The sequence below is a fragment of the Eptesicus fuscus genome, chromosome 21, assembly GCF_027574615.1.
Source record: "Eptesicus fuscus isolate TK198812 chromosome 21, DD_ASM_mEF_20220401, whole genome shotgun sequence".
Lineage (NCBI taxonomy): Eukaryota > Metazoa > Chordata > Mammalia > Chiroptera > Vespertilionidae > Eptesicus > Eptesicus fuscus.
In genome coordinates, this window is record NC_072493.1 from 19,835,959 (window position 1) to 19,939,078 (window position 103,120).

The following is a 103,120-nucleotide window of genomic DNA, read 5'->3' on the forward strand; positions in this document are numbered from 1 at the left end:
TATTATATAGATGAGTAGAACCCAAAACTGACACTCTCAGAATTTCCATTTGGGTGGGTTTTGTTTTTTTCCCCTTCCTGCTGCTGCTGCTGCTGGATGAATTCCTGGGCAGATTTAATAATTTCTTCAGTCATTCTGAAGACAATAAAAAATCTGTTGGATATTTAAGCATCAGTCCCATCTTACAATAGTCATTTAGCTAAGTAAAATATTCATTGCAGAAGTTAATACTTCAAAACTTGTTTTAAAAGCAGAAAACTGTCCTTCTGCTGGAAACCTGCAATGTCTTCTCTAATTCCTCAACCTCTGTTTTGTCTCCTCTTTACTCCTTCTAGGTGGTTAGTCTCCAGTTAGAATGGATTGGAAGCTGGAAAAGGGAAGCGAAGTCAGAAGTCAGGACAGGAAGAAGCTGGTACCTCTTATATTATAATTTAGTGTAAGTCATCTCTTACCTTCTGGGAGAACCCACTGCTGGGAACTTCCATATATACTTTTCTTCTCATGGGCACAGCCACTTCTTCAGCTGCCTCCCCACTGCTTTCCTCTGGATATGCAGTGGCCCATCTGCTCTGGTGGGGCTTGTCTCTCCAGTCAGTCCTCTTGGATAGGAGGATCCAAGCCAACGCAGGCAGCTCCATGCATGGGTTCCTTATCTAGAGCTCAGGTGAGAATTAGCCACGCTAGTCACTTTGCCCTCCTAAGTCCTGGAAACATGTACAAGTTCCCTGCACATTTTCTCATCACTTTGGTTCCCAGTAGCATCAGGATGTGAGAGGCCACTTGTATGTTATCAGGAAGGGAGAAGACCCACTTCTCTTCCCCCTGGAAAACTGTGTTCTAAAAATAATTTACTCCCTTATCTCAGCCTCTCCAGCCAGTTGAAGTAGGGGTTAAATTAATGGTAGAAAAACTATAGTCAGCTGCTTTACAAGACAGTATTTTAGAATGAGGGATACTTGTTTCACTCACCATCTTGGGGCATCCGCTGAAACTGAGGAAGAAGATTTCTCAGTTACCATCCTGTTAAAAATTAACACTGACAACAATTAGAAAACTCGGAGGTTTACTGTGGGGAAGAAACATTAGCAAGGCACAGATGTGTGTAAGTGTGTGTGTGTGTGTGTGTGTGTGTGTGTGTATAGCTGCATAGATATAGACATATAATAGATATATCTGAAAACATGAAAGTGACCAGTGGCTATCAAAAATAATGAGATATAAAGGATTGCATGGGGTGTTCAAATTTTTAAAAAATATTCCTAAGAGACTTAAAAATAAGACAAGTAAAAGCACAGGAAGACACAATACGATAAAATGTCCAAACTCCCAAACATTTCATGCAGCTCCATTAAAATTTCAGTAAAATGCCGAAACCGGTTTGGCTCAGTGGATAGAGCATCGGCCTGCGGACTGAAAGGTCCCAGGTTCGATTCCGGTCAAGGGCATGTACCTTAGTTGCGGGCACATCCCCAGTAGGAGGTGTGCAAGAGGCAGCTGATCGATGTTTCTCTCTCATTGATGTTTCTAGCTTTCTATCCCTCTCTCTTCCTCTCTGTAAAAAATCAATAAAATATATTTTAAAAAAAAAAAAAAGAGTTGTCTAGCTCATCCCCCCGCCTCCCATACTGTTTATGTGGGATGTTCTGAGTTGACAAGGGCCAAAACAAGGGAAATGAAGGCAATTTTAATTTGAGTCATAAGAGAGCTGTAAGTATGTGTGTGGTGAAACATGGCATCTTTTCATCTTGGCTTTGCCTTCTTAGGAACCACCCCTTTTCCAAAGAGGATCCCAAAGGAAGACTGGTTGCCTCTTGCAAATCTGAAAACCATGGCTCAGGTGAGATGATGGTTTCTCTGTGAAATAGTTTTTTGTTTTGTTTTTGAAGGATATTTGAGCCTTTGTGGGGGTTCTTTGTTTGTTTTGTTTTAAATCCTTCTGCCTATCTTTCCCTTAAGAGAAGTAGTTCTCATTTCTTTCCATATTGGCCAGATAAACATATATCTTCTACAAGTGCTCCTTCTAATTTTAACCAGTGTTTACACATTAAGAAGGTATATCATTCAACATCTTTCTCAGTCTTCACCCAGAAGTATTGCTGGGACTAAAATGCAATTCCTCAAATTAAATGAGAATAACCCTTGCCGGGGTTGCTAAATGGATAGAGTATTGCCCACATGCCAAAGGGTCATGAGTTTGATTCCTGGTCAAGGACACATACCTGGGTTGTAGGTTCTATCCAGGCCTAGGTCAGAGAGCACCTGGGCTGGAGAACATGCAGAAGGCAGCCAATCTGTGTATCTCACATTGATGTTTCTCTCTCTCTCCCTCTCCTTATCTCCCTCCTTCCTCTCTTCCCCCTTTCCTCCCTCCCTTCCATTCTCTAAAAAGCAATGGACAAAATATACTTGGGTATATTATACTCAGGAAGAGGGGGGCGCATGGGGGCCTGAGGGATCAGGTGCTGCCCAGGGCTCAGAGATCAGCTGGGACCTGCCCTTCCACGCCAGACACTCACGCTTCGATTGCCATCCAGGCCTAGGGACTGCACCCATGCATGAATTTTGTGCACTGGGCCTCAAGTAAATAAATAAATGAGAATATATTACTGCACAACCTGTCTTGCTTAGATAAGACAGTCAAGATGGATATGGAATTGATTGCAATTATTAAATGACAGGAAATCCTATCTTGAGGCTTTGAGAATCTGTGCTTGACAAATTATACACAGAATTGAGACTCCTGTATTTCTGCTGTTTGATTCTTAAAGTTTGCTTATGGCTGCTAACAATTCCTAAAATGTGTGGCCTGCCAATAATACTCCCCCAGGATGCTAATGGTGTTATAGATTTATTTCTATTTTAAAATTTCTTCTATTTCTATATGCAGATGCATTAGAGGTAATTGTATGTGATTAGGTCACCTACTGAACTGGAATTGTAACTCTTGAAATATTCTGCCCTTGGTTTCAAAGAGAATAGTCTTGGTATTTTCTTTCAGGACATTTATCTTTTTATGTGGATCTAGTAAATACTGGTGTTGCCCAGATTCTGTATTGGTTCTCTTCTCTTTGCAGTCCTCTGTTCCTATTCACAATCCACTACTGTTACTCTAATGATGCTCAATTAATTTCAATTGAAAACCACTATTCTGAGTGTCAAAACTATATCCAACCTCCAAATAGATATCACCATCACCTGCATGTGCCACAGATACTTCAGGCACATGCCCAAGATTTATTTATCTCATCAACTCCTGCCCATTCGATTTTGTTTCCCCCCTAGTCTGCTTATGGCACCAGCCCACCTACTAATACAGCTAACTTGAATTAGATGTATCACTTCTACTACAGAACCATTTAGTGTTGAATCTTATTCCTTCACTAGAGGCCCAGTGCACAAATTCATGTACCAGTGGGGTCCCTTAGCCTGGCCTGCAGGATCAGGCTGAAACCAGCTCTCCGATATCCCCTGAGGGCTCCTGGATTGCGAGAGGGCGCAGGCCAGGCCAAGGGACCCTACTGGTACATGGTGCATGATTGGAGCCAGGGAGGGATGCAGGAGGTTGGCCAGCTAGGGAGGGGCAGTGGGAGGGCTCCAGGGTATGTCCAGCCCATCTCACTCAGTCCTGATTGGCCGGACCCCAGCAGCAAGCTAACCTACAGTTCAGAGCGTCTGCCCCCCCAGTGGTCAGTGCATGTCATAGCGACTGGTCGATGGGTCAGCTGTCTGCCCCCTAGTGGTCAGTGCACGTCACAGCAAGCGGTTGAGCAGCCTTAGCATATCATTAGCATATTATGCTTTGATTGGTTGAACGGCTGACTGGACAACTGGACACTTAGCATATTTGGCTTTTATTATATAGGATAAGATTACCACTGATGTATCTTTATTTGGGTGCCTCTTTCATAGCAGTCACTTGTCTTCCAATTTAACACCTTTGCTCCTTCTCCAGTCTTTTAAGCTCTCATTCTAGTACTCACGAATCTTTGTGTTTAACTTTTTTTTTTAATTATGACATACCATAAAATTTACCATTTTAACCATTTTAAATGTATAATTCAGTGCCATTAAGTACATTCACATTGATGTATAGCCAGCACCACTATATCCAGAACTTTTTTTAGAATTTAATTTTATTACTTACAGTTGATATTCAATATTATTTTATACTAGAGACCCGGTGCACGAAATTCGTGCATGGGGGGAGGGGTCCCTCAGCCCAGCCTGCACCCTCTCCAATCTGGGACCCCTCTAGGGATGTCTGACTGCCCATTTAGGCCCGTCCCACTGGGCAGTCGGACATCTCTCTCACAATCCAGGACTGCTGGCTCCCAACTGCTCGCCTGCCTGCCTTCCTGATTGCCCCTAACCGCTTCTGCCTACCAGCCTGATCATCCCCTAACCACTCCCCTGACAGCCTGATTGATGCCTAACTGCTCCCCTGCCAGCCTGTTTGCCCCTAACTGCCCTCCCCTGCAGGCCTGGTTCCCCCTCAACTCCTCCCCCTGCAGGCCTGGGTCTCTCCCAACTGCTCTTCCCTGCAGGCCTGGTCGCCCCCAACTTCCCTCCTCTGCTGGCTTGGTCACTCTAACTGCCCTCCCTGCAGGCTTGATCACCCCCAACTGCCCTCCCTTGCAGGCCTGGTCCCTCCCAACTGCCCTCCCCTGCTGGCCATCTTGTGGTGGTCATCTTGTGTCCACATGGGGGCAGGATCTTTCACCTCATGGGGGCAGCCATCTTGTGTGTTGGAGTGATGGTCAATCTGCATATTACTCTTTTATTAGATAGGATAGAGGCCTGGTACATGGGTGGAGGCTGGCTGGTTTGCCCTGAAGGATGTCCCAGATCAGGGTGGGGGTTGCCTTGGGGCGTGGGGTGGCCTGGGCAAGGGGCCTGTGGTGGTTTGCAGGCCAGCAACGCCCCCTAGCGACCCAAGCGGAGGCCCTGGTATCTGGGGTTTATTTATCTTCTACAATTGAAACTTTGTAGCCTGGAGTGGAGCCAACCCTTCTGCTTGCTCCGTTGTGGCAGCCATTTCTGTTGGGACTTATGTATCTTCTGTAATTGAAACTTTGTAGCCTTAAGTGGAGGCCTGGGCCGGCCAGGGTGTGTGGAAAGCTTGGATTCCTCCATCGCCCAGGGCAACCCTAGCCTCCTGCTCTTTCCAGTTCTATGGCTGCCGCCATTTCTGTTTGGATTTATGTACCTTCTATAATTGAAACTTTGTAGTCTTGAGTGGAGGCCTAGGCTGGCAAGGGCAGGTGGAAAGCTTTATTTCATATATTTTGAAACTGTACACATATGTATACATTTGTAATTGTTATATTTTACTACATAATGGTTTATTTACTTTTATAAGAGACTTTTTGCTTTTACTATAGCCAAATCAGCTTTTCCATGGTTATTGTTTATATGTTTTTCCATCCTTTTTCTCATAGTATATTTGTGACTATGTTATTTAAAATATGTCTCTTGTAGACTGAACATATTTGAATGTTGCTCTTTATACATTCTAATAATTTTGGCCTTTTTATTGCAGTGTTTAGTCCATTTACATTTAACACATTTAAAGGTATAGCTGGATTTAGGGCTGCTGTTTGGTATTTGTTTTCTGTGTGCCTAATCTGTTGGTTTGGGTTTTTTTATGAATTTAATAGACTTTATATTATAGGGGAGTTTTAGGTTCACAGTACAAATGAGGAGATAGTCTCAATTTACCCCCTACCCCACACATGCATAATCTCTCCCACTATCAACATCTTCCACCAGAGTGGTACCTTTGTTACAGTCAAGAAACCCACACACATCATTATCTCCCAAAGTTCATAGTTTACATTAATGTTCATTCTTGGTGTTGTGTGTTCTATACATTTTGAGAAATGTATGATGACATATATCCACCATTATAGTATTATACAGAACAGTTTTACTGCCCTAAAAATCTTCTGTGCTCTACCTATTCATCACTTCCTCTCCTCTAATCTCGGGCATCCTCTAATCTTTTTACTGTCTCAATAAATTTGCCTTTGCCTTGTATAGTTGAAATGATAAAGTATGTAGCCTTTGATTGATAGGCTACATAATATTAAACTTCATAATATTCATTAAGGTTCCTTCTAACATGTTTTTGTTCATCTTTTTCTAATTCTCTTTTATTTTGTGTCAGTCAAATACATTTTAATAATATATTTTTATTTATCTATTGATATTTTAGTTACCGCTGTATTATTATTTTTTTAAATATATTTTATTGATTTTTTACAGAGAGAAAGAGAGAGGGTTAGAGAGTTAGAAACATTGATGAGAGAGAAACATCGATCAGCCGCCTCCTGCACACCCCCTACTGGGGATGTGCCCGCAACCAAGGTACATGCCCTAGACCGGAATCGAACCCGGGACCTCTCAGTCCACAGGCCGACGCTCTATCCACTGAGCCAAACAGGTTTCGGCATACCGCTGTATTATTTTGTTATTGCTTTAAGGAATACAACATGCATCTTTTTAAAAAATATTTTTTTATTTATTTCAGAGAGGAAGGGAGAGGGAAAGATAGAAACATCAATGATGAGAGAGAATCATTGTTCGGCTGCCTCTTGCACATCTCCTACTGGAGATTGAGCCCACAACCCCATGGTTCATAGATCGATGCTCAACCACTGAGCCACACCAGCCAGGCACAGCATGCATCTTTAACTCATTATGATTTACTTAGAGATAATACTGAATTACTAAAGGAATATACATCAATCTTACAACATTATAGATATGTTTCCTGACGTACCCATCTTTTGTTTTTTGGGTTTTGGTTTTGCTTTTGCCATGTATGGGATATTTATGTTTGTAAAAAAAATATGGTTTTTGAATGCTTATTTTAAATCAACGACCTACAACCCACAAGCTAAATCCAAACTGATATCTGCCTTTGTACAAACTGTGAGTTAGGAATGGTTTTTATAGTTCACAAATGTTTGAAAAATGCTAAAGTAAAATATTTCTGTTCTATGAAAGTTTTATGAAATTCAGATTTAGTGTCCATACATGAAATTTTATTGAAACACAACTTTACTCATTCATTTTACATACTGTTAATGCTTCCTTTTATGCTAAAAGAACAGAAAATGTTCACCAATACCTGCTTAACATAATCATGTCTTTTAAAGAAGGAAAGAAATTTTTATAGTCTTTCATATATAATTTTTTTCATCCTCTTCATTCCTTCCTAAAGATCTTAGTTAACATTGGGTGACTTTTTTTATCTTTAATCTGAAAAACTTCCTTTACGTGGTTCAGTATTGTTAGTGATGAATTCTCTCAGATTTTATCTGACAAGAGCTTTATGTTGTCTTTATTTTTAATAGGTAATTTTGCTGAAAATATTATTGGTTGATGTTATCTTTGACTTTTAACAATTTGATTAGGGTTTTCCAGGCTGTGGTTTTCTTTGATTTTTGTCCTTTTGAGATTCATTATGCTATTTGGTATGTAAGCTAAAGTTTTTGCTAACAATGAATGTGCTAGGCCATTATTACTTAAAATTTTTTCAAGCTCTTTTTTTTTCTCTTTCTGGCACACTAATTACATCTGTGTTGGGTTATTCTGAAATTGACCCACAGGTCTCTGATTCTATTAATTTTTCCTTATTCTTTATTCTTTCTATTCAGATTGCTTACTTTCTATTGACCTGTTTACAAAGTTGCTGATTCTTTTTTCTATTTCTGGTCTGCTATTGAGTCTATGTGGTGAATTTTTCATATGAGTTATTGTACTTTTAATTCTAGTATTTTATTTGGTACTTTTTTATAGTTTATATTCTGGCACTCCGTGCCAAGTTTTCCATTACTTCTTTGAAACATTTAGGACAGATACTTTGAAGCCTTTTTGGGCAAAATACAATATAATAGCCCACTAATTACTTAGTTACCGTACTCTGACTCTCTTTTTCTGAATATGGGTCATTTTCTTCCTCCTTTATTTTTGTTTTGTTTTCTTTGCATGTCCAGTAATTTTTGCTAAAAACTTGGGCTTTGTGAATATTTAGTTACAGTAATTCACAATCAGTTATATCTATTGTTCTAATGATTATTGTGTGTTTTTTCTAGCAGACTATTCACTTAGTTGGATTCAAGCTTCATATTTTGCCCTACTGTGCCCCCCCGGCCCCCACCCTCAATTTCCACTTCAAGTATGAAGCAGCTTATATATTAGCTTAGTTTTTTAAACTCCAGCTACTGCTTTTTACCTTGGCCCCCTAAGGAGAGGTAGGTTCTCCTTCTCCTCATGTTCTTTAGCTCTCAGGCAATGAATTGATGAGTGCTTATACATAGATTTGGGGGCTTACTTTCTACTGTTTTCTTTTTCCCAGGGTTTTACCCTTTATACTATCCTACTATTTTGTCAGCCTCAATTTCTAAAACCTGAGCCTGTAAGAGTTACTTTTTCTTCTCTTTGAGCTATCAGCAAGTTGTGAAATTCTGGTAATCAAAAATACAGAAATCTCAATCTCATTAGGAGCACTTTTATTTTTTAAAACTCTTTTCTGATATCTTTATGTCTGCTTTTCCTAAGCCCTCTGTGATCTATACAGTTGCTTAGTTTAACTCAATCTAGAGTTCTGGCTAAGTTTAGATTCAGATTTTAGGTCTCATCTGTTCTATAGTTCTCTTACTTTCAGAATTTATCCCTAAATCTCCAGCTCGTCTGCCATCTAGTTCTATTCTATACCACCTTTGAGGAAGTACTCTTGGATTTTCTACCTTAAGAGAAGGCCAGGGAGGGACCTCAGGAGGTTGGCTGGCTGGGGAGGGACCGTAGGAGGGCTCCAGGGCGTGTCCAACCTGTCTCCCCCAATCCCGATTGGCCGGACCCCAGCAGCAAGCTAACCTACCGGTCGGAGCATCTGCCCCCAGGTGGTCAATGCGCATCATAGCACCTGGTCAAACGGTCGACTGAACAGTCTTTTATTATATAAGATCTGAGAGATTGTTTTCCTGGCCATTTCACTCTATGATCCCTTCATGCCAGAAGTCACTCCCATACATTTTAAAACCATATTCTTCTTGCACATTACAGTAATCTTGAAGGGGGGAAAATTAACCTCTTCATTGAAGGCTGAGAAAATTGTTCTGCTGTTATGACTTACTGCGTCTTATACAGACTTCTGTTTTACTACTTGTAATACCTTGCAGGTTTGTGTTTACATATACTTTTTTGAAGGTATATGTTACAAGTTTTGAGGCTGTAACATCTTGTAAGCAGGGACAGTGTTTTGTATGTCTTCTTTTTAGTATGTTTTTATTGATTTTTAGAGAGAGAGGAAGGGAGAAACATCATCAATCGGCTACCTCCTGTACGCCCCCTATTGGGGATAAAGCCCACAACCTGGGCGCATGTGCCCTGACCAGGAATCGAACCAGTGTCCTATTGGTTCATGGGTCAATGCTCAACCACTGAGCCATACTGGCTGAGTTGTTTTGTATGTCTTGGCATCCCAGTGAGCAAATGCATCCCAGTGAAGTACAAAGTGACTTCACAGTAAATAGTTTAAAATGAGTTATTAAATAAATTTGGTGGCAGGTACTTATACTTTGATTTTGTTTTCCTCACAATGTAAATCACAAAAATGATAGGCTTTCTTACAAGTTTTCTTATGAATGCCACAAAGAAAAACAGGATCAAAACTAGTGCCTAATATGTGGTCAACTTGTTGTGATCACAGTTTCTATCCATTGCAGGGATTAGTGTCATTCAATGATGTGACTGTGGACTTCACACAGGAGGAATGGCAGCACCTGGATCCTGCTCAGAAGACGCTATACATGGATGTGATGTTGGAAAACTATTGCCACCTCATTTCTGTGGGTAAGAAAACCTTTCTGACACTTTAAGTAGCATGCGTTTGTTTTCAAAGTGCCTAAAGTATGTGTGATCTTCAATTTCAGAGATAACAGGTGATGATTCCTTTGTGGTCAATAGAAAGAATGATTGTATCTTTTACTTGCACAGTACAAGGTGTTAAGTTTACTGTTACACAAAGGTGTATCTTAATATGCAGTATTGAAAAAACCTTACTAGTTTTTCCAAGTATATTGAACCTTAAGCAACTTAATCCAAATCTTTCCTTATCAGGGTGTCACATGACCAAGCCTGATGTGATCCTGAAGTTGGAACGAGGAGAAGAGCCATGGACATCGTTGACAGGTCAGACCTACTTAGATGAGTTTCTGACTCTCAGGCAGATGAAACTAGTGGAAAAGAAATGTTTAAATGGTTATGAAGTTGGTGACAAGATATCTATCACTTGTTACTTATTATTTGTTTTTTATATGAAATTGAAATTCTTAATTATTCAAGGACTAACATAATAAGTCTTAATCTGTTCTTTTCAAATTTATTTCTCTCTTAGAAACTCTTCCTAATTTCCACTTAATCCAGTCTATTAACTTTTTCCCAACAATGTAGGATTTGTCATATCTGTGTTTTTCATTGTGTTGTATTCTCACTTTCACAAACTGTGTATCTTATGGTTCAGTCATGAGATTTCTTCTCCATGAATTATTGCTTGACTACTCTTCATACCACTGTTGTGTGTTTTTTCTGTGAATTCCCTTGCTACTTATGAATTATGACATATATAGTAGTTGGATATGATTATATAGTGTAATATCTGATTATACATGGTTGATGCTTAAGAATTCTTTCCCTCCAAGATAAGATCCCTTGTTTCAGAATTTGCTGTAGTATATAACATGTTATGTATTTAATACTTTCTTCATGAACTGTTTGTGGAGCTATACAGGGGAGATACCTTGTTTCCCTCATTCAGAAAGGATGTACAGTAGGTCCTCGGGTTATGTCAGAGATCCTTTCCTACAGTGCGACATAACACAATTTTCGTCATAAGTCGGAACCCAACTACATAAGCACCTACATCACTCACATGGAGCATATACACAGCAGTAATGAAGTGAAACAGTAAAAAAATTTAAAAGAAAGATAACAATTCCTGTTTTACTTGTGGTTAATAAATAATAAAAAACATAAAGCACACATGTACATACGTCGAAATGACGGAACTTTCTTTTTTATAAATAAATGGGAGATGGCGATGTAACCACGAAACAATGTACATTGATTCCGACATAACCCGAGGACTACCTGTACTTATAAGTTCCTTTCAGGATATACCTGTTTAGGCCATGGCAGTATACATTCTAACTGAAATGTTTTATTTCTACAAAACACTACCTATGACACATAAAATCAATGTAAACTTTTTATGGCTGAGATTTGTCAGATATAGGAACAACTCTTAAAACTTGGTTGAATATAAAGTGATTATAAGGGATGTAAAGTTTTATTTACAGAATAAATTCCTTGTATGTTAGTATTGATGGTAATGGACTCAAGGCAGAAAAATATTTTTGAGCCTAGGTTTAGCATTGCCCCACTAGATTTGGATGATTGCAAAGTAATAGAAGTCAAATATAGCTCTAACCTTATAAGAGAAATGAAGGTGAAAGTTAAAGAACAACCTAGAACCAGAAGAACAATCTCATCTGGAGTTGGGAATGTTACTGTAAATAGGGGAAAGACTTGAACAGTCTTTCTTTAAACCTGAAAAAGTAAGTCAGCAATTGAAAAGAGGAATTTTTATAATTGGTGGTTATGAGAGGTTTTTTTTATTGTACAATTCTGAAAGAATTGGTAGTAACAGCAATCTGAATACACCAGTGAGTATAACCCTAGTCTGTTTTAAATTTCCTGTTGTGTTCTCTTAGTTTTTTGTTTGTTTGTTTTTTGTTTTTCAGAAGAGAAAATGATTCTCAGCTATATGGAGAATTAGACCTAGACTATAGGATAGTTTTTCTAAACACTAGGAAATTAATTGATGCTTAGAATTATTAATTAACTATTGATGGCTACAAGGACAGGAGTGGTAGAACAACTGAAAGTGTTTTACCTTGCAATCCAAAAGTGATAAATAAAAGTATTGCCTCTGATCTGTGTCCTCCCAAAGTAATCCTTTTTCTAATATTTTCCCTGAATAAGCTTTTCTACTAATCTTGTCCATCCTACTTAAAGCTCAATGCCCTTGATAGTTTCACTTTATTGCCTATGAATCTACCTATCAAAACATCATTTCCTCTTCCACCATTTTTGTCTTCTCTTCACTGCTTCTTATGTTTGGTCAACTTTATGTATGATGTTCTAGTGCAAAGTGGAAAAGTTATTAGCATTCATTGCTTATTTTTTTATTCTTTTCCACACTGAAGCAGATGTTTTATTTAGCTTTTGTGTCCCATGCAGTGAGTAATTTGTCTGAGGTCTTCTTTTGCCTCACATAATAGACCCTAGTTCAATTCCTTTTCATAGCAAATGTGTGAACATTCACAAGTTATTATTAATTATATTCTTTTCTAGAAAAAAACTGGAAAGCTGAAGACATTTTAGTGAAATTCAAGGAACACCAACATAAGTATTCTAGATCAGTTGTATTCATCAGTCACAAAAAACTGATTAAGGAGAACAATAATGCATATGACAACACATTTACTTTAAGCAAAAACCCTATAAATTCAAAAAATCTAATTCCTGAATATAACCATCATGGAAAGATTTTTAAAAATGTATCAGAATTAATCATCAGTAATATAAATCCTGCAAGAAAGAGGCGTAGTGAGTATGATGGATATGAGAAGTCACTCTTTAGTGCTAAATCAGAGACAGCTCACTATGGAGTCAAATCCCATAATCAAAAAGGTAGGGCTATCAGTCATAATGAAGTTTGTATGCAATATCATAAGATGGAAACTCCAGCTCAGTCATTTGGATATAATGACTGCGAGAAATTATTGCTTAAAAGAGGAAGCTTACTTACATATCAGAGAACATACATAAAAGAAAACACATCGGAATATAATAAAAGGAGAAGAGCAACTAATATTGAAAAAAAACATATTTGCACTGAATGTGGAAAGTCCTTCTGCAGGAAGTCAGTATTGATTCTGCATCAGGGAATTCACACAGAGGAAAAACCCTATCAATGTCATCAGTGTGGAAGTTCATTTAGAAGAAAGTCATATCTCACTGATCATCAGAGAACACACACAGGAGAGAAACCCTTTGTTTGTAATGAATGTGGTAAGTCCTTTCGTCTAAAGACAGCTCTCACTGATCATCAAAGAACACATACAGGGGAGAAATCATATGAATGTCTTCAGTGTAGGAATGCTTTCAGATTGAAGTCACATCTCATCCGTCATCAGAGAACTCATACAGGAGAGAAACCGTATGAGTGTAATGACTGTGGGAAGTCTTTCCGCCAGAAGACAACCCTCTCTCTACATCAGAGAATTCATACAGGCGAGAAGCCTTATATTTGTGTTGAATGTGGGAAGTCATTTCACCAGAAAGCAAACCTTACTGTACATCAGAGAACTCATACAGGAGAAAAGCCTTATATTTGTAATGAATGTGGGAAATCCTTTTCCCAGAAGACAACTCTTGCTCTTCATGAGAAAACTCATAATAAGGAGAAACCCTATATTTGTAATGAATGTGAAAAGTCCTTCCGCCAGAAGACAACCCTTGTATCACATCAGAGAACACATACTGGGGAAAAATCTTATGAATGCCCTCACTGTGGGAAGGCCTTTAGAATGAAGTCATACCTCATTGATCATCACAGAACTCACACAGGAGAGAAACCATATGAATGTAATGAATGTGGGAAATCCTTCAGTCAGAAGACAAACCTCAATCTACATCAGAGAATCCATACAGGGGAAAAACCCTATGTTTGTAATGAATGTGGGAAGTCCTTTCGCCAGAAAGCAACCCTCACTGTACATCACAAAATACATACAGGTCAGAAATCCTATGAATGTTCTCAGTGTGGGAAAGCCTTTAGTAGGAAATCCTATCTTGTTCATCATCAAAGAACTCATACAGGAGAGAAACCATACAAGTGCAATGAATGTGAAAAGTGCTTCCGCCAGAAGACAAATCTCATTGTACATCAGAGAACTCACACAGGGGAGAAACCCTATATTTGTAATGAGTGTGGTAAGTCCTTTAGTTATAAGAGAAACCTCATTGTCCATCAGAAAACTCACAAGGGAGAAAAAATGGACATGCAATAAAATGTGATTTCTTTGGGAAACCTTCCTTCCCAAGTTATTGTAAAATTTTAGTTTTTAAAATAATGCTAATGTCATTTTAATCACAGATGTTATTAATTTAAAGTATCATACAGCGTAACTTTTTTACTGCTTACTAGCATAAAAATAGGTATGATTATTGTTACTGAACTCTATCAGCAATGAATCTAATTTTTGTTTTCAAGTTCTGCTGACTCAATTTACTTTTTAAAAACTTACACATGGAGAGGCAAGATTTTTAAATGGCTTATAAGCATTAGTCTCCATAAGAGAAATGAAATATGAACTATATTTCTCATTGCATTCAGTGAAAAGAAAAAACCCGTAGTTATTACTTCCCCAAAGATTATCACTTCCCTGGCTTATAACATCATGAAGTAGTTTTTGCATGTCTTTACCTAATTTTATCATGCATCATGAATTCTTTTGTGTCTTTTTTCATTCAACATTCTGAAGATTCATACATTATTGTATGTGGCAGTAGTGTTTTCATATTCATTTTGTATAGTATTCCACTTTAAGAATATCCTGATGTTTATCCTCTTGATAGTTATTTGTATTTTTTTATAATTTTGTGTTATAATAAAGTTACTATTATAAGTATTAATTGTATATTTCTTTGTGCATGTGTATAGGTATTTCTGTTGATTTTACATTAAGAATGGAATTACTCCATCCAAAGGGATATGTAAACTTTTTCAGTTTATGATAAACAGTGTCAAACATCTTAGACCTTTCTCAACATGAAATGGTTCACTTTGGAAAGTATCAGCTCTGATTGTAATCAATGTGGAGAAAGGTCTTTAGCAATCATTCAACTGGAGAATTCCTATTCAATCAAATTCTTATGTCATAATTGTGAGAATGTTAGTCAAGAATATATGAATGTCAATATAGAAAGATCTTTAGTTGTGGCTGAAACCTTACACAATGCTTTTGAAGGGAATCCTATAGTTGTCATGATTAAAGGAGTAATTTTAGGCATAGTTTACACCTAATCCAACATCAAAGAATTCATACTACAGACAGGGAGGTTAAGAAGGAACATAGGTGAGTAAAACTTGGGAGTATAGTTATTACAGAAGACACAGTTACAGTAAATATGTATAAATAATGCTATATATAATATAATTCCTGTTCTATCTAATAAAAGAGTAATATGCAAATTGATCATCACTCAAATACACAAGATGGCTGCCCCCTTGTGGACACAAGATGGCCAGCAGAGGAGGGCAGTTGGGAGGGACCAGGCCTGCAAGGGAGGGCAGTTGAGGGCGATCAAGCCTGCAGGGGAGGGCAGTTAGGGGTGCAGGAGGCAGCCAATGAATGATTCTCTCTCATCGATGTTTCTATCTCTCTCCCTCTCCTTTCCTCTCTACAACCAATACAAATATATATATATATATTTTTTTTAAAAATATATTTTATTAATTTTTTACAGAGAGGAAGAGAGAGGGATAGAGAGCTAGAAACATCGATGACAGAGAAACATCGATCAGCTGCCTCCTGCACACTCCCCACTGGGGACGTGCCCACAACCAAGGTACATGCCCTTCACCGGAATCGAACCTGGGACCTTTCAGTCCGCAGGCGCTGCTCTATCCACCGAGCCAAACCGGTTTCGGCCAAATATATATTTTTAACAATTGTCTTACTTGAAGTGTTCCTGCAAAAATTCAAAGAAGTGGCAAATTGTTCTTTGTATGATTTTTCTGTTTTAATTTTTAGCTTTTCCACTTAAAACTAAGTATGTCAAATTTAACTTTATAAATATATACTACTTTTTAAAATATATACTATAATTTTAAAAAAAATACACAATAGTTTACAGATTTAACTACTAAACTTGTGGTGCTTTGTTATGGCAGCCACAGAAAACTAATACACATATTTTGGTACCAGGAAATGGCAACTCCACAGAATATAATGAATTTATTATAAGTGCATTTATAGGGTTGTAGGATCAGACAAATGACCCAGCACTCTTCACTAACAGACTCCTAATACAGTATTTTTTCTTATAGTATTAACTCAGGTACAAATGATTGACAAGGCAAAGGGAATGCATATGTGCCAGGGTCCATACCTCCCATTGGATTTGTAATTGTTTATAATTGAATAGTGGCCCAGTGCATGAAATTCATGCACAATAAAAGGGAATTAATTAGAGGAAATATTTTAATATTGCTATTTGCCCTTTCTCTATAGTAGAAGTGTCAGAGATGAAAGTAAATTAGTAAAATGTATATGAAAATAATATAGAGGGAAAAAATGGCGGCAGAATAGACAGGTCTCGAGCCTTGTTCCAGAGCAGATGATAGAACAGCTGAGGATCACCCGGGGAGTGTTGGTGAGTTGAGGGACAGCTATACTCCAGGAGACGGTTGGGGACTGCTGGACGGGGCTCCCCTAACCGGGCAGCCCCCACTGCTGCTGGGTTCCCTCCTGGAGTGACTGGCTCGGATGCGGAGACTGCGCCATCTTGAAGGAGAAAGTGGATGTTATAGGAAGCCTGAAAATCTACAACTACAGCACCCACCCAACAGCTGCAAACCCCAGAACACCGATCCCCAATTGGCGAAAACACGCAGATTCAGAGGAGCTCTACACTCCACCACGGAAAGGTCAGGTTTCGCCTGGGATAAGGTGAGGTCTCTGGTCCCAGCAGGAGAGAGAAATGCGGCAGGAGAGAGAGATGCGCGCACTGCGGGAGCTGGAGGACCAGGGGAAGTCTGTGCCTAGAAAAATCCGTGGCTATTGGGGCTGGCATGACCCGTGAATGTGGAAGGGGGTCCTCAGAGCTGCTAACAGAAGGGATCTCTAAAAAGCAACCCATTTTGACCTGACGCAAAAGGACAGCCTAAAAATTTTAAAAGTGTGCCAGCTGCTTAGACCCAAGGGGGGAGGGAAAGACTGCACAGACTTGTGCACAGCCCTGGAGTTCGCACACTTAACGCTGGCTCTTTTTTCTTTTTCCTCTTTAAATCCTTGCTTCTGATTACTAAGCCCAATACATAGGATCACCCAACTGGGGACAGCCTAAGAAACTGCAGGGAAAAGTTGTTTTTCTGGAACTTAGGGATCAGAGCAGGGAATAACCATCAGAGAACCAGCTCTGGGGCAACCCACTCCCACAAACTGGTATTGAGTGCCACAGGGAAAGCAGGATCTAAGCACTGACTAGAGAGGACCTATAGACCTGGAGGCCAATCCGGAAACACTGCCACCAAGGGGTTGAATCACAAATAGACTCTTGTGTAATCACAAATAAAGGAATACAAGAAATTAAGACACACTGCCTGCTTAAATATCTGGACTGCCTTACAACACTGAGGAGAGTGGAACACAGGGAACTGCAATACTATCCTGACTAGGAAACAGGCGTGCCAAACACAACAGTAGAAGAAGTGAATGACCTTCACTACTGCACATTTTTATTTTATTTATTTTTTTTTTTCATCTTTTAAGAAACTAATTTTTTTCTTTTTTCCTCACTTGATTTTACCTTTTTAATTATTACATTTTTATTTTCAATCAGTATTATTACTACTATTTTTCCTTTTTTTTTTTAAATGTCATTTTATTTTCTCTTTATTTTACTTTGGGAATAGTGTTCTACATTCTATTTTCATCTTCCTTTAGCATCATTTTACTCTTTCTCAACTTTACCTTTATGCCATCACTCTCTTCCTAACTTTTCCCCTTTTGTTGTCCTGTTTCTCTTACCCTTTTCCTGCTTTAGATTTTCCATTCTTTCTTTAACCCCCTGTTAAAATTTCACCCTACTGATATATCTCATTTCCAATTCCCTGCTCCAAGTCCATACACACCTCTCTCTTCTCTGTCTTCACTATCCAAAAAATTGTTTTTCTCTCTGTTCTTTTGTTGTTGTTTGCTTGAATGTTGATTATATCGATTTTTTGTGAGATTGTTTTGCTTATTCTTTGTTTTGTTTTTTGTTTTTGTTTGTTTTTTGATTCTGTTTTCCCTCACCTCGCTTGATATTAGTTGTTGTTTGTAGTTTGTATTCATCTCCAGATACTTGTTGCTGGCATTTGTTGGGATTAGTGGATGTTCTATTGGAGTTTTCTCCCCATATATATAGTTTGTTCCCCTCTTCTTTCTTATTCTCTTTCTTTTCTTTTACTTTTTTTTTCCCTTTTCCCAATTTCATTTTTTGCATCCTTTTTTTTCCCCCTCTTCTTTCTCTCCTATCCTCTAATTTGTCTTTCTCTGGTGGTCACCTTTATTTGGGGTTATTAATATCGTGAATACATTTCTGTTCAGTGCCTTGTGCGTTGTACCTGGTTGTGTTGTATTTTGTGCCTTTAAATCAACACAGGAGTGGGGGAGGAAAGATGGCGGCAGAATAGATGGACGTGTCCTAAGCCTTGTCCCGGAGCGGTGAAACAAGTGGAATTCAGCCCGAATTTGGCGAGGAGACGCAGCTGGTGAGATAGTTTGCACCCGGGAAGGGCAGAAGTCCCTGGAAAAAGGTAAAATCAAGGATCTAGGCAGGAGAATCTGCCGAGCCTCTGTGGCCAGGCCGTGTCCCTGAGGACAGGCAAAGCATCAGTCTGTGAAAAAAGAAAAAAAAGAAAAGGGACCATGGGACTGCGGGAGGTAGGGGATTTTGGACCTTGGAGTCTGGATTTTGGATCTGAGCTGAGGCACCTCTGAAAGGCTAGCCGGACCACGCAGTTCCGGCAAGAGGAGCTTGCGGGGACGCGGTCCCTCCTCGCACTGGGGCGTGTGCCTTTCCCCACTGAACCTGGTTCGTGGGACCTTTCAGATACAGACACTTACCCGTGGCTGAAGTGCGGGAGAAAGTGTGGGCTTGTGGAATCTGGGGAGAGTAGGCGACGGTCCAGGGGAGGTGGTGGCTGGTCTAGTGCTGAGTCATCTAAACCCCAGTTGCCATTTTCTCCAGAGAGATGGCCCCTCCCTCCAGTCTCCAGGCAACCGGCAACCAATATAGCCACACCCAGATCACACCTTGAGTAATACAAGGAATCTGAATACTCCCTGAGGACATAGGACAGGCCTAAAGAGTAATCTTTAGGCCCTGCAACTGGAAACTGACAAACAGAACAGTACAGACAAATGGAATCATAAGCCAGCCAAAGGAAGACACTCTACTTTTTTTCACTTTTATTTTTATTATCCCTTTTTTTCTTTCTTTCTTCTTTGTTTTCCTGTTTTGGTTTGTTGCTTTTTTCTTCTGTCCACATTATTTTTCATCACTATTTTTTATTTGCTATTTTTAATTTTTTATACCATTTTTTAATCAATTTTTTTTGGTAAATTTATTTTTTCTTCTTTCTCTTTTGTCTCATCCACTTATTCCCTTTCTACTTCCTCAATACTAAATTGTGGTCATCCCCATATTCATCCAATTCTTAATCTTATTTTCACTATAAAAGCTCAGCCTCTACAGATTCTGCCCCAATCCTCTTATTCCTTTGTCTTTTATCACATATCTTTTTCTCTCTCCTCCATAGCATTTGTGCTCTCTTTTCTCTGCCCTATCTCTCTTTTCTCAGGTGGTCACTTATATTGGGGTTATTGGTGTCGTGAGTACATTTGTGCTTAGTTCCCTCAGTGTTGTGTCTTGTTGAGGTGAATTTTATCTGGTCAGGCCAAGGGGCTTGAGAGCAAGCCACATAACCAGACACCTGGAGAGGAAACTCCATCCACGAAAGGGTCAACAACACCCCAGACCCAACTACAGAGGCAGGAAGAATGCGGCAGTGAGGGAAAGAGCATGAGTGAGTGAGGGAGTAAAAGAGGAGCGTGTAGTCAGGTGGGGTATGTGTATGTAAGTGAGTGAGTGAGGCACAGTTAGATCCCACAGGACCTTCAGGGACAGGCTAATCAGGCTCGCCTAACTAGGCAGCTTCTGCTACCATTGCAAACAGTACCGGAAGGCCAGCTTGTCCTTAGGGGCCTAGCCTCTTTGAAGGGGAGAGCTGCTGTAACCGGGTTCCCAACCTCAACTCCAACCAGAGTGCCCTCAGATAACACCTGGGACTTTACAGCCACCCCTGCCAGGGACACGCTACCTAAGCTGTGATCCCACGGTCAATGAGGCTCCAGCTGCCCAGGGTGCAGGTTCCTGTGAGTTCGGAAGCAGGTTCCCCTCCGACCGTCCCAACACTTTAGCCCAGGGCACTGCAACCACGTGAAGAACAGACATGTGAGCAGCCTGCTCGGGTCCAAGGAGCAGCAGACCCGCAAGCAACCCGCCAGAGTCCTAAGAGCAACAGCTTCACGTGGCCTGCCCCTGTCCAAGGAGCAGCAGCTGTGGGAGCATCCAGTTCTGCAGCAACCTCATAATCAGCCCACCCCCGTCCAAGGAACAGCAGCTATACAAGCAGCCTCCCCCACCAGCCAGAGGAGGCACCACTGCTTCGAACAGCACCCACCAGAGGAACCGCTGCCAACTGAGAAGCAGCTGCTACCGTAACCGCCCAAGGAGCAACTGCAGCCAGAGAAACTACTGCCATCCAAGGAGTAGCCCCTGCACAGCTCACATCTAGATCAGTTGGTGAGACCAAAAATGGGTAGACAAAATACCCGCAAAGGAAAGAAAAGGAGGAAAGGCCAGAAAAGCAGCTGGCCCCACTCACACCCACTGCCGATACTGGAGCTACTGCTTGCACCCGCTGACAGCACCCAGCACCGGCCCCAATCACTTGGTGCCGTCAGCAGGTGTAAGTGGCAGCTTCTGGCCCCATCACCCCTCAGGGCATCTCCACCTCCCCCTGTGCCTGGGGGCTGGCAGCCGCCTCTCAGACCCACAACCGGCGACAGTCCTACTCATATCCGCTGCTGTTGCTGGAGCCGCCGGCACACATCTGCAGCCAGCATGGGCCCTGATCCCCCCTGAGGTTTTCTCCACCTCCTCAGGGCAGCAGCTGCCACTCACACCCACTGACAGCACTGGCCCAGCTCGCACCTGCTGCTGGTGACAGCCCCAGTCCCTCCAGGCCGTCAGCAGGTGCGAGCAGGGCGGCATAATCAATGTGTAGAAACAGCGGGAGCAGGGATGCTGACAGGGTGCCGGGGGCCACAGCGAGAGGGGCCAGGTGGGGGCGCAGAGGAATGGCCGAGACCCGCCCCTGTGCCCACCACAGCCTCGTATCCCACAGTTCAAGGTGCACTGCTTCGTGCACTGGGCCCATAGTGTCCTATAACTTTCCCACCCTATTCCACCCATGCCTCTTGGCACTCCCGAATTGAGACACAGTTCTCTAAAAAGATGTGAACCTTCCAACTTACACATAGCCCTAAGAGGCCAGCCTAAATGGTTACCCATAACTGTTGAAAGAAAAGATCCAGGTCAAGACCATGAAAAAATTTGGGAGTCAGTTCTCATCTCCTACCAAGAACTCCATCTCCCATCTTTTTAGGCATCCAAGTATAAGAAATTTTAAAGTGATAGAAATGTATTTAGAATTGGCTTTGCTCCAGTTTTAAAATATTGGGTAAATTTGTCAATTTGCTTTTAATTTTTGCTTTGTGAATATCCTCAGGCTATATTACTTAGGAACATACAAGACCAGAGTCATTACTTCTTCCTGGTGAATTGAAATTTTTACCATTCTCTAGAGACTAACTCTAACAGTGTATTTGCCTTAAAGACTATTTTGTTTAGTATTTAAATACAACAGCTTTTTCTTAGATACTATTTGCCTTGTATATCTTCTGTATTTGGTCACGAGTCATTATTTTTTATTTACTTATTTATTTCATAGAGGAAGGGAGAGTGAGATAGAAACATCAATGAGAGATAATCGATTGGCTGCCTTCTGCATGCCTCACACTGGGGATCAACCCACAACCCAGGCATGTGCCCTTTACTGGAATCAAACACAGGACCTTTTGGTCTGCAGGCCGACTTCTATCCACTGAGCCAAACCAACTAGGGCCATATCTTTTTAGATATATCCCTTATAAATACTTCAAAATAAAACTTCCATTTCACAATCTTTGATTTTAACTAAATAGTTCAGTCCATTTCCATGTTTTAGGATTACTTATATACTTAGATTTATATTATGTTTCTACTTATGTTTTTAACTCACTTTCCTGCCTTTCTTTGGTTTTTCTCTCCATTCTTTTCTTCTAGTTTAAAAGTTCTACCTGCCACCGATCCCTCCCTTCCTCTTAGTGGCTGCCTGGTTATTTTAACATGCACTGTACACTTAAGTCTGCCAACCACCTGAAATAAAAGAACCTTAGAATGCTTTAATCCAGCGATTTTTAACCTTTTCCATTTCGTTGCACACATAATTACTAAAATTCTAAAAAATATATTTCCTTATCTTACCAAACAAAATAGGAATAATTTTGATTCATTCATACCAGACAGCTATTGTTGTTGGCTGCTGTCATCTTTTTATTTGACAATCTCTTTAAGGGAAAAGAGGTCAGTGTAGCTCAATAAATAGGTATAGCATGCTTTAAAAATTCCTGTGGCACATAAGTGTGCCTCTTGTGGAACACTGGTTGAAAATTGCCGCTTTAACCCAATAACTCCCAAGTTTGTTTCTGAAAATTTTAGCTCTTTTAACTCCAGAAAATAGACATCATTTTTTAACTCACCATTTATTTAATCAAGTCATTGATATGAAAAGTTCTTTTGCCTATTTAACCCTTGGTATATTTTAGTCTGGACACTGGCATTTTCTGATTTTACATATCAACCTATTTCCCACAAGATTCCTGATATAGCATTGCCAAGAATTCCCTGGTTCCATATGCTAATTAACTCTACCCAGCTAAAGCAGACTCTCCCTAAAGTTCACTCCTCCAACTACCGTTTATCTTATAAACCTTGACTGACAATTTAGGTGTCCAACGTTCAAGTCACTTATATCTACCACTAGAGGCCTGGTGCATGAAATCTGTGCAGGGTGGGGGAAGGGGTGTGTCGCTCAGCCCAGCCTGCACCCTCTCCAATCCACGACCCCTAGGGAGATGTCCGGCTGTTGGTTTAGGCCCGATCCCTGTGGGCAGTCAAGCATCCCTCTCACAATCAGGACTGCTGGCTCCCAATCACTTGCCTGAATGCCTGCCTGATCGCCCCTAACAGCTTCTGCCTACCAGCCTGATCACCCCCTAACCACTCCCCTGCCAGCCTGATCGACGCCTAACCCTTCCCTGCTGGCCCGATTGCATCCAACTGCCCTCCCCTGCCGGCCCAGTCACCCCCAACTGCCCTCCCCTGTGGCCATCTTGTGACCACCTGAGCACAGCCATCTTGTGCAAGGGTGTTGACAGTTAATTTGCATATTACCTCTTTATTATATAGGATTCTATCCATTAGGATGGAGTAAGATAGATGCACTTAAAGGGTTCAGCTCATCTTCCTCCTGACATGCTGAGGAAAAATGATTCTGAATTTCAGATTCAATTTTCCTCTATAGGTCAACACAACCAGTCTTGCTGGGCAGGGACCCTAGGCCATGGCCCATAAATACATATTAAGGTATTCCCCTGTTTTGTCTTTGGTCATATGATTTTTTCTGTTGACTACAAAGTTACAATAACACATGAGCAGAGTTCAGAGCTAAGTGAAGCACAAGAGATTAAGGAGCGAAAAATCAGTTTAGGTAAACCTATCTTTTGGCTAAAATCTTTGTTTTTCCTTCTTTGGGTGACAAATGCAGGTAATTTTTAAATGGTGCACAAATATCTGGTTCAATTTCTTAGATTTAGTATATAACATTCTTTTTAAAAAAGTAGTAGAGGGGCTCAATATTAGAAAGGACTAAGTTTCATTTAGATAACTAAGTATATAATTCATGGTCATTCCTCCATAAAAGCTAACAAAAAAAAATACACAGTAATGATGTGGTATTTAACGTGTAAAAGATTTTTAAAAAGCAGCTTTTGAAATCAAGCTCAAAATGCTGTATTGCTGATGGTCACAATTATGTAAGAAACTTAGTATTTATATCAAGTTATACTGTAAATATGGACCAGAGAAAAACCATCTTCAGGAAGGATTGGTTTACATAATATAATTCTGTTCAGGGTCTGGACCACTTTTCTCCTATACATCCTATTCTCTAAACTCCTGTAAAATAAACAAACAGTAACTTGATGGCGGGTGGGGGTGTGTGTGTGTTGGGGGGATTCCCTTCACAATGCCTATGTATATAAAATCATCACATTGTACACTTTAAATATCTTACCATTTTATTTGTTTATTACTAGTACATCTCAATAAAGTTGGGTGGGGGTCAGATGGACCCAAAAGGATGTATTTGTCAAAGTACTGGGAGGAATGAAAGTCTGCAGGTTATAACTGAGATCCAGGTATTAGCATTTAACTCAAACTGTGCAAATTGTGGGCAGTTAAATGATTTTCTTTTAAAAATAAAAAAATCACAAACTTATTTTTAATGCACACACTGTTCCCATGGTAATTTATAGGACAGGAAATTTGACATTCCAGAAAGTTTATCTTAAAAGACAAGTTACACAAAGGCTGTGTAAACTTTAACTAAAAGTTATCAAAATTTTCTAAGCTCAAGTGATATGTTGTAAAATGCATAGAGAAACATATAGTATACAATGACATGTAAAAATAAATTAAACAGATTTGGATTATGCTATCATTTTTAATTTTAATAAAATAGATAATTTCATACTACATAGAGAACAAGTCCATCTACTCATCATTGATAAAATTTTAGAAATATTTTCTATAAAAAGTTTAGCATTTCATTGGGAATAAATCCATTGGAACATGATTTCTATAGATACAGTGATCCCATCCTCACCCTCATGATTTTGAGAAACTTTAAAAATACAGAAAAGTACAAAAAAATAAGACAAGATATCCATATTCCACAATCCAGAACTACCCAGTATTTATATATATTTACTCGCAGTCTCTCCTATTTTTTAGATTAGTGGATGTTTACATATAAAAAAATGAAGTCCTCTTTAACCAATTTCCCACTCCACCCCTCCCACACTCATCCCCTTCCTTTTTCAACTCTTCACAGGCAGCCACTATCAAGAGTCTAGTCTTTATCCTTGCAATCCATTTCAAAAACATTTTAAAAACATACATACATATATGTATTTCTATTACCAATATATAGTACTGAATTTTTGTAAGGGAAGTTAATTCAAATTTACAAAAATGTCATGGTATCAGAATTGTCATTCTGTGTCATTTTCCTCAACGTTTTTGATACCATTCTCTGTAATACATATAGATCTCATTTGTTACATATCCCATCATAAGTACTTTCTACTTTTTTACTGATGGGCATTTGTTTCCAACTTATGGCTACTACAAATCATGCCACAGTAAATAGCCTGGTACATATTTCCTGAGCATACAAACTCAAGAGTAGAAAAGCTAAATACTTTTAATTCATTATAAGGAATGTTTTCCTACTCCTAGGGTCATAACCATTTCAGTATGCAGCTTTTCAATAGTCCTGTTTGCTTGTTTTTTAAATGTGTTTTTATTGATTTCAGAGAGGGAAACATCAAAATTGATCGACTGCCTCCTGCACACCCCCTATTGGGGATCGAGCTTGCAACCCAGGTATGTGCCCTGAGTGGGAATGGAATCATTGACCTCTTGGTTCATGGGTTGAGGCTCAACCATTGAGCAACATATGCTGGGCCATAGTCCTGTTTTTAATCTCCACAGATTTTACTGTTATGCATAGTTCATGATCATTTTTTTCCTTGGAGAACCAATCACCTCCAAATCATTTTTTAAACAGTCAATTATCTTCTCCAATTCTAAATTGTAATAAATGCATAGGTATTCCAGAATCTCTTCTGTTCTGCTAAAACAATAAAAGTATTTGCCTTTCTAACATGTACAACTTATTGTTATTACTATGGTGAAGATCTCCAGATGAAGGCAGATAGACAGTAATGATAAGCATGTTTCCCATTCCCAATTTTAGTGGAAAAGTCTGAAGTTTCAGCATTACTTTACCTGTAGGTTTTTTGCTGGGCATAGGATTTTTATGACTTTATCTTCAGTATGAATTCTCTGGTATCCCATATGGTTTTAGTCTTTGCTTCCCTCATTTGTGACACTTTCCTTCAGAATGATTACTTTGATGTGCTTGCCATAAGCTGTAAATTCCTGATGAATTACTCTCCAATTTTCAAGATATTTACAGAGCTTTTAATGAGTATGAATTTTCTGGTGTCTAATGTGGTGTGACTTCTGGCTGAAAGCTTTCCCACATTCACTACATTGATAAGGTTTCTTACCTGTGTGAATTCTCAAATGCAGAGCAAGGGTTGAGAATTGAGAGAAAGCTTTCCCACATTCATTACATCCATAGGGCTTCTCACCTGTATGGCTTCTCGCATGCACAGTAAGAGATGAACTCTGAGAGAAAGCTTTCCCACATACATTGCATTCATAAGGCTTATCACCTGAATGGATTCTCACATGTACAATAAGTGATGTTCGTTGAGAGAAGGCTTTTCCACACTCATTACATTCATAGGGTTTTTCTCCAGTGTGAATGTTTTGATGTTTTATGAGATACTTCTTTTGGCCAAAAGCTGTTCCACATTCACTGCATTTGAAGGGTTTCTCACCAATATGAATTTTCTCATGCTCAGTAAGGTTTGATTTGCCACTGAAGGTTTTCCCACACTCCTTACATACAAAGGGCTTCTCTCCTGTGTGAGTTCTCTGGTGTCTGATGAGGTTTGACTTCTGAATGAAAGCTTTCCCACAATCTTTACACTCAAAAGGTTTCTCTCCAGTGTGAATTTTCTGATGGGTAAGAAGGTTTTCCTTCTGGCTGAACGATTTTCCACATTCATTACATTCAAAAAGCTTCTCTCCAGTATGGGTGTTCTGATGTTTAATAACATACTGCTTTTGGCTGAAGGCTTTTCCACATTCATTACATTCAAAAGGTTTCTCTCTATTATGAAAATGCTCATGCTCAGTGAGATTTGATTTGTGGCTGAAGACTTTCCCACATACCTTACAAGCAAAGGGGTTTTCCCCACTACAAATTCTCTGCTGACTGTGCTGTGACATCTGAAAAGAAGCTTTCCAACATTCACAAGTTCTCTTTCCTGTATGAATTTTTTGATAAATGAGGATTTACTTTTGGCTGAAGGTATTTCCACATTTCTTACATTAGTAGAGATTCTCTGTGTATGACTTTCAAAGTAAAGGATAGATTTGAGATAAAACTTTATCGTACTGAGTTCAAAGCTTTCAAAGTATAAATATTCTAATACTCAGTGAATTGTTATATTCAGTGGTTTCTCTTCAGTATGAATTTTTTTTCTGCTCAATGAAATGTCATCTAGCTAAAGGCTTTTCAATATTCCTTAGAAGCACAGGGTTTTTCTCCAGCCTGACTTCTACAATTCATAAGGTGTGACACAAGTGAAAATTTTCCCACATTCAGTAACTTCATAGGGTATAAATCTAGTACAAATGTTCTGATATCTGATGGGGTTCAAACTTTTTAACTGAAGGCATTTCTACACTGATTTACATTTAAACAGGGTTATTACCATAAGGAGAAAGTGTGGCAAGATTTTCAAATCAATAAAATCGATGATTTGTTCCTACACAATGTCCTCATGATTAAGTCTAATGATGTTTCAAATTTTTTCTAGGTAAGTTGAAAAGAATGTTGCCTTAAAAGATAAAAGGTCTGAGATCAGAGGAAGTATTTTTCCAATTTTCTTATATTTTCCTCAGTCTGTACTTTACTAAAGATGGATGCAACGTGACTCCAAAGTCTTGCTGCCCCTCTATATGCTCATCATCTTCTCAGGCTTTTTCTAAAATGAAATACAAAAGAAACATCATTTAAAAGAGTTAATGTATAAAGTGCTTAGAACTGCAGGTGGCACCTGGTAAGCACTCAATAAATGTTAGCATTATGTTATTATCGTTATTTATGAATTTACTATTACTAGCAATAAAATTTCAGATTGTACTTTTTGTGATTAACTCTACTAGCCCATTTCAAAATATTAAAGAAGCCTCATGTCCACTGTCTTCAACTAAGTTTTGAGAAGGAAACCATTGGGAAGGATATCTAGGTAGAAAATTAATATTCACTGGTACATAAAATTTAGATAACTCTTGAAAAACATTTCTCATTTCATAATTCAGCAATGAATATAACAAACAATGAAGAATTAAACTGAGAAAGTCTAGCTATGATGCCAAAGAAAAGGAAAGGATTATTCCCCTAAACTCCATTAAATGACAAAAGGTAAAATGGTCCAAACTCAAGAAAAAGGGATATACTATGACAAAGGACATCAATATACACAGATATTAACAATTAAAAAAATTTTTTTATTGATTTCAGAGAAGAAGGGAGAGGGAGAGATGGAAACATCGATGACAGAGAATCGTTTATCGGCTGCCTACTACATGCTCCCTACTAGGGATCAAGCCCGCAACCCTGGCATGTGCCCTTGATCGGAATCAAACCTGGGATCCTTCAGTCCGCAGGCAAACACTCTATCCACTGAGCAAAACCACCTACGGCTTAACAATTTTTTAATAGCATAAAGCAAATGAAAGATTTTCAACACACACAAGAGCTCAGGAAGTTCAAATAACATAGAGGTATTGCAGAAGAGGATGCCAAGGTCAGCAAGCCAATATGTGCCACAAACTATCAAAGACTCAGAAAATGGAGGGAAATCAAGTACCTCAAAACAAGAAATAAAGGATGGTGGATGAAAAAAAATATTGTATGAGGTGCAGTTGGACCGCTACACTCCCAGTGAGGACACAGGACCAATTCTGTATATGAAATGGAAGTTATACTTTGCATAAATTTAATCAGAGAGGCTTCAGACTCAGGGGACACCCAACAAAAGAAATGTCATGGAAGAGGTGCTACACTGAAACCAATGTGATTAAATCTGTATATAATATGGTGAGACCATCAGCATCTTTGCATCTTTCTGGAAATGATGCAAAAATAAATGTTGGCAACCAGGTATATGTAAATATGTGAGCAGAAGGTGAAAAGATCTTTCTCTGAACAAACTGAAAGCGCCATGAAAAACCTCAGTAGAATGCCGCTCTAAGATAGTAACTGTTGAATGTATTCATTTCTTTTGCTAAAACAAAGGATCTGGCTACACCTAAGTTCTTGAGAATAAAAACAGTATAATTCTTCTGCAAGGAGGAGACCCTGGATCCATAAGGCATTTTTTTTTTTCCATCCATTGAAACCTACCAGAGGATTAGAAGCACCCAGGCACAAGAGTTTACCTATTAGTGAATAATTCTTAAATATGACTGGATAGCCAATATTCCACAGACATTTGAGGAACACCAACATGAAAGATCAACAAGAGAAAACAAAAATCCTTTAAGGAAATAAAAGGCTAAATAAACAACAGGAACTTAAAACCAATCACAGTTATCCTATATAATAAAACCTAATATGCTAAGTGTACAGTCAACCATTCAACCATTCAAAGCATAATATGTTAATGACTAGAGGCCCAGTGCACAAAGTTCATGCATGGGGGGGGGGGGGGTGTCCCTCAGCTCAGCTTGCACTCTCTCCAATCTGGGAACCCTCGAGGGATGTCTGACTAAACGGGCAGTCAGACATCCCTCTCACAATCCAGGACTGCTGCCTCCCAAATGCTTGCCTGCCTGCCTGATTGCCCATAACAGCTTCAGCCTACCAGCGTGATCACCCCCTAACCACTCCCCTGCCAGCCTGACTGCTGCCCCTAACTGCCCTCCTCTGCTGACCTGGTCACCCCCAACTACCCTCACTTGCCATCCTGGTCGCCCCCAACTGCCCTCCCCTACAGGCCTGGTCCCCCACAACTGCCCTCCCCTGCAGGCCTGGTCCCCCCAAACTGCCCTCCCCTGCAGGCCTGGTCGCCACCAACTACCCTCCCCTGCAGGCCTGGTCCCTCCAAACTGCCCTCCCCTGCTGGCCATCTTGTGGTGGCCATCTTGTGTCCACATGGGGGCGGTCATCTTTGACCACATGGTGGCGGCCTTCTTGTATGTTAGAGTGATGGACAATTTGCATATTACCTCTTTATTATATAGGATTATGTATAACTGGATATTGTAAAAATTAAGTTGTGAAATTTTGTATTAAGACATTTCTTACCCCGTTATATTGGCTGGGCAGCAAAAATATTCATTGTGATCTACATGTGGCCCGCGGGCTGCGAGTTTGACATGCTTGCTCTACAAATTCAAGAAAATTGAAATCATATCAAGCATCTTCTCAGATTACAATGGAATGAAATTAGAAATCTGAACTACAATAAAAACACTCAAAAACATTCAAATACATGGAGGCTATTAAAGAATGAATGGGTTACCAATGAGATCAAGAAAGAAATAAAAAACATCCTGGAAACAAATGAAAATGAACACAAAACAACACAAAATCTCTGGGACACAGAAAAAGCTGTACTGAGAAGCAACTTAATAGCAATACTGGCTTACCTCAAAAAGCAAGAAAAATTAATAATAAACTTCTTAACCATAACTTAAAAAACAAGAAAAGCCCAGAGCAAGTAAAAGGAAAAAAGTAATAAAGATTAGAGCCGAAATGAATGACATAGAGGGTAAAAACAACAACAAAAAATCAATGAAACCAATGTGGTTCTTTGAAAAGAGAGACTAAATTGATGAACCATTAGTCAGATTCATGAAGAAAAAAGAGAAAGGACACAAATAAAAAGAAACTAAATCAGTGTAGTAATAACTGACACCACAGAAATACAAAGGATTTTAAGAAAATACTATGAACAACTATGTGCCAATAAGCTGGACAATGAGGATGAAATGGCCAAATTACTAGATAAATACCATCTTCTAAAAATCAATCAGGAAGAATCAGAAAACTTGATAGGCCAAAGAAATAGATGCAGTAATCAAGAAACTCCCAGCAGAAAAAAGCCCTGATCCAGGCAGCTTCACAGGGGAGTTTTACCGAACCTTCAAAAACACAACTAACACCTATCCTCCTCAAACTATTCCAAAAAATTCAAGAGGAAGTAACACTTCCAACCTCTTTTTATGAAGCCAGTATTATCCTAATTCCAAAACCAGATAAAGACACCACAATTACAGGCCAATATCCCTGATGAACACAGATGCTAATATCCTCAACAAAATATTAGCTAATCAGGTCCAGCAGTATTTTAAAAAGATCATACACCATGACCAAGTAGGATCAATTCCAGGGATGCAAGGCTGGCACAATATTCGAAAATCAATAAATGTGACACATCACATAAACAAATTGAAAGACAAAAATCCTATGATCATATCAATAGACCCAGAAAAAACATTCGACAAAATTCAACACCCATTTTTTGATAAAAACTCTCAGCAAAGTGGAAATAGAGGGACCATATCTTAACATAATTAAGGCCATATATGATAAACCAACAGACAACATCATACTCAATGGGCAAAAACTAAAACCATTTCCCCTAAGAACAGGAACAAATCTCACCACTTTTATTCAACATAATATTGGAAGCCCTAGCAACAGTGGCCAGACAAGAAGAAATAAAAGGCATCCAAATTGGCAAGGAGGAAGAAACTCTCACTATTCACAGATGAAATTATATTGCACATAGAAAATCCTAAAGACTCCACCAAAAAAATAGTCCTATATAATAAAGAGGTAATATGCAAATTGGCCATCACTGCAACACACAAGATGGCTGACACCATGTGGTCATAGATGGCCGCCCCCATGTGGACACAAGATGGCCACCACAAGATAGCTGGCAGGGGAGGGCAGTTGTGGGCAATCAGGCCAGCAGGGGAGGGCAGTTGTGGGTGATCAGGCCAGCAGGGGAGGGCAGTTGGGAGGGACCAGGCCTGCAAGGGAGGGCAGTTGGGGGCGATCCTGCCTTCAGGGGAGGGCAGTTAGGGGAGACCAGGCCAGCAGGGGAGGGCAGTTAGGGGTGACCAGGCCAGCAGGGGAGGGCAGTTAGAGGCAATCGGGCCGGCAGGGGAGCTGTTGGAGGTCAATCAGGCTGGCAGGCAGAAGCGGTTAGGGGGCAATCAGGGAGGCGAGCGGTTGGGAGTCAGCAGCCCTAGATTGTGACAGGGATGTCCCAGATTGGAGAGGGTGCAGGCCAGGCTGATGAACACACACACACACACACACACACACACACACACACCCTGTGCATGAGTTTTGTGCACCGGGCCTCTAGTAGATTTAATAAATGTAATTCAGCAATGTAGCAGGATACAAAATTAACACCCAGAAATCAGTGCATTTTTATAACACCAATAATGAACTCTCAGAAATAGAAACTAAGTAAACAATACTGTTTCTCATTGCAACCAAAAAAAAATTAAGAAACTAAGGGATAAACTTAACCAAGAAGGTATAAGACTTATAGTTGAAAAAGATACAGAGGAAGATTTAAACAAGTGGAAGAATACGCCATGTTCTTAGATTGGTAGTCCATAATAACCAAAGCAATATACAGACTCTATACAATCCCTATTAAAATACCAACAGCATATTTCACAGATCTAGAATACTCCAAAAATTTATATGGAACTTAAAAAGACCCCAAATAGCCACAGAAATCTTGAGAACAACAACGTTGGAGGAATCACAATACCAGATTTCAAGGTATACTACAAAGCCACTGTAATCAAAACAGCCTGGTACTGACACAAGAACAGGCATACAGATCAATGGAACAGAACAGAGACCCCAGAAATCAACCCAAGGCATTATACTTAATTAATATTTGACAAAGGAGGAAAGAGCATGCCCTAGCCGGTTTGGCTCAATGGCTAGAGCGTCAGCCTGGGGACTGAAAGGTCCTGGTTTGATTCCAGTCAAGGGCACATGCCCGGGTTGCGGGCTTGATACCCAGTAGGGGGCGTGCAGGAGGCAGCCCAATCAATGATTTTCTCTTATGACTGATGTTTCTCTCTCCCTTTCTCTCTGAAATCAACAAAAAATATCTTACCTAATAATAGAGAAATATGTAAATTGACCATACCTTTGCTACACCCACAGCCAATCAGAGTATGCAAATTAACCCAACAAATATGGCAGTTAATTTGCATACATACCTGGGTTCGGGGGACCTCCTCGGCACCCAGGTCACTTCCAGTCGGCCATCAGGCAGAGGCTTTAGGCTTGAGGAGGTGCTAGGGGGAACCCCTTCCCAAGCCTAAAGCCTGGGACAGAGGCTTTCGGCTTAGGAAGGGGCCAAGCCTATGATCATCGGAGGTGCCAGGGGCGGGGGAACCCCTTCACAAGCCTAAAGCCTGGGGCGGAGGCTTTTGGCTTGGGAAGGGGCTGAGCTTGGGATTGGAGGGAAGGGGAAAATATCAATGGAAACATATCCTCAGGTGAGGATAAAAAGAAAAATAAATGTCATATCCTATGAAAGACACATCTTGAAAATGCTTAAAGAAAGCTGTCATTTTTTCACGGTGAAGGGACTGGAGTCCGTGTTGATGAAAATACCTTGGAAGCTGCGGTGACTGGCAGTGGCTGCAGCAGTGGGGTGATGCGTCTGGTGCCTTCCCCTGATCAGTCTGGTCGCCTCAAGCAAAGGGAGGCCAGACTGCGGCTCAGGTCGGCTCACAATGGGGAGCGGGCTTAAGCCATCCGTAAGACATCCCCTGAGGGTTCTCAGTATGTGAGAGGGAGCAGGCTGAGCTGAGGTACCCCTCCCTAGTGTACGAATTTCGTGCACCGGGCCCCTAGTATATATATATATATTGAAAGAAAAAAAAAAAAGGAGGCAAGAGCATATGATGGAGTCAAGAGAATCTCTTCAATAAATGGTGTTGGGAAAATTGGACAGATACATGCAAAAAATATAAAACTAGACCACCAACTTATACATACTCAAGAATAAACTCAAAATGGATAAAAGACGTAGACGTAGGTTGTGAAACCATAAAAATCTTAGAGGAAACATAAACAACAAAATCTTAGACATCTCTCATAGCAATATGTTTAAGGATACATCTCCTAGGGCAGTGGTCAGCAAACTGCGGCTTGCGAGCCGTGGTTTGCCGCTCTGTTAACTAATGAGTTTGCCAACCACTGACCTAGACTCTCGATTACAATAATTACAGGCTGTTGTTGTTCCTTGTGATTAAGCCCCTATCCAGTGGTTGGCAAACTCATTAGTCAACAGAGCGGCAAACCGTGGCTTGCAAGCCGCAGTTTGCTGACCACTGTCCTAGGGCAAAGGAAACTAAGGAGAAAATAAACAAATGGGACTACATCAAAATAAAAAGCTTCTGCACAGCAAAAGAAACCATCAACAAAATGAAAAGTGAGCCCACTGTGTGGAAAAACATATTTGGCAATGATATATCTGATAAAGGGTTAATACCAAAAATATATAAGGAACTCATACAACTTAACAAAAGGAAGACAAACAATCCAATTAAAAAATGGGCAAAGAACCTAAGTAGACACTTCTCCAAAGCAGACATATAAATGGCCAAGAAACATTATGAAAAAATGCTCAAAGTCACTGATCATCAGAGAGATGCAAATTAAAAAGACAATGAGGTAACCTCACACCAGTCAGAATGGCTACCATCAACAAATCAATAAATGACAAGTGCTGGCAAGGATGTGGAGAAAAGAGAACCCTAGTACACTGCTGGTGGGAATGCAGACTGGTACAGCCATTATGGAAAACAGTATGGAGTTTCCTCAGAAAATTAACTATGGAACTGCCATTTGACCCAGTGGTCCCACTTCTAGGAATATATCCCAAGAAACTCGAAACACTAATCTGAATGTACGCACCCCTGTGTTCATAGCAGGACAATTGTAAATTGTCCTGGAAACAGCCCAAGTGCCCAACAGTAGATGGGTGAATAAAAAGAGCTGTGGCCCTGCCGAAGCCGGTTTGGCTCAGTGGATAGAGCATTGGCCTTCGGACTGAAGGGTCCCGGGTTCGATTCCGGTCAAGGGCATGTACCTTGGTTGTGGGCACATCCCCAGTATCCCCAGTGGGGGGTGTGCAGGAGGCAACTGATCGATGTTTCTCTCTCATTGATGTTTCTAACTCTCTATCACTCTCCCTTCCTCTCTGTAAAAAATCAATAAAATATATATTTTTTTAAAAAAGCTGTGGCCCTGACTGGTTTGGCTCAGTGGATAGAGCGTCGGCCTGGAGACTGAGGGGTCCCAGGTTCGATTCCTGTCAAGGGCATGTACCTTGGTTGTGGGCACATCCCTGGTAGAGGGGGTGCAGGAGGCAGCTGATGGATGTTTCCAATTCTCTATCCATCTCCCTTCCTCTCTGTAAAAAAATCAATAAAATATATTTTTAAAAAAAAGAGCTGTGGTACAGTTATACCATAGAATACTATGCAGCAGTTAAAAAAAGAAGGATCTCTTACCCTTTGTGACAGAAGGATCCTGGAGTTATTATGCTAAGCAAAATAACTCAGCAGAGAAAGATAAGCATCACATGATCACAATAAACAAAATAAACTGATGAACAGAGTGGATACAGAGACATAGAAGCAAGGCACAGACTGGAATCTCAGAGGGAAGGTGGACATAGCAAGGGTAGGTAGGAAGAGATCAGCCAAAGACCTTGTATGCATTTATGCACAACCCATGAGCACAGACAATAGTGTTGAAGGTCTCAGGTGGGTCATGGGGACAGGTTATAAGGGGTCAATAGGTGGAGCAGGGGGAACAGAGTAATACTTTCAACAATAAAGAATTCATTAAAAAAAGAAAATTATCACTTTCCAACCCCTGAAAAAAGTACCCTATCAGACACAAATTATTTATTACTAGAGACCTGGTCATGGATATGTGCACCGGTGGGGTCCCTCAGTCTGGCCTGCACCTTCTCACAATCTGGGACCCCTCAGGGGATGTCGGACTTCCGGTTTCAGCCCAATCTGACAGTCTGACATCCCCAAGGGGTGTAGTACTGTGCATAGCAGCAGGCAGCCAGGGCACCACTCCTGCTCATTGCAGCCCTGCTGCGCCTGCCACTGCCACTTGGTAGCACTGCCATGGAGACGGGAGAGGCTTGCACTGCTACACCTGTGCTTGTCAGCCGTGAGCCAGTTGGTCGGCTGAGCCACCAGGGGCAGCTCCTGCACTGAGTGTCTTCCCCCTGGTGGTCAGTGAGTGTCATAGCTACCTGCCAGTCATTTGGTCAACTGGTCATTTAGGCTTTTATGTATATACTAGAGGCCCGTTGCACAAAGATTTGTGCAATAGGCCTTCCTTCCCGTGGCTGCCGGCACCGGTTTTCCACCGGTGCTGGTTTTCCTCCGGCACGCAGGACCCAAGCCTTCGCTCTAGCTGTTGCCTTCAGCCTTCGCTCCAGCCAGAGCACTGCTCCTGTAGCGCCCTCCGCCCTCACCCTCAAAGCAGGCGTCCTGCCCCACGTGTCTCCATGTGTGCTGCCTAGAGGCCCGGAGCAGCTGGGGAGCAGGGCCGCAGCCATCTTTGTTGGATTAATTTGCATATCCACTCGTGACTGGCTGGTGGGCATCACTAAGTGATGGTGAATTTGCATGTTTCTTTTATTAGTGTAGACTAGAGGCCCGGTGCATGAAGTTTGTGCACTAGGAGGGGGGGGCCCTTAGCCCAGCCTGCCCCCTTTCACAGACTGGGCACCCTTAGGGGATATCCTACTGACAACTTAGGCCCACTACCCGCGTTGTGTCTGCTGGGCTGGGGACATGCCCCGAGCCGCATGGCGGCTCAGAGCACACCCCCAGCCCAGCAGTTCTGCGTTGTGTCCCCAGCCATCCATCCGAGTCCTGCCCCAGCGCTACTGGCACCGTCATCTTTTTGCGGAGTGACAGTTAATCTGCATATTACCCTTTTATTAAATTATTAGATAGGATATATACACCAGAGGCCCAGAGCACAAAATTCGTGCACAGAGGGGGGGGGGTGGTTCCTCAGCCAAACCTGCACCCTCTCCAATCTGGCACAGAGGATGTCCGACTCACAATCCAGGACTGCTGGCTCCTAACCACTCGCCCGCCTGCCTACTTGATTGCCCCTAACTGCTTCTGCCTGCCAGCCAGATTGCCCTCTAACTGCTCCTCTGCTGGCCTGATTGATGCCTAATCACTCCCCTGCCAGCCTGATTGACCCCAACTCCCCTCCCCTGCCACGAGTTGCCTCTTCTGCCAGGCCCCGCCTCTGCTGTTCGAGTGGCCATCTTGTGACGGCCATCTTGTGACAATGTTAGGGCGTGATGAATCCCTAGGCTATTATTAGTTTAGACAGATTTATTGGTGTTAAAGCATTCATTGAATGACTGATGGGAAATTGACAACTGGATGGTAATAAAGTAAAACCACACATTACACTTTTGTCAAAAAGGGAAAAATATAATCATTAATGATGGCTCAGTTATATGGTATGTCTCTCCTGATATTATGCAATTTGAAGATCACCACCGCCAAAACCGGTTTGGCTCAGTGGATAGAGCGTCAGCCTGTGGACTGAAAGGTCACAGGTTCGATTCCGGTCAAGGGACATGTACCTTGGTTGCGGGCACATCCCCAGTGGGAGGTGTGCAGGAGGCAGCTGATCCATGTTTCTAACTCTATATCCCCTCTCCCTTCCTCTCTGTAAAAAATCAATAAAATATATTAAAAAAAAAAGAAGATCATCACCTACTTATTCTGGCTCTAAAGTGTCACAACTGACATTTTTAAAAAATATCAGAGGTTCTGAATTAGGACCATAAGAAAGTAAATTCTTATTTTGATTTCTGAGTCCATTGTCAGAAATCAAAGAACAAAGTTCCTGAAGATGGTGGTGATGAATTTCTAAGATGAACGTAACTTGAACACAGAAAGCTAACTTCCTCATTCCAGTTATAAAAAGAGATGCCCCTCATCCAAAAATGTTGAGGTGGAAATAAGAAAGGAGCATGTACACATCTGAATCTTTCAGAAATTTCTACCAGAAATAGTACAAATAACTATACTATTTCTGAGGAAGTATTATTTTGCACATAGTAATAACAGTACTATTTAACATTTATCCAGTACTTACTATATCAGGAACTATTCTACAGAATTCAGAACTCCATGATCTTTATAACCACCTTCTGAATCAAATACTATTATCCTATCTAATAATAGAGTAACATGTGAATTACCATCACTCCACTATGCCCATGATTGGGCAGCGGGAGGCTGGGGGGGCGGGACTCGGGGTGGCCTATCCGGCCGTTGAGAGGCACGGATCCGCAGCCACTGAGGGGGGCTACCCTGCAGTTGAGAGGCGCAGAGGGCGGGACTCCCACCCCCTGCACCTCTCAACGGCCAGATCCGCGGCCGCTGAGGGGGCCTGCCACGGACACCCGGCTGCGCCTCTCAACGGCAGGGTAGCCAGGTGTCCGCAGCAGCCCCCCTCAGCGGCCGTTGAGAGGGGGACGCCACAGACACCTGGCTACCCTGCCATCGGAGGCCAAAAGCCTAGGGTCATCACGACCAGAAAGGCCTACCGGTAACCAGGAAGTGCATGGAGCACCTCTTGGTCCCTCCCCTCCACTTCCCCAACCCCTGGCCCACAGGCTCCCATAAGGCTGGATGGCCAATGGAGAGCCACAGGGAACCGGGCTGGGTGGCAGCGAAGCAGGACTGGGGATTGGCGAACGGGCGCAAGGCAGACCTCCTGCTCCCTCCCCAGCTGACGTTCTTCTGAAAGGCACGTGGAGCCTCCACTGCACAGCCTTCCTGGACGAGGACTCACAGCTGAGAGGCTCCAGAGCAGAGTCTTCAACAAGGACTTCAGCGCCTCCTCAGGGGGAAAAACCACCACCTCCCTACTCCCCGGCTGCTTCAGTGTCTGCAAGAAACTGCGCATGCTCCTCCCTGAGAGATGGGCGGTTCCCTGATGGCGGCTGGGCCAGTGCAGGGATGGAGGGAGGGAGGGCGGGGTAGGAGCAAGGGGGAAGCCCCCGTTCCCTGCATCTCCTCCCACAGGCATAGCCCTTCCAGGTGTTAGGATAGAGTTGTGTTTTTCTAACTCTGTCCAGGTAAAGGAAACAAGTGTCTGTTGACTTCTGATCTTACTCTCCGAGCCGCCAGTTAATCCCTCTGAATGCATCATATCCAACCTCCAAAGGATCCAAGGGGCAGGTTCAACCTTCGTTCCATAGGTGAGGAAACTGACCAATAAACACATGGGTCTCATAACTCAGTGTCAGCTCCCGCAGAAATCTCCGGGTAATAACTCAGATTGTATATCTAAGGGTATATTTTCTTCTATTTTCATGTTTAATTCAACCCCAGGAACTAAATAATACAATAAAGAATAAAATGAGTTCAGAAGGCTCAGCATTGTATTCCCAGAGCCTTTGGTACCACACAAACCACAGAGCTCAGTTATCCTGAGATGAAAGAAAAGGAAAGAGAAACATGAAAGGTTTCCTAGCTTAGTCATAGAGACATCTCATAGCCACATACTAAGGACACGGCATTAACTTAGGGGTGGAAAGGACACAAATGGAATAGAAGATGGAGCCATTTCCGTTCAGATTGAAACCAAGTTAACAAGGCAGAAAAAACACTGGACACCATGAAAGAATGAGATGAAATGGTTTGGTAGGGAGTGTCACAGACCTCGCAGGGACAGCACCTGGGGCTCCGGACATGACAGGAGGAGGGAGGGGGCTGGTTGAAAGGAAGTGCATGGAATGGCCTGGGAGTAGGAACAAGAGGGTGATATGCAGAAGGTGGGCCCCAACCGGGTGATGATAGGGGGCAAGCCTGCGGGAGGTTGCCAAGTGCCCCCACCTCTGCTGAGGGGTGCATGCGTCTGTCCTGGGAGCTACGGCTGATGGAGAGGGAGGCTATGGCTCTATGTGGATGAGTTGCCAATGAGAGCTTCCCTGCAGCCGGAGTACTCAGTGTTTTCAACACGGCGGGAGCACAGGATCACATACACAACGTAACGAAAGAAAAAGCATCCTATTCCCAACTTATTCACAGACTTCTGTTTCTGGTATCTATATTCCCAATGTGTCCACAAGTAAATTTGGAAAAAGAAAAAAGATTTGTACATGATATGACTGCATCTTTAGAAAACCCAAGTGATCACAACCAGAGCACTTTTAACACCTAATGAGCCAAATACACTGATGAACAAAAAGAGACACAGATGCATGAATAGACTGTGGAACCTCAGAGGGAAGGCGGGGGACGGTGGGTGGGTGGGAAGAGATCAACCAATGGTCTGTGTACATATATGCATCATCCCTGGACACAGACAATGGGGTGGTGAGGGCCTAGGGGGGGTTGTAGGCTGGAAAAGATTAATGGGGGGAAAGAGGACCTATGTAAACCTTTCAACAATAAAGATTTAATAAAAAAGAGTAAAAAATAAAAATAAAATAAAAGCTAAGAATAACTGCCCTGGCCAGATGGCTTCAGTGGTTGGAGCTTCGTCCTGTACATTGAAAGGTTGCGTGTTTGAACCCATGTTGGGGTGTGTGTGGGAGGCCACTGAGCAAGTGGTGCCTGGAGAAGGGAGGCTCCTTGGAGCTAAACACAGTCCAGGCCTCACCCATGATCCCAGGCCCATCCTCTGCTGAGTGAGACCAGACCTCCCAGCTTCCTGTCAAGTCCCTGGTCTCTGAGTCATAAGGCCACTTCCCCATGTTCCCCAGAATGGACTGCTCAGTAACCATCCATACTAATAAAAGGGTAATATACTAATTAGACTAGGTGACCGGACATCTTCCGGACATCCAACTTCCTTCCAGACAAAGCCACGGTGGTTAGGGGCAATCAGGTGGGCAGGGGAGGGCAGTTGGGGGCCATCTGGCCAGCAGGGCAGGACAATTGGGGGCCATCAGGGGAGCAGTTAGATAGCGATTAGGCCAGCAGGCAGGCAAGCAGTTAGGAGCCAGCAGTCCCAGATTGCGAGAGGGATGTCTAACTGTTGCTGCCCTGTGAATGGGGCCTAAACTGGCAGTCGGACCTCCCCCAAGGGGTCCTCGATTGGAGAGGGTGCAGGCTGGGCTAAGGGGGATTCCCCCCGCCACCCTGTGCACAAATTTTGTGCACCGGGCCTCTAGTTTTCTCTATATTACTAGATGAGAAATTGAGGCACAAGGTTTAAGTACTTAAGATTATCAAGGTGCAAAGTGGCAGAGGAGTTAACAGAGGCAGTCTGGCTGCATGACCTGCTTCCTCCTTTAAAAACAAACAAACACTTTAACTTTTGAATATGTACTAAATTCATAGTTAGAAAACAAACATAAAAAGGTATTTGCCTTTGCCCCATCTATCCTTGTACCACAACCCCCAACAGAGATAGCCACTTTTATTAGTGTCTTGTGTATCTTGAGTTTTTTAATGGAAACAAATATATGTACATATTATTTCTCCCGCTTCTTACTCCAAATGAAGCCTATCATACATTCTGCATCTTGCTTTTTTCACTTAATTTATTTTTTGAGTTATTTCATGTGTCAGTATACAGAAAGCTTCCTTTTCATTCTTTTGTACAGCTGCATATTATTCTGTTCTGTAGATATACCATAATTTTATTCAACCAGTCTCCAAATGATGGGCAAGAATTGTTCCTAATCTTTTCCTATGCCAAACATAAATGAAATGAACAACCTCTTACCTGTATAATTCAATGCAAATGCAGATACATTTGTAGGATTAATTTCCAGACATGAAACAGCTGGCTAAAAAACAAAAGAAAAATATTTGCAATTATAAATATTGCTGAATTGTCCTTCCCAGGCCAGCTCCATGCTAATACTAATACTATTTAAATTCCCAAGAATTTATATTTTCAAATATGTTACCAGTGGGTTCTCACATCCCCACGCAACTGCTTTTCTTTTTGTTTTATTGACTATTTTAGCTTGTCTATTTTTCCATATGAAGTGTAGAATCAGCTTATCTAGTTACAAAGGGGCAGGGACTATAGATAATTTTATTAAGATCACTTTAATAAACTTACTTAAGTTTGCACACACTTCCTTATATATTCCTATTGAAAAATATGGTATATTTATTTGTTCACATCTAATGGTACAACCCTTGCTATTTTAAAATTCTTTTCTAATAGTTTTGCCTATTTCTCAAGTTTACTCAATCTTTGATTGCTCTTATAAATAGTGGTTTTCTTCTGTTATGTCTTCTAACTGCTGTTGTTTGTCTATTTTAATTTAGTGCCCAATAACTTTAATTCTCGTTACTAAAAATTATGTGAGGGCTAACTGCGGGTGGATTCCTTACAAAAAGCATCTTTGCAAGTAAAAGTAATTTTCTTCATTACTTCACAAAATCTATACAATCTAAGAACACCTCAACTCATTTAGGAGTTAGGTCACTAGACTCTAGTCCAGACTCACAGATAAAGATTGCAACTAAATTGTCTTCAAAGAAGGAAGTAACTGTCTAACCTAGGACCCCAAACCCTTGACTCCCTAATCCTGGGCTTTCTGCGCTGTACGGCACTGCTTCTCAAAGTGCAACGCTGATACTCGGTCTACGATTTAGTAGCAGCCCTATTTAAGTACCCCCAAACCAGCGGAACCTGATACCGTCTGAAGCAGGCGCAATCTAACAGCATCCTTGGTTGCTTAACACAGTAAGCGCCCAGTCCAGTCACCGGTGACTGACACTATCCTTTCCGTCCGGGAGACAAAACAGGCTGGGCGCTTAACGTGTTAAATAAAAAATCATGGTGAGTTGCATTCTACCCCAATTAAAAAGAAACTCGGTTTTATATAAAAATCTACTTATAAAGTATTTACCACTTGGCTCTTGCCCCCCTTCATATCGTCAAGGAAAACTGATGCTCCAGGAAGATGGCACCGTTATCATCAGCACTTTCGACAAGGGGAAGTGCTTCTCAAATGTTATTCCCTCACTGCTGGTCTCCCATGGCTCCCTCTCAAACTCATCCATACACAATCCTGCAACCAGTTTCTCACTCAATAACCTCAATCATCCGGTCAAACTGAGGTTCACACACGCTCGAATCCTCCTCAGAGCCCCCCTCCCCCCGCAACCCCACCCCATACGCAGGCCAGAAACTCTTAAACCCGCTCCCTCTCCCCCGCGCCGTACCCCAATACACCCGGAATCTCCCCTTTAACCTCCCGGACCCCACCGGCCCAAGACCCCCACATCCCACCTCCTACTTTAACGCCACGTGGACCCAGGGGCCGGCTGACCAGAAGACAAAGACCAAAATGTCCACTCGGTGCGCCGCGCCTGCGCATCTGGAGCGGGGGGAGGCGGGGGAGGGGCCTACGGAGCACTCCCACAATTCTCCGCGAAGCAGCACGCACAGTTACCACGGCCAGGCGCAGGGTGGTATCAGATTACCTTCTATCAACAATGCCGCTTTTCCAGCTTTGGACTACATTTCCCTTAAGGCTTTGCTGGTCGACACTCTGCCCCTGTCCTATGAGAACTTGACTGCCTCTTTCTATCATCATGGCGCTCTCCAGGTGAGTAGACTTACTTGCCTTGGAGGAAGATCAGCGCAATCCTGGTGTTAGGTTTGGATCGGGGACTCCCTCTTTGAAGTCTCCCGAGTGCCGTGTCTAACGAGCCAAACTCAAACTCTGAACTGCGAGGACGCCATCTTGTCTGGCTGGTCCGGACCTGGACTACGTTTCCCAGAGACCACAGCGGCCCGACGTTACGTCTCTCAACGTGGTGGCAAGATCGTTAAGATAAGTTAGTTCCGCAGGGACCCGGACGCTACCAAGGGGAGGCCGAAGGTGAGGGGTCTGGGAATCCGGGGCGGGATGGGGCGTGTCCAGAGTTTCAGGTCTTGGCGCGCTGGCGGTAGCGGGCTGAGAAAGCCAGATTCGGAGTGAGTGCTTGTAGCTGTGCTTGGGTGACTGTGAGGGTCCGGTTGTGTTCACCTGTCTTCAGGGTACGTGTCTGGTTGTGTTTTTGTAACCAAGTGTGATGCTGTGATTGGAGTGTGGTTTGGTCCTTGTGACTGTGTCCCCGTTGTGTACGTAGGACCGCATGCCTTGTTCTCGGAGGTGTGAGTGTGATGGGTTCGGGTATCTGGGTTATGATTGCATGTCTCCAAGGTGGGTGTATGGTTGCGTGATGTTGTGACCGAGTGTGGCACCATGTGTAATTGTCGTGTGTCTGTGACTGTGTGATGACACTGCGTGTGTATTCCAGCTGTGTCCCTTGGGGTGTAGTGTGTGCGGGTGTGGTTTGTCTTTGCCTGTGTAAGTGTGACTGTGTCTCCAGAGTAAATGTTGGATTGTGACTGTTTAACGAGTTGGACGGAGTAGAGTGCCAGTAATTGTGTGTATCCTCTAAGGGGGTATGTACTTGTGACTGCTGGGAATTTGTAGGTTTTGGTTTAGGAAGTCTGTGACTGTATGAGAGTGACTGTGTGTCATGGTGATGAGATTGTGTGACTTTGTGTCTTCTTAGTAGGTGTGAGATTATGGCTGTGTCTATGATTGTGTGGTTGTGTCCTGTGTGTCTCAAGAGTGGATGTGTGGTTATGTTTTTGTGTCACTGACAATTTATGCAGCACCAAGTGTATGGGAGTGAGGTGCCTGTGACTCCAGTGCTCTGATCACTGCAGAACCTGTGAAGTTAGGGCAGACTATGGCCCTAGAGCGTGAGAACCTCAGCCTAAACTGCAACACTGCGATTGGGCAGGATGGCAGGTCTTCCCTGATTTCCTTCCTTAGTGTGGGAGGATAGGGAGATGACCCTTCAAAAATGTCTTGCTCTCTCATGATTCCTTTTTCTTGACTCTTCTCCAAGAGAGATGTTGAGAGGAGAAGAATTGCTATTGATATAGATTTCCCATATACTCTTAACCCAGCTTCTTTTTATGTTAACATTTTACATAATCACAGTACCTGATCAACACCAGATTAACAATGATACACTATTAATAACTAATCTACATACCATATTCAAATTTTATCAATGTCCCTCAGTGTCCTTTTTCTGGACAAGCATCCAATCCATGATCATATATTGCAGTTAGTTGGTAAGTCTCCTTAGTCTTCTTCATCTGGCACAGTTCCTCATTCTTTGTCTTTCATGACCTTAACACTTGAAGAGAACTGGCCCTTTATTTTGTAAAGTATGCAGTATAGAATGTTCCTCAAATTGAGGTTGTCTGCTGCTTCCTCATTATTAAATTCAGATTATGCATTTGAGGCAAGAATATCCCAAAAGTGTTATGTTCTCAGTGCATTATATCAAAAGACCCATGAAGTCAATTTGTTTCATTACTAGTGGTGTTAACTTTAATCACTTGATTACAGTGGTGTCCCCACAATTTTTCCCATTATAATTAAAGTGTCTAATGGAGAAATACTTTATATAAATATCCTGTTTCTCATCCTACTGTCACCTACTAATCTTAATCCATTGATAATTCTTACCTGAATATGTTATTGCCAACAATTTGCCAAATGGTAATTTTTTTTCTTTTCCATCATTCCTTCTTTATTAACTAGAGGCCCAGTGCACGAAATTTGTGCACAGGGGTGTGTGTGCCTCAGGTCAGCCTGCACCCTCGCCAATCTGTGACCCCTCGAGGGATGTCCAACTGCCCATTTAGGCCCGATAAACAGAAAGTCAGACATTTCTCTCACAATCCAGGACTTCTGGCTCCCAACTGCTTGCCTGCCTGCCTACCTGATTGCCCCTAACTGCTTCTGCCTGCCAGCCTGATCACCCCCTAACCACTCCCCTGCCAGCCGGATTGATGCCTAACTGCTCCCCTGCCCTACCCTGCTGGCCCAATAGCCCCTTACTGCCCTCCCCTGCCGGCCTTGTCAACCCTAAATTCTCTCCCCTGCCGGCCAGGTTGGCCCTAACTGTCCTCCCCTGCAGGCCTGGTCACCCCCAACTGCCCTACCCTGCAGGCCCGGTCCCCCTCAACTTCCCTCCGCTGCAGGCCTGATCCCCCCAACTGCCCTCCCTTGCAGGCCTGGTCGCCCCCAACTGCCCTCCTCTGCCGGCCCAGTCACCCTTAACTGCCCTCCCCTGCTGGCCTGATCTCCCCCGACTGCCCTCCCTTGCAGGCCTGGTCCCTCCCAACTGCCTTTCCCTGCTGGCATGGTCACCCCTAACTGTCTCCCCTGCAGGCCTCGTCACCCCCAACTACCCTCCCCTTTAGGCTTGGTCCTTCCCAACTGACCTCACCTGCTGACCATCTTTTGGTGGCCATCTTGTGTCCACACGGGGGTGGCCATCTTTGACCACATGTGGGTAGCCATCTTGTGGGTTGGGGTAATGATCAATTTGCATATTACCTTTTTATTATATAGGATTGGAATCCTACTGTTAGAGGTTTTCCTTCTCTCCCATTTACTACCTACCTAATAAAAGAGTAACATGACCGTACCTTCACGATGCCCACCAGCCAATTAGGAGTGAGCATGCAAATTAACCCAACAAAGATGGCGGATTAATTTGCATATACAGTCGCTGAGTGGCCAGGGGCCGGGCGGGACACTTGCATCATCGCCATGGTAACAACGCAGGCGTTCTGCACCACCCCAGCCGCTCCGGGCCTCTGAACAGCATGGGAAGGCAGAAAGGCTGCTCTGGGCCGAAGCAGAAAGGTGGCTCCAGCCCAAGTGAAGGCATTGCCGGCAGCCAGGTGAAGGAAGGCCCATTCTTGCATGAATCTCGTGCATCAGGCCTCTAGTATTACATAAGTATATACTGGTTAATTGTTATTTATAGGTTATAATCCATTACTATCACTATTTTGTTGCTCAAATTATTCCAAATGTGGCCACTGGGAGCCCCTTTGAGTTGGCTCCTGTGTCATTTCAATGTGTTCTCCTTTTCTCTTTCCCTTTCTCTCTCCTTCTCTCACCTCTCTCTTGATTTCTTTTAGTACTTATTTTCATGCACCACAATATATGTTCCAAGCTGATACTGTACTTTCTCAGCCCCAGCCCTGGAATCAGATTCCCAAGGAGCACTAGCTCCTTTAATCAGAAAACTAGAGGCCTAGGGGCTCGGCCCCCGCAGCCACAATGGCTTGCCTCGGCCCTTGCAGCCCCAGCTTCGTCTGGAAGGACGTCCAAAAAGTCATTTGGCTGTCCAGTCTAATTAGCATATTACGCTTTTATTATTGTAGACTAGAGGTGCATGAATTCGTGCACCAGTGGGGTACCTTGGCCTGGCCTGCGGGATTGGGCCAAAACCAGCTCTATAGCATCCCCTGAGGGGTCCTGGATTGCTAGAGGATGCAAGCCAGGCTGAGGGATCCCACTAGTGCATGATTGGGGCTGGGAGGGATGCAGGAGGTTGGCCAGCTGGGGAGGAACCACAGGAGGGCTCCAGGTCATGTCTGGTCTGTCTTGCTCAGTCCCAATTGGTCAGACCCCAGCTGCAAGCTAACCTACCATTCGGAGTGTCTATCCCCTGGTGGTCAGTGCAGATCATAGCAAGCAGTTGAGTGGCCTTAGCATATCATTAGCATATTATGCTTTGATTGGTTGAACGGCTGACCAGTCAACCAGACACTTAACATATTAGGCTTTTATTATGTAGGATAATGTGTTTAAATAAAATTTATTAGAGACTTATAATAATTGTTATGTAACTTAACATATAATGCAAAAATATTAAACTGGATACTTCCATTTCCATTTTTTGTTATAGTCATATATTTTATTTCTAAATATGTTTAAACCACACATGCTTTTTTCCCTCTTTTAAATGTATTTTTTATTGTTCATAGTATTACAGATGTCTCTTGTTTTCTCCCCTTGCCCCCTCCTCCCAGTCCCTTTCCACTCCCCAAAGTCTTCACTACTCTATTCCCATGTCCATGGTCTGTGTATATAAGTATGTAAGTTCTTTGGTTTATCTCTTTTCATTGCCCCAACCCCACTTCAAGATATGTCAGTCTGTTCCATGCTTCCTTGCTTTGGGTCTTATTTTGTTGATCAATTCATTTTGTTCATTAGATTCCATAAATAAGTGAGATCATGTGATATCTGTCTTGCTCAGTTTGGCTTATTTCACTTAGCATTATATTTTCCAGGTCCATTCATTCTGTCCCAAAGGGTAAGAGATCCCTCTTTTTTACAGCTGCATAGTATTCCATAGTGTAAATGCCCCAAATCTTTTTTATCCTTTCATCTACTGATGGGCACTTGGGCTGTTTCCAAATCTTAGCTATTGTAAATAACATTGCTATGAACATAGGGGTGCATGTATTCTTTCTGATTGGTGTTTTGGGGTTATTAGGATACTAGTGGCCCAGTGCACGAAATTCGTGCACCCGGGGGGGGGGCGGTCCCTCAGCCCGGCCTGCACCCTCTCCAATCTGGGACCCCTTGGGGGACATCCCTCTTGCAATCCAGGACTGCTGGCTCCTAACTGCTCACTGCCTGCCTGCCTGATTGCCCCTAACCACTCTGCCTGCCAGCCTGCTGGCCTGCTCGCCCCCAGCTGCACCTGCTGGCCTGCTCGCCCCCAATTGCCCCCTGCCAGCCTGATCACTCCCAACTGCCCCCTTGCCAGCCTGTTTGCCCCCCACTGTGACCCCTGCTGGCCTGCTCACTCCCACCTGCCCTCCCTGCCAGCCTGCTCGCCCCCCTGCCAGCCTGTTCACTCCCAACTGACCCCCACTGATGGCCTGCTCACCCCCAATTGGTTCCCCCTGCCAGCTTGCTCACCCCTAACTGCCCCCCCTCCGCTGGCCTGATTGTCCCCAATGGCCAACCCCACCAGCCTGATCACCCACAACTGCTGTCCCATCCTAGCCTGATCCCCCACAGCTGCCCCCCCCCCTTGGCCCCTAACTGCCTCTACCTTAGCCCCGCCACCATGGCTTTGTCCAGAAGAACGTCTGGAAGGTCTCCCAGTCTAATTAGCATATTACCCTTTTATTAGTATAGATAGAGGCCTGGTGCATATTAGTATAGATAGAGGCCTGGGTTGGGGCTGGCTGGTTTGCCTGGAAGGGTGTCTCAGATTAGGGTGGGGGTTCTCTTGGGGGGCAGAGCAGCCTGGGCAAGGAGCCTGTGGTGGTTTGCAGGCTGGCCACGCCCCCATTGGGGTGGGGGTACCCACAGGGGACGGTGCTGGCCTGGGCAAGGGACTGGGGAGTTTGCAGGCCAGCCACGCCCCCATGGGCTTAGGGTCCCCGCTGAGGGGCATGGCCAGCCTGGGTGAGGGGCTGAGGGCTGTTTTCAGGCTGGCCACACCAACTTCAGGGTGGGGGGGTCCCCACTGGGGTGCCTGTCCAGCCTGGGTGAGGGGCTAATGGCTGTTTGCAGGCTGGGCATGCCGCCCAGTGGGGACCCTCACCCCATGGGGGCATGGCCAGCCTGGGTAAGGGGCTGAGGGCCATTTTCAGGCTGGCCACACCTCCCAGCGGGGACCCTCACCCCGATGGTGGCGTGGCCAGCCTGGGTGAGGGGCTGAGGGCCATTTACAGGCCCCGCCCTCGGCAGCTGGCCTGGGCAACCCAAGCCTCCCGTGTGCTCAGGCCGGCTGCGTTGCTGCCATCCACAGGCCCTTCCTTCAGCAGCCGGCCCAGGTGGGCAGGAATCATAGATTCCTCCATCACCAGGGACACCCCAAGCCTCCCACCCACTCTGGCTGGCTCCATGGCAGCCTCCATCTTTGTCCCACTAATTGGCATATTCCCTCCTGATTGGCTGTGCGTGTCGCAGAGTGACAGTCAATTACCATATTTCTCTATTAGTATAGACTAGAGGCCCAGTGTGCAAAATCACACAAGGCCCCAGACCCGCTGCACGTGCCAGCAGAACCCCAGACTCGCCACACCAGCGTAACCCCAGACCTCACCACCACCACCACAGGCCTCGCAAGCTAATTTTTGCCTGGCTGGTTCCCATTCCTCTCTCCCTAGTGTTGAGTGTCTGAGCCATTGGCTGCTCAGAACTGTTTGGCTCTTTCCCTTAGTAACAGCTTACCTTCTGACTCAATTCCTCAATTCGCCCTTCCTCCTGGCTCTGCCTCCCTCCGCCCCCGGCCGCATGCGTCTTTGCCCCTCCCCCTGTGACGAGAGCTCCTCCGCTCGCCACCTGGGGACCCACACCACTCTCCCTGTCCCTGCCCTCTGGACCCATCCCCCATGCCCTCTTGGCCACGCGGCCCTGCCCACCCGCCTCCCACCTTGCTGCTATCGGAACCTGTGGGCTGCGGGACCGAGAGGTACTCCATGCACCTCCAGGTGACTAGTCTTTGGTCATTATGGCCACTGGCTTTTTATATATATAGACTAGAGGTCTGGTGCATGAAATTCATGCATGAGCAGGGTCTCTCAGTCCGGCCTGCACCCTATCCAATCTGGGACACCTCGGGGGATGTCCGACTACCTCTCTCAATCTGGGACCGTTGGCTCCTAACCGCTCGCCTGCCTACCTAATCACCCCTAACCCCTCTGCCTGCCTGCCTGATCGCCCCTAACCACCTCTGCCTGCCTAATTATTCCTAACCACCTCTGCCTGCCACCCTGATCACCCCTAACTGCTCCCCTACCGGCCTGATCGCTCCTGACTGCTCCCCTGCTGGCCTGATTGCCCCTAACCACTTCTGCCTCGCCCCACACCCGGGACCCAGGATTCCCTCCCTCTGGCTGGCTACAGGCACCCAGGACCCAGGTCGGTTTCGCCCAGACCTGCCGCAGCCGCAGGGGACCGTGGGCTTCACCTGGGCCACAGCTGCAGGCACCCGGGACTGCAGGGTGGGCAGCTTGTCTCACTACCAGGCTGCAGCCACAGGCGCTGGCGCCCAGGACCCATGGGGCAGGCAGCTTGTCCCCTTCCCAGGCCACAGCCTAGCTGGTCCCCATTCCTCTCTCATGAGCTCATTTGTGCCTGGCTGGTCCCCATTTCTCTCTCCCCAGTGTTGAGTGTCTGAGCCCTTATGGCTTGATGGCATGAGGGTGTGACAACCATTTGCATATTAGCTCTTTATTATATAGGATGGTATTTAGAAATCAAGATTAGATGTGCTCATTGCTACTGGGATGTCTTTGCTTCTGGACCCACTCGACTATAAAATAAATGTATGTATCTATACACACACACACCTGTATATATCTGCATGTATACCTATACAGATAATCCATGATTTCATATGATGTCGCCTATTCTGTTTCAACACAACAGGGTTTATTCTTACAACCTTCATTTCTTTTCTTCTTTTCTTTTTTGTAATTCCTTTCTCTGACAGTGGAAAACTTGGCTCTATTTAACCACAATATATTTTTGGGTTTGGGTTTGGGTTAGGGTCTTGCAGTCCTGGAAAATAGTTTAAGAATTGCTAACCATATTCCCATACCCCATACAGTTCTTTTTGTCTTTAGTCTTTTTGAGTATGTGAAACATTAATATTGTTCTAAAAGTCAGAATTAGACAAAATGATATACTCAGTCACTCCTTCATCATTTCTTCTCTCCCAACTCCATTGCCCCATTTATTTTAAATATGTTCTGATTGATTTCAGAGAGGAAGGGAAAGGGAGCGAGAGATAGAAACATCAATAATGAGAGATTCATTGTGCCCCCACCAGGAATCGAACTGTGATCTCCTAGTCCAAAGCCAGACACTCAACCACTGAGCTACACCAGCTGGGCACATTCCCCCATTCTTTTTTTTTCCCCCATTCTTTTCACACTGTATCCAATCACCCAATGTAGGTTATCAATGTCATCAGTTCGTTAGGGGGGTTTTTATGGATAAATATTCATAAAGTAAAATTTACTATTTTAACTTTTTTTATAATTTTTTTTCTTTTATTGATTTCAGAGAGGAAGGGAGAGAGAGATAGAAACATCAATGATGAGAGAGAATCATTGATTGGCTGCCTCCTGCATGCCCCCCACTGGGGATGAAGCCCGCAACCCCAACATGTGCCCTTGACCGGAATCGAATCCAGGACCCTTCCGTCTGCAGACCGACGCTCTGTCCACTGAGCCAAACCGGCTAGGGCTATTTTAACTATTTTTAAGTGTAATATTCAGTGGCATTAAGAAAGCAAAGCATTATTACACAGCCATCACCACCACCCATCTCCAGAACTTTTTTCATCTTTTAAAAATGAAACTCTGTACCCATCATATATAATAAAAGGCTAATATGCAGCCCTGGCCGGTTTGGCTAAGAGCATCGGCCTGCGGACTGAAGGGTCCCAGATTCGATTCTGGCCAAGGGCACATGCCTGGGTTGCAGGCTCGATCCCCAGTAGGGGGTGTGCAGGAGGCAGCCGATCAATGATTTTCTCTCATCATTGATGCTTCTATCTCTCTATCCCTCTCCCTTCATCTCTAAAATCAATAAAAATATATATTTTTTAAAAGGCTATTATGCAAATCGACTGAACGGCAACACGCACTGACCACCAGGGGGCAGACGTTCAGTGCAGGAGCTAACCCCTGGTGGTCAGTGCGCTCCCACAGGGGGAGTGCCGCTCAGCTAGAAGTCAGAAGTTGGGCTCATGGCTGGCGAGCGCAGTGGCGGCAGGAGAGGCTCCCACCACTGCCACTGCACTAAGGAGCCTCTACCCCCTAAGCCGGCAGTTGGACATCCCCCGAGGGGTCCAGGACTGCAGGACCCTAACCCAAACCCAAACCCTAAACCAGATGTCCTCAAACTACGGCCCGCGGGCCACATGCGGGTGTTTTTGCCGTTTTGTTTTTTTACTTCAAAATAAGATATGTGCAGTGTGCATAGGAATTTGTTCATAGTTTTTTTTAAACTATAGTCCAGCCCTCCAACAGTCTGAGGGACAGTGAACTGGCCCCCTCTTTAAAAAGTTTGAGGACCCCTGCCCTAAACCCTAACCCTAAATGTTGTGCACTGGGCCCCTAGTTAAACAATAACTCTCCAGTCCCCCCCGCACTCCTCTAGCCCCTGGAAACGACCATTCAGCTCTTTATAATCTAGACTATTCTAGGGACCTCGTGCAAGTAGAATAATCATACAGTATTTGCCATTCACTTAGCATTAATATCTTCAAGATTCATCCATGTTGTAGCATGTATCAGAATCTCCTTCCTTTTAAAGTCTGAATAATATTTATTTGTACACATAAACCACATTTTGTTTATCCATTCATCTGTCAATGAACTTGGGTTGCTTCCATCTTTTGGCTCTTGTGAATATTTGGCTATGAACATGTATTTACAATATCTGTTCGAGTCCCTGCTTTCACTTATTTTGGATATATACCCAGAAGTGGAATTGCTGGATCACATGGTAGTTCTACTTAATTTTTTGAGGAATCATATTTTCTTCCTTTTTTTAAAAAAAATTCTATTGTGTGTTTTTTTAATATATTTTATTGATTTTTTACAGACAGGAAGGGAGAGGGATAGAGAGTTAGAAACATCGATGAGAGAGAAACATCAATCAGCTGCCTCCTGCACACCCCTCACTGGGGATGTGCCCGCAACCAAGGTACGTGCCCTTAACCGGAATCGAACCTGGGACCCTTCAGTCCACAGGCCGATGCTCTTATCCACTGAGCCAAACCGGTTTCGGCAGGAGTCATATTTTCTACAGCTGCTGCACAATTTTATATTCCTACCAGCAGTGCACAAGATTTCCAATTTCTCCGCATCCTTGCCAGTGCTTGTTTACTGTTTTTTGTTTGTTTGTTTTTTAAATAATAGCCATCCTACTGTGAAGTGGTATCTCATATGATTTTTTTTTCAATTTTTTATTAAAATATTATATGTGTACATATTTTACCCTTGCCCCCCCCCCAGCCCACTCCCATACATGCCCTCACCCCCCGGCGTTTTGCATCCATTGGTTATGCTTATATGCATGCATACAAGTCCTTCAGTTGATCTCTTATCTCCCCCACCTCTCCCTAACCTTCCCGCTGTAATTTGACAGTCTGTTTGATGCTTTACTGTCTCTGAATCTACCTTTTTCTTCATCGGTTTATAATGTTCTTTATTATCCATAAATGAGTGAGATCATGTGGTATTTTTCTTTCATTGACTGGCTTATTTCACTTAGCATAATGTTCTCCAATTCCATCCAGGTTGCTGCAAATGGTAAGAATTCCTTCTTTTTTTGTGGCAGCATAGTATTCCATTGTGTAGATGTACCACAGTTTTCTGATCCAGTCATCTGCTGACGGGCACCTAGGCTGTTTCCAAATCTTAGCTATTATAAATTGTGCTGCTATGAACATAGGGGTGCATATATCCTTTCTGATTGGTGTTTCTAGTTTCTTAGGATATATTCCTAGGAGTGGGGTTACTGGGTCAAATGAGAGTTCCATTTTCAGTTTTTTGAGGAAACTCCACACTGTTCTCCACAGTGGCTGCACCAGTCTGCATTCCCACCAGCAGTGCACGAGTGTTCCTTTTTCTCCACACCCTCGCCAATACTTGTAGTTTGTTGATTTGTTGATGATAGCCATTCTGACAGGTGTGAGATGGTACCGCATTGTCGTTTTGATTTGCATCTCTCAGATAAATAGTGACTTTGATCATGTTTTCATGTGTCTCTTGGCCTTCCTTCTGTCTTCTTTCAAAAAGATTCTATTTAGGTCCTTTGCCCATTTTTTTTTATTGGATCATTTATCTTCCTTTTATTAAGTTGTATAAGGTGCCTGTAGATGTTGGAGATTAAACCTTTATCAGTGATAACATTTGCAAATATGTTCTCCCATACAGTGGGCTTTCTTGTTGTTTTGTTGATGGTTTCTTTTGCTGTAAAAAAGCTTTTTATTTTGATGTAGTCCCATTTGTTTATTTTCTCTTTAGCTTCCATTGCCCTAGGGGCAGTATCAGTGAAGAAGTTCTTTTGGCATATGTCTGAGATTTTGCTGCCTGTGAATTCCTCCAGTATTTTTATGGTTTCCTGTCTTATGTTTAAGTCCTGTGTCCATTTTGAGTTTACTTTTGTGTATGGTGTAAGTTGGTGTTTCATTTTTTGGCATGTATCTGTCCAATTTTCTCAACACCATTTATTGAAGAGACTGTCTTGACTCCATTGTATGTTCATGCCACCTTTGTCAAATATTAATTGAGCATAGTGGTTTGGGTCGATATCTGGATTCTCTATTCTATTCCATTGATCTATATGTCTGTTCTTGTGCCAGTACCACCAGGCTGTTTTGAGAACAGTGGCTTTGTAATACAGCTTGAAATCTGGTATTGAGATCCCGCCTACTTTATTCTTCTTTCTCAGGATTGCTGTTGCTATTCAGGGTCTTTTTTTATTCCAGATGAATTTTTGAAGAGTTCTTTCTAGGTCTGTGAAATATGCCATTGGTATTTTAATGGGGAGTGCATTGAGTCTATAGATTGCTTTGGGTAGTATGGACATTTTAATGGTGTTGATTCTACCAATCCATGAACATGGTATGTTCTTCCATCTGTTTACATCTTCCTCTATCTCTTTTTTCAGTGTCCTGTAGTTTTCCGCATATAGGTCTTTTACCTCCTTAGTTAAGTTTATTCCTAGATATGTTAATTTTTTTGGTGCCATGGTAAATGGGATTGCTTTTTTAGTCTCTCTTTCTGTAAGTTCACTATTGGTGTATAGAAAGGCCATAGATTTCTTGGCGTTAATTTTGTAGCCTGCTACATTGCCGAATTCATTTGTTAAGTCTATTAGTTTTTTTATGGAGTCTTTCGGGTTTTTTATGTACAATATCATGTCATCTGCAAAGAAGGACAGCTTTACTTCCTCTTTTTCAATTTGGATGCCTTTTATTTCTTCTTCTTGTCTAATTGCAATGGCTAATACTTCCAGTACTATGTCAAACAAGAGTGGTGAGAGTGGGCATCCCTGTTTTGTTCCTGGTCTTTTCTTCTAAGAGTTTCGTAGTATTGGTTCTTATTATTAGATCATTGATCCATTTTGAGTTAATTTTTTATGTGGTATTAGGTAAGAGTCCAACTTCATTCTTTTGCATGTGAATATCTAGTTTTCCCAACACCATTTGTGGAAAAGACTCTCCTTTCTTCCTTTGAATGGTCTTGGCTGCCTTGTTGAAAATAATTTGACTAGAGTAGCAGCAGCGTCAGCTGACTGCAAATGTGCCTTGTTGTTTCTCCAGTGGCAGCAGTTCTTACTACAGTGCCAGGACAAGTCCGGTTCACGTTAGACCTCGATCTCTCTCATCTCGCTCGACTGTGGGAAATGCAGCTGAAACAAATGAGTCCGGGATGGAGATAGAAAAAGGAACAGTTCTGTAAACTCTGTATTGGTCGTTTCAGCTTTGAAACCACAGAAGAAAGTTTGAGGAACTACTATGAGCAATAGGGGAAACTTACAGTATGGTAATGAGAGATCCTACAATCAAAAGTTCAAGAGGATTTGGTTTTGTAACTTTTTCATCTGTGGCTGAGGTTGTTGCCGCCATGGCTGCAAGACCTCATTCAATTGATAGGAGAGTGGTTGAGCCAAAACGTGCTGTTGCAAAAGAGGAATCTGGAAAGCCAGGGGCTTATGTAACTGTGAAGAAGCTGTTTGTTGGTGGGACTAAAGATAATAGTGAGGAACATCATCTTAGAGATTACTTTGAGGAAAATGGAAAAATTGTTACCATTGAGATAATTACTGATAGGCAATTTGTAAAGAAGAGAGGCTTTGGATTTCTTATTTTTGAAGACCATAATCCTGTGGATAAAATTGTATTGCAGAAATACCATACCATCGATGGTCATAATGCAGAAGTAAAACTGTCTAGACAAGAAATGCAGGAAGGACAATGAAAACACAACAATCCAAAATCTATGGGACACAGCAAAAGCAGTCTTGAAAGGGAGGTTCATAGCTCTACAAGCCTACTGCAAAAAAAAACAAGAAACAATGGTAATAAATTACCTAACCCTACAACTCAAAGAATTAGAAAAAGAGCAACAAGAAAAGCCCAGTGTAAGCAGAAGGAAGGAAATAATAAAGATCAGAATGGAGATAAACGACATAGAGACCAAAGAAACAATACAAAAGATTAACAAAACCAAAAGTTGGTTCTTTGGAAGGATAAACAAGATTGATGAACCTCTATTTTAGGTCTTCTGGATTTCTCTCTTCCATATCTCTGATCTTTATTTTCAGAATTCATTCTTCTGTGTATTTTTCCTCTGAATTCTGAGATGTTCTCTTAGGCTCCCAACCATCTCCAATATCCCAATTTCTAACACATCTGGTAACTTCTCTAATAATCCTTAGAAGAAACTATTGTCACAAAACCACTGTCTTCTGTGGCAAAGCACTTACAGAGGTTCTAGTTTCCTTCTCCTATTAACCCCTAACTCTTTCAGTTGCCCCCCTTTCTACTCTGGGATTTATTGTTTATTCATAATGGCAGTAACCACAGGGAACCAATTCACTCTGATAGAAACTTCCATCGGCAATAAAATAGAACACTTGTTTTTTTATCCATCTCAGATTTTACTAGCACTGTGGCTTTGGGTGAATCTCATAACCTCTCAGGCATTCTAGCTTCTCTTCTGTATAATGTGGAAAATATAATCAACTTTAACTCACAGAGTGGTTGTAAAAATAAAAGTAAATGAAAAGTATATATGAATGGCACCAAATCACCTTGCCCTGGAATCCTGGGAATCGTTTCTATAACTATGTATTCTGCCTTCCCCAGGGATAAACTATCTGTGATCTGTAATTCAGTCCCCAACACTTGAATGCTAGTTCCCATCCCCTCTCCTACTCAAGATCATTTCTCCAGCAGTTGTCTCCTATGTTCCTGTCATATCAATTTCTCTCTGTATATTATTCCCATTACTATAAAACATTCCGGAATTTCTCCCACATTCAAAACAAAGAATTCTGCCTGGACCGCATATCCACTGCTACCTCTGTTTTCCTGTTCTTTTCAGCACAGCTCCTTGAAAAGGATGGCTCTTCTGTCTCTACTTTCTGTCCTTCCATTATCTCTTGAACCCCACTCCAGCCAAGCTTTTGTGTCCTCCACTCCAGAGAATCAGCTTTTCTCAAGACTTCTAATGATCTCTATAATACCAAGTGGACAGTTCTCATTTTTCATTTGGCCACTGTTCTCGCCTTCCTTCTTTTTTTCTTTCTTTTTTTTGTTTTTGTTTAATACATTTTATTGATTTTTTAAAGAGAGGAAAGGAGAGGGATAGAGAGTTAGAAACATCAATGAGAGAGAAACATCAATCAGCTGCCTCCTGCATGCCCCCTACTGGAGATGTGCCCACAACCAAGGTACATGCCCTTGCCTAGAATCGAACCCGGAACCCTTGAGTTTGCAGGCCGAGGCTCTATCCACTGAGCCAAATCGGTTAGGGCTCTCATCTGTACATTAGTAATTTCCAACTTTATATTTCTGCATTTGAACTCGATCCTGAACTCCAGAACCAAATGTCTAATGGACACTTGACATTTCCACTTGGGTATGTAATAATCATCTCAAGTATTAAGGTCTAAAACAGAACTCATAATGGTTTCACCAAACCTGCTCCTCTCACAGTCCTTTGTGTTAAAAAATAGCAACTTCATACTACTAGTTGCTCAAGCCTAAAATCTTAGTGTCATCTTGCCTTTATTTTCTTATATACCTAAAATTAGCTAATCCTGTCAGTTCTGCCTTCAGAGAATATGTAGAATCTGATTTGATCAGTTCTCATCACCTCCACCACCACCACCCTAATGCAAACCACACTCCCCCCTTGCCTGGATTACTGCAATGTCCTCACTGGTGTCCCTGCTTCCCCCGCCTCTTTATCCTTTTTAGTTCATTCTCCGTGAGTAAGTCTTTCAAGTGTAAATCAGATTATGCCATTCCTTGGCTTAAAAACATTTCAGTAGCTTCCTGTTTTACTCAAGAGTAAAAACCTAAGTTCTTACAATCTACTTCTCTGACCCTCTTTTTCTCATATACTTCATTACAGCCACTCTAGTCTCCTCTGTTGATCAAAGAAAGCCTGCTCCTGCCTTGAGGCCTTTGCAATTGCTGTCCCCTTGCTAGGAATGTACCTCCCATAGGTATTTGCATTGCTCACTCACTTCATTCTTATATGTCACCTTCTCAATAAAAAGTCTCCGGCTACCCTCCATTGCCCCCAAACTCCCTATCGACTTCCTTTTTATTTTTCTCCATAAAACTTTGGCCACCAGGCATATAAAAAGAAACATTAGTATATTTGCTACTTCCTCTTTCAATTAGAATGTAATAGATTTACTGAGACAGTAAATCTCACATTTTTTTATCTTCCTCACAGATAAGAAAATGCCAATTGAGGTAGAAACTTAGTAAATAAGAGAGAATTCCTGACTTCTTTTTCTCTCTGCCAGCATGTCCAATTAGATGCCAGAGCCTGTTAATTTTACTTCTTTTCTTTTTTAAAAATACGTTCTTATTGATTTTAGAGAGAGAGAAACATCAAACATCTGTTAGTTGCCTTCCATATGCACCCAAACAAGGGTCTGAACCCAAAACCTGGGCATGTGCCCTGACCAAGAAACGAACCAGCCACCTTTTGGGGGGTGCATGAGAAGACATGCAACCAACTGAGCCACACTGGCCAGGGCTGATTTTACTTCTTCTCTATACCTGAATGTATCCCCTTCCTTCTTTTTCCCACTAACTATCCTAGGACAGATCCTTAGTTTGCTTGGGTAAGTACAAGCACCTTTCAGTTGATATTCCTACCTTTAGTTTTACTCCTCTCCAATAAAATAATCTAGTCATATTGGCCTTATCACTTCCTTCTTTAAATTCTTCACTGGCCTTCTTTTTATTAATGAATGAAAACCAAACTTATATATTCAGTCAGTGTTCATTGGTCACCTGTAGCCTTCAGACACAATGGCAATTGCCAGTCACAGTGATGATGAGACCTGGTCCTTGCTCTTATAGTTCTTTTATTTCATTCATACACCTTCATTTTCCAACCCCTAAATGTCATCTCCAGCATTGTCATCCTCTAAGTTCTAGAGCTCATTGAATTTAAATTTGAATTCATTTAAATTAAGTAAAAATTTTAGTTATCCATTCATATTAGCTACATGGGGCTAATGGCTACATTATTGATGATACAGATTTCCATCATCACAGAAAGTTGGTTGGACAGCACACACTGATCTAGACCTTTTCCAAACTATATACGTCATTCCAGATGCTCCTCGAACACACCATGTAGTTGGTCCACCATTTTACCACTGCTTTCCACTCTGCTCAGAATGCTCTTCTGTGCCTTTCCTAGCTATTAAATTTTCTGATTTTTAGATCCCAAATCATGTTCTGTATCTTACAGGAAATTTTCCTCAACACCACCCCCATTGGTTACATTAGTCTTCCTTCTGACAACCCCACCATGCTTTTTGCCCCTCTAATTAAAACCAACCTTGCTACTTTCCTTAAAACCCCTGAGATCTCATTACCTGGGGTACAGGCCATTCTCCACAGAACTTCAGCCATGGTAACTGCTAGTCAGTGAGGAAGCCATGTTCTGCAGGAAAGCAATGGGGAGGGTTTAAATGGAAAATAAGTGCTGGACCAAGAGGCTGCTACAAATTGAGTTGCCACTCAGGTCAGCTTGTAAGATGCCTGTATTACTGTGGTTTTCCTGCTCCTGTCCAGTGAATCCAGCTGGGATGGAGGCTTTGATGAAGTCTCTGGTGGTATGGGCAGCATGGCACCCTTTTGGACTTAGAAAGAGAAAATAAACCAAGGAGGTACCCAAGAAATTTTGCCTGTAGAGCCCACAGAAGCTGGAAGACATTGTCTAAGAATTTTATTTTTTTTTCACAAGGTGGTACTGTCCTCAGCCTTAGAGGGTAAAGTGGGTATGAATTATGATCCTCCTTGCTGTAGCTGCAAAGGAAGATCTGCTTGGTACAGGTGGGGAGCTATCTAGGCCCTATCTAGGGTATAGACCAGGAGTCCTCAAACTTTTTAAACAGGGGGCCAGTTCACTGTCCCTCAGACCATTGGAGGGCCGGACTGTAGTTTAAAAAAAACTATGAACAAATTCCTATGCACACTGCACATATCTTATTTTGAAGTAAAAAAACAAAACGGCAAAAACACCCACATGTGGCCCGCGGGCCATAGTTTGAGGACGCCTGGTATAGACTATCAGAAACAAGATAAGGGACTGTTCAGGCCAGAATCCCTCCTGCTGAGGTGATGGGTCCTGTGTCAGTGCTGGAGCACATCTGCATGAATCCATCTTTTGGTTTCCCTAGGGTTTCAGGAGGGGCTGGGTTTTGTTAACTCTGTAGTTCTTTGCATTAGGGTTGTGTGGCAAGGCCAGGGGAGGGCAGGGGAAGCAGAGCAGGAACAGCTCATCTATTTAGGATTGCTGAAGCAAGCTCAGTTTATAAGAGATTTGCTCCTTCTTCCTCTGCTTTTTCAGGACTCTACTTGTCCAAGAGAAGAACCTAGAGAAATCTGAGCAGGTCAGGTAGTTCTAAAAGCAATGGCCCAGGTAAGTTGAAATTTCCTCCATCCTTTTTTGTTTTGTGTGGGGTTTTTTGTGTGGGGTTTTTTGTCTGTTTTGTTTGTTTGTTAATCCTCACCCGAGGATATTTTTCCATTTTTAGGGAGAGTAGAAGAGAGAGACAGAGAGACAGAGAGAAACATTGATGTGAGAGAAACACATTGATTGGTTGCCTCCTGCACGAGCCCTGACCAGGGCCCAGGTCTGGGAGGAGCCTGCAGCCAAGGTATATGCCCTTGACCAGAATCAAACCCAGGACCCTTTAGTCCACAGGCCAGTGTTCTATCACTGAGCCAAACTGGCTACGGCCCCTTTATCCTTGGATAACCTGTCTTCCCTTCATATTATATGAATATTTGTCTTTATCCTAAAACTTCTCTATTTCAGTTGAGTTCTATTCAGTAATCTGTTTCCAATTCTTCCATTCCACGTCCCTTAGTGGCTCTCTCAAATAGTGTTCACATGTGTGCACAGTACTTTTACCAGAGCACCAATGGAGCAAAAATATATTCTCTTGAGAGCCTCTCTTATTTTTTTATTTTTTTTAAATCCTCACCCAAAGTTATTTCCCTTTGATTTTTAGAGACAGTGGAAGAGAGGAATATCGATGTGAGAAAAACCACATCAATTGGTTGCCTCCTGCATGCGCCCTGACCAGGGCCTGAGTCAGGGAGGAGCCTGCCACCGAGGTACATGCCTTGACTGGAATCGAAACTGGGACCCTTTGGTCCGCAGGCCTAAGCTCTATCCACTGAGCCAAACCGACTAGGCAGAGCCTCTCTTATTAACACCTCTAGAGGCCTGCTGCACAATATTCGTGCAAGAATAGGCCTTCCTTCCCCTGGCTTCACTTCCTCCTGCCTGCAAGCCAGCAAGTCCTCGCTTCTATCCAGAGCACCACTCCTGTAGCTCCTCCACCACCCCCCTCACCCTCATAGCAGGCATCCCGCCCCTCCTGGCTGCTCTGTGCCTGTGTATGCAAATTAACCCACCATCTTTGTTGGGTTAATTTGCATACTTACTCTGATTGGCTGTGTGCATAGCAGAGGTACAGTCAATTTACATGTTTGTCTGTTATTAAGTAAGATGTTGAAAAGGGTCAAAGATCAGATAGATTTGATCTTTTTTATTAAACTGGGTAGTTTACTTTTTTTCTATTTTTAAATGTCATCCCCTCTTTAAAAGTCATAAAATATTTCACACTATCAAAACTTCTTTATTTTTGCAAAGTGATTTATGAGAGATGAATAACTGTAAAATGGTCCATTTTGAGGTTGAACAATATGCATTGGTTATGGGCCACATTTATGTGACTAAGGTATACTCTGTCAGTTTTAAAATATATATATTTTTTATTGATTTCGGAGAGGAAGGAAAAGGGAGAGAGAGAGAGAGAAACATCAATGATGAGAATCATTGATTAACTGCCTCCTGCACCCCCCACTAGGGATCCAGCCCACAACCCCAGCATATACCCTGACCCAGAATTGAACCAAGACTTCCTGGCCCCAGTCAAGGGCATGTACTTCACTACCTAGGTCGATGCTCAACTACTGAGCCATGCCAGAATGGCTCCATCAGCTTTCTTATTTCAGGAACAAGGAAAAGTAGACAGTGAAAGATGATAACTATTCACAGTATATAATTAACTGAAGATTTCACAAATCTCATTTAAGCTAAATGCCCTCAAAATAATGAAATGATTATATCTTATAAGACATAAAGTATAATATTATGTAGCAAATAAAATCCCTGTGTTTATTATAAAATTTGCCATAACCAAAAATTGTTCATGATGTCTGGCAAAAAGAAGCAGTGGGAACACTGCTGTCATTTTCAGCAGTATATTCTTTGTCGTATGGGACTGTCCTGGGTCCATAGCCCAGATAATTCAGGACACTTATCATTCCTGATGCCAGCCAACACTAATGTCAGTAGCATACTGCTCCCCTCCCAGCCCAATCCCCCCCGCCAATTATGACAACTAAACCACCCTCTGCATGGTCCCAAGTGCATTCTGAAGAGGAAGGTAAAATCTGTGTTGAGATCCAAAGACTATGACTCTGAGTCTTCAGGATAGATTTAAAACTTCTATAAATGCTATATTTTAGGATAGAGATTTATAAGACATTTTTTATCTCAAGGAAGAAAAATGGTAAAAAAGGAATGCTTTTTTAAAGACTATTATTTGCTAGGCCCATTTTTGCCGTGTGTTTTGTATATGTTATTTTGTTGATTTATAAGACCCCATTTAGCTAGATTTTCCTCTTTCATAGACCTTGTGGACAATATAAGAGAGTCTGGCTATATGAAGGAGATCTTTCTTATCTGTAGCCACCAGAATATTCAAAAGCATCTAAGCCTTTAGTCATATAAATTTGCTTCTTGTACTTCCTTCATGGCATAGGCATTCATCCCTAGCTTGCTTGCTTAATCACCTCCTTCCTACAACACCCTTTTTATCTTAAAGACATTTACTTGGATGGATCAGATTGTTAAAACCTGAACCTACTCATCAATTTTAACCTTACTAAAATTGGGACAACTAGTCATAATGTGCTCCTATCGGGACACTACAGAAAGTACACAGTACCACCTCTAGCATATTCATGTCCCCTCAAAAAAAAATACATCAATTAGGCCTCCAAATCTAACAACAATCCACAGAAAATATGTAAGTAGAACATGTTAAACTACATTATGAAGGTGCAGTTGGTTAAATCCAAAATGTGGGAAATTCTACTGATCAGATGTTTCTTTAATAAATAGATAGTGACCTGGCTGATTTGGCTCAATGGATAGAGCGTTAGCCTTCAGGCTGAAGGGTCCCAGGTTTGATTCCAGTCAAGGGCATGTACCACGGTTGCAGGCTCAATCCCCGGATCCCTTGCCCTCATTGGGGCTCAGGTGAGAGGCAACCAATCGATGTGTCTCTCTCACTTCAATGTTTCTCTCTGTCTCTCTCCCTGCCTTCCACTCTTCTAAAAATCAATGGGAAAATATCCTCAGGTGAGGATTAACAATAAATAAATAAACAATAAAGATTTTAAAGGCCTTTGGGCCTGTTAGAGATTTCGGAAACTTTAGGAAACCTATACATAAACACAATCTATGGATCCTGTTTGAATCCTGATTTGAGTAAACCAACAGTAAATTATTTTTGAGAAAGTTGGGGCAATTTGAAACTTGATCTAATTATTAGAAAATTGTTTCCCTAACCGGTTTGGCTCAGTGGATAGAGCGTGGGCCTGAAGATCAAAGAAAATTATTATTAATGTTACTAATGTTATTCTGGTTATGCTTTTAAAAAAACAACTAGTCTGTTAGATACTAAAGTATTTGTAGGTGGAATACTTATGATGTTTGGTATGTGGAATTTGCCTCAAAATACACCAGGGGTAGAAAATGAAAGGGGAAAGATGAAACAAGATTTGCAAACTCTTGTTAATTGTTCAAACAGAGGGATGGATTTATGGGGTCATTACACTATTCTCTATACTTTTGTGTAATTTTGAAAATGTTTGTAATAAATGAAAAAAATAAAAAATCCTTTCATTTACTAGTAATGCATGTTTCAGGGATTGGTGACATTCAGGGATGTGGAAATAGAGTTCTCTCAGGAAGAATGGAAGTATCTGGAACCTGCCCAGAGGGACTTGTACAGGGATGTGACTTTGGAGAACTTTGGTAACTTGGTCTCACTAGGTAAGGGTATCCTATATAATAAAAACCTAATATGCTAAGTGTCCGGTCAACCAGTTGGCCGTTCAACCAATCAAAGCGTAATATGCTAATGATATGCTAAGACCGCTCAACTGCTTGCTATGACGTGCACTGATGACCAGGGGGCAGACGCTCTGACCAGTAGGTTAGCTTGCTGCTGGGGCCCGGCCAGTTGGGACTGAGTGAGACGGGCCGGACATGCCCTGGATCTCTTCCACGGTCCCTCCGCAGCTGGCCAATCTCCTGTGTTTCTCCCCGGCCCTGATCATGCACTGGTAGGGTCCCTCAGCCTGGCCTGCACCCTCTCACAATCCAGGACCCCTCAGGGGATGTCGGAGGGCCAGTTTCAGCTTGATCCCACAGTGAGAGCACCACTCAGCCAGAAGCCAGGAAACTGTTAGGGATTTGAGAAACTTTAGGAAACCTATAAGTAAACACAATCTGTGGATCCTGTTTGAATCCTGATTTGAGTAAACCCACAGTAAATTATGTTTGAGAAAGTTGGGGCAATTTGAAACTTGATCTGGCGAGCATGGTGGCAATGGCAGGAGCCTCTCCTGCCTCCGCAGCAGCGCTAAGGATGTCTGTCTGACGGCTTAGACATGCTTGGGAATCAGTCGGACATCCCCTGAGGGCTCCCAGACCTCGAGAGGGCGCAGGCCGGGCTGAGGGAGCCCCCTCCCCCAGTGCATGAATTTGATGTACCGGGCCTATAGTTGTGTAATAAATACACAGGCAGACAGAAACAAGGCTCCCAGGGACTGCAACAGTGGGAGGCTGTTACCACCTCTGGCCAGAAGGGGTAAAGGGAGGAAACACTGCCACTGGAAGATTGTGAGAGCTAAAATCATGGAGAAGGGCCTGGCTAACAGCAACTAAAGCTACTTCCAGAACTCTTGGGTCAAAGGAGGGAGGGAGAGGGATAAGAAATACCCTGAAATCTGTCTCCTCCTGCCTGCTGATCTCCTGCTGATGCTTTCCATCTGCCAAACCCAGTGAAAAATGATAGGGCCACTATAATTCAGTCCTTTATAGGTAAGCTGTCTAGGGCACAGAGCATGGTCAGAAACAGCAAGGAATAGATTGGAGGGGGGACAGAAAATAAGTACCATAATTATCAATTCCAAATACTTCAACAAGCCTTCTGGAATTTCTAGTTTCTTTGGGGTGAATATCTAGAGACACAGGTTTCTAGCTGAATTTCTGCTGTGTTCCCAAAGGAATTGTTTTGTGCTTTGTGGAAGTGGAATTGGGTAATTCCATTGGCACTTCCATCTTCCCATTCTTTGGACAACCTTCATACCTTCATTTATGTAATTGCCTCTCTTTCTTAGTGACCAAGAGTCTAGGTTTGAATTTTAGAACAGAATGATCATTCCCCATTTCTCTTTCTATAAACAGGACTTTCCATTTCTAAGCCTGATACCATCTCCTTATTGGAGCAAGGGAAAGAACCCTGGATGATTGCAAATGATATAACAGGACCAATGTGCCCAGGTGAGCAAGAGTTAATACAGTGGGGAAGGTCATCTATATATATAAAAGCCCAGTGACTGGAACGACCGGTGGCTATGACGGGTAAAGGAAGGAAACACTGCCACTGGAAGATTGTGAGAGCTAAAATCATGGAGAAGGGCCTGGCTAGCAGCAACTAAAGCTACTTCTAGAACTCTTGGGTCAAAGGAGGGAGGGAGAGAGATAAGAAATACCTTGGCCGAAACCGGTTTGGCTCAGTGGGTAGAGCGTCGGTCTGCGGACTGAAGGGTCCCAGGTTCGATTCCGGTCAAGGGCATGTACATTGGTTGCGGGCACATCCCCGGTAGGGGGTGTGCAGGAGGCAGCTGGTCGATGTTTCTCTCTCATCGATGTTTCTAGCTTTCTATCCCTCTCCCTTCCTCTCTGTAAAAAATCAATAAAATATATTTAAAAAAAAAAAAAAAAAGAAATACCTTGAAATCTGTCTCCTCCTGCCTGCTGATCTCCTGCTGATGCTTTAGATCTTCCAAACCCAGTGATCAGTCCCCCGCCCCCTGGGCAGCCCAGCCCCTGATTGGCCCCCAACACCTCAATCAGGAGCGAGGCCGGCCAGCCAACCATCCGCGGCCCCTTCCCGCAACTGGCCCTACCGTCAATCAACCCCCAACATCCCAATTGGGGGCGGGGCCAGCCGACCAGCTGCCAGCGGCCTCTTCCCCCCGCCAGCCCGGCCTGATGAGCCACCCGTGCACAAATTCATGCATAGGGACTCTATTCTACACTAATAAAAAAGAAACTTGCAAATTGACCATCACTCTGCTACACCCACCAGCCAATCAGAGCAAGTATGCAAATTAACCCAACTAAGATGGTGGCCGCCATGGAGCTGGAGCCAGCTGGAGGCTTGGGTTGCCCCCAGTGATGGAGGAAGCCAAGCTTCCCACCCGCCCTGGCCGGGCCTGGCCTCCACTCAAGGCTACAAAGTTTCAATTATAGAAGATAAATAAATCCCAGATACCTGCTTCCAGCCGGCCCTGGCCTATGCTTGGGTCACCAGGAGGCATGGCTGGCCTGCACACCACCACAGGCCCCTCACCTAGGCTGCCCCATGCCCCAAGGGAACCCCCACCCTGATCTGGGACACCCTTCAGGGCAAACCAGCCGGCCCCCACCTGTGCACCAGGCTTCTATCCTATCTAATAAAAGAGTAATATGCAAATTGACTGTCACTCAAACACACAAGATGGCTTCCCCCATGTGGACACAAGATGGCCACAAGATGGCCAGCAAGGGAGGGCAGTTGGGGAGGGACCAAGCCTGCAAGGGAGGGCAGTTGTGGGCAATCAGGCCAGCAGGGGAGGGCAGATGGGGGCGATAAAGCATGCAGGGGAGGGCAGATAGGGGTGACCAGGCCAGCAGAGGGGGAAAGTTGGGGGCGACTGGGCCTGCAGGGAAGGGCAATTGGCGGGGGGGGGACCCAGGCCTGCAAGGGAGAGCAGTTGAGGGGGCACCAGGCCTGCAGGGGAGGGCAGTTAGGGGAAATCAGGCTGGCAGGGGAGCAGTTAGGCATCAATCAGGCTGGCAGGGGAGTGGTTAGGGGGTGATCAGGCTGGCAGGCAGAAGTGGTTAGGGGCAATCAGGAAGGCAGGCAGGTGAGCATTTGGGAGCCAGCAGTCCTGGATTGTGGGAGGGATGTCCAACTGCCTGTTAAGGCCCGATGCTACCGGGATCAGGCCTAAACGGGCAGTCAGACATCCCTTGAGGGGTCCCAGGGGAAGGCAGCTGGGGGGGGACCAGGCCTGCAGGGGAGGGCAGTTGGGAGGTACCAGGCCTGCAGGGGAGGGGACTTAGGCAAGCAGGGGAGGGGAGTTGGGGGGGATCAGGCCTGTAGGGAAGGGCAGTTGAGAGTGACCCAGGCTTGCAGGGTAGGGCAGTTGGGGGTGACCCAGGCCTGCAGGGGAGTGAAGCTGGGGGGACCAGGCCTGCAGGGGAGGGAAGTTGGGGGGAAATCAGGCCTGCAGGGGAGGGGACTTGTCCCTAATATGGTTAATTCATGAAGTGTCATGATGTTCACTCCCCTCAGCCTCCCTTCTACTTGTGGTGTCAGTTTTCATTATAATAATGGCATAATGAGCTTTGGGGTCTTTCTCTGGTCAGTTTTTCCTCCATCTCAGATTTAACTGGTTTTAGCCAGTCCTTGCTATTGCTGACTTCTGCACCAGTGCAGGACTTTCCTGCCATAAACTATTTCCCATGATCATGTGTGGAGGCTGGGGCTCTGGTGAGAGGATCTAATACTATGGTCCTGTGATGTCCACTCCTACTTCCTCATTCCACTTAGGGAGTTTCCCTAATTTCTTTCTATCCTGCCTCAATACAAGCTATTCACCTTTTATGGTTATTTCATTTTATGATTCTAGTCTACTGTAGAACATTTTTATTTCTTTTATACCAGGAGAACAACTTGGATTCGTATATATACTTTTTTTTTTTTCCAGACTTGGAGTCCAGATGTGAGAAATTTCCACAAAAAGATCTTTGTGAAGTAGAGACATTCAATTGGGAGCTAATGGAAAACCTTAAATGCTGTAGTTTTGAGAGCTCTAGTTTTAGAGAAGACTGGGAATTCAAACGCCAACTTGCAAGACAACAAGTAAACCAGGAATGTTATTTCAAGCAAGTAAAAATCACATATGAAAACATACCCACTTTTGAACATCATGCATCCCTCACTGTACATCAGAGCAATGAGACTGGAAAGAAACTGATTGAATGTAATGAATGTGGGAAAGCATTTAGCCGTGGCTCACATCTTATTCAACATCAGAAAACTCATTCTGGTGAAAAGCCCTTTGAATGTAAGGAATGTGGGAAGGCCTTTAGTCGAGCCTCACACCTTGTTCAGCATCAAAGAATTCATACAGGTGAGAAACCTCATGACTGTAAGGAATGTGGGAAGGCCTTTGGTCGTACTTCAGAACTTACTCTGCATCAGAGACTTCATACTGGTGTCAAACCCTATGAATGTAAACAGTGTGGAAAGACCTTTAGACAGCATTCACAACTTATTCTGCATCAAAGAACCCATACAGGTGAGAAACCTTATGTATGTAAAGACTGTGGGAAGGCTTTTATTCGTGGCTCACAACTTACTGTTCACTGGAGAATTCATACAGGGGCTAGACCCTATCAATGTAAAGAATGTGGAAAGGCCTTTAGACAGCATTCACAACTTACTGTACATCAGAGAATTCACACGGGGGAGAAACCCTATGAATGTAAGGAATGTGGAAAGGGATTTATTCATAGCTCAGAAGTTACTCGACATCAAAGAATTCATTCTGGGGAGAAACCTTATGAATGTAAAGAATGTGGAAAGGCCTTTAGACAGCATGCACAGCTTACTCGACATCAGAGAGTTCATACTGGTGACAGACCCTATAATTGTAAGGACTGTGGGAAGGCCTTTAGTCGTAGTTCATACCTTATTCAGCATCAAAGAATTCATACTGGTGACAAACCCTACAAATGTAAGGAATGTGGGAAAGCCTTTATTCGTGTTTCACAACTGACGCATCATCAGCGAATCCATACTTGTGAGAAACCCTATCAATGTAGGGAATGTGGAATGGCCTTTATTCGTAGTTCACAACTTACTGAACATCAGAGAATTCATCCTGGTATCAAGCCTTACGAATGTAGAGAATGTGGACAGGCCTTTATTCTTGGTACACAGCTCATTGAACACTATAGAATCCATACTGGTTAGAAAGCTTTTAATATTAGGGATGCAGGAAAGCCTTTAATGGAGTTCACACCTGACTTAATATTAGGTAATGCCTAATGTAGTGTAATATCAGAAAACCTTCATTTGTCACTTCCATTGTGGAACATCAGACAACTCATACCAGAAGAAAAGTTAATAAACGTGGGTATTCTTTTTGCCTCAAAATCACTGTTTACTATGTATCAGAGAACTTATGGTGAAAAAATATTAATATGAATGTAAAGTCTTTTCTTACCACTCAAAATGTATCAACCTCCTGAGAATTCCTAATAGAAAATAACCCTATTAAAATGTTTTGTGAATGTGCCTTTTGCCGTAGCATATACCTTACTTAGCATTATCTCATTTCTACCAGTTACTGATGGTATATCATTGGGCAAATTATGCGATCTCTCTGTTCCTCAGCTTACTTATTTTTAAGCAATGCTAATTATACCTACCTGATAGAGATTTTGTGAGGACTGTCAAATATTTTAAATAAAGCCTGTGTTGAATAAATATTAGTTATCATTAGTTAACAGTATTACTGTTAAGGAATTCATGTGGGAAGAAGGCCTTCTGAATGTATCAAATATCAGAAAGTCATCATAACTTGTTATGATAATTCATTCTGAAAAACAGTAGAGTGTAATTAGCATGAGAAGTTACTTCATTCAAAAGGTTAGAAATTCATATTAGTGGGAGGAGAAACCAAGATGGCGGCATAGGTAAACACCTAAACTGCTACCTCGCACAACAATTTCAAAACTACAACTAAAAGACAAAACGGACATCATCCAGAACTACAGGAAAGCTGGCTGAGTGGAAATTCTACAACTAGAAGGAAAGAGAAAAGCACATGGAGAATCAGAGGAGCTGCAAAAGGCTGAGGTACAGAGACACACACGCCGAAAGGACGGGCGGTTGAGTGCCTGGCTGGCTTTCTCTAGCAAGAAGGAGACAAAAGCTCCTGACTGCGCTGAATCCCAATTCCGACTGCACTGAACCCCAGTTCCGGGGACCCAGGCTTATTTGGGGGGAATCTGGACTGTCAGGTGGAAACTCAGGGAGCCGCAAAAGGCAGAGATCTGGAGGAATGCCGCGAATGCGCACAGAGAGGATTGACTGCTGAGTGTGCCACTGGCCTTCTCTAGTGGGTGGGAAATAGAAGTTCCCGACTGCGCTGAACTCCAGTTCCAGGTGAGAATCTGGGAATCCAGATTCATTGGGAGAGAAACTGGACTGTCTGCAGCGGGCAAAACTCGGGGGCGGCTTTCTCTCAGACGTGCTTGCAGCAATTACCAAGGGACACTGAGACCCCGGGGCCTCATAGGGTAGGGCTGATGGGAAGCCAAGACTGTCTGCTCAGCCCTGAGACTCCGCCCCATCCAAGCTGAGCACAGAGGCTTTTGCAATTTTGCAAGTCTTGTCTCATAAGGCTGTCTCCAGCACAGAAGTTCTCCTGGCGTAGACACAGCTGATCCTCACAGCCAATTGGCCTGGAGGTCAATTCCTCCCACTGATACCAACAACAATCAAGACTTAACTACAACAAGGCTGTACACACAGTTCACAAAGGGGTGCACCAAGAGTGTCCACCTCAGGTAACTGGGGAGGCCGAGCCACTGGGCCATATAGGACACCTAGCACACAAAGCTACCCTACCAACTCAGGGAAGCAGCGAAAATGCAGAGACAAAGAAACAGATCACAAACGAAACAAATGGAGGAAAACAAACAACTGGATATAGAGTTTAAAAGCACTGTTATAAGGTTTTTCAAGAATTTCCTAGAAAAGGCCAATAAATTTAGCAAGACCCTCGAGGATATGAAAAAAAAAAACACTAGAAATTAAACATACACTGACTGAAATAAAAAATATTATACAGAGACCCAACAGCAGACTAGAGGAACGCAAGAATCAAGTCAAAGATTTGAAACACAAATAAGCAAAAAAACACTCAACTGGAAAAGCAAAAAGAAAAAAGAATCCAAAAATTTGAAGATAGTGTAAGAAGCCTCTGGGACAACTTCAAGTGTACCAACATCAGAATTATGGGGGTGACAGAAGAAGAGAGAGAGCAAGATACTGAAAACCGCCCTGGCTGGTTTGGCTCAGTGGATAGAGCGTCGGCCTGCGGACTGAAGGGTCCCAGGTTCGATTCCGGTCAAGGGCATGTACCTTGGTTGCGGGCACATCCCCAGTAGGGAGTGTGTAGGAGGCAGCTGATCGATGTTTCTCTCCCATCAATGTTTCTGACACTCTATCCCTCTCCCTTCCTCTCTGTAAAAAAATCAATAAAAATATATTTTAAAAATACTAAAAAAAAAGATACTGAAAACCTATTTGAAGAATTAATTACTGAAAACTTCCCCCACCTGGTGAAGAAATAGACTTACAAGTCCAGGAAGCGAACAGAACACCAAACAAAAGGAATCCAAAGAGGACCACACTAAGACACATCATAATTAAAATGCCAAGGGCAAAAGACAAAGAGAGAAGATTAACCCTTTGCACTCGCTTGCTTTTTTCTCGATTCCTTTATTCTAATGCTAACCGTGTCGAGTCACACTCGACATCCGAGTGCAAAAGGTTAAAAGCAGCAAGAGAAAAACAGTTAATTACCTACAAGGGAGATCCCATATGATTGTCAGCTGATTTCTCAACAGAAACTATGCAGGCCAGATGGTAGTGGCAAGAAATATTCAAAGTGATGAATAGCAAGAACCTACAACCAAGATTACTCTACCCAGCAAAGCTATCATTCAGAATTGAAGGTCAGATAAGAGCTTCACAGATAAGAAAAAGCTAAAGGAGTCTATCAACACCAAACCAGTATTATATGAAATGCTGAAAGGTATTCTTTAAGAAGAGGAAGAAGAAGAAAAAGATAAAAATTATGAACAACAACTACATATATATCAACAAGTGAATCTAAAAATCAAGTGAATAAAAAATCTGATGAACAGAATAAACTGGTGAATATAATAGAATCAGAGGCATAGAAAGGGAGTGGACTGACAATTCTCAGGAGGAATGGAGTGTGGGGAGTGCGGGAAGAGACTGGACAAAATTCGTACACCTATGGATGAGGACAGTGGCGGGGGAGGTAAGGGCAGAAGGTGCGGTGGGAACCGGGTGGAGGGGTGCTATGGGGGGGGGGGGAAGAGGAGCTATTGTAGTAATATGAACAATAAAGATTTAATTTAAAAAAAAAGAAATTCATATTAGTCCTAGGTGCCTATAGCTACCTGTTCATAGGAGCAAAGTCAATAGAGCATTGTCTCCCATCTTTTATCTGGAAAAAAAAATCAGAAAATTAGAAGGTAACAGAAAAGTAGCCAAAAGAAAGCTGCCATTTAGAAATCTAAAACCACAAGTACTGTATGTCTTTATTTCAAGAAAAATAAAAACTAAATTTACAAACTAGAAATGAATGACAGTGATTTCTATGTATCAAAACCAGATCATTGTAGCCAAAGCTGTACTTTTGTCAGAAGCAAGAATTGAAAGTAGTGGTTTTGTTCTCCTAATGTCAATCTTCAACACCTAGTCATTGCCTGTCACATACCAAGCACTCTGAATGGATGGATAGTCAACTCTAAAAGTTAGGAGAAAATTACCACATAAACCCAAGTCAACAATAAGAATTAGTATTAGTCCTAGCCGGTTTGGCTCAGTGGATAGAGCATTGGCCTGCGAACTGAAAGGCCCCAGGTTTGATTACGGTCAAGAGCACATGCCCAGGTTGTGTGTTTGATCCCCAGTGGGGGACTTGCAGGAGGCAGCTGATCCATGATTCTCTCTCCTCATGGATGTTTCTATCCCTCTTCCTTCCTCTCTGAAATCAGCAAAAAAAAAAAAAAAAAAGTATATATATATATTTTAAAAGAATTAGTATTAAAAAGGAAAAAAACATTTTAATAAAATAGAAAACAGTAGACAATCTGGACATAGTTTATTCAACAAGTTATAAGGTGATTTACAAGTCTGATCTAGAAAAAACACATTTACCATTATCAATGAGGAAGGGGTAGATTTTTTGAAGTAGCTCCTATGCATTACTTTAATCTAATATATCTGAAATCTAGAGAGAATGTATTTTCTAAAATATCAAAATTGGTTCAAGAAGATGTAGAATACCTGGATAAAGCAAAGATTATAAAAGGAGGTTAAAAAGTCATCAAATCTCTAGCTGGTTTGGCTTGGTGGATAGAGCATTGGCCTGTGGACTAAGGGTCCCAGGTTTGATTCCAGTCAAGGGCATGTACCTTGGTTGCAGGCATATCCCCAGTAGGGGGTGTGCAGGAGGCAGCTGATCTATGTTTCTCGTTGATGTTTCTAACTCTCTATCCCTATCCCTTACTCTCTGTAATATATATATACCTATCCTACCTAATAATAGACAAATATGCAAATTGACCACACCTTCACTATGCCCAAGCCACGCCCACCAGCCAATCAGGGCGAGTATGCAAATTATCCCAACCAAGATGGCAGTTAATTTGCATATCAAGACAGCACAGAAAGAAGCCAAGAGCTGCAGAAGGGAGCAAAGCTGCGGAGAAGCAAGCAAGTGGGGCAGAGGAGAAGGGAGGAGTGGAGGTGGGGCCAGGGGAGAAGGAGAGCAAGCGGGCTGGCGGAGAAGGGAGGAGTGGAGGCGGGGTCAGGGGAGAAGGAAAGAGTGGGCAGGCTGGCAGAGAAGGGAGGAGAGCAGGCGGGCTGGCGGAGAAGGGAGGAGAGCGGGTGGGCTGGCGGAGAAGGGAGGAGAGCGGGTGGGCTGGCGGAGAAGGAAGGAGAGCGGGCGGGTAGGCAGAGAAGGGAGGAGCGGAGGCGGAGTCGGGGGAGAAGGAAGGAGAGTGGGCAGGCTGGCAGAGAAGGAAGGAGGAAGGAGAGCAGGCGGGTTGGCGGAGAAGGGAGGAGAGCAGGTAGGCTGGCGGAGAAGGGAGGAGTGGAGGCGGGGTCGGGGGAGAAGGAAAGAGTGGGCAGGCTGGCAGAGAAGGGAGGAGCGGAGGCGGGTCCAGGGGAGAAGGAAGGAGAGCAGGCGGGCTGGTGGAGAAGGGAGGAGTGGAGGCGGGGTCGGGGGAGAAGGAAAGAGTGGGCAGGCTGGCAGAGAAGGGAGGAGAGCAGGCGGGGTCGGGGGAGAAGGAAGGAGAGTGGGCAGGCTGGCAGAGAAGGAAGAAGGAAGGAGAGCAGGCGGGCTGGCGGAGAAGGAAGGAGAGCGGGTGGGCTGGCGGAGAAGGGAGGAGAGTGGGCGGGCTGGCGGAGAAGGGAGGAGAGCGGGCGGGCTGGCGGAGAAGGGAGGAGCGGAGGCGGGTTCGGGGGAGAAGGAAGGAGAGCAGGCAGGCTGGCAGAGAAGGGAGGAGAGCAGGCGGGGTCGGGGGAGAAGGAAGGAGAGCAGGCAGGGCGGGGTAGAGTGCAGCAGGAAGCCCTATTGCAGGAAACTTCCTGCAACAGGAACGCTAGTATATATATATATTTATATTTATTTATTTATTTTTTTTTAATAGGCCTTCCTTCCCCTGGCTGCTGGCACAAGCTTCCCTCCCAGCCCCAGCTTCGTCCAGAAGGTCATCCGGAAGGATGTCCAGTCTAATTAGCATATTACTCTTTTATTATTATAGATTATTATAGATAATGAACTCTCAGAAAGAGAAACTAAAAAAAAAAAAATCCCATTTACCATTGCAACAACAACAAAAAAATAAGATACTTAGGAATAAACTTAACCAAGGAGGTAAAAGACCTGTACTTGGAAAATTATAGGACATTGAAAAAGAAATACAGGAAGATACAAACAAATGGAAGCATATGCCATGTTTATGGATTGGAAGAATTAACATAATTAAAATGTCTGTACTACCCAAAGCAATCTATAGATTCAATGCAATCCCTATTAAAATGCCATGGCATATTTCACAGAGCTATTTCACAATACTCCAAAAATTTATATGAAACCAAAAAGACCCCTAATAGCTGCAGTAATCTTGACAAAGAAGAAGGAAGTAGGAGGAATCAAAATACCAGTTATCAAACTATACTACAAAGCCATTCTAACCAAAACAGCCTGGTACTGGCACAAGGACAGGCATTATAGACGAATGGATCAGAACAGAGACAGACCCCAGAAATTGACCCACACCATTACAGTCAAGTAATATTTGACAAAGGAGGCGAGAACATACACTAAAGACAACCTCTTCAATAAATGGTGCTGGGAAAACTGGACAGACACATGCAAAACGATGAAACTAGACCACCAACTTACACCATACAGAAGAATAAACTCAAAATGGATAAAAGACTTAAATGTAAGGCACGAAACCACAAAAACCTTAGAGGAGAATATAGGCAGTAAAAGCTCAAACATCTTATGCAGCAACATGTTTACAGAGACATCTCCTGGGGCAGAGGTAACTAAGGAGAAAATAAACAAATGGGACTACATCAAAGTAAAAAGCTTCTGCATAGCAAAAGAAACCACTGTCAAATTAAAAATGAAACCCACTGAATGGGAGCACATACTTGCCAATAATACATCTGATAAAGAGTTAATATCCAAAATATGTCAAGTACTTATACAACTCAGCAAAAAAGACAAACAATCCAATTAAAAAATGGGCAGAAGTCCTGAATAGACATTTCTCCGAAGTGGACATATAGATGGCCAAGAGACACATGAAAAAATGCTCAGTCACTAATCATCAGAGAGATGCAACTTAAAACCACAATAAGATATCACCTCACACCTGTCACAATGGCTACCATCAGCAAATCAACAAACAAGTGCTGGCAGGGATGTGGAGAAAAGGGACGTGGAATTCACTGCTGGTGGGAATGCAGACTGGTGCAGACGTTATGGAAAGAAGTATGGAATTTCCTCAAAAAAGTAAAAATGGAACTTCTGTTTGACCCAGCGATCCTACTTCTGGGAATACATCCTAAAATCCCCAAAACAGCAATCAGAAAGAATACTTGCAGCCCTATGTTCATAGCAGCACAATTTACAATAACTAAGATTTGGAAACAGCCCAAGTGCCCATCAGTAGATGAGTGGATAAAAAAAAAACTGTGGGACATTTACACCATGGAATACTCTGCAGCTGTAAAAAAGAGGGATCTCTTACCCTTTGGGACAGCACAGATGGACCTAGAAAATATTATGCTAATTCTTCCAATCCATGAAATAAGCCAATCTGAGAAAGATACATATCACATGATCTCACTTATTTGTGGAATCTAATGAACACAAATGAATTGACAAACAAAATAAGACCTGAAGCATGGAGACATGGAACAGACTGACATACCTAGATGTGGGAGTAGGGGGACAAGAAGAGATAAACCAAAGAACTTATATACTTACTAGACGCCTGGTGCATGAAATTCATGCACGGGTATGGTCCCTAGGGTTGGCTGGCAATAAAGACCGATCTGTGGGGTGACCAGCAGGGTGATCAGGGAGCCCCTGCTGGCACCTGCCTTGGCTGGCCTGGGGCCTGCGGGCTGGGGGCAGCTCCAGTGTTGAGTGTCTGCTCCCTGGTGGTCAGTGCATGTCATAATGACTAGTCATTCCACCGGTTTTTCTGCTGTTCGGTCAATTTGCAGATTAGGCTTTTATTATATAGGATATGAATAACCCATGGACACAAGCAATAGGGTAGTGAAGACCTGGGTGGGTGGTTAGGGATTTAGAGGAAGGTGGCGGGAGTTGGGGGGAGAATGGAAGGTATCTGTAATCAACAATAAAAAATATATTTTTAAAAATTGATCTTAATTGTGGGAACTGAAGATTTGCTAGCCTATGCTTGTGTTTATTACCCTCTTTTCACAGTGTTGTTGCTGGTTTTGTGTGTTTTTTTAAGTTTTACTGATTTCAGAGATGAAGGGAGAGGGAAACAGAGGTAGAAACATCAGTGATGAGAAGTAATCATCAATTGGCTGCCTTCTGCACACCCCACACTGGGATCTAGCCCACAAACTGGGCATGTGCCCTGACCGGGAATCAAACCACAACCTCTTGGTTCATAGGTCGACACTCAACCACGAGCCACACCGGCTGGAAGCTTTATCAAATAAAGAACTAACAACTATATTCTACTTATATATGCATATTACTAAAATGTAAAATCTCCAGGAGCCTATAAATTTATATGGATTTCTAGAAGTACTGGCAAGTCAAATCAGGAGAAACAAAAATTGATTATGGGACTAAATAAAGTGAAAATATTTATAGTTTTTGTGACTTTTGTTGAAAGTATTGATGATTTTTAATCTTTGTTTTTTAGATATAAGAAAGCATTTTCAAAGCAGTTTGGTAAATTATATGTTTTTTTCCCTACCTTATTTCTCCAGAATTAGGCAATTTTTAAAAATATATATATTTTTTTTATTGATTTCAGAGAGAGGAAGGGAGAGGGAGAGAGAGAGAGATTGAAACATGAATGATGAGAGAGAATCATTGATTAACTGCCTCCTGCACACCCCCTACTGGGGTCTGAGCCTGCAACCAGGGCATGTGCCCTTGACCAGAATTGAACCTGGGACCCTTAGTCTGAAGGCTGATGCTCTATCCATTGAGCCAAACTGGATAGGAGGAATTTGGCAAATCTTAATGAATGAGTTTTGGCAATACGTTTCTTTGCATGAATTCAATAAGACCAGTTTCCAATTGTGGTTTTATTAACCAACACTTTGGCATGTTGTGTCTAACATGCCTGGACTCTGGATGTCACCAGAAAGCCTTAAGGAATAAAGACAAATAAGAGCTCCTTGGATAAAAGTGTGGTACCTTGCTTGATCATGTGTTTCATGGCAGTCTTTCCAGGTAAGGAACGAAGGTTGCTTTCCTGAGAGATGGCAAGGAAGGAACCTCAAGACATTTTGGGAACCTCAAGAATGTGAGGAATTCACCCAAGTCTACAGGTATTGCAGGAAACCTGAGGGCAGCTAGGTGGCTCAGCTTCTTTGCCCTGAGGGCAATCAAAACTCAATTATGAAATTCCAGTAAAGCAGATTTAAAAAAAAAAAAAAAAAGGCCTACATGATCAATTGCCATTCTTATAGTGTTCACACAAATGATCAGGCCAAATTGAAACCATAACAATACAATAAATAAATTGGTCTTAATTTGGCTCCTTAATAAAAACAAGGGTGATTTTAGGGGGGGGGGGTTGTGTTTCAGTAGACTCTATAACACATAGTTGTGAATATTAGACTCAAAGCTTTATTTTTCACCTATGAATTGAACTGGATCCTGAATTTATCTCTGGCTTTTACCCCAATATACAAAATGTCATAACACAGTTTGCCTCCACAGGTTACAAGTCCTACTCGTATCCAGGGAATACCACCTCTCGACACCATTGCTCCCTCCTTCCATGCCCAATCCTCATCATACTTCTGACGGAGAGCAAGCATCTCTTGCCTCTGAAGGAAAACTTCCTCTCTCCTCAGCATGAAGCAGTTACACAAGAGACCCTGTGCCCCTTTTCTCTGAAAGAATTCAGAGCCAACATTCTTGAGTGGGGGGATGTGGTAGGCAGTTAGACATAAGCAGAGCAAGGATGATGGGCCAACTGGAGGAGAAATGAACAGGACCCTGAGATGTGTGTCTCACCACTCTAATTGCTCTGAAGCTGGCAATGGAGGAACCTCTGTAGAATGGATCTTTACATTTTGCCAAGTAGGAGTTGGAACACCTATTGATAATATATAGAATCATTCCATTCATTTTAGGAAGTCACATATAGGGGCCTTTATATGTTGGGACCCACTGTCTGGGAAAAGGATGCAGGGATGTTTTCTCTAAAGGTTACTGCAGTAGTTCCCTGTGGCAAACGTCAGACTTTTACTGAGTGTTCTAGTTATTGTCTTTCAGTATGTAATCCTATCTAATAAAAGGGTAATATGCAAATTGACCGTCACTCCAACACACAAGATGGCCACTCCCATGTGGTCAAAGATGGCCGCCCCATGTGGATACAACATGGCTACCACAAGACGGCCAGCAGGGAAGGGCAGTTGTGGGCGATCCGGGCAGCAAGGGAGGATAGTTGGGAGGGACCCAGGCCTACAGGGGAGGGCAGTTGGGAGGGACCTGGCCTGAAGGGGAGGACAGTTTGGGGTGACCAAGCCTGTAGGGGAGGGCAGTTGGGGGTGACCAGGCCTGAAGGCGAGGGCAGTTGGGAGGGACCCAGGCCTGCAGGGGAGGGCAGTTGGGAGCGACCAGGCCTGAGGGGGAGGACAGTTAGGGGGGACCAGGCCTGCAGGGGAGGGCAGTTGGGGGGGACCAGGCCTGCGGGGGAGGGCAGTTGAGGGTGACCAGGCCAAAAGGGAAGGGCAGTTGGGGGTATCAGGCCTGCAACGGAGGGCAGTTGGGGGCAATCAAGCCGGCAGGGGAGGGCAATTAGGGGAGACCAGGCTGGCGAGGGAGGGCAGTAGGGCTGACCAGGCTGGCAGGAGAGGGCAGTTAGGGGTGACCATGCCAGTAGGGGAGGGCAATTAGGGGCTATTGGGCCAGCAGAGGATCAGTTAGGCATCGATCAGGCTGGCAGGCAGAAACAGTTAAGGGCAATCAGGCAGGCAGGCAGGCGAGCGGTTGGGAGCCAGCAGTCCTGGATTATGAGAGGGATGTCCGACTGCCCATTTAAAGGGGCAGTCAGACATCCTTCGAGGGGTCCCAGATTGGAGAGGTTGCAGGCTGGGCTGAGGGACACATACACCCCTCTCCCCCGTGCATGAATTTTGTGCACCAGGCCTCTAGTAACTATAATATGAATTGTTCTGATGATTTCATCCTCCATTATAGTAATCGACATACTAAGCTGCTGGCTGGATGGTTTCTGATATGTGGGTTCACATATTCCTGCTAACAGCTGCAGGGGGCCCTGTTCCTTCGGGTGACTGTCTTTATGCCTCAGAAACATCACAGGGTCTTAACCAAGAGAGAACGTCTCAGGGCCATGACACCAAACAGCAACGACAATCCACTCCTGTGGAGCCCTGCTGACTATATTGCTTTAACCATTTTTGTTATGCTGGTAATGGGAGGCTTCCTTAATGTAGAAGTGACCTGGCTGGCTTGTGGCATGGTAAAAGCCCAGAATGCCACTTCCAGGGCTACACAGGGGACAAATCAAGAGCTGAGCCAGGCCAGGGAGGCAGTTCTAGAGAATCGGGCAGCAATAGATTATTTGCTGTTGTGGCATAACCACGGTTGTGAGGAATTAAAAGGAATGTGCTATTTTAATCTTTCTGACAATTCTCAATTGATAGAAAACAACATTCAACAAATTACGGAAACCATCTCCAAGATAAAACAACAAGAAAGGGTTTTGTTTGTTGTATTTGACCTATCCACATTAACTTCCTGGCTACCCAACCTGTCTGGGTTGCAGGAATTCTTTTTAATTTTTCTCCTAATTGTAGCCTAATTACTTGCTGCTGTATTCAATGTCTTCCTCTTTTTTAGATCCTGCATTCGCTGCGTTCCATGTGTAAACTGCTTTCAAGGCAGAAGCAAATGCAGTCCAGCAGGATGAGTCTTTTCATCTAAAACTAATCTCATAGATATGAGATGATAGAAATAGCAGTGGGGAAATATTAGGGGCAAAAATAGAATATTGGGGACTAACTATAAGAAATATTAATCACGCTCTGTTAACCGTGATTGTCTCGTTCTGATTAAAGAAAGGACATTCTAACCTAGCTGGGGCACTGGAACCTGGGAGTCAACCTTGGACCTGAGAGTCAACCTTGGAATGTGGTCCATTCTCATTCAAGAACTGCCTAATATCATGGAAAGATTGACAACCTTGTTGCCCAAACAATGGAGTCCCACTCCAGCCCTCATTGCCTACTTCTCGAGGCCTATAATTCCTACTCCCCCATGTAATGTTTGCTCTACCCAATATAAGCTTATGTGGGTAGGGAGTGGAGAGATTTTTGTGGATGACCTGCTGCTCTCCCATACTGCCAGCAGTATTGGAATAAACGCTCATATAATTCAGCCCTGTCTCTGCTTAATTGGCTCAAGTAGTGACAGGCAGCCCAGACCCATTGGTTGTCCAGTTCAAGCCTACCGTCTGTATACTAATATATAAAAGTCTAAGCATCCGGCTGACAGGCTAACAGTCAGGTAGCTATGATGCACACTGACCACCAGGGGGCAGACGCTCAACACAGGAGTGGAAACCACAGGCACATGGAACAGACTGATGAATCTCAGAGGGAAGGGGTGGGAGGTGAGGGTGGGAAGAGATTAACCAAATATCTTATATGCATACTAGAGGCCCAGTGCACAGATTCGTGCACAGGTGGGATCCCTTAGCCTGGCCTACAGGGATCGGGTTGAAACTGGCTCTCTGACATCCCCCAAGGGGTCCCAGATTGTGAGAGGGTGCAGGCCAGGCCGAGGTACCTCCTCAGTGCACAAATCTATGCACCAGGCGTCTAATAGTTTATAAATGGAAAAAATCTAACATATTCAATTTACAAGCATAGTTTAAAAGTGTTAAGGGATTTTGTTTTCTTTAATTTTTATTGATTGATTGCTTTGAAAGGGAAAGCAAAGGAGAGAGGGAGAAAAAAACATCAATTTGTTGTTCCATTTATTTATGCCTTTGTTTCGGGAAAGCTCCAAAAGTGTAAATTCAGGATGGATTCCGAAGAACTGACATGTAACCTTATTCAAATTCCTTAGAGCTTAATAGGAGAAACACGTGAACAGGCCAAGCAGCTGCTTGCTTCCAGCAGTGGCCAATCAGTAATATATCCACACCATCCCAGGACAGGGTCTCTGGTTTATAGAGGGTTCATAATAAAAGCATGCTGTGGGTAGTCACATGGGCACCAGAAAGTACAATGCAAGTTTAAATTAACAGATAACATCAGGCAGTTATCCACACCCTATACATTCATTAACCTTCTTCTTGGAGCGTGATGTTTACCTTCAGGCGGTAGAGTTAAACAGTCACAGAAAGTTAAACAGTCCAACATTTCCCCCACGCCTTTACTGCTGGAGACAAACTGCATCTCTAGCTCCCCTATAGCATTCATTGGTTGATTCTTGTATGTGCCTGGACCAGCAATGGAACCCACAACCTTGGTGTAATGGGACAATGCTCTAACCAACTGAGTTACCGGCCAGGGCAGAAAGTGTTAAGGGAATTTAATTGTTATAAAAGCCCTCTTTAAAAGAGGTTGTTAAAACCCTTCAGACTAGGCCAGGGCTATTAATGGTTGATAAAACTATGCTTAACCCTGGCTGCACATCAGAATCAGAGAGAAGGAGAATCGAACAGACTATGAATATATATCTTGTTTCTTAATCATTTTACAGTAAGTTACAGATATGTTACCCTTTTACTCCCCAATACTAAAAACATTATTACATAACCATTATACAATCATCAAAATAGGGACATTAATGTACGGATATAATGTTATTACCTAATCCACAAACTTTGTTTTTAATTCATCCAGCCCGGGCCGGTGTGGCTCAGTTGGTTGGGTGTCACCCCAACCTCACTCGCTCTGCAGTTCCAGTCCGGGTAGGAGGTCCGAGAAGACCTGAAGAAAATGCACTTGCCGCAGGCGCATTACCTCAGCAGAAACAAACCAAAATACGTATTCCCTGCAACCGCTTTCCTCGGCCTTGGGCCAATGGAAATTCCGAGGGGAGGAATAGATGGATGCCCCGGCCACTGGGCGCGGGGGGGGTGGGCGTGCCTCCTCCGCGGGCCTATCCGGCGAACCCGCCTCCGGCCGCAGGCTTTCCGGCTCCGCCCACTTTGCAGGGCGGAGACCGGGCTGTTTCGTGTGTAGCCGGGGCGTGGCCTGGGATCCTCCGAGAGGGGAGGCCACCGAGTGTCCTTGCCGGAGAAGGGAGGTGACTCCAGCCGAAGAGGACGCAGAATGAGGGCCATGCGGGTGAGGGCCCCCGCGGGCCGGGCCCCCCGTCCCGGAAGCCTTCACCCCAATACGAGACTCTAAACGTCCCGGGATCTGGGGCGCTGGAACGTGAGCCCATTCAGGGTTCGAGTCTCCCGCCTAACAGCCTGGGACCCCCACCCCCACCTCCCAATCCAAGAGCTTCTCAGATAGCCAGGGACACTAACATGGCCGAGGCCCGGTTTGACCTTCCCTTTGTCCAGAGCTCCTAACCCTCGGGACCCAGGCGCCGGGAACTGAACGCCCCCTTCCGCTCCCGGACCCTTAGGCCGCCTGGAGACTCCCCTGGGTATAGTTCCGGGACCTGGGCTTCTACCATGCACTCAGGGGACTGAGCCTCCCTTTGGGACCTCACGGACCACCAGTGAGGTTACCGTAACCTCCAAGTCAGACCCTCCAGGCGCGAGTCCCCTTGTGGGTCTGACAGTCCACCCTCTCCCACTCGTGCTGGCAACTCTGATCCTGCCTTTGGGAAGCTTTCAAGTCATAGGGTCGTCCCCGTAACCCCCGCTGGACCCACTCCGAGACACCCCTCCAGGTGCCTCTAAGGCCCACCCACCGCCTTCCCCCAGGCTTCCCAGGCGTTGATTCGCTCCTTCAGCTCAACAGCTCGGAACCGCGTGGAGAACCGAGTGGCGGAGAAGCAGAAACTCTTCCAGGTAGGCGGGGCGGGGGCTGCAAGCTCGATCCCGAGGGAGGCGGGGGATACCGTCTTCGCCACACCAGCACCCTTTTCTTATTGGATGCCCCCAACACCAGGCGGACAATGACCTTCCGGTGCACTTGAAGGGCGGGGGAACCGACAACATTCTTTACCGACTCACCATGGGCCTGTGTCTGGGAGGTGAGTGCAGGGCCTGTTCGGCCTGAACTGCAGGAGGCGAACTCAAGCTGGAGTGAGGAAGGGGGCTGATTCTTGGGCTGGAATTTAGGGAGAGGATTCGGTTCTGGGCTGGCCAGGTGTGGGGATGGTACTGGAGTCCGGGTCAGCATATTGGGGGAAGCTCCCTAGGATTTGGGCTTCTGTCCCAGGAGGGGGTCTGGGGCCCTGTTAGGAGCTGGGTAGAAAGCTCAGGGCCTGGTCTGGATCAAGGACCAGGGATTCCCCACCTGAAGTACAGTTTGAGGAGGGAGTTTGAACCATGAACTGGGGCTGGGATCCAGACTGGTGATTGGAGAGTCTGCAGTGGGGCTTAAAAACCCAAGATGGGGTTCAGGGAAGCGATTAGGGTCTCATTCTGTATCCCCCACACTCCCTCCCCAGGTACCGTCTACAGTCTGTATTGCCTTGGCTGGGCTTCCTTCCCCCACCAGAAGTGAGACCAAGAAGCCTGCAGGACCTGAAGGACTTGAACAAGCATCAATAAATGTGCTGGCTTCTTGGGGAACCCAGCCCCCTCTGGCCTCTGTGTGCGCCCTCAGACCATCCTCCCATTAGCAAGTGATCTCTGTCCTATGGACAGCCCATTGCCCCAGCCTTGAGTCCCCTCATTCTAGACCGGGACTGTTCCTAGGATGTCACTGCCCCTCAGGCTTTGGTGACCAAGGGTGGTGTCCTTGAGTGGGACAGGGATATGTGTCCTGGGATAGCAGCCCTTTTCTCCCTTCAGAGGCTCTGGGGGGTGGGAAGGGAGATGCTAAATGTGGTCATGGTGAAAAGGTTAAGAGGCACAGATGAGAGTGGGACAAACATGACCTTGGGAGACAGAACCAGGGGTGACACTGATCCTTCCCACCAGCCCTGCTCTTACAGCAGGAGCAGGGGTGCCAAGGCCTCTGTGTCCCACTCTCAGCTTGCACAGAATCTCTGAAGTATCAGCAAGAATGAGGCTACAACTCGACTGGGATCCACTGTGAGAAAGACTTGCAGATCCAGCTTTTGGGATAGACACAAAGACCCACAAAACCACCCCCACTCACCACCAGGACCAAGACTCCCTCTGCCCCAGACAGAGCCCGAGCCACCCCTCAACTCTCAGAACAGGAGGCAGATCTCAGAGCAGCAACTGGGGTGCATTTATTTCCTCCAGGGTCTAGCAGGCTGGGGCAGAATACAAAGGCACTGGGGCGTATATGGGCCTGTTATGACCTGGCTGGGTGGTTATCTGAACAGGTGTGCCAGGGTGCATAGGGTCTAGGGTGATCCTCCCAGAACTTAGAGACGGGCCCTTGGGGTGTGGAAGTGACACAACTTGGCACAGATGCATGAGAAGGGTTGTGGAGTGGGTGTGCCGAGGGTGGAGTGGCCCATGGGGCAGGGTGTGTTAGAGTGTCCTAGAGCCAGAGGTAACATGGGGCATGGCATGTTGGGACATGTTGAGCCCTAGCTGTTGTCTGAGACGCTAGTTGCCAACAGCTGGGAAAATGGAAAAGCTGATGGGTCAGCAGGACCCACAAAGACAGGACTGCAGACAGGATCAGCCCTGGGAGAGAGAGACCAAATGTCCAAGGGGACACCTAATGTGAGGTGATGAGGAGAGGTCTGGGGTTCCCACTCAGGAATACATAGTCAGCTGCAGCCACTGGGGAGAGAAAGGCACAGAGTGAGGAGGAGGAGAACTGGGACTAGAATACCAGGAGCCCTTCTCTGCCCTCACCCAGGGACTGTTGGGAAAACAGGAGGGAGGGAACCCAGTTCAGAGCTAAGGGGAGGGGTCCCCTCCTAGGAACCTACATCCCAGGATGGGAGTTCTTACCTCCTGGATGTTCACCTGAATTTGTCCAGTGCCATCTTTGTCAAGAGATTTGAAAGCACCTAGAGGAGAAGAGAAGGGTTGGGAAAGGGGGGTGGTTTTTAGGATAAAAACATACTAATATATGGGATGATGATAATAGCTAGTACTTGATGCCAAGCACTGTATAAACTGCTTTCCATGTATTAACTCATTTAATCCAATTCTGAGAGAGGTGTCATTTTAAAATTTGGCACAGAGAAGTGATGTGATCCAGGTCACACAGTGAGAAAGTGAGGAAATTGGGATTGAAACCCAGGTTGTTACCCACCTCAATAATGGCCTCCATATACCATCACCCTCTGCCAAGCCCCAGCTTCCCACTGACCTCTGACCCCCAGCTCAGGCTTAAACAGACTATTGGGAAGAGACTGCAGGCTTCACTTCCTGCCTTTACTGCCTGGCATGGTTCCCACTCCTGCCCTGAAACTCCCCTCCATGTTCCCACCCACAGCTAAGTCTGGGCAAACAGGTGCCCACACTGCCTTCGCTTCCTCTCTCTCATTCTACATCGTTACCACCCTCACATGTCCACATGCTACCTGGTGTCCTAGACGTTGCACTCACAGCAGTTACTATTGACCCTCTTGCTGGTAAATCCAGTGGACATTTCTTGGGCCTTCTCACATGTGACTTTTGGCATCATCTGCCCTATTGTCCACTCCTGCTTTCCCTTCATAGCCCTGACATACCTGTCCCTTTTCCTCTACCCATGCTCTTAATGCATGGTCCTCCCTGGTCTCTTGGGAAGCCAAGGGATCAAAGCCAAATTTGACTGTCCCTCCCCTGCCTAGAACCTACTATAGCTCTCCATTGCCCCCACTGTCTGAGCACCCCGAAAAACGCATTCACAGCCCTACATGCCCATTGTTTTTGCTTCCTTTCACTCAACTCTCTCAAACAGGTCTGAGTTCAAATTCTGGCTTTGGAATTAATTTCCTTGCTGAGTGGCTGTGAGCAAGCAATTTTGTCTCCTTGAACCCTAGGCTCCTCCTCCATAAAATGGGGGCAATAATTCCCACTTCTGAGGGTGATCTTAAAGATTCAGTGCATTCATGTTCAAAAGAGCCTCATGATCCAGTCCCTGCTGTCCCCTCCTTGCAGCCTTTTGTCTCACCATCCCACCCCCTCTTCAGCATGCTGAACTGAGTTCAACAAAAAACCACCAAAACTACCATCTTCTCTTTCCTTTTTGGCCTTCACACAGGCTGTTTCCACTGCAACAATCATCCCCCTCTCTCACGGGATCACTCCTCCTCACCCCTCAGGTCTCAGCTCATGTGTGCCTTCCTCCAGGAAGCCCTCCTTGACCTCTCAGGCTGCCTCTTAAGTGTGAAGCCCTCAGAGCTTCCACAATCACAGATCTAAATGCACTCTGCCCCGAGCTTCCTCTCAGAGCCCCCATCACTCTACCCTGAACTTCCTCTAGCCCAGCAGCAACCACCGAGCTGTCACTGATGATTTGCCTTTCCTCCACTGAACTGTGAGTGATGTGAGGGCAGGATCTGGGGCTGTTTTGGTCACTGCAGTGCCCCTACCATTGCCCACCTTGGGGTTAGGCTCAAAGACCTTGGCTAATTTTTTGGATGTTGAACAAATAAAATCCTCCCTCCCTCCCCCCTCTGAAGAGAGCTGCAGTGTCACTCACGGAACATGGCATCCAGCCTGACCAGGCAGCTGATGAAGTTGTCAAAATCCATGTTCCCTTCCTCATCTGAGTAGCGTCGGATGATCATGTTGTAGAGATGCTCGTTTAGTTGGAACCCTGACAATGATTTAGACTCTCAGGTGTGGGGGTCAGGTATCCCAACCCACTCCCAGCCCCAGATTCAGACTCAGACCAGCTCAGTGGGGCTGTCTCACCAATCCGACCCCCAGCCCCACTATGTCCCCGCCAGCCATACCTGCTGCCTCAAAGGCCCCCGGAAGTTCACTGCTGCCAATGGTTCCTGAACGGTCAACATCAAACTGTTTGTATATGGCCTGTGTGGGCAGGGAGGTCAGGGACCAAATGAGCATCATGGGGCACAGCATCTCCATGGCTTAGAAGTCTTCGTGCTAAGTTTCAGAGGTCACCACACACCTGCCATTTTTTGATGTTGTTCCACAAATACTTGAATTCCTCGAAACCCAGCTTGCCTGTTGTGTCACTCTGGCAGAAGGGTGTTAAGAATAGCTGTACCATATGTGTGCACTGTACGTCCTGTGGACATCATGATGTAACTGCCAAGCAGGGAAACATGGGCTAAAACCCCAGCTCCTATCTCACCCTAGTCATGTTACCTTGGATGTGGTGCTACTTTTTGTTTTATCCATACAAATTTTACTTTGTTTCTTTTCATTTCATTTTATTTATTGATTTTAGAGAACGAGGAAAGGAGGGAAGGAGAGAGAGAAACATCAATTTTGTTCCACTTATTTATGCATCCCTTGGTTGCTTTATGTTTTTTCTAACCAGTGATCAAACCCACAACCTTGGCCTATCAGGATGATGCTCAAACCCACAACCTTGGCCTTTCAGGACGATGCTCTAACCAACTGAGCTACCCGGCCAGGGCCACTTTATGTTTCTAAATGGTTAGGACTCTCTTTAAACATAACCATGTGGAATTATAATGAACTTTTCCAAACTATAAATTTCTCACCTGAATAGTTGCTAATTCCTCATTTATTAAATCCTTGATAGTAATTTGATTTCCTAAATGTTAGACCATGTAAAAAACAGGGGCACCTTAGAGCTCTAAGAAAATGAGGGGACAGTAGTGAACACCTGAGGGGTTTGTGATCACAGCAGAATGAAATATTGGCAGAAAGCTCTTAGCTCCGGTGCTGGCACTTGAGAAATTCTCAATAACAACCTACCAAGACTTACCAGATTACCTAGTTCACACACCATTTTTAAGCTTCTCAGACCAAAACTCTGCTCACTAAATCCTCAAGACACCAGCCCCACAAGTAGTCTTCCCCAGTCACAGAGATGGAAACAGATTTAGAGCTGAAAAATCTACCTGCAGCCCTGGCTGACAATGCTCAGTGGTCAGAGCATCGGCCCTTGTACTGAAGGGTTGTGGGTTCAATTCCCAGTCAAGGGCACATACCTGAGTTGCAGATTCACTCCCCATCTCCCAATAGTGCAGTAGGCAACCATCTGATGTGTCTCTCATATTGACATGTCTCTCTCTCTCTCTCTCTCTCTCCCTTCTACTCTCTCTGAAAAGCAATGGAAAAAATACCCTCTGATGAGGATAACAACAAAAAAGTCTACCTGCATAAGAGCATAGTAACACCTAACATGTACAGACCACTCTCTATTATTATATACTATGCTAAACCTTTTGCATGTAACTCATATAATCACATGTGATCACACAACGTGAATATATGTGTCTGCACTGACCTATGTGCTGAGTGTGCGTGTATCCAAGATCAGCTAATGACTAGCCACGTGCAAATAGACAAGTGTTCCTGTGCATATGCCATCACATATCTTCGTGTTAATGGGTGTGCCCTTATGTGTACATGTATATATGTGCATGTAGGCATACCTATGGCAATTATAAGCTTGGGTTCTCAAGCCCAAAAGACATGGAGTGCAAATTCCTATCCTGCCACTTACTCTTTATTTATAACTTCGGACAAATGACTGCCTCTCTCTGAGTCTGTTTCTTCACCTATAGAATGGAATATAATAATTGTGTGTGTCTAACAGAATGGTTCTGATGTACATGTAAGTGCCAGCTGACAGCTGATATTATTGTTTGCCCCATGTCCATAGGTGGGTGTGTTCTAATGTATTCCTGTCCACATCTGTGGGTATGCAAGCTATACCCTGGTTCCCACCCATGCTCTCAGAAAATTCCTCTTCACTCAAGGCCTCTTCCAGAGTGCCCTCAAGGATACATCCATCACGGCCACCATGCTGCGACATGTGTCAATGCCAAAACCATCCGTCTTCAGATCAGGGTCTGTGGGGGACAGGTTGAAGGTCAGAGGCCAGAGGTCATTACTACCCCAACTGCCATACCTCTAAACCTGCCCAATGTGTGGACCCCAGTCACTCACGTCGGGTCACCACTTTGTTGAGAATGTTCATGAGTTCTGTTGCGCTGACTTCCATGTCCTACAGGGAAGTTTGGGGTGGATCAGGGGTGACTGAAAGGGATCTGGGCGTGTTCTGAAGGAGGACAGGAACTTTGGGATAGCCATGGTTGAGTGTGTGTACAAGGGCCACCCAAGGGAAATTATGGAAGAATTAGGACGGGGTTACTTACATCTCCAGCCAGCTGGGCAAAGAGCCTCCGGAACTGCCGGACCTCCTCACTCTCATTGGCCTCGATGTTGGAGTAATGGGTGCGTGGGGGCTGCAGAGGGAGGAGATCTCATAGAAGGTAGAGCGAGAGGTGGGGAGGGGAGCCCTGGCCAGTACAGCCCTAGGCTGCCACCCAGAGTGGACTGAGTAGTTGAGTGACCAAAGGAATGAGAGGTAGTCAGTGAGTAAGGAGTGGGTAATAGCTGTCTGTGGGCATGACAAGGGAGAGACTCTGACAGGGATGTGGAAAGGGACCAGGAGAAGTGCTGGAAAAGGCCTCGGAGAGGAAGAAAGGTCTCAGGTTGTGGAGGGCAGCTTACCGGGGGCTCTGGGTTATACTGCGCAGCCGCCTCGCTGGAGGGAAACAGGGGAGTTAGCGCCGACTACCACACCCCAACCCCCCCAAACCCAGACTGCCACCCTCCCTACCTGCTCCCTCCGCCTGCCTCATCTCTCCTTGTCCTCCCCTGTCCTTATCCTTGCTGCCCTGTTTGCGCCCGCGAGGAAACTCAGAGGCCTGACCTTAAGGTAGGCTCACTCCTCCCAGAGCACACCTGCCCAATGGCAGCTCCCTCAATAGGCTCAGCCCCGCGCAGGGCTCACTTCGTAACATTTCTGCCCCCGCTTCTCGGGGCCCCGAACTCCTCCGATCCCATCTGTCTAGGAACTTAGCTCATCGCTAGGGCTTCCTGAACTCTTGTGTCTTCCCAGCACCCCGCCCCAACTCCATTAGTCCCAGCTCCTCGGAGGGATCACTGCTCAATGGCCAAGGCTAATTAGGCCTCTCATTAGGCTAACTAGAGATTCTATCTGCCCTCCCTCCACCAGGACATTTTTTCTATATTAATCCAGCTAGTCCCCAGCCAGGCTGGGCCTCTTCAAGACCATTCCTCCTATCCCAGGAGGTCTGGCCTCTTCTGGGGGCCCCTCGTCATGGACCCACCTAGGACGGCCGCGCCGGGCGCATAAAACAAGCCTGGCCCCCATGAAGGGACACCCAGCCTCGCTGGCTCCGCCCCCTTAACGTTCATCTTCAGGTGAGCGGAAGCCGGCGGGGTCCGCCCGAGTAAGCCCCACCTCCCCAAACCCGGCCCGGACCCATCGAAGATCCAACAGAGGGCAACCCCCCAGGTGCAACCCCGCCCCCACGAACGGCAGTCGCCTCCTGAGGACCCGCCCCTCAAGGCCGGCTGCCCAGCCCAGGCCCGGCCCGGCCCCGCCTCACGAAGGCTCCAGGTCAGCCTCCAGGTTACCCCATTCTATTCAGGCCGGACCAGTCTCCAACGTGAGGCCCCGCCCCCTCAGGCCCCGCCCACCTGATGGCGCTGATGACCCCGCCCAGGATGCGCATGGCAGTTCCGCCTCCGCCGCCGCCGCCTCCGCCTCCGCCTCCGCCTCCGCCGCCTCCGCCGGCTCCGCTGATTAGGCCTCCGAGCACATTCCCCAGGCCCCCGCCCAGGCCCCCGCCTCCCCCGCCGCCGCCGCCGCCGCCCTTCAAGAACGAGTTCACCAGGAACATGGCTGCGACTCTAGATTCCTAAAGAGAAAGAAGTGGTTAGGTGGTCGCCGAGCCCCGAGCCCACCTCAAGCCGTAAACATGAGAAATCCAGGCAGCTGGACGTGGGGGGTGAGGCCTCTGGCTGGGCTTAACGAGGCTGTTCGGAATGGTGGCCTGGGCTGCTGGGGGGCGGCAGTGCTCGGATGGGCGCGGCAGGGACGATCACACTGGAACCCCCTTCCGGACTCACAGGTCCTCGTCAGCCTGGAATGACCCTGCGTGAGGCCACCCCGAGCCATCACTCCGCGCAGGGGGTCCGGGCCCCGGGCCTGCCGGGGTTCCTGGGAGCGCCACGTTAGTGCAAGACATCCTGGGTGTGCCTGGGCGCTCGGGTCCGAGCCCCAGAACGGGACTATCGGTCTTGGGCGGGTCAGGAGCGCGGATCGGGTTCTCGGCCTGGAGGCCCCGGAGACAGGGTTTTGGAAATTCAGAGGGTGGGACTGAAGATCCAGATACTCCCCGCAGCGGGATCACAGTGTCACCGCTGGGTCTGTGGGCTCGGCTCTGAAATCGTGGGGGTAAGAACCGGGCCAGGGATAACGGGGTTCCCATTAGAATGGGGGGGGGGGGGAGGCACCAGAGCATAATTTACGGGGAACCTCTCAAATCCAAGGACAGAGGACGGAAGTGTGTCCGGGCCGGGAGAACGCGGGCACGACAGGTCTGGAGGTTCGAATCTCAGATCATCGGCCCGGGGGCCTCTGAAGCCGGGGCTTTAGGATCTGGTCGGGTCTGGGGCCGTAAGGGCCGCGATTACGAAGGACAAGGGGAGTGGGCGCTCACCGCCTCTCGCCGGTCCGCTCGTCGGCGCTGCTCCCCGGCCTCTGGCGGAGGCCGGCTCCGTAGGGCGGGGCGCGTGACTCAGGCGGCGCCTCCGGGTTAGCCCCGCCGGGCGCCCCGCCCGCTTCCGCGCGGTCCTGCTGCCGCCTCTCCCCTGCGCCTGCGCGCGCTCGGCCTCGGTCACCGGTTGTAGCAGCTCGGGCTCGGCCCCGGCCGAACCCCCGCGCTGATGGCATAGGTCTGCGGTCTTCCTAACACCTCCCGCCCGGGTGAAGACCTCCATGGTGGCCCTGGTCTCCACCCGGCGACCGATACGGCTTTCGCCGGAACGGGACTCTTGGCTCTCGGCTCCTCTCCTGGTCTTGTCGCGACAGCATCTGGAAACCCCGAATTTTATTTAGCTCGCGGTCGGGGCCCAAGCGCCCGCCTCCGTGCGGGGACTAGCGCTGGTCTAGATTTCCCGGGACCGGGCAGCAGCAGGATGGCGGTCAAACTGGGTAGGATTTTGCCGCCTACGAAAACCGCCTTGTGAGACGCCTCCTCCACCCGCATTCCTTTCCCCGCAGTCAGGATCACCGGAATCCTTTTCCCAGGATGGGCCCAGAGTGTCATCTCAGACCTCCCACCTCTAAAGAGGGGGCCTGGGCACAGAAGAGTCCACGGCCAAAGCCTGGTTGGGTGGTGGGCGGGGAATGCCAAAACTGGGAGAAAAAGTGGCGACTCCAGCTGCCTTCGGAGGCCTTTCCCTTGCTCTCTGTTTCCAGTTTCCAACCTGTGCACACCCAGCACTTTTTCGTTTTTTTTTTTTTTTTTTTTTTTTTATAAGGAGCTGAATCTATCTACCAGGCTGTTTGACTTGTTTGGCCCTTACCCTCTCCCTGGAGGCTGGCTTGGTTTGAGATTGAATCTGGGCTCCGCCCCTTAATAACTGACAATCCAAAAGCAGTGACTTGAAATCTCTGAGCAATTATCTACTTTGTAAAATGGACACAAAGACTATCGTGCCCCCCTCACTAAGCCCCTATTATAATTAAGCTAGTAGCCCTGCGCACCAATCCGTGGGCCAGCTGCCCCGAGGCTCTCCATGGCCCAGAGGCCCATCCTGGCCAGGCAGAATGCTTGCCTCATCGCCATGGTGACAAGCAAGCATTCTGCCGGGCCTCAGAGCTCTCCACCTCCTCCCCCTCCCTCACCACCATTGGGGGACTTGGAAGGGCTGAAAGGACTGGGTGTTGCCATCTTTGTGACAGAGTGATGGTTAATTTGCATATTACCTTTTTATTTGATAGGACCATTAGCCCCATCTGCATGGTGGAGTGGTTGAACATCAACCTATGAACCAGGAGGTGGTTCACTTCCCGGTGGTGGCACATGCCCAGGTTTCAGGCTGGGTCTTGGTGGGGGGTGGGCAGGAGGCAGCCAATGATAATTCTCTTCCTCTCTGAAATTAATAAAAAATATTTTTAAAAAAGAATAAGTGATTAGAGCTTAGTAGCTATTATTCTGTGTCTGTACCCATGCTGTTCCCTCCTCCTGGAGCCCACCTGGATTCCTCACGTGGCTGACTCTTCCCCTTCCTTAGGTAATACTGATAAAAACAACTCCTAAACACTTTACATATATCAGCTCATATGTCTTCATAACAGTCTTTCTCTCCATTTTAGAAATAAGTAAAGTGACTGTGAGGTCAAACTCCCTAGCTTATACTCTTTAACCTGATCCACTGATTCTTAAATAATATAATATGATAATACCTCACATAAAAAGATCAAAACAGATGAAACGCATAGTCAAGGCTAATGCTACCTGAAGGCTTTTTGGGGTCAGGACAAGGAACTGCTACCCAAGCCTTGTCTATGGAACAGGAACTAACAGGAGAGAAAATGGAGGCTCTGAAGGCAGGGTCACTTACCTGAGGTCAAGGACGGTGTCAGGACCAAGTCGGATCCTGGGTTTGGCTATCCCAAAACTTTTGGTGATGACTAATTCAGATTCCCTTCTCAACACACACCCCATGCCACACTGAGCAGCTTGTTTTCTGCCCTCCAGGGCTCACTTGCTGCCAGGCCTTCACATGGGCTGTGCCCTCTACCGAGAATACGCCATCTCTGCTTGTTCGTTTGCTTGCTTGCTTGTTTTTGCTTTCCCGGTTTTGTACTCAGGCTTTGGGTGTCAGGAGTCATCTCTTCAGGGAAGCCCTTCCTGTCTCCACCTCCTCTGAGACTAGGTGCGGCTTACAGTTAACATGCTTGTAACTTGCATTTTCTCCAGCACTCATTGCCAGTTACAATCATATTGTTATCCAGGTCTGTCTGCCTGACCTTAACCTTGAGATTTCCTTCACGTTGCATTGCTTAAATTCAATTTCTAGGTTATCAATACCCAAATTTCTCTCTTCAGTCCAGATATTTCCAGGATCCTGCATCCTAGTCACCATTTCCATAGGGGATCCCTTAAGCTGTCCTCCTGTTTTTTAATTGTTTTTTTTTGTTTGTTTGTTTGTTTTGGTTCCCTGGTTGATTTTTCTACCCTTCTAATCTGCTGTGTATTCCTTCCAGTGTGTTCTCTTTATTTTTTAAAATTTCTTTATTGATTAAGGTATTACATATTTTTCCTTATTCCCCCATTATCCCCTACCCCCACACACAGTGTGTTCTCTTTTGAAAAAAAGTTTTTATTGATTTTAGAGAGAAAGGGAGATGGAGAGAGAGATAGAAACATCAATGAGGAGAGAGAATCATAGATAGGTTGCCTCCTGCACGCCCCCTCCTGGGGATTGAGCCTGCAACCCCAGCATGTGCCCTTAACTGGAATCGAACCCAGGACCCTTCAGTCTGCAGGCTGACGCTCTATCCACTGAGATAAACCAGCTAGGGTCAGTATGTTCTTTTTTCCCTCTGCTGGGGCTGGATGCCTTTGGAGAGGACCAAGATATACACCAGAGCCTGCTTTTCCTACCCCCAGGCCCAGAAGGAGATCAGGCAGTCTCAAAGCCTCCAGAGATCCGCCTCTGCTAGCAGTCAGATTGTTATCAGCCTTGATTGGACCACAGAGTCGGGTGAGGACTCTTCCAACAGGGTGTGGTGACTGCCTTTCCCCCAGGTCAAAACCACCTGGATAGCTAAGGGCTGTAGGAGAAAGATGTCCTCTGCAGTGAGGGAATGACTCAGCACAGGAAACTGGGGTGGCTGCCTTCCAAGCTCTAATCCTAGAGCCCCCAACTATGGACTCTCCTCACACAGCTCCAGTACACTCTGCCCTCCCTCTGCTGAAGCCTAAGGTAGGTGGCTGCACAGGAAATTTTGGGTTGGCCCTTTAAGAGGGTGCCTGCATTTCTAGTCTCTCCCTGGCAGACAGCAACCCTGCTGCTTTTCACAGCCAGGTATTATATGGGCACCTTTCTCAGTTCTAGTGCTCTGGGCTGGGGAGCCCAGCTTGGGGATTAGACCCCTGAGTTCTCAGTGGGAACCCTCCACAGCTGAGATATCCCTCCAGACTTTCAGCTGCTGTCTGTGGGAGCTTGGCCACCAATTTTGTGCCTCCGCACTTCCTACCAGTCTCTAGTGGTCTCCACTTTCCATCCTTGGTTATCAGGGTTCCAGGGTTCTCTCCAGCTAGTCTTCTGTTGATTTTTCAGGGTAGTTTTTCTGTATTTTATGTTATTTTTCTTTTCATATTTTATGCCATATATATGTGTGTGCATATATATATATATATATATATATATATCTATATAATAAAGAGGTAATATGCAAATTGACCATCACTCTAACACACACGATGGCTGCCCCCATGTGGTCAAAGATGGCCGGCCCCATGTGGACACAAGATGGCCACCAAAAGATGGCCAGCAGGGGAGGGCAGTTGGGGGCAATCAGGCCTATAGGGGAGGGCAGTTAGGGGCAACCAGGCCTACAGGGGAGGGCAGTTGGGAGTGACAAAGACCTAGTGCTAGGTCAGAAATCCTCTCCAGCCCTGACCGGTTTGGCTCAGCTGATAGAGCGTGGGCCTGCGGACTGAAGGGTCCCAGGTTTGATTCCTATCAAGGGCATGTACGTTGGTTGTGGGCACATCCCCAGTAGGGAGTGTGCAAGAGGCAGCTGGTCAATGTTTCTCTCTCATCGATGTTTCTAACTCTATCTCTCTCCCTTCCTCTCTGTAAAAAATCAATAAAAAATATACATTTTTTTAAAAAAGAAAATCCTCTCCAGCTCAGCCTCGGCCCTGGGACAGGTGCCACAGTCTTCCTCCTCCCAGGGAGGCCTGCCATGTGGATTAGACTGTGCTCCCTCCAGAACCTGACAAGACAGTGGGCACCCCCCCCCCCAGTCTAGCTTCACAGGTCTCCCTTTGTTGCTTACCTCCTTTCTAATTTACACCCCCCCCAAAAAAAAAAAAAAAAACATGCCTCTGGGATGTCTCCTCCGTCCTTTCCACGGAGGTCCAGCCAAAGTGCCTTGTCCACAATATAAATTAGACAATGATTCACACTGGCCAGAGCATGGAACTTAAGATTTTAATATTCTCTGGGACTTAATTTCTGTTACTGCAATGGGAAAGGGTCAGAGGTCCTCTACTGAAACCAGACAACCCATGGGCCCAGGCTGCCTGTCACTGCCTGAGCCAATTAAGCCGGTGAGGAGACAGGGTTGAATCATATATGAGTGTTTATTCCAATAATGTTGGCAGTAAGGGAGAGCAGCAGGTCATCCGCAAAAATCTGCTCTGCCTCTCCCCATAAGCCAGCCGCTTTTATTGGGTAGAAGGACAGAGATTATGTGGCGAGGTAGGCATGACAGGCATGGAAAGTAGGCACGGGACAATCATTATCTGTTACAAGTCATGTGGAGTGGGGGGTGGCAGAGGGTGGGTGCCTCTGGGTACCCCCGGACCAGATTACAGGCAATAGGTGCTGCGGGTTGTAAAGAGCTGGTGCCTCTGGGACTAGATAGTTTCAGCCATGAGGTTGTAATCTTTCCATATGAGAGGCAGTTCTCGGGACAGGAGGATGGACTGCATTCCGATGTGAGCTCCCGGCCAGGTGAGAATGCACTTTCTTTCATCAGAACAAAACCATCATGGTTAATAGCATGATTAATATTTATTTTATTTCTCATAATAGCTAGTCCCCAATATTATATTTCTGCCCCTAACACTACGTCCAGGCCTTCTTCCTTCTCCATAGTCGCCCTTCTCTGTCAGGACTGCATCACTTACCAAGTTCTTCTTCATTCTAAACCTTCCTGCGTGTAGTCCCTTCCTGATGAACTCTTTGACCGAACTGACATTTGGTCCCAAGAACCTACTGCTCCTCTCATAACTATACCACCATTCCTATAATCTCCTATATTCTCCTCTCTTCTCTTTCAAATAGAAAACCACAAAGTTTGTCTCTTAATTAGAAAAATCTGAGCCTCAAACTTTAAAAAGAGAGATTGATTTTCTTCCCCAATATCAGCTCAGGGACAGGGAAGTCTGTCCTGGAAATGAATCTCTAAATTGTAGCACTGTTCTCCAATTAAATTTGTTTTACTAATGCTTATAGCCCTTTTACCAAGATAGGGATTTAAGGAAAACTTTTCTCGCAGCCCCAGCAAACTGCCTGCCTCTCACAAAGGCAGAACAGCTGCTTTCCTCCATCCTCCAAGCTGCTCTTTCCCAGGAAGCGGCAGCTGTTCAACCCTTTCTTTGCTACAAGACTCAGACACTTGTTTGCAGAACTGCAGGCACTTGCCTAACAGTCCTGCCACTGCCAGGAGCGGAACTCATCATCACCCAAACCGTAGCATGTTATCGCTAAGGAAAGTCATACATAAAATACATGTTAAAGAAATTATTTGGGTCTGTTAAGGGCCAAGAATTTTGGGGATACTTTTTACCCAATAGACAGCCTCAGGCATTAGAAAAAATTACCAAAACTAGCCTTAGGACCTTAGACCCCCACTGAGCAACGAACAGAGGTGACTTTCAGTGTTTTTAACACCTTAGGGCAGAGGAAAGGCAAGAAAGCCATCCCATAAAAACAAATAACTCAGTTTTTAAAAACATATTTTTTATTGATTTTTTACAGAGAGGAAGGGAGAGGGACCAGGTGCAGGTGGGGCCAGGTGTAGCTGGTCCACTGGAAACTGAAGGTCATTAATCATGAAACCTATAATGAGGAAAATCGCCAGGAGGGGCAAAAGCTCCATGCGGGGCATTATGGAGCACAAAAATGTGCCTAACAAAAAGTATCCTCGGGGAGGATTACAAAAAAGATGAAAAAGAAAATAAGGGGATCCCTTTCTGAGAAGGTGACCCAGACTTGGGCCAGGAAAGGTGTGATAGGAGGAGAAACAGTGAAGAAATTGGGTGCAGGGTCCACTGTGCGGATTAAATGAAAGCCAACATGGTAACTGTTGACTGTAATATATATTGTTTTTATTTAAACATTTTTATTGATTTCAGAGAGGACCGGAGAGGGAGAGAGAGAAGCATCAATGATGAGAATCATTAATTGGCTGCCTCCTGCACACCCCCTACTGGGGATCGGACCTGCATCCCTGGCATGTACTCTTGACCAGAATGGAACCTGGGACCCTTCAGTCTGCAGGCCGACGCTCTATCCACTGAGCAAAACTGGCTAGAGCTCCGTAGTCGTTTTTATACAGCTAATCTGAGGAAGCATTTACCTATGTGCCTGGTTCTGAATTTAAGCACTTTATATTTATTAGCTCATTTAATGCTCACAACAATCACTTGGGGTCGGTACTATTATCGGCCCCAATTTACAGGAATGAAGCTGAAACCCAAAGAAAAGGAATAGTTACTATTCCGCCTGCCAGCTGGTGAGTGAGAGCTGGGGTTTGACCTAAGTCAGCTGTCCAGTTTCAGAGTCTGTGCTCTTCTTCACTAAGGTTACCGCACCTCTTAACCTAGTGAATTATACAAGTGTGTAAATTGGTACAGGAATCAACTTAAGGGGACCATTAGCTTGTCTGAGTTGGTGATTTAGCCCTGCTACAGGGCAAAGGTTGCAGTCAGCCTAAGTTTGTTTAGCTCGGGGATCAAGTTTCTGATCAGCAGGAATCAAAGAAGGGATTACTTCAGACCTACAAAGCCCTTTTGTTCCAGTGACTCCTACTCAAGTGTTTCTCATCCTCTCCTTAGTACCAGCACCACCCTGCAGATTTAGGGGTTTGTTCTCTCTCCCCCACTACCAGCAAACTTACTCATAATTAAATATAACAGCCAAAAGTAGATAAAAAGGCAATGTTTGGTAAGTATGTTTGTCTGCCTTCAACTCTCCAGCAAGGACTATGTCCATTTCATGAATGTGTTCCCAGCATCAGGCCTGCCATACAACAGGGGCTCAAAAAATATAGGGAGAGTTGGACATTCACTGTTTTCCATCTGCACTGACCTGAGGATTAAAAGGAGGGTGGTGGAGGGTGCAAATTAGGCCAGGGCAGTTGTCAGGGGGCAGGTCTGGTGGAAGGAAATCCCTCGTGTTCCTGCTGCTTCCCCTGAAGTTACGGATCTGGTAATAGGCAGAGGGTGGTCAGTGCTTCAGTGCTGGGCCCACCAAAATCCATGGTTCCTTTTTTTTTTTTTTTTTAATATATTTTTATTGATTTCAGAGAGGAAGAGAGTGGGAGAGAAACATCAATGATGAGAGAATCATTGATAAGCTGCCTCCTGCACACCCCGCCCTGGGGATGGAGCCCACAACCCAGGCACGTGCCTTTGACTGGAATCGAACCCGGGACCCTTCAGTCCACAGGCTGATGCTTTATCCACTGAGCCAACCCGCAAGGCCCCATGATTCTTTTTCATAGTAGTGGCTAGGAGGGAGCTGCTCAGCACAGGAGTATGTTCCAAAGCCCACTTTGTATCTATGGGGGCTGCACCGGCTGGGGTGGCTCGGTGATTGAGCCTCGACCTATGAACCAAGAAGTCACAGTTAATTCCCAGTCAGGGCACATGCCCGGGTTGTGGGCTCAATCTCCAGTGTGGGGTGTGCAGGAGGCAGCCAATCAATGATTCTCACTCATCATTGATGTTCCTATCTCTCTCTCCATCTCTGAAATCAATAAAAATTTGTGTTTTTTTTTTTAAATATGAGAAGTGAAATGTGTACAACAGATTATTAAAGAATATGGTGAACTTCCTCCACACTGTGCTCTCCTATTTGCTAGCTGGCAGCATATAATTTTGAGCCCATGGAAATGATGGAGTCACAAGATGGAGACTGGGTATATGAATCACCACATGGAGGTTGCTGCCAATTACCCAGAATCCCTGTTTCAGACTGTGGGGGAGGGGTATTTGTTATAGCAGCCCAGAATAAAAATGAAATTTCTTCACTTGTGTAGACAAAACGCCAGCACTACCCCCGCCCTGAAGCAGCATGATGTTGGGATGGTCTAGAAAGCTATGCGTTTTTGAAGTAAATACATAATGTTTCATATTGTTAATATCCTGTAATTTTATTAAATGTTGTTGAAAGGCCTTATTACTATTTTCAGGTCCTTTCAATAAAGAGACTTCTTTAAAAAGTAAAAAAAAAAAAAAAAAAAAGAAATTTCTCAGCCCCTTTGCAGTTATAAATGGCCACAAGACAGAATTCTAGCCAACGAAATAGGAACTATTAGGGCTGCCGAAAAAGGTACATACGAGGCTGAAAGTGGTAAAGAATTATGAATTTATTAGGTCATCTGGAAACCCAGATGAGCTGAGCCCCCAAATGGCACCAGCAGCCAGGGATGGGGAATAAGAGGTTTTAAAGAACTCTAGGTGGGCTTTTTCTGGATGGAGAATTCTCTGGGTGGTCCAAATCCTGGGAAGGTCGGGAGGGGAAGGTTAATGGTCTTAGCAAATGGAATGTGGCCTAAGCAAAAGGGTATGTCGGTTGTGAAGTGGTCTAAAGCAGCGTCCGCCAACCTTTCAGACCTCATGAACCACCAGTGGTCCGAGGACCACCAGTTAGCAACTGCTGGTCAAAATTATTTGATCAGACCTAACAGGATCAAGTTTTGAGTTATACATATGTATTCCTAAAGACAAGGGGTATCCCCTCCTCCCTGCTCCGGGTGCCTGGAGCAGATAAGGTAGGAATCAGGAGGAGGAGATGGGAGAGCAACAAGATATATGGAGATGAAGGCTGGCATCTGACATGGAGAGGTCACATTAGTTCTTATGATTGCATAAGTCTTTACACGGAGAGAAATGAACTTCAATCTTG

At 44.6% G+C, this 103,120-nt stretch overlaps 6 protein-coding genes across 16 annotated transcripts; 4 read left to right on the forward strand and 2 right to left on the reverse strand.

Moving 5' to 3' along the window:
• The first annotated feature begins 381 nt into the window (after positions 1-381).
• On the forward strand, positions 382-14,760 carry LOC103284789 (zinc finger protein 567). Of its 2 annotated transcripts, none has more exons than XM_054711236.1 (5): positions 382-436; positions 1,764-1,837; positions 9,732-9,858; positions 10,126-10,197; positions 12,421-14,760. In XM_054711236.1, the coding sequence occupies exons 2-5, from the start codon at positions 1,829-1,831 to the stop codon at positions 14,139-14,141; spliced, it is 1,929 nt and encodes a 642-aa protein (XP_054567211.1). In that variant the 5' UTR covers positions 382-436; positions 1,764-1,828; the 3' UTR covers positions 14,142-14,760. The 2 variants fall into 2 exon arrangements, with proteins under 2 accessions (XP_054567211.1, XP_054567212.1); XM_054711237.1 differs by lacking the exon at positions 12,421-14,760 and adding an exon at positions 11,808-12,138.
• Positions 14,761-16,196: 1,436 nt separating this feature from the next.
• ZNF146 (zinc finger protein 146) lies at positions 16,197-43,706 on the reverse strand. Of its 8 annotated transcripts, XM_054711272.1 has the most exons (5): positions 43,331-43,407; positions 41,804-41,867; positions 35,384-35,468; positions 30,302-30,381; positions 24,354-27,974 (listed from the first exon to the last, which is right to left on the reverse strand). In XM_054711272.1, the coding sequence occupies exon 5, from the start codon at positions 27,211-27,213 to the stop codon at positions 26,335-26,337; it is 879 nt and encodes a 292-aa protein (XP_054567247.1). In that variant the 5' UTR covers positions 27,214-27,974; positions 30,302-30,381; positions 35,384-35,468; positions 41,804-41,867; positions 43,331-43,407; the 3' UTR covers positions 24,354-26,334. The 8 variants fall into 8 exon arrangements, 7 of the variants coding, with proteins under 7 accessions (XP_054567247.1, XP_054567246.1, XP_054567248.1 ...); XR_008555015.1 differs by lacking the exons at positions 30,302-30,381; positions 35,384-35,468 and adding an exon at positions 16,197-16,640 and having other exon boundaries at positions 27,904-27,974; XM_054711271.1 differs by lacking the exon at positions 35,384-35,468.
• Positions 43,595-70,892, forward strand: ZNF565 (zinc finger protein 565). Its single transcript, XM_008139847.3, has 5 exons — positions 43,595-43,925; positions 61,517-61,588; positions 65,179-65,305; positions 66,725-66,820; positions 69,298-70,892. The coding sequence occupies exons 2-5, from the start codon at positions 61,580-61,582 to the stop codon at positions 70,566-70,568; spliced, it is 1,503 nt and encodes a 500-aa protein (XP_008138069.2). The 5' UTR covers positions 43,595-43,925; positions 61,517-61,579; the 3' UTR covers positions 70,569-70,892.
• LOC103284788 (heterogeneous nuclear ribonucleoproteins A2/B1-like) lies at positions 50,360-56,950 on the forward strand. Its single transcript, XM_054711100.1, is given in 3 exon segments — positions 50,360-50,371; positions 56,346-56,442; positions 56,445-56,950. Coding segments are annotated over 3 exon segments (549 nt in total). The 3' UTR covers positions 56,885-56,950.
• Positions 70,893-84,373: 13,481 nt separating the features above from the next.
• Positions 84,374-85,906, forward strand: LOC103284530 (cytochrome c oxidase subunit 7A1, mitochondrial). The gene is made up of 4 exons (XM_008139846.3): positions 84,374-84,497; positions 85,091-85,177; positions 85,278-85,362; positions 85,783-85,906. The coding sequence occupies exons 1-4, from the start codon at positions 84,483-84,485 to the stop codon at positions 85,836-85,838; spliced, it is 243 nt and encodes an 80-aa protein (XP_008138068.1). The 5' UTR covers positions 84,374-84,482; the 3' UTR covers positions 85,839-85,906.
• Positions 85,907-86,512: 606 nt separating this feature from the next.
• Positions 86,513-93,979, reverse strand: CAPNS1 (calpain small subunit 1). Of its 3 annotated transcripts, XM_054711277.1 has the most exons (11): positions 93,901-93,979; positions 92,876-93,096; positions 91,880-91,913; positions 91,522-91,611; positions 91,313-91,370; positions 91,151-91,215; positions 89,334-89,402; positions 89,155-89,233; positions 88,899-89,015; positions 87,215-87,273; positions 86,513-87,040 (listed from the first exon to the last, which is right to left on the reverse strand). In XM_054711277.1, the coding sequence occupies exons 2-11, from the start codon at positions 93,076-93,078 to the stop codon at positions 87,014-87,016; spliced, it is 801 nt and encodes a 266-aa protein (XP_054567252.1). In that variant the 5' UTR covers positions 93,079-93,096; positions 93,901-93,979; the 3' UTR covers positions 86,513-87,013. The 3 variants fall into 3 exon arrangements, with proteins under 3 accessions (XP_054567252.1, XP_054567254.1, XP_054567253.1); XM_054711279.1 differs by lacking the exons at positions 92,876-93,096; positions 93,901-93,979 and adding an exon at positions 92,813-92,848; XM_054711278.1 differs by lacking the exons at positions 92,876-93,096; positions 93,901-93,979 and adding an exon at positions 92,503-92,654.
• Positions 93,980-103,120: the final 9,141 nt, after the last annotated feature.

Excerpts from the sequence above, each read along its gene's own strand:
- CAPNS1 (XM_054711277.1), bottom strand. The coding sequence starts at position 93,078 with ATGTTCCTGGTGAACTCGTTCTTGAAGGGCGGCGGCGGCGGCGGCGGG. Across the intron at positions 91,612-91,879 it reads AGTATAACCCAGAGCCCCCG|CCCCCACGCACCCATTACTC; the intron begins GTAAGCTGCCCT and ends CTCCCTCTGCAG. Across the intron at positions 91,216-91,312 it reads CAACAAAGTGGTGACCCGAC|ACCCTGATCTGAAGACGGAT; the intron begins GTGAGTGACTGG and ends TGTCCCCCACAG.
- LOC103284530 (XM_008139846.3), top strand. Across the intron at positions 85,178-85,277 it reads AGAAGCAGAAACTCTTCCAG|GCGGACAATGACCTTCCGGT; the intron begins GTAGGCGGGGCG and ends CCCCAACACCAG. Across the intron at positions 85,363-85,782 it reads CATGGGCCTGTGTCTGGGAG|GTACCGTCTACAGTCTGTAT; the intron begins GTGAGTGCAGGG and ends CTCCCTCCCCAG.
- ZNF146 (XM_054711276.1), bottom strand. The coding sequence starts at position 27,213 with ATGTCACAGCACAGTCAGCAGAGAATTTGTAGTGGGGAAAACCCCTTT.
- LOC103284789 (XM_054711236.1), top strand. Across the intron at positions 9,859-10,125 it reads TTGCCACCTCATTTCTGTGG|GGTGTCACATGACCAAGCCT; the intron begins GTAAGAAAACCT and ends TTTCCTTATCAG. Across the intron at positions 10,198-12,420 it reads GCCATGGACATCGTTGACAG|AAAAAAACTGGAAAGCTGAA; the intron begins GTCAGACCTACT and ends ATTCTTTTCTAG.
- ZNF565 (XM_008139847.3), top strand. Across the intron at positions 65,306-66,724 it reads TGGTAACTTGGTCTCACTAG|GACTTTCCATTTCTAAGCCT; the intron begins GTAAGGGTATCC and ends TTCTATAAACAG. Across the intron at positions 66,821-69,297 it reads AACAGGACCAATGTGCCCAG|ACTTGGAGTCCAGATGTGAG; the intron begins GTGAGCAAGAGT and ends TTTTTTTTCCAG.